The 130,384-nt window shown below is 46.1% G+C and overlaps 1 protein-coding gene and 2 non-coding genes across 3 annotated transcripts; 1 reads left to right on the top strand and 2 right to left on the bottom strand.

Annotated features, from left to right (window-relative positions):
* The first annotated feature begins 14,796 nt into the window (after positions 1-14,796).
* On the top strand, positions 14,797-119,007 carry SLC9A1 (solute carrier family 9 member A1). Its single transcript, XM_060257916.1, has 12 exons — positions 14,797-15,263; positions 73,751-74,211; positions 81,524-81,774; positions 86,119-86,336; positions 88,490-88,692; positions 94,453-94,542; positions 96,814-96,884; positions 102,604-102,777; positions 104,298-104,412; positions 104,592-104,693; positions 110,005-110,077; positions 115,641-119,007. Exons 1-12 carry the CDS (start codon positions 14,927-14,929, stop codon positions 115,967-115,969), a joined length of 2,424 nt encoding a protein of 807 aa, XP_060113899.1. The 5' UTR covers positions 14,797-14,926; the 3' UTR covers positions 115,970-119,007.
* Positions 24,978-25,044, bottom strand: TRNAP-UGG (transfer RNA proline (anticodon UGG)). Its single transcript has one exon. It is a non-coding gene; the product is annotated as a tRNA-Pro (tRNA).
* Positions 115,115-115,181, bottom strand: TRNAP-CGG (transfer RNA proline (anticodon CGG)). Its single transcript has one exon. It is a non-coding gene; the product is annotated as a tRNA-Pro (tRNA).
* Positions 119,008-130,384: the final 11,377 nt, after the last annotated feature.

Here is a 130,384-nt window from a genome sequence, read left to right as displayed (position 1 = left end):
CCTCCAGAGCCCCAGATACCCGCAGATCAATTCTCCACTATTTTCTATGGGAATAACCCTCCTTAGGGAATCATGAGTTCCCAGCAGAATTTCCCTCCCCTCCCCCCGCTTTCTGATTACCCTGAAGCGGGGGGAGGGTCTCCAAACCGGGGGATCCCCTGCCCCCACCTGGGGATTGGCAACCCTATGGCTAGACATCTGAAATATTCAAAAGTAAGCACACACCTTCAATAAAGGTTACTCCTAGGTGAGTGCGTATTTCTTCCCGAGGCTTGCCTGTTTATTTTAAAAATCCACGTGCTTCCTCATTAAAGAACATGCTCAAGGCAGCTTGCTGACTAAAACATGATAAAAATATAAAGCTGTATAGGAATAACTAAAATTAACAAACTATTAAAAAAAACACCAATGGCTGCAGAACTATCGGGAATACTGAAAGAACCACACAAATGCATTATGTAGAACCCCATCGTAGTCAAATCATATAGGAAGTTGGAAAGAAGAAATTAGAAGGAGATTGAGACTTGGAAGGGCAGGCATGAAGGAACTAGAAAAGATCCTTAAGTATAAGGAAGTGTTGCTGGAGACCAAGATCAAGATAATTTCTGCTATAGTATTCCCCGTTACCATGTACGGGTGTGAAAACTGAATGAAGAAAGCTGACGGGAAGAAAATAGATTCATTTGAAACATGGTGTTGGAGAAGAGTTTTACAGATACCATGAACTACCAAGTAGGGTTGCCAGCCCCCAGGTGGGGCCTGGAAATCTCCCGCTTTTGAAACTGATCTCCAGTTTACAGAGATCAGCTCCCCTGCAGCAAATGGCTGTTTTGAAGGCTGGACTTTATGGCATTGTACCATGCCGAGGTCCCTCCCCAAACTCCACCCTCTCCTGGATCCATCCCCAAAGTCTTCAGGTATTTTCCAACACAGACCTGGCAACCCTACCCCCCCCCCCAAAAAATACAAAAGTGGGTCATATGGTTGCCAACCTCCTGGTGGGGCCTGAAGATCTTCTGGAATTACAGTTGATCTCCAGACTACAGAGATCAGTTGTCCTGGATAAAATGACTGCTTTGGAGGATGGACTCAGTTACATTATACTCTGCTGAGGTCCCACCCCTCTCCCAATAATATCTTTCCCAGGTTCCACACCCCAGATATCCAGGAATTTCCCTATCCAGAGTTGGCAACCCTAGTTTCAGATCAAAGCAAGCCTGAGCTCTCTAGAAGTTAAAATAACAAAACTGAGGCGATCATACTTTGGTCATATCATTAGAAGACAAAACTCCCAGGAAAAGACAATAATGTTAGTAAAAGTTGAAGGTAGCAGGAAAAGAGGAAGATCCGGCATGACATAGGTTGACGCAACAGTGTGATACTATTTAGAGAAGTTCTAAGCAATTTTGTTTATTTACTTTATTTTCTCCCCAATGGAGATCCAATACTTTCTCCCCAATGGGTTTTCTCCCCAGTGAAGATCCAATGTTTTCTCCCCAATGGGTTTTCTTCCCAATGGAGATCCAATGCTTTCTCCCCAATGGAGATCCAATGCTTTCTCCCCAATGGGTTTTCTCCCCAGTGAAGGTCCAATGCTTTCTCCCCAATGGGTTTTCTCCCCAATGGAGATCCAATGCTTTCTCCCCAATGGAGATCCAATGCTTTCTCACCAATGGGTTTTCTCCCCAATGGAGATCCAATGCTTTCTCCCCAATGGAGATCCAATGCTTTCTCCCCAATGGGTTTTCTCCCCAGTGAAGGTCCAATGCTTTCTCCCCAATGGGTTTTCTCCCCAGTGAAGATCCAATGCTTTCTCCCCAATGGAGATCCAATGCTTTCTCACCAATGGGTTTTCTCCCCAGTGAAGATCCAATGCTTTCTCCCCAATGGGTTTTCTCCCCAATGGAGATCCAATGCTTTCTCCCCAATGGAGATCCAAAGTGGTTTACATTGTTCTCCTCTCCCTTTTATACTCGGTTATAACGTATTGAGTGGGTCTTACAACCTAGTCAATGTGTTTTGGATTTCAGATTAGGTCAAAAGACTACATTCCTGCAATTTATTGGGCACTACCGCCAAGTGAAGGGGAGCATCAGCTTCTGAGAATTAAGGCCAATTCACATGTTGCAAAATCTTTATACTTCCCCTATGTATTCTCTCTTGAAATATATGCTACAATTGTATGTGTATTCAGGTGCAGGAGATAAATTTATTCCAGTATGTAGATCCCAATAGATTTTGAGTGATTTGTTCTTCACCAAGTGAAGAGAAAATAAACTGGCAAGGCAGCAGCTGCTTTTGGAGCAAATGGAGCAAAAAAAAAAAAAAATTCACAACAGAAGTGTAATATTGTTTCAGGACCCTTTGGGGCTTTGTTCTATTTTCTGTACCAAGTTGCGCTGCAGTGATACAGTACAACTTGTTGGGGAAAGGGGTGACCAACTCTCAGAATTGCCACTGTTCTGATGGGTAGGAGTATGAGTTGGGGGACAGCAGTAGCAATTGGTGTGAGACTAGGGTGGGGCACACTCCTTCTCCCCTGGCACTTGCTGCTGCTGCTGTTGCCATGGCAGGGACACATCTTCATGCCTCTTGTCTAGAAAAAACATCTGAACTATGTATTATATAGTGTGTGAACACAGACATCCTAGTTTGATCTTGATACATTTCCAGTAGTGTCATCCCCTGGCAAAGGTGATGAAGCCAGTATTTGTCAAGGCAACCCAGGATCTGAGCAATTGTCTGCAATATGAATCAGGTGGGGGCAGGGGATCCCCTTGTTTGGAGGCCCTCCCCCCACTTCAGGGTCATCAGAAAGCGGGGGGAGGGGAGGGAAATGTCTGCTGGGAACTCTTTTATTCCCTAGGGAGATTTATTCCCATAGAAAATAATGGAGAATTGATCTGCGGGTATCTGGGGCTCTGGGGGGGCTGTTTTTTGAGGTAGATGCACCAAATTTTCAGTATAGCAACTAGTGCCTCTCCCCAAAATACCCCCCCAAGTTTCAAAAAGATTGAACTAGGGGGTCCAATTCTATGAGCCCCGAATGAAGGTGCCCCTATCCTTCATTATTTCCTGTGGAAGGAAGGCATTGAAAAGGCGTGCCGTCCCTTTAAATGTGATGGCCAGAACTCCCTTTGGAGTTCAGTTATGCTTGTCACAGCCTTGATCTTGGCTCCACCCCTACTGTCTTCTGGCTCCACCCTCAAAGTCCCCAGATATTTCTTAAATTGGACTTGGGAACCCTATTCAGTGATTTTATCAGTGCAGGGTGTGTGTGTGTGTGTGTGTGTGTGTGTGAGAAGTTAGCCTTGCCTAGGATGCCAGACAGTCTAGGGCCAGTCCTGTGCATAGGATTGCAGTATTAATGGCCTACCCTAGGAGACAGCTCTTTCTCACCACCAGCAACTAGTGCGGAGTGGCTATTTCTGTCTGTGTTTATATCTATATTCTATATACATTAATAAGGCTATTAGGAGTAGGGTTGCCAAGTCCAATTCAAGAAATATCTGGGAACTTTGGGGGTGGAGCCAGGAGACATTAGGGGTGGAGCCAAGATCAAGGCTGTGACAAGCATCATTGAACTCCAAAGGGAGTTCTGGCCATCACATTTAAAGGGACGGCACACCTTTTCAATGCCTTCCTTCCATAGGAAATAGTGAAGGATAGGGGCACCTTCTTTTGGGGCTCATAGAATTGGACCCCCTGGTCCAATCTTTTTGAAACTTGGGGGGTATTTTGGGGAGAGGCACTAGATGCTATACTGAAAATTTGGTGCCTCTACCCCAAAAAACAGCCCTCCCAGAGCCCCAGATACCCACGGATCAATTCTCCATTATTTCCTATGGGAATAAATCTCCACAGGGAATAATAGAGTTCCCAGCAGACATTTCCCTCCCCTCCTCCCGCTTTCTGACGACCCTGAAGCGGGAGGAGGGTCTCCAAACCGGGGAATCCCCTGCCCCCACCTGGGGATTGGCAACCCTAATTAGGAGTATGGAGGAGAAAATGACTTAAAAGTATGTTGTTCACAAGCTGCACTATCTGAAAGCTATACGATTAATGACCATTTAAAATGCCCCAAAGCAACTGAACATTCCAAAGTTCACAAGTAATTGTATGATTAACTCTTTCATTGGTTTGGTGCATGATTAAAGCTGCAGCCCTGTGAAGACAAATGCTGTATGAGACAGCCAGTGTGGTGCAAGAGGTCAGAGTGTCAGATGAAGATTTGAAACACTAATATTCAAATCCCCACTCTGCCGTGGAAGCTTCCTGTGTGATCTCAGGCAAGTCACACACTCTCAGCCTAACCTACCTCAGAGGGTTATTGTGAGGGTAAAATGAGCATGACGATATAAGCCACTTTGAGTCCTCATTGTGGAGAACAGCGGGGTATAAATGGAATAAATAAACAAATGAAGGCAAACATTCAGCAAATTCTTTGTTATGAAACCTAGATGTGCATACCAGTAATTGAACCAGTGCTGGGCAATTAGTGTTACTGTTACTCCACCTCCTAGCTTCAGGTGGGAATGTCTTCCATTCATAATTTTTTATTTTGTTTGATAGCAATTTCATCTATCCACGTTCTGCAGATAATTGTCATGGGTGCTGGGGGCCCTGCAGAAGAAGCCGAGCCTGCAGAAGAAACTGTGCCCCTGCCTCCTGCTGGAGAAGATCCAAGCCCCCCTGCCTCGCCCTCTCGGGTGGCTCGTGTGCGTGACCGCCTTCGTCAGGACCTCAGGGATCGGAGGAGGGCGGCACCCTCACGAGCAAGACGCTTCCTGAGCCCTGAGTTTTGAAAGGATTCTAGCCCTTCTAGGAGTGAGGGTGCTTGAGTCTCAGCAGGATCCTGGCTGCCCTCTGAGTCAGCAATTAGCCCAAATAGGCAACAGACAGCAGAGGGCTGTATAGCTGTGGGCTTTGAGAGAAGGCTTTGTGGAAGCAACTAGTCACTTACCTGACGTTCTAGCATCCACTTCGGCTTCTGACTTCGGCTTCTGGACCCCCTGACTCTGGCATTGACTTCTGGACCCCCTGACTTCGGCTTCTGAACCTCTGACCTACGATACCTGGACTGTGATTCGGTTTTGGCGCTTTGGACCCTCCTTGCTACCCAGCTACAGACCTTGGACTGCCCCTGGACTTCGCCTGGCCTGGCCCCAGCCCGTGACAATAATGTATAATTTTACAAAGCTCTTTTACGGCCTCCTCACATAGTAAACCCAGACGCTCTACCCAGATAAGGTGTAATGAGCCCTGAGTAAGGGGAACTGGAAGGGTTAACAGACCAGGAAGAACCAACAGCTGGACCGTCAATCACACCCTCCACATTCCAGGCACCCACACCGGCTGTTGACAATCAGTCTCCTCCAAACTCACCCCCTCCCATCTCAAGAATGCACGCAGGTCTTAAGAAAGACACTGACAGAAAACAGATGTGCCACTAGCCAATGCTTCAGATCTCTTAGCCCTGATTGCTAGAGGAACTACAGCCACATAGGAAGAAGGCTGATTGAGGCTCCCATATAACTCATGCCCGGGACTTGGCAACCTCATGGAAGCAACAAGTCGATTCCCTTGCTTGCATCAATGCTCCTTCCTGATTCCAGTTCCTGACCTGTTTGAATTCCTTGGTACCCTGACCCTTTGGCTTTGGACACTGACTTCTCCTTCTGGTTTGCAATTTTGCTGTGGTGACTCGGCTCCTGACTGACTCCTTGAACTTTCACTTGGGACGAGCTGTAGACTCCCTCCTGCCTGCGCCTCAAGATGTGACATAAGGAAAGGCATTGCAACCTTGGCAGGATCCTGTGGGGTGCTATACAAAGTTAATCACTTAAGTAAGCCAATATGAGAACCGCTAAGGTGAACTTCCATGGGGCTCAAGCTGGCTTATGTGGTTTTTCCCTGTGCTGTATGTAACTACAAGAACATCAGATTTTAATCTATAGGTTTTATTGTTTGTCTGTAGAGGATTTGCAGGGTGACCACAATGTCTCAGTGTCTCACACACATATAATTCTTTTTGTGTCTGTGAGAAACAGAATTTTTTCCCCCAAGCTAAAGATGAAGAAAATTGGTTCTGCCATTCAATGAACAGCAAGACATTTACTGAAGCTGACTCCAGACGTCTTTAACAGAAACACGAGGATGTAGTTTTTCATTTTAACATAGTCTCCTGCTGTTTTTCCTGGGAGTAAATCCCAGTGGATAGATCTGAGTAGCATTCTGAGTAGCATTCTGAGAAGACCTGCTTAGAACGGTTCCCTTAGTTGTGACGGAAAGCAATGGGTTAAGCATAAGCTGAAGACGCACAGGGCTGCGTCAGGTGACCTGAGGGTGGGGGCAAAGTGCTCAGAGCTCTCAGGGAGGGAAAAGTAGTGGAGTGAGAGAAACTGCTGAGGCAGGGGTTCAGTCAGTTGATGTCTGACAGAGTGGAGGCCTGTCAGAGAAGTCTGTCAGTGGGGACCTGACAGAGACTGAGTGGGTCAGTTCGTGCTTGACCGAGGCTGGGAGGGCAGCTGATCCTGTGAAGGAGCTTGAGACAGTGGCGGGAAAGACTTCCAGAGGCTGCAAGCTCGACAAAACCAGCCAAGAGGGCTGTGTGTGTGTGAGTCAGTTAAGACCTGAACGGTCACAGACACCTAAAGACAACTCTGAAGATCTAGTGAGGTGGTTGAGGGAGTGGATGTGGGTCTGAGACACCAAGAGGGCTGAGAGGAGAGACTCCAGTCGAGGGGTGAGACTTGACACATCAATCCCAAGAGGCCAGACCTTGGCTAGAGGTGGAGAGTGAGTTAAAGGGAAACTGTGAACTGTGTAACTGTGAGAGACTCAAGAAAAGACAAAGTGATTGTAAAGCCTGAAACAACTGAGCAACGTATTAACCTGTGTAAATATCTCCCATATCCCCAAGTTAAGACTTTGTGTTACAATAAATCTGTGGTTTAAGTTAAAGTTCTCAAGAGCCTATATTTTGTGGGAAGAACAAACAAAGCTGCTGTGGTCCCATCAAATCAACAAGTAAAATACCCCGAAGAGACTGAAATAAAGAGATCCAGTGAGGCCGTGAGGCGGGCGCTGCTATATTAGTGTATGATTGTCTCTATGGAATGTACGTGTGTTTAAGACTGATTTAAACTGTTCTAAGGACTGAGAAATCAATATATGAATGGAAGGAATAAAAATAAACAATGCCTTGTGACACTGTGAAATCCTATGCACACTGACTTCGGATTGGGATTGATTTTTGAGTAATCAGTCCAAGTAGACTTGGATTGTGCGACTGCAGTCCTGTCCGCATTTACTTGGGAGCAAGTCCCTTCTATTAGTAGGATTTGGTGATGGTAAAAACGACTACTATGTCACAGCCAATTTATGGTGTCCCCATAGGGTTTTCGAGGCGAGAGGTGTTCAGAAGTGGTTTTCCATTGCATGCCTGGACTTTCTTGGGGGTCTCCCATCCAAATACTAAACAGGGCTGACCTTGCTTCGTTTCCAAGATCTGATGGGATCAGGCTTGTCTGGACCATCCAAATCAGGGCACTGACACTCCTGAGTAAAAGTGCATTGTAATGGCCTAACAGTCTTTACTGTAACTGTGCAATCAGGTGGACTTATTTCCTGGTTATCTGGTACTTCTTCACATAAACTTGTGCTGAGCCTGAAGCAGTCATGTGTTTTAACAATTTATTGATAACATATGGTTACAAATCTTAAGTATAAATTTTCAGTACTAACCCATATGACATTTCAATCCCCCCTCCCTCCAATATTGACTTCCCCGAAGTTATAGATTCAAGTTCAATACTAAAGGTACTACTAACTGATCAAAGCTCAATATATATATATTTTTTCCTCATTAATGCTAAAACATTGTCCAATGCCTTTTTACATTCCACTCTTTCTCCATATATCCTTTAAATTTCTTCCACTCCTTTTTGAATATCTCTAAATCATAGTCTCTTAGCATTCTAGTTAGTTTGTCCATTTCACTCCACGATAAAACTTTCATAGTCCAGTCCCATTTCTCTGGTATTTTTCCTTGCTTCCAAAGCTGCGCATACAGTGTCCTAGCAGCTGATAGCAAGTACCAAATTAGAGTCCTGTCTTCCTTTGGAAATTTTTCTAATTGTAATCCAAGCAAGAACGTCTCTGCAGTTTTCTTAAAATCGTAACCCAAAATTTTGGAGATTTCTTGTTGTATCATCTTCCAGTACTCTTTCGCTTTTTCACAAGTCCACCACATATGGAAGAAAGAACCTTCATGTTTTTTACATTTCCAACACCGACATTTTCTTACTCATCCTAGCCAGTTTTTTCGGAGTCATATACCACCTATACATCATCTTGAAACAGTTCTCTTGAAGCCTGAAGCAGTCATGAACAGCTCCTAAGATGGAGATGTGGGTTTAGCGTCCCTACTAACGTTGCACAATTACGGTAATGCTGTTTCTGCCTGTGTGGGTATGGGGTGATAGCTTTGGTGAAAGAAGACTGCACACATGAACCGAAGGTTTTAACATACCACATTAGTGGATGCGTGGTGGACACAGGACAACACATTCTTTATATGTAGCTGCAGTATGATGGGAGCTGCTGTAACATGGGGCAAAGAGAATGTATTGTGGTCTATTGTTTATTTACTAGATTGTCTCAAGCAACTTTGGTTTTTCTTGAGCAAGCTTAGAGCAGCGCATGTGGTTCTTCTCTCCTCCTTTTTATCCTCACAACAACCCTTTGATGTCATGGATCCAGTTCAGATATTGTCGCCTTTGCCACAAATTCAAAATAGGGGTTTGATTCTTCTCCAGCACTCAGCCCTCCCCATTGCAGCCTGAGGACAGGAGTCTCCATCAACCATCAGGTTACAGCACACCATGAAAAAGGCAGTCTTAATGTAATTGCATATAAGGTTTTACAAATGTTTGTGTGGTGTTTTAGGTAATGTGCAAGCAGGGGTGTGCCTAATTAGTAAACACTGTACAAGAATCTTAGTGCAATCATGTGTTCAAATGCTTATTCGCAAGATACAGAGGGAAAGTTTAAACTAAAAGGACTGTATAAGTGCTAAATATTGTTACTATGATATGGAATATCCAGACAGAGGGGGAGAGAGAAGCCTGCAGGACTCGTGTGGGATAGAGGGAGAAGAAGAAGACTGCAGATTTATACCCCGCCCTTCTCTCTGAATCAGAGACTCAGAGTGGCTTACAATCTCCTATATACCTTCTCCCTCCACAACAGATACCCTGTGAGGTGCGTGGGGCTGAGAGGGCTCTCACAGCAGTTGCTCTTTCAAGGACAACTCCTGCAAGAGCTATGGCTAACTCAAAGCCATTCCAGCGGCTGCAAATGGAAGAGTTGGGAATCAAACCTGGTTCTTCCAGATAAGAGTCCGCACGCTTAACCACTACACCAAACTGGCTCTCTAATCAATATACATACCTAATCATACATACTGTAATCAATAAACATACCTAACCAAACCTATTGCCACAATACAATATGATGTCACTTCAGAACTGGAAATACAAATTTTAATAATTCACAAGTGTACTATGGAATAGCACAGGATTGGAAGACATGTTCCATGTTTGTACTAGGTCCCAAACCCAAACAAGTATTTGTGAGAGAGAATCAGTATGGTGTATCATACTAGAATCTGGGATATCAAACTTTTGTTGTTCAGTCGCACAGTCGAGTCCAACTCTTTGCGACCCATGGACAAAGTCATGCCAGGCCCTCCTGTCTTCCACCATCCTCCGAAGTCAGCTGAAATTCGTGTTTGTTACATCAGTAACACTGTCCAGCCATCTCATCTTTTGCCGTCCCCTTCTTCTTTTGCCTTCTGTTTTTCCTAGCATCAGGATCTTCTCCAGTGAGTGCTCCCTTCTCCTTTGGTGGCCAAAGTATATGAGCTTCAGCTTCAGCATCTGACTTTCCAGGGAACAGTCTGGGTTGATTTCCCTTAGGACTGACTGATTGGATCTTCTTGCAGTCCAAGGGACTCTCAAGATTTTTCTCCAGCACCACAGCTCAAAAGCATCTATTCTTCTGCGCTCGGCCTTCCTTATAGTCCAGCTCTCACAGCCATACATTACTACTGGGAATACCATCGCTTTGACTATACAGACTTTTGTTGGCAGGGTGATGTCTCTACTTTTTATTATACTGCCCAGGTTCGCCATAGCTGTCCTCCCAAGGAGCAAACGTCTTTTAATTTCATGGCTACAGTCACCATCTGCAGTGATCTTGGATCCCAGAAATGTGAAGTCTGTCACTACTTCCATGTCTTTCCCTTCTATTTGCCAAGGTGTGATGGGGCCAGATGCCATGATCTTAGTTTTTTTTATGCTGAGTTTCAAGCCTACTTTTGTGCTCTCCTCTTTCACCCTCAACAAGAGGTTCTTTAGGTCCTCCTCATTTTCTGTCATTAGAGTAGTGTCCTCTGCATATCTGAGGTTGCTGATGTTTTCCCCGGCAATCTTAATTCCGGCTTGTGCTTCATCCAGGCCAGCATTCCGCATGATGTACTCTGCATATAAATTAAATAAGCAGGGTGACAATATACAGTACATCCTTGTCGAACTCCTTTCCTATTCTAAACCAATCAGTTGTTCCATATCCCATTTTGACAGTTGCTTCTTGACACTTATACAGGTTTCTCAGGAGACATGTGAGGTGGTCTGGTACTCCCATCTCTTTAAGGACTTGCCACAGTTTGTTGTGATCCACACAATCAAAGGCTATAGCATAGTCAATGAAGCAGAAATAGAAGTTTTTCTGATACTCCCGTGCTTTCTCCATAATCCTGCGAATGTTGGCAATTTGATCTCTAGTTCTTCTACCTCTCCGAAACCCAGCTTGAACTTCTGGTAGTTCCCGATCTACATACTGCTGAAGCCTAGCTTGTAAGATCTTTAACATGACCTCGCTGGCATGTGAAATGAGTGCAATGATTTGATAGTTTGAACATTCCTTGGCATTACGCTTCTTGGGATTGGAATATAAACTGATCTTTTTTAATCCTGTGGCCACTGTTGTGTTTTCCAAATTTGTTGACATAATGTGTGCATCACTTTAACGGCATCATCTCTTAAGGCTTTGACTAGCTCAACTGGGATACCGTCATCTCCACTCATTTTGTCGTTAATAATGCTTTCTAAGGCCCATTTGACTTCACACTCCAGAATGCCTGGCTCAAGGTCAGTGATTTCACTGTTATGGTTGTCAAGGACACTGAGATCCTTCTTGTATAATTCTTCTGTATATTCTTGCCACCTCTTCCTGATCTCTTCTGCTTCTGTTAGGTCCCTACCATTTTTGTCCTTTATCATCGCCATCTTTGCACGAAAAGTTCTCTTGATTTCTCCAATTTTCTTGAAGAGAATGGTCCTTCCCATTCTATTATTTTCCTCTATTGCTTTGCATTGTTCCTTCAGGAAGGCCTCCTTATCTTTCCTTTCTGTTCTCTGGAAATCTGCATTCAGTTGGGTGAATCTTTCCTTTTCACGTTCGCCTTTCATTTTCCTTCTTTCCTCAGCTATTTGTAAAGCCTCATCAGACAGCCACTTTGCTTTCTTGCATTTCTTTTTCTTTGGGATGGTGCTGATTGCTGCCTTCTGTACAATGTCACAAACCTCTGTCCATAGTTCTTCAGGCACTCTGTCTATCAACTTTAGTTCCTTAAATCTATTCTTCACCTTCACTGTATATTCATAAGGGATGTGATCAAGGTCAAACCTAAATGGCCTAATGGCTTCCCCAGTTTTCTTCAGCTGAAGCCTGAATTTTGCAATCAGTAGCTCATGATTTGAGCCGCAGTCAGCTCCAGGTCTTGTTTTTGCTGACTGTAAGGAGCTTCTCCATCTTTGACTGCAGAGTATATAATCAATCTGATTTCTGTGTTGCCCATCAGGTGATGTCCATGTGTAGAGTTGCCTTTTAGGTTGTTGGAAGAGGGTTCATTTTGTTCTCCAAGGCCAAACTTGTCAGTTGTTCCGGTTACCTTTTGACTTCCCACTTTGGCATTCCAGTTCCCTATGATGAGGAGGACATTTTTTTTTGGTGTTAATTCTAGAAGATGTTGTAGATCTTCATAGAACTGCCGGCCTCCTGGCGTCGAGTACGTGCCATGGAGGTTGTCTCGGAGCGGTGTCGGGTCCTTGGTCACCGATTGGTCGTTCTAGGTTTTCGGGGGCTTCTCTGTTAACTGGAGCTCTCTTCGCCATTGGGGTAGAAAGTTTCCCATTCGGTTACGTCCCCACGTGAGATTACTTCCAAAATTATTTCTCAATAAGCAGTCTTTTGTTTTAAATCAAAGCTGTTTTATTGTTAGAAACTCAGAGTACCAAGGACACAAGCCTTGGAAGTAATGACTTATACAGAGTTACACAGTTGCTATATGAAGATATTGGGATATCTTCAAGTGTTACCATACAGATGCATACTTGAGTCACGGGTTCAAAGGTTACTAAACACTATCTCTTTTATTGCTAAGGAATTTAGGCAATTATAAAACATCTCCCATTCTCACACTTCTCTAGCTGAAGATAAGAGTTGTCTGTGTGAACCTGTGGGAGAGGCGACTTGAAAGTGGTACCAGCCAGGCTGTAGCATAAACATCCTTGGGCCAGATGCATTTATTACTTTAGTATTACTTTAGTAAATAAGGGGGAAGCAGTAGAGAGCTGGTGACCTGCTCTTTGTGTAAGAAACAATTATGTTACAGACAGTGTGCAGTAGCTATGTGGCTTTTTTGGTTGATGGGATTTGCAAATAGGGTTGTTGCAAGAATAAAATTGAGAACCACATATGCTGTCTCTTAAAAACATGCATCTTACTATATAAATCCACCTCACTCAGCCAGATCTGTCTCAACAGAGGTAAAAAATAAAAAGAGGGGGATAAAACAGATAAGGAAAGATTGGTGTACAACTTATTGGAGGAAGGGTGGTATAAAAATGTTTCCGTCCAACCCACCTCTCTCTGCATCACCTTGCTCCCGCGGTAGTTGTGTGCATATTATACAGGAGAGAACTCTGTACAACATAGGGTTGCCAAGTCCAATTTAAGAAATATCTGGGGACTTTGGGGTGGAGCCAGGAGACATTAGGGGTGGAGCCAAGATCAAGGCTGTGACAAGCATCATTGAACTCTAAAGAGAGTTCTGGCCATCACATTTAAAGGGACGGCACACCTTTTCAATGCCTTCCTTCCACAGGAAATAATAGATAGGGGCACCTTCTTTTGGGGATCACAGAATTCGACCCCCTAGTCCAATCGTTTTGAAACTTTGGGGATATTTTGGGGAGAGGCACTAGATGCTGTACTGAAAATTTGGTGCCTCTACCTCAAAAAACAGCCCCCCCCCCAGAGTCCCAGATACCCGCTGATCAATTCTCCATTATTTTCTATGGGAATAAATCTCCCCAGAGAATAATAGAGTTCCCAGAAGACATTGCCCTCCCCTCCCCGCTTTCTGATGACCCTTTCTCCCCCCCCCCCAGTTAGGAGGCCCTCCCCCCGCTTCAGGGTCGTCAGATAGCGGGGGGAGGGGAGGGAAATGTCTGCTGGGAACTCTATTATTCCCTATGGAGATTTATTCCCATAGAAAATCATGGAGAATTGATCCGCGGGTATCTGGGGCTCTGCGGAGGCTGTTTTTTGGGGTAGAGGCACCAGATTTTCAGTATAGAATCTAGTGCCTCTCCCCAAAATACCCACCAAGTTTCAAAAAGATTGGACCAGGGGGTCCAATTCTATCAGCCCCAAAAGAAGGTGCCCCTATCTTTCATTATTTCCTATGGAAGGAAGGCACTGAAAAGGTGTGCCGTCCCTTTCAATGCGGCCAGAACTCCCTTTGGAGTTCAATTACGTTTGTCGCAGCCTTGATCTTGGCTCCACCCCTAAAGTCTCCTGGCTCCACCCCCAAAGTCTCCTGGCTCCACCCCCAAAGTCTCCTGGCTCCACCCCCAAAGTCCCCAGATATTTCTTAAAATCGGACTTGGCAACCCTACCTGCAAACGAGGGGCGGGAGTTGCAGCCTTTCCCCGACCGGCTTCCGAGTTACTTTCTTTCGGGGCCACGCCCCCGGGCTCGTAGCAGCCGGCCGGCCGGGTGCAGTGCTCCTTCCAGCCGGTGGAGGCTGCTGCGCGCGTCGAGACGCCGGAGCTCCCTCCTCCGGCTCTGCCTTCGCCTCTCCCGGCGCGTCCTTGGCTCGGCATTAGACGAGCGCGCTGCAAGAGCCAGCGCGCCCGAGAGGAGGAGCTGCGGCGGCGGCGGCTGAGTTGGGGCAGAGCCGGGCGGAGCTGCCGCGCTGCAGTGCACGAGGCGCCGGAACAGGACTGGCTTCCTTGTGGCTGCACGAGCCTGAGCCCGCGGTGCCCCAGAGGAGGTCGGCCTGACCGGCGCCTCCCGTCCGGCTCCTTCTCTCCAGCGGCGCGGAGCGGCGGCCTCTGCAAGGAGCAGCCCGCCTGCGCTTCCCTTGCTGCGCCTTGGAGGGCTGGCTGCAGTGACGCTCGCGAATGCCCTGGCCGTCTCTTTGCCCTTGGTCGGCGTCTTTTGCCCGGGCATCCTCTCCGACGCTGCCTTGCCTTTGGCCACGAAGCAGACTTGGCTCAGTTGCAGAGAAACCGTGGCACTCTTTCTTTTAAAGGCAAGCCCTGCGGGCGGCGGCTTCTTTTTTTTGCAGCTTGGCCTCCCTTCGGCGGGGAAGGGAAAGCTTCAGCCAGACCTCTTGTTCGGTCAAGCTTTTCCAAACTGCCTTTTATTTTGTTTCAAAAAAAAGGAGTTTTGTGGCCTTGCTTCTGTGCTCTGACATTATTATTTCACCAAATTCGCTGCAATTATTATCTCACCCAATTATTATCTCACCCAAACTGCTGGCTTTTTGCTCTGGATCAGGTAGGAAAAAAAAATGTGGGCAAAGGGCTTTGGGATGTTGGGTTTCCTCCACGCTTTGCCCTTCCTGGTTGGCATGGCTGCCCTCCTGGGCCTCTTGCCCGTGCTCCACAGCCACGGTTTGGAGCCCCAAGCCATGATGGCAACGTCGCCGTCTCACAAGGGGGAGATCACTTTTGCACCGCCTGCCTCTGAAGACGGCCATCCTGGGACGAAACATCCCACCAATAATTCCTTGGATGGGCATGACAAGAAGCGGAAGGTTTTCCCCGTCCTGGAAGTCGACTACAAGCATGTGAGAGTGCCCTTTGAAATTGCACTGTGGATCCTGCTGGCGTGCCTCATGAAACTGGGTATGTGACTGTGTTTGGTCCCTGACATTGTGGGTAGCAGTGGGGGGATGCTTCAGTTAGCAGACTGGATATTTGGAAAGATCCCATTCCTTTGAATTGCTACACACCCATTGAGTCCTTCTGAGATTGTCCTAAGGCACTTGAGCATCTTATGGGTGGGGTGGGGGTGCAAATAAGGATGTCTGCTTATACTTGGGGGAAGATGTACCGCTTTGAGATGCTCAGGCGCAAACTGCCTTGAAGTCTGGGGCTACCTTTAAAGACTAACAAATGTTTTATTTGTTTAGCAAAACTGGTGAATTGGCTCTGTTTTTTTTCTCGATTCTTGAATTTTGTGTGATAACATTGGCTTCTGTACTTCATGGTGCCTTGACTCTGCGTTCTCTCTCTGTACCTCCCTCCCTCCATAAAAGATCAGCCTAGGAAGGATTTAAGCAGAGCATCTGACAAAGTGGGCTGTAGCAAACCAAATCCTTATGCTGGAATAAAATGTTATTGGTCTTTTAAGACTCTGGTTAAGGCAAGACAAGACGACTCCTTGATCAATCTTGCTGATTCAGGTTAACGTAGCTACTTCTCTGGAGTGTTTTTTGGGAGTGAAACTTCTGTTGGTTTCCAGGGCCATGTTGGTAACAATGCCATTTATTAATTGGAGGGGGGGGTTGTACATACTGCCTGTCCAGAAATGGCTTCAGACAACTAACATAAAAATTAGAACCACTGAAAAATAAGGAAAAGGTCACCTGTTTACCTTTTGTTCAGATGTTTCTGTTCCTGTATCTATCCATTTGTCCTTAGTGTTCACAAAAGAAAAAGAAAGTTCTGGTGACATTTGCTATATTTATTTGGAGCACTTTGGTGGGCTAAAAGTGGGGAAATGATTCCAGGTCTACAGGGGCTCTAAAGGATTTGAGTTGTTACTCATCTTTACATATGAGCTACTGAAGCTAATGTTTCTTCAGAGATTGGTTTCTGTTGTGAAAACAACACGTGGACAAAGTTAACCTGTTTATTTCCCATGCGCTTTAAATCAACTTTGCTGTGTTTTTATATGAATCTATATGTATGTGTATATTTATTTATATCTTGCTTCTCTCCTCAGTGAGGACGCAAAACTGCTTAGAACGTCATTTTCTCCTCCTTCATTTTCTCACAATATTCCTGAGAGGGAGAGTAGGCTGAGAGAGTTTAACTGGCCAGCGTCACCTACTGAGTCTTCATGGTAGAAATGGGGGGTTCCAACTCAGGTTTCCCAGGATCTTGGTCCAACATGCTATCCATTCGACCACACCGCTGTAATACTTCTCTGTGTATAACTCTGTCAGACTCTGTGGAGAGATCAGCACAGCTGTGGAGATGCGGCTGTCATCTCCCAGTGTGCACCAGATGGCTCATCCTACCCTTCCTCAGTATACTCACATATGTGGAGAAACTGGGTGGTGTAAACAGGCTTTTTAGCCTTTTTGATTCTTGCCTGTAAAACTTCATTCGGCAGGATTTTTGTAAGATTCTGGAAGACTCCAGATGGCAAAGGCCATGTGCTGTTTCTTTTGCCCCCACTTCTGCCTCCAACCCCCTTTTTAAAATGTTTTTCTTCTAAAGCCAAGCCTCTCAGTTCTGGCCAGGGCTTTTTTTTTTTTTTTAGCAGGAAAGCGCAGGAACGGAATTCCGGCTAGCTTGGTGCCAGGGGGTGTGACTTAATATGCAAATTAGTTCCTGCTGGGCTTTTTTTTACAAAAAGCCCTATGTAAAACAATGGTGATATCAGGGTGTGCGGCCTAATATGCAAATGGGTTCCTGCTGGGCTTGTTCTACAAACAAAGCTCTAGTTCTGGCACAAAGGGTTGCATCAAAGAAGGGATTGTATTAGGTCTGAGGTGTCAAACTCATTTGTTATGAGGGCCAAATCTGACAAAAATGAAACCTTTTCGGGCCGGGCCATGTTGGGCCAGGCCATGTGTGAACCTATTTAAGATTAGGTAGCAGAGATATAAACATTATAAAGGACACAGACAAACATAATTAAATATTCTTTTTTAAAAAACCCGCTCAAAACATTAGCACTCATTGGACTTAAAGGTGCTTTCGTTGTATTCCTCCCATGGGATCCAGGGAACTGGGCAAAGAAAACTCTGGCTCTTTCCCTCCTTCCCCAGGGGACCAGGAAGGGGAGGAGCCTCAGCCAATGGAGGAAATAGAGGTTTTGCTCTGCAGCTCTTGTGTGATTGAGGAAGCCTTACAAAGCAAGCTGGAATGCAGAAGGAAGCAAGAGAGAGGGAGAAGGAAGCAGACAAGAGCCAGTTGCTCGGGGGCCTGATAGGAGCCCTCTGGGGGCTTGATTTGGCCCCTGGGCTGCATGTTCGACACCCCTGGTGTACTAGGTAGTGGTATGAATGATAGTAACAAAGGAGATTTTTTTTTCCTTCCAATTTTACAAACTCTTGAACGTTTGACATTCTTTGTAGTTTTGCTATGAGGTGGCTGTACTATCACACAACCTTTGGCATGGCTTGAATTTCAAAACTGAGTGTCCCAACCTAAGTAGGGAGGTCAAATCTGCTAATGGTTGGACTGTCTGCTAATGGTTGGTGATGTTGTTTTCTCTTAGTGCAGAAGTGGTTTTGTTTCTTCTGGTGATGTGACGGGGAGTACTGGGGGGAAATGAGCTTTTGTTGTGCTCTTTTTTGTGAAACGCAGAATTTGCACCTAGCGGGAGTCACATGACTGCATCAGAAAACAAACATATCTGGTACCACTGCCAGTGGAAGCGCGTGTGTATAGCTTGGAGTCTCACACATTCTTAATCTAAATTGGGCTGATATGACGTAAAGTCTGAGTACTGAAAGAGAAATCTGTGCAGGGGGCTGGTCAGGGTACAAAGTCCCTGCTTTTGAAAATCTAAGAAATTTATATTAGAAACTGGTGGCCTAGAATTCCTGGTGATCCACGCTAGAAGAGACTCCCAAGAAAAGTAGAATGGAGATGCAATCCATGGGAATTCTTCTACCCCAAGCCCCATTGAAAGGAATGGAGACTGTTAAAAGGGCATAATGGTGCTCTTGTGCTGCTCTCACTGAAGGCTGCTCAAGAGAATTCCCATGGGACCTGCCTCCCAAATGCCTGAGAATATCTTCATTTGTTTGAACAAAGGATGGATCAGCTCTTTCTCTTGCCAGAAAAATTACTGGTGGGCCACTGCCTTAAAGGGGCTTCTAGTGGTCTGGGCAAACTAAGCCAAGATACCCCTGTGATTCTGACAGTGCTTAAAAGGTCCACTGAACCCAGATGTGGATCATGGTTATGATGGCAGTGCAGCTGTGGCCCAGGTGCAAGCCAAATGGATCCTGTGGTGCTGCAAGCACCTCAATATTAAAGGCATTCCCCTTTCCCCCTCTAAAATTGGTATGCATCATAAGGCTCGATTACCTTTTGTCCATATGAGAAGGTATTTTCCTTGTATATGTTTTAATTTTTCTCTGCAACAGAACTCTTTGCAAAGATGTGGCTGCTTTTCCTAATGTAGAGGAATTGGAGTATTATTAGGCTATATGCCCACTTTGGTTTAACGACTGAATGACTGGGGAGGGACAGTGGCTCAGTGGTAGAGCATCTGCGTGGGAAGCAGAAGGTCCCAGGTTCAATCCCTGGCATCTCCGAAAAAGGGTCCAGGCAAATAGGTGTGAAAAACCTCAGCTTGAGACCCTGGAGAGCCGCTGCCAGTCTGAGTAGACAATACTGACTTTGATGGACCGAGGGTCTGATTCAGTATAAGGCAGCTTCATATGCTGATATTATGCCTCTCTCAGGAAATGCAGAGTAGTAGATACTTGAGAGAAGCCCTTAAAATGTTACCATTCAGCAATGGAAGGAAGCTGAGGAAGGAGATGACATTAAAAAGAGGAAGGTATAAGCATAGCCTCTTCCCTATATTTGTGTGGATTATGTGATCCCAAATCATTGTGTGACAAGCCTTGCCTGTGTATGAGCATTCATGTTTTCTGTTTGATAGAGACCTTGCAAAATTGTAACTTTGGGGCTTTATGGTCCCAGAGCAAAGAAACCCCTTGTAGGAATGGCTGCTTTTACTCTGACTGCAACAAAGTAAATCATGTTGCATGAGAGAGGTAAGAAATTTAAACCACACAGTGGGGATAAGATTAGTTTTTCATCAGATGCGTTAATCAGCAAAATTAGCCAGGCTATTCTAGAAACATGTGAATGTGGGCACCCTGAGAGAACCTTTCCAGAGAGGTTGAGTTAGTAGGTGTGAGTCACCCTTGGCCTTGGTTCATCTGCAGGCAAAGAGAAGGACCTCCCCTCTACATCACCATTGGTGCAAGGAGAGGAATTGGGGCCTTTCTGCTTGTTGCAAAATTGGGATTGAGGAAGAAACAGCATAATCAGCTTCAGCAAACTGACTGGTGTCTTTGAGGGATGTCTGTGTTCTCTTTTGCCTGGTTCTTCCCCCACTCTGTGAAAGTTCCAACTAAAATATTCACACTGAATTTAACAGTGCCAGCTGATAACAAAACTCAAGTCAATGCATTCACCTGGATTGAATAGGACTTTGAATAGCTCAACTGGGATATCATCATCTCCGCTCGTTTTGTTGTTAGTAATGCTTTCTAAAGCCCATTTGACTTTACACTCCAGGATGTCTGGAGCAGAGGTAGTAGGCATGGAGAAATCAAATCAGATAGGAAACCTAGGTCTCAATTCAATCCAGGTGAACCTGGGCAGTATAATAAAAAGTAGAGACATCACCCTGCCAACAAAAGTCCATATAGTCAAAGCGATGGTATTCCCAGTAGTAATGTATGGCTGTGAGAGCTGGACCATAAGGAAGGCCGAGCGCAGAAGAATAGATGCTTTTGAGCTGTGATGCTGGAGAAGAATCTTGAGAGTCGCTCGGATTGCAAGAAGATCCAATCTGCCCCTGCTCCATCTTACATTCATTACAAGTAGGTTTGCAAACAATATTTTTTTGAGGGGACTCATGAGTAGCATAAATTATCAGATAGTTTAAAACTTCCTGCCCTCTTTGAGGGTGTGCATCTGCTGAGTGTGAGACTTGTGGGTTAACTGTGGGTAGAGCTGCACAGCGTGTGTACATTCCTGATTATTTTTTCCCAGACTTTCTTTTAGAGATAGTAGTCTTGCAGACTGCAGTTAAAAGGGGAGGACCAATGAATGCGGGTGGGTGGGAAGAGAGGCTTTTTAACACTTTCCCACCAAAGAGCACCGCCCCCATTTTTTTTTGCATCTGTGCCCAGCTCCTTTTCTTCTTTCTTCTATGTTAGCTTTCCCCTTCAAACCATAGCCCCTGTGGTTATAGTCTTGCTTGCTGGTTCTAGGCATATTTTTCCCCACCAAACCAATAGAACTGCATGTGACATCTAGTTTTGACCTGAAGTTGCAATTCCCCCCCTCCCTTTAGTGCAGTCTTCTTAAACTGTGCGCTGCAGTCTATACTAGAAGAATGAGAACTGGGAACATGGATTTTTTTCCTGGTCATAAAACATCTTGATATAGGTTTGCAATCCTGCATTTTGCTTTAATGGGAATTTCGATAGCATACTCAGCCCCTCTTATGATGAATATCAGAGGCCCATTTCCCTTAAACATGCTTGGTGTGAGAGAGTCAGATTTTGTAGTGAACATTTCCTAGAATAACACGCTTGCTGATCTTATCTTGGAATGCTAGGAGGCCTTGTGCAATGGCGATGCTCTATGGTATACTTTTGGCATTTGAATGAACAGGAGAGGGGAGATTGCTTCATACCCCTTCTGGATGATGGCCTGAGGTCCTCTGTGTCGAGCTGATGGAAGGCCCTAAGTCCTGAGCTAAAGGACTTTCAAACCTGAAATTTAAGATGACATTAACACGCTTATCCTTATGCATAACCAGCTGGTTTAATGACTATCCTTGCTGAGAGAGAAATGTTGGCTCCTCTTTCTAAAATGGAATTTACCAACTACGAAATAGTTCATGTAAATGGGGCTAAATAAGGGCACCTTCAGACCTTTCCTGGGGTGGTTCCTGCCCATCACAGAAAATACTACTTCTCTAGAAAACAGTGCAGAAGACAGCTCTGGGATGGCTTCCTGTGATTTTCTTGAACAAGAGGCTCCTTGAATGGAACTTTGGGGTTCACACACATGCCTATGATAACAACAGATTGTGCTGCATACACTGTACTGCCTTACTCTGCAGCATGTCACAAGCCAAGCCTTTGTCGTTACTGTCAGCTGGGCCTTTTCCTTTCTGTTTTAAAATTTGCTTTATAATTTTGCTTTCCTCACCATCTTTGTCCTAAAATATATATTCGCAGTTCTAACAAATGCCTGCAATGTATTGCTTCTGCCTATCTTCACTCTTTACTGTCTCTTCCATCCTGGGGTCCTCCTGTGCTACTCTGGTGACCAACCATTTAATTAAACTGGCAATCACTTCTGCTGTCTTGCCTTTCCCTTTACTTTGGAACGTGTAGCCTCCAGACATCCCTATAGTTTTGCTCTTTGCACATTTTGAGTATCTCTAAGACACACCCTGTGTACATTTTCTAATTAGCAGGGGCATTTCGGTTGAGCATATCTCTTCTTCCGCAGTCTTCCCTTACCCTCGTCTTTTCCTTCTAGATCGGTAAACTTACAGGCAAATCTGTTTTATTTTTAAATTCACGTGTTGCATGCTGCTTTTAGAGTGGTTTAAGAAATAATAATTGCAGCTGTTATCGCAGTGCGTGTGAGAACAGAAATGCCAAACACTCTTGATGCTTGTGCGTTGCGTCGATGCAGCTTTAAAAACATACAAAAATGCAGCTGCATCACCAGGTTGGTTTCCTGGGAAGTTCAGGAATATGAACACATGAACATATGAAGCTGCCTTCTACTGAATCAGACCCTCGGTCCATCAAAGTCAGTATTGTCTTCTCAGACTGGCAGCGGCTCTCCAGGGTCTCAAGCTGAGGTTTTTCATGCCTACTTGCCTGGACCCTTTTTTAGTTGGAGATGCCGGGGATTGAACCTGGGACCTTCTGCTTCCCAAGCAGATGCTCTACCACTGAGCCACCGTCCCTCCCCTCTTGCACCATCTCAGATTGCAGATGAGGTTCATCTTCGAATATTCCATCCTTTACGGAAACTCCTTGCACACAGAAAGCAAACCCAACAGGGAGAGAGAGCTTTTGCCTCTTCTGTCTGCTTTCTATGCTGGTTCAAACATGCCTGTCTGTCTCTCTCACACACCCCCTCCCATGATCCGGCACTTGCAGCCTAAAGTTGTTCAGCCTGTTCGACCCATTAGCATTCTGTCCCCGTATTCCCATGCCATTCTCTATCATGCATGAATAAGGCCTCTTCTGTTGCTGTTCCTAGCTTCCCAGGCTCGTCCAATCTCATTAGATCTTGGAAGCTATGCAGGGCTGGACCCGGGAAGTATTTAGATGGGAGGCATCCTAGGAATGCCGGCGTCACCACATGAAGGCAGGCAGTGGCAAATTATCTCGTCTTAAAAACCCTACAGCAGGGGTCCTCAAACTTTTTAAATAGGGGGCCAGTTCACTGTCCCTCAGACTGTTGGAGGGCCGGACTGCCATTACTGTACAAGGCTGCGGGCCGTCAGTTCTCCGTCTTCTGCATCTCTCTCCCTTCCCCACACCACACAGCCTGGCCTGGGAACTCACCTCACCTCGGTATCGCCTCACACTCTGTCTCCGCCGCCTCAGCCCAGTGCCGGAAGTGTGCGTTGCTAACGCGAGTTTAGGTCCAACGTCACTTCCGGTCTGATTTTGCCATAACCCGGCGGGCCGCGTAAATGTCCTCAGCGGGCCGCATCTGGCCCGCGGGCCGTAGTTTGAGGACCCCTGCCCTACAGAGTCACCATGTCAGCTGTGACTTCACGGCAGGGGGAAAAAAGCTGGGCTGGAAGCGAGAATTTAATATAGCAACCTGAATAGCCCTAACTAGCCCAATATTCTTGGAAATGTAGCAGGGTTTGCCTCAGTTACTGCTTGGATGGAAACGAAGTTTGAGTCCAGTGGCACCTTTGAGACCAACGAAGTTTTGCCCATGGTATAAGCTTTCATGTGCAAACGCACTGCTTGGACTGGAGATCGGGGTTGCTATGCCGAGGAAAGCAATGGCATATGGCAAACTACCTCAACTCATCTCTTCTTGAAAGCCCTGTGACCCTAGGGTTGCCATCAGTCAGCTGTGACTCAATAGCACACTATATAGGGACCGTGGCTCAATGGTAGAGCATCTGCTTGGGAAGCAGAAGGTCCCAGGTTCAATCCCTGGCATCTCCAACTAAAAAGGGTCCAGGCCAATAGGCGTGAAAAACCTCAGCTTGAGACCCTGGAGAGCCACTGCCAGTCTGAGAAGACAGTACTGACTTAAGGCGAGGGAAGGTGGCTCAGTGGTAGAGCATCTGCTTGGGAAGCAGAAGGTCCCAGGTTCAATCCCTGGCATCTCCAACTAAAAAGGGTCCAGGCCAATAGGCATGAAAAACCTCAGCTTGAGACCCTGGAGAGCTGCTGCCAGTCTGAGAAGACAGTACTGACTTAAGACGAGGGAAGGTGGCTCAGTGGTAGAGCATCTGCTTGAGTAGACAATACTGACTTTGATGGACCAAGGGTCTGATTCAGTAGAAGGCAGCTTCATATGTTCATATGTATTTTTAACAAAACTACTAAGAAGTTCCAACCATCTTTATTTATCAGGGATTCGCTAAGAAATAACTGCCTTTCCTTTTGCCTTGCTAGTGTGTTACTAGAGTTGCTACAGACCCAGGGAAGATGTTGCATTTCTGTATGGATCAGTAGCATATATATCTCTGCTGCAGTTCACATGCATATTAATATAAACACAGGGGCAGTAAGGCTGTCTTGAATATAGGAAAGGAAAGGTCCCCCGTGCAAGCACCAGTCGTTTCCGACTCTGGGGTGACATTGCTTTCACAACGTTTTCATGGCAGACTTTTTACGGGGTGGTTTGCCATTGCCTTCCCCAGTCTTTTGCACTCCCCCCCCCCCAGCAAGCTGGGTACTCATTTTACCGACCTCAGAAGGATGGAAGGCTGAGTCAACCTTGGGCCGGCTACCTGAATCCAGCTCCCGCCGGAATCAAACTCAGGTCCTGAGCAGAGAGTTCAGACCACAGTACTGCAGTACTGCTGCTTTACCACTCTGCGCCACGGGGCCGCTTCGTCTTGAATATAACACCTGTTTAACCTCGGTGGTTCTCAAGACAGTGGACAGGTTCCAAAGTGACTCCTTTGCAGTTGCATTCTGAGGCCAGAATAGGAAAGAAGGATGAAGTGGGAGAGAAGCTCTGGGAGTTTCAGTATGAAATCTGATAATGTTCAAAAAGTGTGTGCTGCTCAGAAATGCTTTATGTTAATAAATAAACAATAATTTTAAGCTTGTTTGGTCTTAAACATATATGAAGCTGCCTTATACTGAATCAGACCCTCAGTCCATCAAAGTCAGTCTTGTCTTCTCAGACTGGCAGCGGCTCTCCAGGGTCTCAAGCTGAGGTTTTTCACACCTATTTGCCTGGACCCTTTTTTGGAGATGCCGGGGATTGAACCTGGGACCTTCTGCTTCCCAAGCAGATGCTCTGCCACTGAGCCACCATCCCTCCCCTAACTGGCAGCGGCTCTCCAGGGTCTCAAGCTGAGGTTTTCCACACCTATTTGCCTGGACCCTTTTTTGGAGATGCCGGGGATTGAACCTGGGACCTTCTGCTTCCAAAGCAGATGCTCTACCACTGAGCCACCGTCCCTTCCCTCTTAATGGACACATAGCTCCTACATTTTATGCCAGGGACAGAGAGAGAATCCTGGAGTTACTTTGCAGGTGAGTTCCAAAAATATGGCAAATTTAGAAGTGGTCCTCATTCCAAAAGTTTGCGACCCACTGGCTGTGTCATATTTGTACTGTTAATACAGACTAGGACAATTGTGTTTTTCTTGTGGGTTGGTATGGCTGAATTCAGCTTTCAGAATGCAAAAGGATGATTGCATGATAAATAAATGCAGCAGTCAGCCAGGGAGGTGAATTGAATGCTGTCCCTGTGTTTCATTCAGTCCTCATTTTCTGATATTCCTGCCTGGTAAATTGCTGTCCATATTTTTGCTTTTGGGGGAAAATTTTGGGGAGCCCCTTAAAATCGTTCTTCTGCATGCTCCCAAATTGCTGATATTGAAATTTCAGCTGCCTTCCCAAGTCTTCAGAAGGTAGATCACCAGGCGGGGACAAATACAGCTCGTTTTGATGCACATTCTCATAAATTCAAAAACATGAGCATTAAATCTCCATCTGGCACTTGGATAACTGTTTACATACTGATGATGGGGTTAATTTTAAATGGTTAAGTATAGCATAGTGATAATGCGTGGTCTAACAAGAATATTTTTTTTCTTACTTTTAAATAGCATGACAATACCCAGATGGTGATAAAGTTAATTTTTTTCCCCTCTGTTGTCTAAATATGAAATGTGAAGGAACTGTTTTCTCTTTCATCCCCTGCATAGCTGCCTATCAAGGTCCTAACGTTACTTAATGTGTGCTCAGTTAACAGCCGCTCTGTTATGATAATGATATTTATTGTGAGATTAAATCGCCTTAAGTTGTACCAAATGGAAACCATTGTGGTCAGTTTCTGAACTCAGCCTGCTTAGGAGGCCAGACAGCAGGGGAGAAGCTGTTGCAAAAAAAAAAATAAAGGTGAATGTACAACCGGCAAGAACCTGATTGGCTGTGTGTGTTCGCTGTTAGGGCAATGATAGAGGAGTTGCAAGAACTGACATTTGTATTTTTACTTGTGAAAACAGGAACTTAAGGAGGGCCCTGCTGAATCAGACCAGTGGTCCACTTAGGCCAGTATTCTGTTTCACACACTGGCCAGGCACTTGCCTCCGAGGGCTACCAAACAAGGCACAGAGCCAAAGCCTTTCCCCCAGTGCTGTCTTCTGGCACTGGAATTCAAATGTTTACTTCCTCTGCAGAGATTCCCTTTAGTCACCATGGCTAGTAGCTATGGATGCAGACCTCTCTTTGTCTGTGAATCTATCTAATTCCCTCTTAATGGCATCTGTGCTTGTGGCCCTCACTGTGTCCTCTGGCGAATGCCACAATTTAGTTACTTGTTGAGTAAAGAAGTATTTCCTTTGCCTGTCCTCAAACCTATTGTCTATCAGTTTCATTGGGCGCCTTTGAATTCTAGCATTACTGAACTGGGAGGAAAAGTTATCTCTCTCACCTTTTTCTACCCCATGCGTAATTTTATCACAGTCTCCAGCTTCCCCATTCTCGGCTGGACAGCCGCAAACTCTTTAGGCTTTCCTTATGGGGTGGTGATTCTTCAGTCTCTCAATGCAGATACCCTCCTGGCTGCTGCCTTTTCCTTTCCTTGATTTCCAGACATCTCTGCGTTTGGTCGCACCATCAGCATGGGGGGAGAGTGATTATCCTGGTGTGTTTTGCAGTCTTATGGTTCTCAATTACAGCATTCATGCTACCAATTTAGCTGTCCAAATAGCGTGTCTCCCAAATAAATATGGGTTGCTCAGGCTGGTTGTCGGGCTTAATGATGTAGAAGAATTATGCAACAAAAGCAGGGGGGCAGCTTGAACTGCTTCTTCATCACGTCTACCTCTGTGTCTGATGATCTGGACCATTTAATTATTGTGTGTATGGCATTGAGGCTTGCAGGCCGTGGCAGACAGCTTGGAAATAACAGGAGACAGGGCTGCAGTTGAGGTCACCTCGCCCTACATTGTGCTGCTTAATGGGCATTTTTATGTAATCATCCATCCCACCTATCCCCATTGCTTTGTGTGTGGTATATGTTTGCTTATATCTACAAAACTGATGGGTAACATTGTTAGGTTACATATGAAGTTACCTTCATGTGCTCCTGTGGTCAGGCCTCTGTGGGTGGGTAACAACTGCTTTCAGTAGAAGTATGTAAGGAGTTTTTAGAAGACAGTGGGAACTTTCAGTGTGCAAACTGGCAAGCTGTCAAGGTGTTTCTTTGAAGAAGAAGAAGAAATTGGATTTATATCCCACCCTCCACTCCAAAGAGTCTCAGAGCGGCTCACAATCTCCTTGTGAGGTGGGTGGGGCTGGAGAGGGCTCTCACAGCAGCTGCCCTTTCAAGGACAACCTCTGCCAGAGCTATGGCTGACCCAAGGCCATGCCAGCAGGTGCAAGTGGAGGAGTGGAGAATCAAACCCGGTTCTCCCAGATAAGAATCCGCGCACTTAACCACTACACCCAACTTTGCAAGATGTTTGTTGCATAAAACATACCATATTAGAGTATGTGCATAGATTGTAAGAGGGTTTTTTTTTTACAGTATATAGTCCTATGCAGAATTACAAAAGTCTGGGACTGTGGTTTTTGTTGGACTTCAGATGGAGTAACTCTGCATAAAATTGCTCTATTAGTGCAGCACATTGCTCAAAATGATTCAAGAACAAAGGGGTTGGTAGTACAGTCATCTCACACATTGTGATTTTTTTGGTTCCTCGTTGATCTTGTTTGGCCGTCCAAAGATGACCACCACCGCATACATTAAACAGCAGAAAAATACGAACTCATTAATCTGTACAGAGTTCGTACGCTGCCTTGTTCCCAGTGATGGATGGCATCTTTAGAGTGTTGGATTAGGATTTGGGGGTCTGGGTTCAAATCCATGAAGCTGCCTGGTTAACTTTGAGCGATGCTTCCATGGTGAACACAAAAAGCAGGAATAGGAGCTTCGAGCTGCAACAGGATCTGCTGTCCTTTTGGGACAAAGAAAAATGGTTCCTGAGGCACAAGCTTCCTCAGCCTTGTGCTCCCCTACCACAGAAGGTGTGAGTTATGTCACTCACATCTCAAGCTCTACAAAGCTACTGCTTTTAAACCCTGCATTAGCATTAGCAGGACTATGGGAGAGTGTAATTGGGCAGCAAGAAAGGGCTCCTGGGGCTGTGATCTGGTAGCTGAGCAGGGAAAGGGCAGGGCCAGTTTAGGGACAGGGAGGACCCAGCTATTAGGGCGGGGTTTAAAAGCAGTAGCTTTGTAGAGCTTGAGATGTGAGTGACGTAACTCACACCTTCTGTGGTAGGGGAGCACAAGGCTGAGGAAGCTTATGACTTTGCAGCAGCTGGACAAAACAGGAAAGTAAAAAGATGCCTTTTTGGTACCACCTTTGTCTCCTGTGCATTATTGAGGACAGCTCCTCGAGGGACTTGGTGGACCGGCAACACGTGCCCACATTGGCCTTGGCTCAGTCACTTTCTCCCAGTATTGCTTATGTCACGAGCTTGTTCTGAGGGTAGAATAGGGAGGAGCAAAGCACACACGCTGCTATGATCTCCTTGGGAAAGGAAGCGAGCGTTACAGTATTGTCCTTTTTCCTTCTCCCTTCCTTCATTTCTGGAGTCCTTTCTCGCTCTTTTCAAGTAATGAGGTTGAATCTATGTATCTGCTCAGCTGTATTATCAGTACTTAAAAAGCACCGGTCGTTTCTGACTCTGGGGTGACGTTGCTTTCACAATGTTTTCACGGCAGACTTTTTACGAGGTGGTTTGCCATTGCCTTCCCCAGTCATCTATACTTTCTCCCCAGCAAGCTTGGGTACTCATGTTACCGACCTCGGAAGGATGGAAGGCTGAGTCAACCATGAGTTGGCTACCTGACCCCAGCGTCCGCTGGGATTGAACTCAGGTCGTGAGCAGAATTTAGGACTGCAGTACTGCAACTTTACCAGTCTGCACCATTTTTTCACGGCAGACTTTTATTATCAGTACTTACGTTTTAGTAAACATTAGAACTGACTACTTCAGGATTTTGGCTCAGGTTTCCCATGTATTTTTATAGTGTTCTTTTGCATGGGAACATATGTACATGTTTAGCATTATTTTAAGGAGGGGAGGGGAGTTTTAAATTTGAAACATTAATCAGTGGTGGGAGGAGTCAAGAATGGATGGTAGACAATGCAGGAATCAGATCATAACTGCTAATGCCGTTTATTTGATACAGGGGGAGAAAAAAAACACAAGGACATCAGATTACAGGTAGGACAACAGTGAGATCCTCTTAAATGTCAATTGCTCTGTTAGCTTCTTGGTCATGCTTTTCTATATTTACTGTTCAGATTGATGTGGAAGGGATACGGAGTCTTACTATTGGTTAGCACAGTCTGCTTCAAATGGCAGCAGCTCTCCAAGACCTTTTCTATACCCAGCTCCCTGGTCCTTTTCAACTGAAGAGGCTGGGGATTGAACCCAGGACCTTCTGCGTGCGAGGCATGAGCTCTGATACCAAGCCACAGCTCCTTCTCAGTGCATCTGAAAGTTTCCTTACACTGAACAAGGCCCTTGATCTGTCTAGCTTAGCATAGTCTGCTCTGACTGGCAGCAGCCCTCCAAGATCTCATGTGGGAGGATGGTTTTTCCCTAAGGGCTTGCTAGGGATTGAATCGGAGACCTTCTGCATGGAAAGCAAACGCTCTGTCACCAAACCATGGCTCCTCCTTCAATATTTTACATGCTTCTTTTATAGTCCACCTTTCTCTCCAATGGGGACCCAAAGTACCTTGTAATTGTCCTCTTCTCTTCCATTTTAAATGAAACTGCCTTGTCATGACTCAGTCCATTGGCCCATCAAAGTTAACACTGATTACTTAGACTGCCAGCACCTCTCCAGGGGTTTCCAGCAGAAGTCTTTCATGTAACCTACTAGCTGATCCTTTTTTTAACTGGAGGTGCTGGGGATTGAACCTGGGAATTTCTGAATGTATAGCAGGTGCTGAACCACAGCCCCACCCCACTCCGTACACAGCAAAGTGTGCCCAGGGCCAGTGGGCATTGGAATTATGCTGGGCCCACCGGTGTGTGTTGATGCAAGTAGACACACTAGACTCAACTTGTATAGGAACATTAATGCCTGTAGTTAATAAGAAATGAGCAACGACCCTGGTAGAGCATTGGTTTTTTATATTTCCAGTATAACATACCCCTATCTGGAAGTAGGACTTCAGAATCTTGGTGCTGGTGGTTACGAGCAAGGACGGATCTTCATGGAGGAGTTGTGAAGGTTATGAACTGGTGAACGGTTAGATGAGGGTATAGTTGCAGAGAGAGAAGTCTTGTGAAACTTGGGAATATGGTTACAGTCTGTCTGAAGCAGCAGTAATATCTAAAACGTAATGCAAGTTGGATACAGATGTAACAAGAAGATATTGGTGTAGCAAATGGCATATAATTGTAGCTAATTTCCTTGTACATCTGAGAAGAACCCTAACACTATAGTGTAATTAATAGGAATTGCTTTGGGTTTTCAGCTAACACGCGTGTTTTTGTATTTTTCTCTTCATTATGCCTAGTTAGGCAGAAGATCCTTCTTCTGGAAAGAGTTATTTATGTCGCCACAATCTAGAATACAAGATGATAGTCCTGTGGCACAAACCATCTGTTATTTGACATTTTGTCAGGCTTTCACACAGAGCGTCTCAGATCACAAAGTCTCATGCTTATGGGATGCACCTTCAATCTAATCTCTTTATACACATTTCTTGGCAGAGTTCTCAGTTCACACAGGTTGCCTTGTCAAAATATTTTGGCCCTTTTGAGGGAAGGCAGTGTCTGGCTTGCACATGATACAAACCAGTTTGCTTAGTTACAAGTTGTTTTTTTTTTGTTAAAGTTGCTTTTCAGTGGTGCAATAAAAAAAATCAAGAAATAATACAAAGTAACCACAATGCTAAACAAACAAATCAGCGCCAGAAACTTCAGAACAAGAACCCAAGATATATTATAAAATTTAACAGGTATTTACTGCCTCCTGGAATGTCTGTAGAGAGGAAGAACTCAATAAATTTCATGTGGGAGCGTGTTCCAACGCTCTGGGGGTCTCCACTGAGAAGATCCCAGTATATATTGGAGAGCCAGTGTCAGGCTAGGATCTGGGAGGTTTAGGTTTGAATCCCCATTTTGCCATGGAAGCTTACAGAGTGTTGTTGGGTCAGTCACACACATTCAGCCTGACCGACTTCATAGGGTTGTTGTGAGGATAAAATGCAGGCGAGGAGAACAATATAAGCTGTTTTAGATCCTTGTTGCAACAGGGGTACAAATGAAGTAAATATGTCCGGGCAATCCTGGCCACCTGCCAGGTGGAATTTGAATCAGAACATTTCCCGCAGATCACAAATCAAGAGGAAAGATTTATCTGGGCGGCAAGCATTTTTAAACATAGATAGGACCCAGAATGGTCCGGGCTGCGTTGCCAAACCCAGAATTTTGTGCTACATGCTTTCAGAGAAGGACATCAGAGGTGTCGTTCCACCAGGATCCACATACCAAATAGTTGGTACACTGCCGTGTATACAGCCAAAACTTCTTGACTCTTCATGAACGGAAGCTGCTGCAGAGAAACCACAGTGGAGTCACCAGCTGAATATGTTGTTTCCTTGCTGACATGGAGATGACTTCAAAGGATCGGATCAGGCCGTTTCATTTTGTCCACGATCCTGCTTCTGCCAGTCAGATCAAGGGTTTAAAATAAAAGCCATTTATGATAGGACGGGTGAGATGGAAGGAAATCTCTCTCCACCATATACTGTAAGATGGAAGCCCAAACCAATCTAAACTTTTAATGCCACACACCAGCGTTGTCTGGGTGGTATTCAACATGATAGAGAGTTTGCCCATGACAAGCTGATAATAATAATATAATAATATATTTTATTTATATCCCGCCCTCCCCGCCGAAGCAGGCTTAGGGCGGCTCAAAACATATAATGATCCCATACTTTATCTTGTCAGGCCTTGATCGTTGGTGGGTTGGTGATTTCCATGCTGCCGCAATAGTCAACCTGACAGCTGCAAACAAAACTGAGACAAGATGCTTGCATACCCCCTCTGTATTCCGGTCATCCCACAAGTCCAGTAGCAACAATTCCAGTTTTATAGAGTGTTGTAGGAATTATACTATTAATCTGTACCAAAAGGTATCTGACTATGGAGGTTTCATTTAGTCACATGACTTATTTTAATATGTTTATTATTCTAGTACAAGCAGGGAACCTGCAAGGGCTTGTGGAGTCATTGCATTTTCCCCACCCTTACTATTTCCTCTTTCCCTTCCTTGAAAGCCCCCCATGGTTTCTTACTTTTTTCTGCTTTTTTCCCACCCTCTCTCCAACCTTTACATGTCGCAATCTGTTATATTTATTAGTCATTTACTTCCTTTAGACCACATCCTTTTCTGCAATGGGGATCCATTTGTTTCTCAAAGCTACAGGCACTGCTCTTATTATTTGAGGCAGTTTTAACTCACCAGTGGATTATTTATTTATTTTTGTGTGTGCAGACTTGGAGCTTTTCTCAGGTTTGTGAAAAGATCTATCTGGTCAGTTTGTATCCTCAGTCTCAGCAAGGATCCTCCCTTTTTGGAACAGAGGTGCACGTTTGCAGGCTCATGCCTCCCTTTGTGGCCACCTTAGGGACATATTGAGGGTGGTTTTCAGTCCAACAAGACTAAACCGTCATGTGTAGGGTTAAGAAACTATTTTAGAGATATTCACAATCAGATTTTAGCTGCCAGCAAAATGTCAAAGCATTTTCATCGCATTTTTAAATCCCCGAGCAACACTTCCTCACACCGCAGCTTGTGATCTGTCAGTCACAAATACAACTTGCTTCTGCAAACAAAACTGAGATGTGACACCGTGGTTGCTGTCTCCCTGTATTCTTTAGTGGTGCAGAGTTATGCAATAATAACTGGACACAGGATCTTGCATTTATTCCGAAGGTTTTTAGATTTGTCTATGTGACTCAATCTGCAGGTCTTGAGGTAGCTTCACATGTTGTGGTTTTCCAGTATACTTATCCAGTCTGTGTAGGAAAAAAAGGGCTATGTTGCTAGGAGAGACAAATCTACAATAGTTCCACCACATGCATGAATAACAGGAAGCCAGCTGCCCTTCACATGAACCTACCTGTGTTCTTGCAGGTTTAAAACTTGATGTGACTCCCAAATTGTGAAACTGTCAAAGCAGTTCTGTTGGGGAAAGGTTGCCAGCTTACCTCTGCCAGCTTCTGCTCCTTTGTCTTATGCCAGATCTCTTACTCTGCACCAATTAGTGAGTAGTCTTGCTTATCACTGCACAGTGAAAACTTTCCCTGCTGGTTTCTGCACACCCAGAGAAGGCTGGGATTTTTCCTTCTTGGTCACTTGGGAATCCCAAACAGATTTAAAAGGCTCTAGGGTTGAAGGTCCGTTTGTAGGAATGAAGCTCTTCTCCCCCTTGCCCGCCCCCCAAAGCAAAACTAGACTCCTGCTTTCTGTAGGAGGGGATCCCCAGATTTTTCCTCAGAAGAACCCTTTCTATTTCCAAGTGCTTTTTCAACTCCTAGGCACAATTTCTTCACTTCTGTTTCTCTTTGTTCCCCACAGCTTAGCTGCATGATGTAACATCAGCAGCTGATGCAGCTCTTCTGCTTGGCCAGCTATCACTGACTGAGTCACTGCAGAGAGATATTTTCCCCTTCTCTGCTCTCAGTGCTTTATGAGTTGTCTGGGTCAGGCCTGGCTGGTTGGGGTTTGTCTGGTGTGCAGCAACCTGTTCTGCTGACCTAGCTGTAGCAACCTTACGTGAACTGGTCTTTTTGGAGGAGGGGGGGGGGAAGAGCTATAATTTTGGGCAAGCAAGAGGAGCTGTCAAGCTGTTTTTTTCTCAAAGCCTTTTATTTGCAAAATGACTGGGCTTGCAAGCCCCCCCCCCTTTCCATATAGACAGACAGGCGGATGGTCCTGTTCTTCAGACAGCCGTTCTTTTAGTGTGATTGGGTAAGCTGTGGGTTTAATAGCTGCATATCATATGAGAAGCTTCACATGGGGTCCGTTTACACAATGCGCTATTTTTGTAACCCTGGAATGGTTACATCGCACAAATGTCATTGGCCCTGCCAGGCTCACTTCCTCTAATGATGTCCTGGTTTTCTGCCGTTCTCCTGTTCCCTGAGGAGTTGATACTCCATACAATAGAGTACCATACAGTCTGGGAATAGAAGCTTGTATCCTCTTTCTCGGCCATTGCCCTGGAATCGTTTCCTTCTGTTTATTGCACTCCTGCAGTTTCGTCGTTGTTCAGAAAGCATTATTCCTTATTGTAGGTCGTTTCGTGAGCATAATACTTTGTGATGCATCTCCTGAATTCTGACAGCAACAGCCCTTCCATGTAAGAGATATGTAAGCTAAATAGCTGCTTTCCTGTGGTGAGTCAGCATTCCCATTGGCAATCATGTGGGGACCTTTCTTCGGTTTGTAATGCTGGTGCTTTGTGGGGGCAAGAAGGTCAGGACTCTTGTGTATTGTGGTTAGTAGGCAGTGTTTTGGGAATCAAGCGATTAAATTAATGTAGGCTAGTAACTTTGGACGCTTGGTAGCTTAACATTGCAAATATTGGAAAGGAACAGTGTGCTGCTAAGGGCACTTTCCTGGGGATTAAGCCCCACTGAGTAGATTTGCATAGGGTTATATAATTAGTTTGGTTCAGGATGCTCTTAAACAGTCCAAGCCTAAGCAGAATTCATTGACCTCAGAACTCAGACTTTGAACATATGAACATATGAAGCTGCCTTCTACTGAATCAGACCCTTGGTCCATCAAAGTCAGTATTGTCTTCTCAGACTGGCAGTGGCTCTCCAGGGTCTCAAGCTGAGGTTTTTCATGCCTATTTGCTTGGACCCATTTTTGGAGATGCCAGGGATTGAACCTGGGACCTTCTGCTTCCCAAGCAGATGCTCTACCACTGAGCCACAGTCCCTCCCCTGACTGGCAGCGGCTCTCCAGGGTCTCAAGCTGAGGTTTTTCAAACCTATTTGCCCGGACCCTTTTTTTGGAGATGCCAGGGATTGAACCTGGGACCTTCTGCTTCCCAAGCAGATGCTCTACCACTGAGCCACCGTCCCTCCCCTGACTGGCAGCGGCTCTCCAGGGTCTCAAGCTGAGGTTTTTCACGCCTATTTGCCTGGACCCTTTTTTGGAGATGCCAGGGATTGAACCGGGGACCTTCTGCTTCCCAAGCAGATGCTCTACCACTGAGCCAACAAGAAGGATGTAAGCTAAATTTCTTAAAAGTTGTAGTGAAGGGGTTATGATTTGGGGTGCCTGGATTTAAATGTTCACATACGTAACTTAAATGATGCGAATGTGGGCAAGCTGCCTTCTGTCTGTCTCCCAGCACCCATCTGTAATGTATTTGTAAGATTTTGGCTCCCTTTCTGTTAAGAATGACATATACTCTGAAGGCTCTTCAAAAGTGCTGCATTGTTTGTCCTGATCCTAGCCCTGAGACTGAGCTTGGGGAGTTCCTGGAAGTTTGGGGGTGGAGCCTTGGCAGGACAGGATTTTGGCAGTGGATGGATCCCAGCAGAGTATAAGGCCATAGAGTCCATGCTCTGAAGCAGTCATTTTCTTCAGAGTAATTGATCTCTGTAGTCTGAAGAATAGTCAAATTCTCAATTATCTTAAATAATTGTGCCGAGCGCAAATTTGCAGACGCAATCCTAGCTGCAAAGTAATCTTTCTTTGCGGCTTTGACTGCCATCTCATAAGACTTCATAAACGTTCTGTAGGATGTTCTCGTCGCTTCGTCACGAGTATGCCGCCACCGCCTCTCTAGTCGTCTGAGTCCCTGGGAACCAAGCAAAAAGTGGGAAAGAGCCCTAGAGGAGAGAACTGAAAGTTAATTTGGTAGCTCTTTGAACCTCTCCAACACCAACTATTCAGTATAACCAAATATACCTGAAAAAAGCGGGGGGGGGGGGGAATCAGCTTTATTTGGAATCAGCTGTACCAGTAGCTGGACAGATCCTCTGATCTGTATTCAGCTTAAATAATACCCAAAAATTCCAGTAAGGTATTTTTCAAGCTTTTTTTGGCTCAGATACAGCCAAATGCACACCCCTACTACTGAGGAGAGCTAAGGTTTTTAAAATGTGCAATTATATGCAAAATGTGCAATTCCTGTAGTTCAGAAATTTAAGCTTTCTGCAGTAATGCTGACAAGTTTCTCATTTTGAAGATTTCTCCCACTCTATGTCATAGATGTGACTCTAAGCAACGCAGCAAACACAAGAGGAATGCATGGTCTTAATGTTCAGTGTTGAACTAGGATCTGGGAGACCCAGGTTTGAATCCTGGCTTTGCTGGGTGACCTTGGGCCAATCATGTGCTCAGCCTCACCTACCCCACAGGGCTGCTGTGAGGATAAAATGGAGAAGGGGAAAATGAGGAGTGTATCACTGGGGAGAAAGGCAGAGTATAAATAAATCTCTCACACACGTGTGAGTTACAATCACATACCACTCTGCAGTTCCAGGTTCTTGGTTTAAAAAATGCCCCAAAGTATGCACACATGCAAGTATTGTAAGGACATGAGTGCATTTCATTGTTTGGATCTTTTTGGTGCAACTAGGACCCCACCAAGACAGACAGTGCTAAGGGGGATGGGAAAAAGCTCATGTGACTGGCTCTACCTGCAAAGGTACACTCATGGGGACACTCCTTAGGAGTACAGGATTCCACCACAGAGAAGAGACCCTTGCCCAATGAGCACCTGCAAAATGAGTGAGAGAGAGAAAGGAGTCTTTAAAAACGTAACACTCTGTTGGTATTTTAGGCTATGGCACCACTAAAGCAGACAAGCAGGTTTAACTCAAGCTTGTTGGCATCTGGAATGCAGAAATGCTTGATCTAGAGGGCCAAACCACACATTATGGGCAACTATCTGACACAGTAATAGGGAACAGAGGGAGGTCAGTCAGCGAGGGGGGACGTAACCCTTTCTCATTCTCAACAAATTTAGGCTCCATGCCGCCACTACCTTAGGATTCAAGAAGGAAAAACAAAAAAACAGCAGAGAATGCTCTTTCATGTGCTCCTGATTTTCATTTAAAAAGTGAGAAAGAGGAAAGTTAAACATGTTCCATCATAACGTGCACTTGTTCCACCCAGCAAACACACCACGGGCATGGCATTCAAGACTTCAGAGAAATTGAAAAAAATGCATAGGAGTGGTTTCAAAAACTGTATCAAAGTATAAAAAACTACAGCAGAATTTTTAAAACAGATTTGGATATGTTGCTCCTCTTTGACAAATGTGTGAACCCCTAAAGAGGTCCCCCATCAAAGCAAGAGACCTGGCGCACCTACTCAGAGCGCTTTCCCTGCTCCCCCGTGCAACTCCCCCTTCATTCAGGATGTGCCCTGCTGTATGGCCAAATACAAGGCGTGAGGGACCCAGGGAGAGGGAAAAGATAAGACGTATTTATTAACCAAATGAGCACCCAGTTTGCTGGGGGATAAAGTGTAGATAACTGGGGAAAGCAATGACAAACCACCCAGTAAAAAAAGTCCGCCATGAAAATGTTGTGATGCGACATCACCCCAGAGACAGAAACGACTGGTGCTTGCACTGGGGACTACCTTTACCTTTATTGAAGATAATGATGATATTGGATTTATATCCCACCCTCCACTCCGAAGAGTCTCAGAGCGGCTTACAATCTCCTTTACCTTCCTCCCCCACAACAGACACCCTGTGAGGTGGGTGGGGTTGAGAGGCCTCTCACAGCAGCTGCCCTTGCAAGGACAACGCCTACGAGAGCTATGGCTGACCCAAGGCCATTCCAGGAGGTGCAAGTGGAGGAGTGGGGAATCACTATTACTAAGTAAGAGAAGAGTTATAGCCATTTGTGTGGATTAACACAGGGTGCACTACAAACACTCCGGCAGGGCAAAACTCAAAAAGAAAGAAGCCATCTAGAAAACAAAGTTCCCTAATACAACTGACTTACTTGATTCCTATCACTATTTTAACACCTGAACTTCTTCAGGTCAGGCACATCCCCACCTTGGGCTCAGAAATCAGCCCTCCTCCAAACACGTCACTGCTGCCCAGAGCAAGGGAATACCTCTCCCCCCACCACACAAACACCCTTTATATGTTATTTCCCTCAACAACAATTGGCTCCTGCAGGAAGACTGGCAACAAGACTCAAGACCATGTGAGAGAAAGGCTGGTCTCTTCCACATGTGTCCCTATTGAGGCCTTCAGGCCACTCCACTCCTCAACCTAAGAAGAAGAAGAAGATATTGAATTTATATCCCGCCCTCCACTCCGAAGAGTCTCAGAGCGGCTCACAATCTCCTTTCCCTTCCTCCCCCACAACAGACACCCTGTGAGGTAGATGAAGATATTGGATTTATATCCCACCCTCCTGAAGAGTCTCAGAGCGGCTCACAATCTCCTTTCCCTTCCTCCCCCGCAACAGATACCCTGTGAGGTGGGTGGGGCTGGAGAGGGCTCTCACAGCAGCTGCCTTTCAAGGACAACCTCTGCCAGAGCTATGGCTGACCCAAAGCCATACCAGCAGGTGCAAGTGGAGGAGTGGGGAATCAAACCCAGTTCTCTCAGATAAGAGTCCACACACTTAACCACTACACCAAACTGGCTCTCCTACCTATGATTCCCAATCTCCAGGGATATTCAGCTGGTTCTGCAGTACAAGAACCCGAGGCTCCGTGCCTGTCTTTTGATTTTATCTTGGACCACTTCAACGCACTTAGCCTAGGGGAAGTCGACAGAATTCTCTCTACTGTGCGCCCTACAACTTGCAATCTTGACCCATGCCCCTCCTGGCTAATTAAATCACCTCGAGCCGCCCTGAGCCACTTGGTGGGAAGGGCGGGATATAAATCGAAATATAAAATAAATAAATAAATAAATCTTGCCAGAGGGAGCTTAGATATCCTGTACGGGATATCATAAATAGATCCCTCTTGGAAGGGCAATTTCCAACATCCTTGAAAGAGGCTATGGTCCGCCCTCTCTTGAAAAAAAGTACAGCAGATCCGGCCGAATTGGCGAATTACCGACTGGTCTCGAACTTACCATTCTTAAGTAAAGTTATTGAGAGGGCAGTGGCGCTACAGTTAGAGTTTTCTGGATGACACTTCCACCTTAGACTCCCACCAGTCTGGCTTTTGTCCGGGCCATGGGACAGAGACAGTGCTGGTCGCCTTGGTAGATGACCTCCAGCGGCATCTGGATCGAGGCGGCGTGGCGGTGCTGATGCTGTTAGACCTGTCGGCTGCGTTCGACACGGTCGACCATCGGCTACTGGCCCGCTGGCTCGCCAATGCAGGGATTAGGGGGTCGGCCTTACAGTGGCTTTCCTCCTTCCTTGATGGACGGGGACAAAGGGTGGCAATTGGGGGAGAGCTGTCCCGGAGGCGCCCACTAGTGTGTGGGGTGCCACAAGGGGCAGTTCTCTCCCTGATGTTGTTTAACATCTACATGCACCCCCTTGCCCAGATTGCCCGAAGGTTTGGGCTTGGGTGCCATCAATACGCAGATGACACCCAGCTCTATCTACTAATGGACGGCCGACCTGACTGTGTCCCAGAAAACCTGGACCTAGCATTGCAGGCCATGGCAGGTTGGCTCAGGCTGAGTGGGCTGAAGTTGAATCCAATGAAGACAGAGGTCCTTTGCTTGGGCCGCGGTGCCCCGGGAGGGGAAATCCCCTTGCCGGTTTTTGACGGTGTGCTGCTGAAAGCGGCCCATAGGGTCAGGAGCTTGGGGGTTCTTCTGGAGCCTTCATTATCAATGGAGGCACAGATAGCTGCCGCTGCCAAGTCCGCGTTTTTTCACCTTCGACGGGTGAAGCAGCTGGCCCCCTTCCTGGAGTGCCGGGACCTAGCAACGGTGATCCATGCTACGGTCACCTCGAGACTGGACTACTGCAACGCCCTCTACATGGGGCTGCCCTTGTGCCAAACTCGGCAGCTGCAGCTGGTGCAGAACGCGGCGGCTAGGCTGCTGTTGGGACTCCCAAGATGGGAGCACATACAGCCGGGGCTACGTGGACTGCACTGGCTGCCAGTGGTGTACTGAGTCCATTACAAAGTGCTGGTTATCACCTTTAAAGCCCTATATGGCCGAGGACCTGCCTACTTGAGGGACCGTCTCTCCCCATATTAGCCCCAGAGAGCGCTGAGGTCAGCCGGGAAGAACCGGCTGAATATCCCTGGGCCAAGGGAGGCCGGATTGAAGACCACCCGGGATCGGGCCTTCTCCATTGCAGCTCCACTGCTGTGGAATCAACTTCCGGAGGAGGTACGGGCCCTGCGATGCTTAGACCAATTCCGCAGGGCCTGTAAGACCTACCTCTTCAAAATAGCCTTCACCTAATACCGAGCCAAGAAAGTGCCGCTGGACCTGGGTTTTAGCCACTGAATTTTACTAAAGACCAAGTTATAGCACCACAATGTTAATTTTAATACAACTTGTAAATTGATTTAATGATGATTTTGTAATTATAATTGTAACCACTATGTATGGTTTTATTGTATTTACATTTATATGTTGTGAGCCGCCCTGAGCCTGCCCTGGCGGGGAGGGCGGGATACAAATAAAAAGTATTATTATTATTATAACAGGTTGGTGGGGGGAGGGGCATCTCTGCAGTGCAATGTCAAAAGCACCTTAGGGCCAGCTGTAGTGCTTTCGAGCCAGTCATTGCAAGCAGTGCTTTCGCAAATGGCATTGCATTGTAGGTTTGCAACTTGCAAGATTGTCGGCTTCAAATGTGAATTCCTATTAAGTAACTACCTTGCTTGCCCCGCCCATATCCCAGGGAACAGGAGGGAGGAGGAAAGGAACAGTGACAATTTGGCAAATAGGATTTCAGGTTAGGAGAGCATGTCTCTTCAGCCAGTCACATGTTTGTTCCTTTTCAAAATTGTTCCTTGCATGGGCAAAGAGCATAAAAGCACTCGCAAAAGTGCCTGCCCGTTCTGCCCTTTTCAGTGTTCTGCTGGGCTTCTACTTGCCTTGTTTTCTTCTTCTTTAAAAAAAAAAACCTGCTGGGATTCTTTGGTGTGACATTGATTAATTCTGCTGGGTTTGTGCTGCTGGACACTACTGCACTGGTTTGGCTGTCCTTGCAACTCCCCTCCCTCTCCCCCGATATGTGATTCTGTGCTTTAGATCAGTCCTCTTGAGCTGATGTTTGCCACAATGGCACTGGGTAATGCTGCTGGGCACTAGTAGATTGGCACTGGATTCTGCTTTCCTTGCAGAAACGTCCCCCTCAAGTTCTACTTCAGAGATTCTCAGATTTGACTGTAGTCCTGTTGGGTTTTGGCACTGCCACTGTGGTGCTGATTCTGCTGGGCACATTGTGCTAGTTTGGCTGCTAGCCTTGCAAAAATGATCCCCCTTCGCTTTCTATTGCAGAGATTCTCTGTGGCATTCTGCTGGGTTTGTAATGCCTTATAGAGAGCCAGTTTGGTGTAGTGGTTAAGTATGCGGACTCTTATCCAGGAGAACCAGGTTTGATTCCCCACTCCTCCACTTGCACCTGCTGGAATGGCCTTGGGTCAGCCATAGCTCTTGCAGGAGTTGTCCTTGAAAGGGAAGCTTCTGTGAGAGCTCTCTCAGCCCCATCCACCTCACAAGGGTGTCTGTTGTGGGGGAGGAAGGTAAAGGCGATTGTAAGCCACTCTGAGATTCAGTGTGAAGGGCAGGGTGCAAATCCAATATCTTCTTCATCTTTCTTTCTCTTTTTCAAACAAGGCCAGAGTATCCTGTGGTCAGAAACATAAATCAGTCATCAGAAGCTCAGGGCCTTCCTAAAGAATTAAATGTGAACATTTAATATGAAATCTTATTTTATTAAGTCCATTTCAGCATGTTAGAAATAGAATGGTTTTTCTTTTTCCATACTGAACCAAGAAGTTCACTAAAATAAAATCTGGGGGAACTTTTAAAAATTGTGTGATTTGTCATGTGGACTTAATAATATATATGAGATGTTTAGAGCAATTCTAAGCAGATCTCCTCAGAATCCTAATTGGGTCTATTCAGTGGGGCTTAGTCCGAAGGGAAGTGTTATTAAGAAGGAACTGTTAAGCTGGCTATCATCACTAGCTTGCCGCTTAAAAGATTTGGAAGGGTATGTCACTGTGCTGTGATTCATGAATACTAGTAATGGATTCTGGTTAGGTGCATGCTGTGTGCGCTTTAATAATCAGTAAATGTTCATTAGGCATGCCTAGGGGTGAGAGGGGGGTGTCAGATTTGAGGCTTGTGTAGATTTACAGCAGCCACACTGAAGATCAGTTTGAAAGAGTTCAAATATTTTTAGGTTTCTGGATTTAATCCAAGGAAAATCAAGGAAATAGATGAATTCCAAAATACTAATTACACATCATATGCTGTATGCATTAGCATTCTCAAGGACAACTCTATGGGAGTGCTGAATATTATATTTTTATATTATAAGAGGCATGCCTAAGTGTCAAATGCAACCTAACAGTTGTCTCCGGTTGCCTACAAAGTGCTTGATATCCCTCAGTTCTTGCAGTTCTCTGTAGGTCATGCCAAAGATAGGTACATTGAACTTAATGAGCTGCCATACATAATTGGTGGGCTTCTTTCTGAGCTGTGTATGACCCCTGTTAGATTACTGTAATGCCCTCTACATGGAGCTGCCTCTGTGCCGAACCCGGAAGCTGCAGCTAGTGCAGAACGCGGCTGCTAGACTGCTGCTGGGGCTCCCAAAGTGGGAGCACATATAGCTGGGGCTGCGTGAACTGCACTGGCTGCCAGTTATATACCGGATTCGTTACAAAGTGCTGGTCATTACCTTTAAAGCCCTATATGGCCGAGGCCCTGCCTACCTTAGGGACCGTCTCTCCCCGCACAAACCCCAGAGAGCACTGAGGTCAGCAGGGAAGAACCTGCTGACTATTCCCGGGCCAAAAGAGGTAAGACTCCAGAGTACCTGTACTCGGGCTTTCTCTGTCATGGCTCCACAGCTGTGGAATCAGTTTCTAGAAGAAATGCGGGCCCTGCGGGACTTTGAACAGTTTCGCAGGGCCTGCAAGACCATCCTGTTCCGAATAGCCTTCACTGAGTAGAACTGCTGAGTAAAACTTGCCATCTGGGTAACAGCACAAAAATATTAATTTTATTGTTTTTAGAATTTTAATGGATTTTAATTAATTGTAGTTAAAATGTTATATTATACAATGTATGTATTGAATTCTTGTTGTTAGCCGCCCTGAGCCTGCTTCGGCGGGGAGGGCGGGATACAAATAAAATGTGGTGATGATGATGATGATGATGATGATGATGATGCATCTTACACCACGGCAGCTTACACCAGTTAGGAAAGGAAAGGTCCCCTGTGCAAGCACCAGTCATTTCCGACTCTGGGGTGACGTTGCTTTCACAATGTTTTCACAGCAGATTTTTTTACGGGGTGGTTTGCTATTGCCCTCCCCAGTCTTTTACACTTTCCCCCCAGCAAGCTGGGGTACTTATTTTACTAACCTCGGAAGGATGGAAGGCTGAGTCAATCTTGGGCCGACTACCTGAATCCAGCTTCTGCCATAATCAAACTCAGGTCGTGAGCAGAGAGTTCAGACCACAGTACTGCAGTACTGCTGCTTTACCACTCTGCGCCACGGGGCCAGTTAAGAAAGCAGGAAAACCACAGTACCTACATACAATGCAGTGTATGTAAGCTCTCAACATTTCATGCTTCCTGGAGCATATTCAGTACTTCATCAGGCAATTTCCCAGTTTTTTCTTCTGGTTAATTTCCATTCCCCTGCCCCCAATACCTGGAGAGTCTCCCTAAGTATGTGGAAACCACTGCATAAATCCAATATCTTCATCTACCTCACAGGGTGTCTGTTGTGGGGGAGGAAGGGAAAGGAGATTGTGAGCCGCTCTGAGACTCTTCGGAGCGGAGGGCGGGATATAAATCCAATAGCTTCTTCTTCTTCTTCTATACTATTATAATGGGTCGCCTGTAGCTGTTTACTTTTCCTTAATAGGAAGTTTTAGGAGCAGCTGCCGCTGGATCTGTTCCCTGGTGCATAGAGAGCTTGCACTGGAGACCTCATGTCATTTCTGCAATTTTTTTTTGGTCCAAGTTGAGCAGATGGGAGCAGTCAGCAGGTCGTCTTGTAGATTTGTGCCCGGTGCAGGTCTCAGTGTTCTGAACTAACCATAGTTAGGATTGGACTGGCAGACTGGCACACTCCTCCTCTCTCTCTCTTTCATGTGAGAAATTCTCCCTTCCTGCCCCTTTATGGACTGAAATTGTTTTATCAATCTGGTTATTTTTAAAACTGAGGATTTTTTTAAAAGAGGTCAGCAGTAATTGCAAGAAACGCCACCACAGAATGGAGGTATACTGGCACCCCAACCCCAGATCCCATCTTAATCTGTTGAAGAGAAACTAAACTGTAAGTGCACCCACGTGTGAGCAATGCAAATCCTCACTAGAGATAATCTTGTTAACAGTACAGATGTAAAGCTGTGCTATGGTTCACTAAAAAAAAAATGGCAAAAAATTGTACAAATGCAGGGAGTTCGCAGGACAGCCAGTGAAATGTCTCTGCGTTGGGGCCACAGTGCTTCCCCAAAAAATAGATATCCCCCCCTCTGCTAATGCGTGGAATGCCTCAGGCTTTTTTCTGTAAGAACTTTGATTTTTTTCTTGGCTCCATTCCCACACCAGTTTTTCCAGTCCCCTACAAACTTGTGGAGTGTTGTACCTTTGTAGATGCCAACAAGAAATACTCATTGTGGAAAATTGTTGGAGCTATCAGCTTGAGAAATGCTTGAGAAATGCTGCCTTATATTGAATTAGACTGTTCGTCCATCAAGGAGACTTCCGGGGAAGGAAAATGCCGAGCTGAGCTGTCTCTCATAACGGGAGCAGGCTGAAACTTTTGTTCGGGGTAGTAGAGGGCAAATTAATGCCTACTGCCTACTTTTCTCAGTGAGAGAAAGGTCCAAGACTTGCACGGAAACTTTGATAAGAGATTTACCTTGGCTGAAAAGGAGCCCTGGAGGGGACTTCTTTGAGGCTTTGAGGGGTCTCGTGGAGTCTGCATAGTCAACGTCTGCAAAAGTTCTCAGAGTCATTGATTTGACATAAGCTCGTCAGGATCCTAACCTTCTTGGACATTTCTAAACAACTAAAGCTTTGAAAGACCAGTGGAAACTTGGATAAGTGGAGAAAAAGGTACAGAAGTTTTCTTTTCATTCCGGAGCTATTTATAGCTAAAAGGGACAAAATTAAAAGGTGGTGAAAAGAAAAATAGAAAGCTTGCAAGAAGAAGAAGGAAGGGATGAAGTTTGGATTGTTTAAATATAAAGGACAGTGCTAAAAACTGCTAAAAAGTGAAAAGGAATTCATTGTTTAGTCTACTTGCGGTTTTGTGGTCTCGAAGCAAAAGCAACTACGTCACAGACCTGCAGCACTTCTGAGCAAGACAGGAAGTACGTCAAGTATCGTGAGATCTTCATGAGAGTTGAAGGTGACAGAGGCAGGAAGCAGTAAAGAAAAAAGGACAGTGCTGTCCACTCATGGAAGATGCAGTTCTTCATGGTCTCAGGTTTTCACATCACATCACCTAATCCTCTCTACTGCAGATACTGGGACCTTCTGCATGCTCTGGGACCTTCTGCATGCTCTGGGACCTTCTGCATGCTAAGCAGATGTTCTGCAACTGAGCCGCAGCCCATTGCCTATCAACACTCATGACTAGTAATCCAAGAGATGGCCCTCTTTTTGCTTGACACAGTGCAGCAAGATAATTTCTGCTTCATTAGGATGGAACAACAAACCATGGTCATATTTTTTTTTCAGAGACACAGACAATGATTAAAAGAGAAGATAACAAATGGAGTGTTTTGATGGACAATCAGGAATTTATGGACTGCGTCGAGACTAATGAATGAAGAGTCAGAAAGAACTGCAAACATTAGAAGACTCCCTGGAGACAGATATTGCAGCAAAAAGTAAAATCAAAGATGAAACTTGACTTGTTAGAACATAATACATTTTTAACAGTGGATCCTCAGAAGGTTTACAAATCCTGGATGTCCTCTGTAACTTATTTGGGTATACAGCAATGCTTTTAAAACTACTGGTGTATTCAAAGTTTGGAGAAAAATTAAGTGTCCGGTGGCAATTTAAAGTATAACAAAATTTGCTCCAGTTTTAGCTCGTCATTAAATGTGCAGTGCTCTGACTCTTGGAAGCTGATGCTAGAATAAATTTCGTTATCCTTTAAGGTGCCTCTGGACGTATGTTTTCATGTTGATACTTGTGTTTTTCAAACCTCTTACATAATTTTTGTTATGTGCAAGGATCCACTCATTGCATCTGAAGAAGTGGGTTGCTGTCCATGAAACCGTTATGGTGTTTACCTCTGTTCACCTTTAAGATGCTTCAGGGCTCCTATTTCTTTGAGCTGTAAAGATCACTTTATTGGTGAAAGTTGACACAGTTCTGAGTGACAGATATTAAGGTATTTGAGCCCGCTTCGGTGGGGTAGGGCGGGATATAAATTGAATGAAATAAATAAAAATATATAAATTTATCAGTGTCCTAACTGTATTGCTTTCCATATTCAGCTTTGGCATAGAAGAAGATATTGGATTTATATCCCGCCCTCCACTCCAAAGAGTCTCAGAGCGGCTCACAATCTCCTTTCCCTTCCTCCCCCACAGCAGACACCCTGTGAGGTAGATGAAGATATTGGATTTATATCCCGCCCTCCACTCCGAAGAGTCTCAGAGCGGCTCACAATCTCCTTTCCCTTCCTCCCCCACAACAGACACCCTGTGAGGTAGATGAAGATATTGGATTTATATCCCGCCCTCCACTCCGAAGAGTCTCAGAGCGGCTCACAATCTCCTTTCCCTTCCTCCCCCACAACAGACACCCTGTGAGGTGGGTGGGGCTGGAGAGGGCTCTCACAGCAGCTGCCCTTTCAAGGACAACCTCTGCATGAGCTATGGCTGACCCAAGGCCATGCCAGCAGGTGGAAGTGGAGGAGTGGGGAATCAAACCCGGTCCTCCCAGATAAGAGTCCGCACTCTTAACCACTACACCAAACTGGCTCTCCAGTTAAACATTCACTGGAAAGGTTGTATGTACACATTTTCTTTACCTGACTGGTTTCATGAATGGCTTGAGTTCACTGAAGAATTTTTTTTTTAATGTAAATCAGAATGAGTTGGCACTAGCCAGCTTGTAAACATTTTATTCTCTTGCTCCCCACGGGTTAATTTGCTTGAATAAAAAAATGAAATCCCATCAGGACCCAATATTGAGAGGATGCGTGCTTAGAGCACTCTTGCCTGGCCCTGTTGTAAAAATCATGGCTATAAGAAACAAACAAGCGAAAAAGGTATACACTCAGTTCATATATAGTACAATCCTTAAAAGGCTGAACTGGGCCTTCTGACTTGTGGCATTCTCAGAGCTCTGCCTTTTAATCTGGAGAAAATCAAAACTTTATTGAAGGGGACCAGAGAGATGCCTGTGGGTGGGAGTGTCTGTGTGAATGCTTCTCTGGAAGGGGGAGGGCAGAGTTAAGCTCTGATTTCAAAATGGCTTGGTGCAACTCACTGCTGCACCCATTCCTCCTCTTTGAGCTCTTTAAAGAGGTTTTTCGTTTTCCCTGTGAAGCCACACTATAGCATTGTAGCATTGCAGTGTGCTGCTGTTCAGAAGGGTGTGTGTGTGTGGGGGGGGGAGCACAATCACTATGTTTGTGTTTTTGTGCAGATAATATGGGAGGGAAAGGGGGAGGAGTTGCGGGTAGAGGTGGCAATACCTTGTGGCGCAAGAATGAGGTGTGCGGATACTTTTCCTGCTTACTCCCATGCTATTTGCTGCTGGGGTGGGCACGCAGTTTCACACCCCTGTTTGGAAGCAACCTTCAAGAGGAATCACGAGGACCCAGGAGGATGGCTTCTGATGAGCTGACTTGGCTAAGTGTGACTGGGGACTGCAGGTGTGCGCTGCTTGAGATGGTTATCGGCAGGGCTTGAATTCAGCAGGAGCTCACAGGAGCACAGCTCCTGAATCTCCAGCCGGGGTTTGCATGCAGTGGGGACTTCTCTCCCCGCTGCACACAGATCCTGAGGTATATGCACATGAGATATGCTGCTGATCTCCTGCACCTTTTTCCCTACAAAATGACCCCTGGTTATCAGAATGAAATTGTTGCTGGTTTGTGAAGCATGCCCACTCCTGGAAGCTGGAAAAAAAAAATTGTTTAATTTGTGTGTTATTAGTTGCCCATAAATTCAGCAAATCAGCTTTGTTTGCTGACTTACTCCCCCCCCCCCCTCCAGTGTTTAGAACTACTCACACAAGGAGGAGAGCCAGTGTGATGTAGTGGCTAAGAGTGCTGGACTAGTATCTGGAATCCTCACTTGTGCCATGGAAGAAGAAGAAGAAGATATTGGATTTATATCCCGCCCTCCACTCCGAAGAGTCTCAGAGCGGCTCACAATCTCCTTTCTCTTCCTCCCCCACAACAGACACCCTGTGAGGTGGGTGGGGCTGGAGAGGGCTCTCCCAGCAGCTGCCCTTTCAAGGACAACCTCTGCCAGAGCTATGGCTGACCCAAGGCCATGCTAGCAGGTGCAAGTGGAGGAGTGGGGAATCAAACCCGGTTCTCCCGGATAAGAGTCCGCACACTTAACCACTACACCAAACTGGAAACTTGCTTGGTGACCTTTGACCAGTCACACTCTCTCAGCCTAACCTACCCGACAGGGTTGTTGTGTGGATAAAATGGAGAGGAGAATTATGTAAACTGCTTTGGGTCCTGATCAGGGAGAAAGGTGGGGTTGCAAATAATCTAAGTTGATAGCAATAAAATTAACTAAAGTTAGAAGATCTTTTTTTCCCCCAGAGCAAAATGAAACATCAGAAAGGAAAATAACTCCCCCTCCTCCCAGCTCTTCATAGCAGTCTTACTGTGTTCAGTGAGACTTCCTCCCAAGTAAGCATACATGGTCTTTTGCAGCATTATTTATACTAAATCAGGAAAGGATACAGTGGGTTAGATGCATACTATACTGGCAATTTCTACTAATTCCCTTTTCTACTGTAGCCCCCCCCCCTTCATGTCCCTCCACGGGATCCACTGTTCTCTAGTGGCATTTCATGGAGATCAGTGAGCTAATATGGGAAGGAATAAACTGGAAAATTGAATCTGGATCCAACCCATTGCCTCTTAAAAAAGATGGAGCTGAAGCAGTTTGACCAATCAGGATTGTATTCAACACTCTCTCCTGAACTTTGCTGACTCTCGCTGGGGGAAAAAAACACACACTATACCCTTTAATTTGGGTGTGTATTGAGGAGTGCTTGCCAGAGTATTTGCAAATACATAGATGTATGACTAAACTGAAAACAGTCGTTGTGTAGTGTGAGTTGCAAAGTAAATGATGGCCCATTTGCAAGACACAAGATGTTTTTGTTTGCTTGTGAGTTCATACTGAATAGTTTATGATGCTTCCGTTCTGCCCCATGGGAAGTGATGTTCTACACAGTTGTGATATACAATAGAAGTTGAAAGTGGCAGATAAGTGCTTTAGGGAGAGCTTAAAAGGCAGGCAGAACAGTTGTGCTGTAGGTGAAAATGCTGAATGCTACCTGGAGGTATTTCATGTGTTTAGCCGTTGGCTTAATCTTTTTAACTGTGCCTGATTTTAAGACTTGGTTTTATTCTAAGAGCTGAAAGAGTTGTATTTTATGAGTAGTCTAACCTAGTGGTCTTCAGCCCACAGATTGGGAACCCAGACGGTAGAGGGGGAAACCATGCAATCCTCTCTCTGCTCTTTGGAGAAAGGTGGCATAAAAATGTCATAAAATGTGGTTTATCACAGACAGAAAGGCTTTTGCCTCCTCCTAGTAACCAAAAAGGAGGGTTGGGTTGGAGATGCATCATGCCCTGCTTGTACTAATGAGGTGGTGGGTTCAGATCCCACACATCCCCTCCATGTAAATGGCTGGAGGCTGTCAGACTGATGCTTCTTATGGGACCTACACAGAGAATCTATTTTGAATAAACCTTTCAGCTGTTGCTTTTAGGGATTGGCTTGGAGTGCATGCATGCAGGTAATCTCTGTATCCTTTAAAAACAATTTGCAAATGAGGAAAGCGCAATAGAGGAGCTTATTGGAATAAACTGTGCCATGCTAATTTTGCTTCTAGCAATCCTTCATAGGAGGCCCTCGCACTTAGAGTAAACAGAGAAAAGTCAGAATGGTGCAGTGGCTAGAATTCTAATCTAGTACTTGGAAGATCCAGGTTCAAATCCCCACTCAACTGTGAAGCTGATGTTATGAAGCAAATGTACAAATCGCATTTCGAGAGACCTGTTTGCTTACTGGGTGATCTCCGGCCAGTCATTCTCTCCCAGTGTAGCTGTGAGGATAAAAGGAAGGAAGAGAGAACAATGTAGGCTGCCCTGAGCTCCATGGGGGAAAGATGCAATAAAATGTGCTAAATAAGTGAATGTAGCGAATAAGATTTTAAGTTCTATTTGCATCATTTTAAAATGGTTTGTAAAACATCTGGGAAATATGAGAGAGCATGGAAGGACAGGGTATAAATGTCACTCTTTGTCTCTAGTTACCTCTCCCTCTTAGAGCCAGCATACTTGTAAATTTGTAAGAGTGTTGGACTCAGACCAAGGAGAGGTGGATTCCTGTGTGGGTTTCACAGCAGGGCAAAGAGCATCTTCTAGGACTATATCAGCTTGGTAAACAGTGTGGAGGAGGAGCTTTAATTCCTCTGCCTTCTCACCATGGTCTCAATCCTGATTTGAGAGGGAAAAACCGTGTCTCATATTGTTGACACCCAGTGGGGATTTGAACTCAGATCTCCCTGCTCATGGTCCCCAGTGCTGGCTTTCCAGTGTCATTTGGTTTGTATATAGCTGGAAGAGAGGCATCGTGGCCTGGGCTGTTTGCAGCTGTCCTCATAGGTCAGAAATTCTTCAGATTGTTTAGAGCTGTTCTTTGTGGTGTCGGTTGGAGTGATATTGCTATGACAAGGAGACGCAAGTGTTGATTGTCTCCCATGAATACATATTTTCTTTCATTGGGTCACACGACCAAGGTCACATGCTCATCTATTGTACATGGTTGTGTTTGTTTTACAATTCAAAAGGCAATCCATGCATATCAATGTAAGCAGAGATCTTTCTAAAAAAAACAAATTAATGTACCATCATTCTTCCTTTCCATTCTATGGAAACAAATGCTCTTATAATTTTTCCTTACAGTTTTGTGGACCAGTTATGTTAATCATATACCCATTTATGTCAGTACCAGTGGCATGTTTTTATGTTATATCTCTAAAATATGTTGGCTATTTTCTGAGGCTGGAGGTACATAGTAGCCAAACATAGAAACCCCCATAAATTGCCTTGGATAAGCACTGAGAAATGAGGAAGAGAAGTTGTTTAGACAAATGGCTAAATGTCTCCTTCTCTCTCCACTGCAAATATTTACTAACGCAGAAATGTGTAATGGGAGGCACCTTTCCTCTCGGTTCTTTTCTGCCTCACGGGGACAGCTACCTAGAATAGGCTTTGCCTATATCTTACCTTCTATTCTATTGCTGTTAGCACTTCTTTCTTCTATTCTAACTCATACTCTGATCTCTAACTTCTGTGTATTCATTTCAACTCTTCACTTTCAGTAGCTAGTCTCTCTCTCTTGCCAGGATTTAGAAAAGCCCTATAGAGCCATTCCCTCCGGTAGTGGCCATTTTGTTGACTCATTTATAAGCAGTGAGATACCCGTCTGTTGCAGCATGTCTACTCATAGTCAGACAGTGATGGATTCCTTTCTGGAGAGGAGTGCATTTAGACTTGCCATATCTATTTGAGATGCCAGCAGGGTGTGTATGTGGCATTCTGGGAGCCGGAAGTGTTGCTTCCAACATGCCGATGTTGTCGGAGGTGACATTGTGTGCCATGCCTACATCACCTGGAAGTGACATAGGCACGTCGGGGGTGAAATTCTAGTTTTTGGGCAAAACTCTATAGTGAAATTGCCCTCAAACCATAGAGTTTTGGCCAAAACAAGAGCGTTGCCCCTGGTGTGCCCACTTCACTTATGGGTGACATAGGCACATAATGCAACATTGCTGTTTGGGGAGGGATTTCTTCCAACTGGCTGGTGGCAGGCAGAATCCTGCAAAAATGGGGGATCCCCCACCCCCAACTGGGGAATGGCAAGTCTGAGCGTGATGTCCTCTTCACAGCCGGGGATCACATTAGTAGAGCTGAGAAGACCTTATGCAGGCTTGATCAGGCATTCCCGATGGTCGTGCTCCAATGTGAACTGAAGAAGTGTGTGAAAATCCAGCACCTGCAGTACTAACCTTCAACAGCTGCCGCTTCGAGTGGCATGCATACAGCCGATAGTGTTCCCTCCCTTTGTCCTAGCAACAACCTTATGCTGAGACCTGACCTCTCTGTGGACCTTGCAAAGGCTAGCAACACCACATCAAAGCTCTATTCAGCAGCCCGGTAATGTAAATGAACCCAGGCCTTGTTTACCTTCTGACTTTTTTGTCCACATAAAGTAAACAGTGAGAAATGAAATGTTTAATTTTTGTCAGCAAGATTCCCTCAACAGGGACCAGAGGACTCCTCCACTCCCTCCTCCCCTTCCCATCATACAGAGTTTGCATTGATGATCCCATTTGCAGATCTCACAGCCCCAAAAGGAATGGTTAGTAGCAGGGTTGACCCGTCCATCGGGCAGCCCTAGCTTGTGGGTTGATAATGGCCCTGTGAAGGGAGGGTGATTTGGAACTGCTCTTGCTCCCCACCCAAATCTGCCACTCTAAGCTCTCAGGGGCTCGGCCAAGCCAATTTCCCTTCTCTTTTGCCCTCACTCCGCCTTTTAATCCATTCTCAGTGTTCTGTGACCCTCAAGTGTATTCAGCCATCTGCAAGCTGGTAATTTGGGGAGTGGTGGTGGTCTTCATTTTACATTGCATAGAAGTTAATGTTGGTCTGGGAGCTGGGGAAGGGGAACCCTTCTACTGTTAGAAATAGCATTGGCGAGGAGCTTTCGCTTTCTCGCAACACATTTGCCTTTTCTACACACAGGGGAGTGGTAATACAAAGGTGATCATGAAGTTTTAAAATGTTTTTCCAGGCTCTACCAGGAAACTCTAGACTACTGAGTGGGCAGGAATTTGCTGTCCAGATCTTTTATCAACAGGTGTGGCTTAAAATTCAATTAAGGAACTTTCTGTTGACATAAGGCACATTTACCTTTGTGTGCTTTTGGGTGGCTTTATCTTTCCTTGAATATGTAGGAGCTCAAGAAAATGACATGAATGACTCAAGGCAGTGCAGAATCCCCCTCTCTAAGAGGCAGCTTTCTTTGTATTGCAAATGACAGATTTTTATTTGCCTCCGGATCAAAAGCTGATAGACTCATATTTAATTGCCGGATGGAGCTTCAGTATCCTATACGGGATATTGTAAATAGGTCCCTCTCGGATGGGCTTTTCCCAGAACCTCTTAAAGAGGCGATAGTCCATCCCCTCTTGAAAAAACCAACTCTAGATCCGGCTGAATTGGCGCACTATCGGCTGGTATCAAATTTACCTTTTTGGGTAAAATCATCGAGAGGGCAGTAGCGTTGCAGTTGCAGAGTTTTCTGGAGGACGCTTCCGTTCTAGATCCACACCAGTCCGGCTTTCGCCCGGGCCATGGGATGGAGACAGTGGTGGTCGCCTTAGTTGATGATCTCCAGCGACAACTGGATCGAGGCGGGTCAGCAGTACTGTTGTGGTTGGACCTGTCAGCTGCATTCAACATGGTCAACCACCAGCTGCTGGTCCATCGCCTCGTCGACGCGGGGATTCAGGGGTTGGCCTTGCAAAGGCTTTCCTCTTTCCTCTGTGGTTGGGGACAAAGGGTGGCGATTGGGAGACGATCATCCCAGAGGCATCCGCTTAATTGTGGGGTGCCTCAGGGGGCGGTGCTTTCCCCAATGTTGTTTAATATCTATATGCGCCCCCTTGCCCAGTTTGTCCGGAGATTTGGACTGGGTTGCCATCAGTACGCTGATGACACCCAGCTCTATCTGCTGATGGATGGCCGGCCTGCCTCCACCCCAGAAAATCTGGCCCTGGCGTTACAAGCCATGGTAGGGTGGCTCAGGCTGAGTCATCTAAAGCTGAATCCAACAAAGACAGAAGTCCTTTGTCTGAGCCGCGGTGGTCTGGGAAGGGAAATCCCTCTACCAGCTTTTGATGGGATGCCACTAATACCGGCACCCAAAGTCAAGAGCCTGGGGGTGCTACTGGAGCATACATTGGCCATGGAGGCCCAGATAGCAGCCGCTGCGAGATCCGCCTTTTTCCACCTTAGGCAGGCACGACAGTTGGTCCCCTTCCTAGAGCACGGCGATTTAGCAACAGTGATTCATGCAACGGTCACCTCGAGACTAGACTACTGTAATGCCCTCTACATGGGGCTGCCCATGTCTCGAATTCGGAAACTGCAGCTGGTTCAGAATGCAGCGGCCAGGCTGTTATTGGGTCTCCCTAGCCGGGACCATATACAGCTGGGGCTGCGGAGATTGCACTGGCTGCCGATACTGTTCCGGATTCACTACAAGGTGCTGGTTATCACCTTTAAAGCCCTATATGGCCGAGGACCTGCCTACCTTAGGGACCGTCTCTCCCCACACGTTCCCCAGAGGGTACTTAGATCCGGATCGCACAACCTATTAGTAATCCCTGGGGGAGGCGAAATTGAAGGAAACTAGAGAAAGAGACTTCTCTATTGCAGCCCCCCACTGGTGGAACCAACTCCCAGATGATGTTAGAGCCTTGCAGGACCTTGCCCAGTTCCGTAAGGCCTGCAAAACAACACTACTTTGAATGGCCTTCAACCAAAATGTGTAGATGCCAAACATCACTGAAGAATGGCACGATGTTAGCACCAAACTGTTGTTTTAAAACTGCACTAATAATTTTAAATTGTTAACCTGTTTTAACATTTAATGGACTTGTGATTGTGATTGCTTTTATTGTTTTATTGTTGACATATGATGCTGTTAGCCGCCCTGAGCCTGCTTCGGCGGGGAGGGCGGGATATAAATATGAATAATAAATAAATACTTGCCCCCCTCCCAAAGTGCTTACATCGTGCCATTCAAATATCAAATATCTTTCTAGTTGACCTTCAAATATCTTTCTAGTTGACCTTTGGGTTTCAAATACCTTACTAGTTGACCTTCCTCTCAGCCTGCCCCCACTCCCATTTGCAATCTGGAGATAACAAACCTCCCCTGTTTTTATATTAGCTTCCCAGAATTACTGAGAAAGTGTATGCAAAATGCCCCTTGAAGAACACAAATGTGTCTGTCTGTCTTTGCTGTTCTTAAAGCTGCCCATGAGAAGGAAGCCGCCTTCAGCATGATACCCAGCAGAATGTCTGTTGCTTTTTTTTAGATATTTGGGTTAATCTGGATAAGAGATGATGGTCAGTCCTTTGGCCATAAATAGGAGGCAGGTCCTTGTGTTGCCACTGAACATGAGGGATTTATACAGCTGGGACTGGTCAAGTTGCTGCACATCAGCAAGGAATTCATCTCTTTCCAGCCCTTATCATATTCAACCCCCTTTCTCATTTCTCACCCCTGCAGTTAGAGGGTTCTCTGAGAGGTTGACAGTCTACCTGCCTAGAACAGACTCTCATTAGTTGTATCAGAACCCTCTCCTTCTATCAGCCAGCATGGGGGTTGAGAATTTTTTTTTAAAAAAGCTTACTTGTTCAGAGAGATTTTCCACAGAGCAGGAGCTCTCTGCTTCTCTGTTATACGTTAGTGAGCATGAGACCAAGCAAGAAATGTTTGTCTTAAAAAGTATAGCACACGATGGTGGAAAGGGCTCCAGCCAATTTATGGTGAGCCCATAGGATTTTCAAGGCAAGAGATGAACAGAGGTGGTTTGCCATTTTCTGCCTCTGCATAACAAACGTGGACTTCCTTTGTGGTCTCCCATCCAAGTAACTACCAGGACCAACCCAGCTTAGCTTCCAAGATCTGAAAACATCATGCCATCCCAGTCAGAGCATGGCATGTAATAGAGATTAAAAAAATAAACAGTTTGAACAGCATAGCAATGCAATCTCTGAACAAGGGAAAATCAAAGATGTCACTTAATATATCTCCCTACACTTAATATATCTCTGTTCTTGACTCTTGGAAAGTTTAGTATGCCGTAAGAATGAGATTTCTTCCTGCTGCCTGAAATCCGGGGTGTGAGCTGGAGGCATTGATTTCTGTCTCTGATTGGAGCAACCGAGCTGCAGTGTCCTTCAGAAGGGTGATCCCATTGGGGCCTGCTCCCCTTTTTGTCCCTTTGTGCCTAAATTCAATTTTCTTCTTATTAGCAACTTGCCATCCCTCTGCGTTCAATATGTGGGGCAGTGGTGAGGCTTGTTTTTTGTGTTGCAAAGAAAGAGCCACAGACTAAGATTGGAAGCTTGGCTGTACTGGTGTTTTTTTATAGACTCCTCTACAGCTTGGAATTGTGCTGCAAGTGAAAGCTATTTTATCTTTTTAATGTGGGCTAGCTTTTGTCCGCTTCTTGTAGTAGGATGTGCAAAAAGATCAGCACCTCCTAGATGTCTCCTCCTTCCTTTTTCAAGGTCCTTGTAAGAGCATTGCAAAAAGATATCATCATAGTGTTGCAGATGAAAGATATACACAATTCTTTTCACAGTCTTCTCCCTAGGAATCTTGTATATTAGAACATACGCTGCAGTGAAATTGAACTGCATACAAGCATTTTTATATCTGTTGGGTCTCACTGGCTAAATTAAAAGAGTGGGGCCTTCCATTTAACAGCTTGCCCCTTTAAAGAGGGAGAATTCTGTTCCAAATAGAGAATGTTAGAAGCATCAGCAACTGGTGGGCAGAGAGTACAGTGTCTAGTTTCTAATATGAAGTCTTTTCTGACTACACAAAACTGTAGGCTAGGAGATTGCAGAGGAGCTCAGCAGTGGGAGTACCAGGGCCAAATCTAGGATCGATTACGCACTAGCGTTTAACCCGAGGTGGCATCCCATTTTTCTCCGGGGCATTTGCTGAATTTTGCACGTTACTCCGCTTCCTCCTCCTGATCCGCAGCTTAACCATTTCCACCGCGCGGTATCTGGATGCTCATTTTTGCGGAGTTTCCGAAAGCCTGCGAATCCAATCCGCAGAACTTGCAGTGGGAAAATCATCTCATTTTGCAGTGACTGCTTTTGGGGGCGTTACTCTCCATTGCCAGTTAGAAGATGAAGATGATATTGGATTTATATCCCGCCCTCCACTCCGAAGAGACTCAGAGCGGCTCACAATCTCATAAGAACATAAGAACATAAGAGAAGCCATGTTGGATCAGGCCAACGGCCCATCAAGTCCAACACTCTGTGTCACACAGTGGCAAAAAATGTTATATACACACATACACTGTGGCTAATAGCCACTGATGGACCTGTGCTCCATACACTGTGGCTAATAGCCACTGATGGACCTGTGCTCCATACACTGTGGCTAATAGCCACTGATGGACCTGTGCTCCATATTTTTATCTAAACCCCTCTTGAAGGTGGCTATACTTGTGGCCGCCACCACCTCCTGTGGCAGTGAATTCCACATGTTAATCACCCTTTGGGTGAAGAAGTACTTCCTTTTATCCGTCTTAACCTGTCTGCTCAGCAATTTCATCGAATGCCCACGAGTTCTTGTATTGTGAGAAAGGGAGAAAAGTACTTCTTTCTCTACTTTCTCCATTCCATGCATTATCTTGTAAACCTCTATCATGTCACCCCGCAGTCGACGTTTCTCCAAGCTAAAGAGTCCCAAGTGTTTCAACCTTTCTTCATAGGGAAAGTGCTCCAGCCCTTTAATCATTCTAGTTGCCCTTCTCTGCACCTTCTCTAAAGCTATAATATCCTTTTTGAGGTGCGGCGACCAGAACTGCACACAGTACTCCAAATGAGACCGCACCATCGATTTATACAGGGGCATTATGATACTGGCTGATTTGTTTTCAATTCCCTTCCTAATAATTCCCAGCATGGCATTGGCCTTTTTTATTGCAAACGCACACTGTCTTGACACTTTCAGTGAGTTATCTATCATGACCCCAAGATCTCTCTCTTGATCAGTCTCTGCCAGTTCACACCCCATTAACTTGTATTTGTAGCTGGGATTCTTAGCCCCAATGTGCATTACTTTGCACTTGGCCACATTGAACCGCATCTGCCACGTTGACGCCCACTCACCCAGCCTCAACAGATCTCCTTTACCTTCCTCCCCTACAACAGACACCCTGTGAGGTAGATGAAGATATTGGATTTATATCCCACCCTCCACTCCGAAGAAGAAGAAGATGAAAATATTGGATTTATATCCCGTCCTCCACTCCGAAGAGTCTCAGAGCGGCTCACAATCTCCTTTACCTTCCTCCCCCACAACAGACACCCTGTGAGGTGGGTGGGGCTGGAGAGGGCTCTCACAGCAGCTGCCCTTTCAAGGACAACTTCTGCCAAAGCTGTGGCTGACCCAAGGCCATTCCAGCAGGAGCAAGTGGAGGAGTGGGGAATCAAACCCGGTTCTCCCAGATAGGAGTCCGCACACTTAACCACTATACCAAACTGGCTCTCGAAGAATCTCAGAGCGGCTCACAATCTCCTTTCCCTTCCTCCCCCACAACAGACACCCTGTGAGGTAGGTGAAGATATTGGATTTATATCCCGCCCTCCACTCCGAAGAGTCTCAGAGCAGGTCAAAATCTCCTTTCCCTTCCTCCCCTAGAACAGACACCCTGTGAGGTAGATGAAGATATTGGATTTATATCCCGCCCTCCACTCCGAAGAGTCTCAGAGCGGCTCACAATCTCCTTTCCCTTTCTCCCCCACAACAGACACCCTGTGAGGTAGATGAAGATATTGGATTTATATCCCGCCCTCCACTCCGAAGAGTCTCAGAGCGGCTCACAATCTCCCCCACAAAAGGACACCCTGTGAGGTGGGTGGGGCTGAGAGGGCTCTCACAGCAGCTGCCCTTTCAAGGACAACTCCTCCCACTGCCTCCCCCTTTGTCGTCACATGCAAATCATCAGCTGACATGTGCCCGTCCTTTTTTTTAGCATTTTTACTTGATTGCGTTACAACGATATTTCAAAGGAGCAGAATTCCGCCATCCATTTTATCATACATAAGGGTTGATCCAAGTGGGCAGCCGTGTTGGTCATACCAGCCTTGGATTTGAACGGCCCTTCTAGAGTAGTGCTTAAGGTTTGTAATTGCCTTAATTTCTCACCCTTGTAACATTTTCTGCTAAATCATGAAAACATTTAATTGGATTTGAAAAAATAGCAAAGGAAAATATTTTAGGGTTCCCCCCGCCCCTTCCTTGCACCTCTCCTAAGGGGGGAAAAAAGAAATCTAGGCCAGCTGTGATAAATGCTTTCTTCCTATCCTTCTGAATTGCTTCAATGGGATATGAAATTCTTGGCTTCTGAAACGTAAACAGGAGTCTGATCAGCTGTCCGACCAAGCAGAGCTTCCTGTTTCATTTTGGCAGCCAGTGGTTGGGTGCTTTGAACGGAAGTGCAGAAAATACTTGTAATGGAATGCTGAGAAGTTATTTGTTTATTTTACTGACATTGTATACCCCATCCCTCTTTCTGTTTCACACACAGTTTTTTCAAAACGACTTTCAATAAACCGGCAATGTAACAGTACATTAATTTTATTCAGTAAATTAACGAGACAGTAACTTGTGCCACAACAGACAAGCCAATCGCACTAAATCAGCGGTCGCTAACAATAGCCATTAACTAGCATAGAAAAAAGTCACAATTCTCAAAGCAGCCCAAATGCTTGGTGAAGCTATTTTAAATGAAAGCCATCCCATCTTTGCTGTCTTCTTTGCATCCTCGTTAGTTCCCCTAAATTAGTGTTCTCACAAGAGATTTGTAAACTGTTCCTCAGCTAATGGAGAGTTGGGCTTTGGATTTGATCCAGCCAATTCTTTTGTTCAGTCTCAGCTAACTCCCTGCTTTACTACAGCTTCCATTCCGTGTCTTCTTTTCCCCTAAGCAAATCCTATGATCCCTAGCACAGCATTTTTGGTATGCATGTATTTATTTACACACAGGAAACGTATCATAATGCAAAATATGTAACCACGTTGATACAATGGGTATGCAGTCTGATTTGGCAACCCCCCTATATACTGATATCTAAATTTTCAGTCCACTCAGTCACAGCTGGGGAGAGTTCAGTGAGCTCTGTCACATTTTTGGTGGTCAAAATTTCTCCATTTTTCCTTTTCACCAGCGGGAAAGCCGGTTGGATCCCATCCTTAATCATACCTTCGCCTGCTACCAGCAGATCTGTTTACCATCTCCTTGTGTGTTTTCTTCAGTGCACTACTGAAAGACCAAGGAAGTGTCTAATGGTAACTCACGACTCCCAACAATTTGATGTTCTTGTCTGCTTTGCAGTCAATATGTCCATACAGAAATCAGTCATCTACCAACAATGAATGAGATTAGATGGAAATTGCCTATGCTTCTTCCAACTGAAGCTGTGAACTTAATGGAAACGGCGTTTTTCAAAATACAACCCATTTACAAAATTGCAACCCCCAAATAACAAGAAAATATTAGTGCTCATGTCAGGAACTGATACCTACTTCTCAGAATTAGCATAGGACAAAATACTCCATGTTTGACTGCACAAAGCCCACTGAACAAAAATTGGGCTGCTTCCGTTTGTTTCTTCAGAGAATTTCCTTATTTGTTGTGCTCCTGATTACTCAGATCTAAGGCCACTTTCACACAGCAATGATTCTCCATATAGCTCTTGTTGTGGCTGTGAAGGTAGAGGCATTCGTGGCAGAAATTGAGTCTTGTGCCTTTGCCCAGCCTGGCTGTTCTCCAACCACAAGAGCAGTGTGGATTTCCCCCCCCGCTGGAACATTTTCCCAGTGCTTTTAATTGATTATGATCTGATTTATCATGGCTGTTTGATTTATATCGAGGAAACAAACTGTTACGTATGTGGACTCAAGAGAAGACTTGGATATTCCCGCCAGCTCATTGGAGCCAGGTAGACCGAGCGTGGGGACGTGGGAACAAAGGGCTGCAGAATCCAAATCCCTGCAGCCCTAGACCAATTGCAAGCCCCCACCGGTTTGAATGACCCAATGAGGTGCTAGTTGAGCCTGCAGGTCCCTTCCCCACTCTCGTATTGTAACTTTTACTATGTGATTCCTAATAAAGAGCCTGTTATCACTACGCCAAGACTCTCCCATGCATAGAACCCACTATATTATATAAACCTAAACGCGAATGTACGCATTGTTAATTTGCATGTTGTAGAAATGTCTCAGAAATTTTTCTTTAATAACCAGTAGTAGTTGAACTGGAATGTCTGTCTGTGGGGGGGGGGGGGGGAGGGTATCACAAAGTAAAGTGCACTTAATGTAGTTTTAAATATTTTATGTCCAAACTAGTTTATACTAAATTTACTTTGACGTTACTTTAATGGGAAAATTTGTAAAATAAAATATAACTTTCCTGTCCTTTCAGGGCAAGATTAAGGCATACTGAGGCCCTACGTATTGAAGAGATTCCATACCCCTTCCCAAATGTAAAACTTTAAATTTAGTAAAATGTATGTGTATTTAAAGGTTCCTTCTAACATGAGGTCCTAAACAGTAGCTTACTTGAAAAAACTGTGTGTGAAAGAAAGAGAAAGAGGGATGGGGTATACAATCCAGGGCTGCTTGCCTTGTTTAGAATTTAAGAGACATATGCCTGAAAACTTAATACCCAATCAGGATTCAATACTGGGAGCTCATATTAGTGCAGGTACCTCTCTGGTGGGGATCTGTTCTGAACTAGGGAATTCTCTGTAGGCTTCCCAATCCCCAGGTCTCAGCGGGGGGATTGTCCCAATTTATAAGAAGGGTGTCCCGCAAGCACCAGAGAACTATCGCCCAATTAGTCTGCTTGACATAGCAGGCAAATTATATGCGAGACACCTCCTGGAAGAACTCACTTCATGAATGAAAGAGCAAAATCTCCCAAGTAGGGAACAGATCGGATTTTGTCCTGGCAAGTCTACAATGGACCACTATATAATTCTTAACCATCTGATAGAGAAATACAGTGGTAGAGGGGTAAGAAGGCTGTTTGCGGCCTTCCTTGATTTAAAAGGGGCATTTGACTCTATTTCCAGGGATCTTCTTTGGAACAAATTGGACATTACGGGTCTAAATAAACGCCTACTTTTTCTTATTCGTAAAATGTATTCCCTTAATAGCTGTCAAGTGCGATATAACGACCTAGGTGCATTAACTTCAAAGATCATTTCCAATCGGGGAGTCAAACAGGACTGTATTCTAGCCCCCTATTTGTTTAATTTATTCCTGAATGATCTGGCCCCCTCTCTAAATGCTATTGATGGTCACTCCCCTAAATTTGGGCCATCCGTTATCCCTTTATTGCTCTATGCCGACGATGCACTTATACTGTCACGTTTGTAGAAGGGCCTCAAGCGCCTGTTATTCGCTTTTACTTCATACTGCGAGACAAATTTCCTGTCTATAAACCACGTAAAATCCAAAATTTTAGTTTTTTCAAAGTCTTGGAAACCACAAAGCTGGTGCCTCAAGGGAAATAATATTGAACAGGTGCTCTTCCAACCCCTAAAGGGGGGGGGGGGATGTACACTATTGCTGTGCTGTCCTGAGAGCTGAGGAAGGGGACCGACTGAGGATGTTTAAACATTTTCCCACTGAAGTGAATCCACCCCATTTGCTTTCATTATCCACAAACAATCTTAAGTTTCATTATGTCTGGAGAGGAGATCTTTCTTCATACTTTTTGCATGAGAGAATCGTGGCTATTGCATTTTGTACGACTTGTAGGGTTTAGTTAGTATTTACTTTTAACTTTTGAAGAACGTGAGGGTGCAAAGAACCTCACAAAACTGTGTAATCTTATTCACGTTTACTTGGAAACAAAGCGGAGTTCACTGGGACTTACTCCTCAAGTAAGTTTGCACGGGATAGATGTTCTTGTCTTGTTTTCTTTAACAACCTTATCAAGTAGATGGGTCGAAGTATTCTTGTGGGTAGGGGTGGACAGATACCTGAGAAATGTGATTCTTCCAACTGAAAGCATCCTTCATGGGGTATAATTTGAGTCCAGATTTTCCAAGTTATAATCTGTTCACCCAGCTACACTGCTTTTTTGTGGTCTTATTCCCAATCAGCTTTTAATTGGGTTAAGTGTAGAATTGTTTTGACTCTTAAATTTCTCTCTTTTTAGCAACCTTCATTTTCCCCAAGAGCTCCATAGCTGTTAATAATTCCACGGGCTGCTGCTTGCCAGGCAATTTGATTTAAGAAAAAAATGGTCAGCCACAGACTATAAGACTAGTATAGCTTTCCATGGCATTCTGCCAGCTGTTATAAAATACAAATTCTGAGCATGGCATGCTGGTGTTTCAGTTGTTCATGCCTTATTAGCATTGCAGGATATTTATGGGTCTTATGTTTCCAGAGTGAGTCATCATCTTGAAACCATGCTTTTCCAGGCGAGAGAGTACCCAGCTGGGATTCTCCCCCTCCCCCTTGGAGACCTCTGAAGAGGTCAGTGGATTCTGTGCTTTTGCGTCTTAAAAATGCTGTTTGGGAGCTAGGAAACGCATTTCATTCCATGCTCTATGGGTCATATGAAGTAGGGTTGCCAGCCTCCAGGTGATCTGCTTTTACAACTGATGTCCAGTTGGCAGAGATCAGCTTACCTGGGGAAAATGGCTGCTTTGAAAGGCGTTGTATCATGCTGAGGACCCTCCCCTCCCCAAATCCTGCCTTCTCCCAGATCCACCCTCAAAGTCTTAAGGTATTTTCCAACACAGACCTGGCAACCTTCATCCGGACTACCTTCTACAGTACTAAACCTGCCTTGCCAACTAAGGCCCTTTTGGGTGCCCCCCCCTCCCGAAGAAGTGGGTTGGATCTAGGGGAGGGCAGACGGGGGTGCTTGCCCCGGGTGCCGATGGAGGGGGTGCTGCCAAATTGGGTATGGAGCCCATTGTATTCTATGGGACCATAAGATAGAATGGCCCATAAGGGGGCGCCATTTTTTAATTTTGCCCCCCCCCTCTCAAAAAACATGTAGATCCAGTCTTGGTTGCTGGTAATCTTAAATGTCTTCTTTGTGCTGACTCAAAGAACTCTTTCTCCAAAGACATTTTGCCTGGTGCCTTTCCTAACGTTCTGTAGGTACCAGATAGAAAACCAGAATATTGGCTTCAGCTGATTCTTTTATTTGTCTAAATGCTGCTGTTTTGATGCATTGCTTTTATTGTTCATTGCGACCTGTAATGGATTATATTAGCTTTTATATATTGTTAAAAACAACAAAAAGGATGGTGGTTCTTTTCTCTTTCCTTTACATTTTCAAGATTTATACATCTGTTGTGGCATAAGCATTTGTGACTCAGTCCCCACATCATCCTACACATGAACTGTTACTTGTGGGCTTTGATCTTAAGAACGCTCAAGGTATCTTGATCCTAGGAATGTTTTTAGTCTCATTGTATACTTAGGGGATGGTTGCTTATTTCTTTGATTCTGGGGTTGGGTTAGGGGAATATATACTGTCTGATATTATATAATGCGCTGAAACTTGTTATAATTTAAAAAATGAAAATCAAAACAGAATTTACAAAAAATAACACTCTTTTAGGATTAAGAAGAAGAAGAAATTGGATTTATATCCTGCCCTCCACTCCGAAGAGCCTCAGAGTGGCTCACAATCTCCTTTACCTTCCTCCCCCACAACAGACACCCTGTGAGGTAGATGAAGATATTGGATTTATATCTCGCCCTCCACTCCAAAGAGTCTCAGAGCGGCTCACAATCTCCTTTACCTCCCCCCCTCCCCACAACAGACACCCTGTGAGGTAGAAGAAGATATTGGATTTATATCCTGCCCTCCACTCCGAAGAGTCTCAGAGCAGCTCACAATCTCCTTTCCCTTCCTCCCCCACAACAGACACCCTGTGAGGTAGATGAAGATATTGGATTTATATCCCGCCCTCCACTCCGAAGAGTCTCAGAGCGGCTCACAATCTCCTTTCCCTTCCTCCCCCACAACAGACACCCTGTGAGGTGGGTGGGGCTGGAGAGGGCTCTCCCAGCAGCTGCCCTTTCAAGGACAACCTCTGCCAGAGCTATGGCTGACCCAAGGCCATGCCAGCAGGTGCAAGTGGAGGAGTGGGGAATCAAACCAGGATCTCCCAGATAAGAGAGCTAGGGCTGACCCAAGGCCATTCCAGCAGGTGCAAGTGGAGAAGTGGGGAATCAAACCCGGTTCTCCCAGATAAGAGAGCTATGGCTGACCCAAGGCCATTCCAGCAGGTGCAAGTGGAGGAGTGGGGAATCAAACCCGGATCTCCCAGATAAGAGTCCACACACTTAACCACTACACCAAACTGGCTCCCCTGAATTAAATAGGATTTACTGCTAAGCAGACCAGTCTAGGACTGCTCTTTAAAAAACTGCTTTTTACCTGGGCCCCCAGCACTGTGTGGCACAGCCTGCCTCCCTTCCTCTCCGCTGCGGGAGCACCAGCATGAGGCAAGCAGGGGGTGCCTCTTTTCCCAGGGCAGGAGGGGGGAGATCAGAAGCAAGCACGCAGCAGTCAGGTGGGAAGGAGCAGTCAGCTGGATCTCATCAGGGACCGGATTGCCTGGGGACTGCTGCAAATTTGATAGGGGACGCTGCCCTCATTGCCTCACTGCTGGCTACAGACCTGCTCATTTACTTGGCAGAAAATGCGTTCATAGGTACAAATGGAAATAAGGTTGTAAGGAGGGGGACTGTAGGAAGGAAAGGTAGCTAAAATTTGTTAACCACAACTTTTCTTTGTCTTGAAAGGTGGGTTGTAAATTAACATTGGAAGCTATTTAACTGCCCACGCGCATCATATGCCACTGCTCTTTATGCCTGAGGTGGTTTAAAATATATAAAATCACAGAATTCATCCCAATATGGTATGTGGCCCTGTTGGATCTTAGTGCAGGGATCTTGCACAGGGAGAGGCAAGTTCGTGCAAGGGTGGCGAAAATTGCTTAACGTAAGAGCCACATAGAATATACGTCAGATGTTTGAGAGCTGTAAGACAGGAAGGTCAGATGTTTGAGAGCTGCGAGGGAGGGAGGGAAGGAGAGGTGGAAAGAAAGCAACTTTAACTGCGTTCTCCAAGCTGCTGACTGGCTTGGCTTGGAGAAGTGATTTAAAGAGAGAAATGCCTTCTCCAAGTCAGCTGACAGGGCAGCGGGGGCTTCGAGAACCACACAATTTATACCACCCCCAGAAAGAGCTGTTTTCACACAGCGATGAAACAAATAATAAAGAGGAATCACAGTGTTAATTAACAGAAAGAATACAATGTTGGAGCCCCCCCCCCCATGGCAGCCGCTCCCAACATCAATATGGGAGATAACTTAATAGCAAAAACAGCCAATCAACTTGATTCTTTCCCCCACCTCCCTATACCAATGTCATATTGAAGGGTTTGAGCTTAAAAAGCCTTTTATATGCCTTCTTTTTAATTGCAGATAATAGTTACATGGTTGGTTGGTAGGTACATTCCCAGGCAGAGCTGTACCCCTGCAAATACATTGAAGTCAGAGTGCTTAGATGGGGGGTAACTGCTTAGGAATGTATTGTTAAGCAGTCTGCCCTCACTGAAGATTGTGTGGGTGAAATCAAATTGCCATTTTGGTGGAACATTTGCTGTGATCAAAATGCTGGGGAACGGTTTTGTTTTTGAAGTTTGTTGAGCTGTCCTGGAGCTCCCGCATTGATTTTCATTGACCTTTCCTCCTATTCATGTGTTCATGTGTTTTGTTGTAATTGGTTTAATAGGGGAGGGACGGTGGCTCAGTGGTAGAGCATCTGCTTGGGAAGCAGAAGATCCCAGGTTCAATCCCTGGCATCTCCAAAAAAGGGTCCAGGCAAATAGGTGTGAAAAGCCTCAACTTGAGACCCTGGAGAGCTGCTGCCAGTCTGAGTAGACAGTACTGACTTTGATGGACCAAAGGTCTGATTCAGTATAAGGCAGCTTCATATGTTCATGTGTGTGTGTGTGTTAAATCTTAAAGTTTTATTGTTTGCCACCTTGAGGAAAACTGAAGTTGGGTGAAAAGGCAGCTTAAATAAATAAATGAAGTGGAGAAATGCAAAAGAAAGGGGACTCTTCTGGTATCTCAGGTGTTTGCATACCATGGGGAAAGTTGAAATGCTCCTGATATCTGGAAGTTCCCTTCCCTTAAGGTCTTTGCAGTGCTGCTTTTAAAACTCCTCAAAGGCTAACTGTGACTCTTTTTAGTGTAAAAATGGGATGGTATTTGTGTATTCATTATATAACCCAGAAGGTGTAAGCTACTTCAGTGTTTGAAATAGAAGCTATAGCAGGGGTGGCCAAACTTGCTTAACGGAAGAGCGATATAGAATAAATGTCAGATGTTTGAGAGCCACAAGACAGGAAGGAAGGAAGACAGACAGACAGGGGGATGGAGGTGTAGGCAGAAAGAAAGCAACTTTAATTTTAAATGCATTCTCCAAGCCAGCCAACGGGGTGGTGGGGGCTTCGAGAATCACACAATGTGAAAGAGCCACATGTGGCTTCCTAGCTGCAGTTTGGCCACCCTTGAGCTATAGATAAGAAAGGTAAGCTGTCGGAATGAACCAGAGTTATATGAAACTACCAGCCTTCGCAAAAGCATGGAGGGTTTCTGTCAGTCGGATTGTACTCTCCCCTGGTTATATTTGCACAAAAGGATGATGCTGTCAACCTCTGGCGTTGATGTGCAGCATTAAGGGAAAGTGTGGAGCAAAAAAAGGGGGGAGCTTCTGCCAGCAGGAGAGGGAGGGTTCCCTTGGTAACAAGGATGAGCAGATGACGTGATCGGTGCCAGGGAACATTGACTTGGGTGCTAGGGCCAATGGGGAAAAGATGCAAATAAACTTTTTCTCCTGGTAGCATCTGGAACTTCCAGTTGCATTTCTTTGAACGTTAAGTGAGTCTGCATAATTGGTGAGTCTGCATAATTGGTGAGTCTGCATAATTGCTTTTATGAAAGTGTAAAAGAATTCAAGTCTGCTAACACGACTGGAATACCAGTGCAATTTCCCAGGGTATAGCCTTTCATGATACAAAGCTCACTTCATCAGATACGTATCTAGTGAGCTGAGCTCTGACTCATGAAAGCTTAAAAATATTTTGCGCTTTTAAGGTGAGACTGGACTTATAATTTGTTCTGCTACTACCGTCTATATTCAGTGGCTCATGCACCATAGCTAGGTACCTAGGTTTGAATGCCTACTCTTCCATGAAGCTCACAGCGTCCCAGTAACTCTCTCTCCGCCTCACCTAGCTCACTGAATTGTTATGTAAAACACTTTTATTTTAGCAACATATGATATTCAAATTCAATAAAACATTAATAAACTCGTTATCTATCTCATACATTGCTATTTTCCACCCTTACTCCCCCCCCCTATATCTTGACTCTCGCCGGTGTCCTTTGATTAAAATACTTATAAAAAGAAGGTGACCTTATCTCTTAAGAATCTTATAAATTAAAGAAAAGAAAGATATAAAACTGTTATTCTTCAAGAAAATACGTATTTCTAATATTACTAATACATAACCCTATCTTCATTGTTATAGTACACCTTCGTTCTTCATTTTAATATTTTTAACGCTTAATTGTTATCAAAAATTGCCCAATGTCCTTTTATTTTCCATTCTTTTTTCTATATATCTTCTGTATTTTCCCCATCATCTTTTAAGATTCTTGTAAGTTTATCCATGTCACTCCATGACATAACTTTAACAACCCAGTCCCATTTTTCCCCGGTATTTTATCTTGCTTCCATAACTGAGCAGGATCTCTACCTCACAGAATTGTTGTGAAGATAATTAGGGAGCAGAACCATGCATGCCACTCTGAGCAACTTGAAAGAAGGAAGGGATAAAAAGGTGCTAGACTGATTTGTGAGGTTCTGGTTTGCCCTATTGATTAGGTTTTTTAAAGCAGGCTTTAAAAATATTATTGACAATCCCGCTTTACCTGCTGTGATATGCTCATATGCTTAGAAGGAGAAAGACGATTTTTAATGCAAATAGTTCATAAACAGTAAAGTACACGAAGGCACTTCGGCTTGGTAAAATATCTTTCTAAGCTTGGCTATGGTGAATCACTGATTCTTCTGTTCATCACTTTGAATGCCCTCTCTGGAACTCTAGCATGCTCATCAAGCATCGGAAGCCGGGAATGGATGGGGACCACAGCAAGTGACAAGTGCCTCAGACCTCCCCCCTGCCCTTGTGCCACATTCCGATCTGAAACTACCTTGAGGAGGGCACTGCGTGCAAGTGGCTACGCGACTCTTTCCCCGACAGAACAAATTGTTGCTCTCAAGGGCCATTTTATATCTGCAGAGCAGCACACAAGGGCAAGGTCTAAGAGCTGACCCAGCTTTTAGCCTTTTTTTTTAAAGATTGCAGCTGTTTTGATGTGTTTTATTAGGAGGTGGTTTGTGGCTTAATTATTTCAATTATGCATTTTAAGCTGCCTTGAGCCATTGGGAAAGGCAGGATATAAATGTTTTAATAAATTATTAAAAATAAACTCCTTCTCCTTGTGGTTCACGCTCCTGATGTAACTCAGGCCCCCACACACTTAGGGACTATGAAACTTCCAGACCATGCCCATGTGCTGACCCGGGAGGTCCCCAGGAAGAATATCACATGCAGTTAGGCTCTGCTTTACAGAACATCCATGACCTGCTGAAAAGCACTCAGTGAGCACCATAACTTGGGTTGGAGTAGGGGTTGCCAATCACCAGGTGGGGCCCAGCGTTCTCCTGCAATTACAACTGAACTGCAAAGATCAGTTGCCCTGGAGGAAATAGCAACTTTGAAGGGTGGATTCTATGGCATCACATTCCTGTTCCCCCCACCCACCCACCCTTGAACTCTGCCCTCCAGGTTCTGCAAACCTGCAGGAATCTCCCAGCATGGAATTTACAATCCTAGGTTGGGGAAGATGGGATGTGAACCTTGGGGCTGGTCATAGGCTTGGAGAAGGATGCCACTTTTCCAGATGGAACACTGAAAAAATATATCAAAGAATTAGTTATTTCCCATAGCCGACGAAAGCCTGTGCTATCTAGATAGGCTATAATTGCCAGTTCCAGTTTCAGAAATTCCCAGAGATCTGAATGTGGTACCCAAATAGTTTTGATCTCCTTGCAGCCAGACTAGACACAAGTCTGCTGCAAGTTGAACTGCCTGTACTAACCAAGCTGAGAACCTTCATAGCATGGACCAGGGCTGATATGGGAATGACCTAGTGTTGGAGCTCTTGTTTGCAAGTCAATAAATAATAGATTCTAGGGAGCTGGATTGATATTGGCAGGGGATGAAGGAGAAAAAGTTGAGCTCTGCAGGACCAAAGGAGATGGTCTTGACCTAAGAGCCAGTGTGGTCCGCTGGTTAGAGTATTAGACTAGGATGTGGGAGACCCAAGTTTGAATCCCCTATCTTCCATGGAAGGTTTCTGGTTGACCTTTGGCCAATCACACAGTCTGCTTAACCTACCTCACAAGGGTTTTGTGCTGGAAAATAAGGAAATGATGTAAGTCCCTTCAGGTTCTCATTGGGGAGGAAAGTGGGGTATAAATGAAGTAAAGGATTCAGAAACAGTGCCCAAATGTCAGGGATGCAATGGATTATTACAACAAAATGGCTGACTTGTTGTTTCAGAAATAAAGTAAGAAAGTGGATGTTCTAGCTTATAAAGATTGCACAGGAGATAAGTTAGGTGAATGTTATATTATGTTTGCACCAGGCTTAATTTTTATTGAGTGTAGACCCTGGTTGGAAACAGAAATGAAGTCTTGGATGTGTTTAATGTCCACAACAATTGCTGCCCCACAGTATTCATTACCCCAAGGATCCACAAGAGACTGGGCCAATGGGAAGTCGCATGCCATAACAACTTCAGTGCTTTGCTTTCCAGCCTGTTTTTCTCTCTGCCTTTTTGTTTATCTGACTCTGGATGAGTATTGTTGGGGACCACCTGCAAAAGCAGCTACTGATCGGAGGAGTGGGGGGGGGGGGGGAGATGCAGGTTCCTGTGTATAAAGATGGGAGAAGCAAGGCAAATGGGTGTGTTGAATCTCATCAAATGGAAGACATAATGAAAAACATGCTCCAGTGAGCTGTATTTTTAGAACTTGAGAAAAAAAGACTTTGAATCTTTTTGTTCTCATTAGTTCGGGAGTGTTCCAATCCTAATGGAATCCTGACAGCCTGTGGAGACAAAAGTGAGAGACAGTTTTAATTGCTGGGCTTGAAGTTTTTTATGCACATGACTCAATTCTTCTGAAAGCAAAATGGGACTTGGCTGCATTTCCTCAGTAATTCCAAGCATCACACCATTTTGCATCATGCAAGTAGGTCATGGAAGCTCTGAAGCTACCAAGTTTGTTCTACTGTTCTTCGGAGCTGTTCTTACAAGCTTTGAGCAGTAAGTGTGGTAACCAGAAACGTTGGGGAGGGGAGATGTTTGTTAGGATTAGGTTGGAGTAATGGACAGCTTCAAAGCTCTATGCAACCAGGGGCCAACATACCTTCAGAACCACCTCTCCCCATATGAACCCTGTAGGTCCCTAAGATCAGCACCCCAACAACTTCTGGTGGAGACATCTGAGTTGCCTCGATTAGGGCTTGGGCCAAAAAGGCCCCGTCCCCTGCCTGGTGGAATGAGCTCCCCTCGGAAATCTGGGCCCTGCAGGACCTGTTCCAGTTCTGCAGGGGCTGCAAAACAGAGCTCTTCTGCTAGGCCTTCAGTTGAGGCAGCAGTCGTCACTAGCTATTAGTCCCCCCCATACACACACAATTCCAGTGACTTGGGATCTGATGGACTTTTGGACTGATAGGTTACTACTGTAGAGGCAGTTTGCATTTTTAGCTGTTTTATATTGAAATTTTAACTTGTTTTTAACTGTTTTATTGTTTGGTTCTTTGGGGGAACCTGCCCTGAGCCTGGTTTGTGGGAAGGACAGGATATTAGTCAAATAAAATAAATAAATACTGGGAAAATGATGGGCTGTGCAGATTTTTAATAACTTTGCTTGGGCAGCAACTGCCACTATAGCACAAGGACCTTCACTGTGACTGAAGGTAAGTTGCCGCAGCTATTCGGTGGCTGACTGTGCCTCTTGCAACAACCATTTTGCAGCAGTGATTTTGTGGCTGCACGTACCACACAGTGTCAGAATTACAAAAAGTTTGGGAACCCCCTGATGTATGATATGGATTATCTTGTTTTTTGCTGCTGATTTCTAATTTCTCTAACCTACTGCATGCCATTTTTATTTATTGCGTCTTATACTGCCTTTATTATATTGTGTTCTAATTTTGTGATCCAATATCATGGTATCGTTTAGTGTATGTCTTACAGCTCCTGTTGCATTGTTTTTAAAATTTTGTAATCATTCTTGAGTCTCAGCAAGAAAGGTAGACTATAAAATAACTGCACAGCTGGCTGATTCCTGAACATTCCGCACAGCCTTGAGTAATGATCTGAAACTGTGTGGTTTCTGTCTGAGTGTCCCATCAAGAGGTGACAAAGACGTATCTCTTCGCTGGGGTCTCTTTAGATGCCAGTTGCTGTTCAAAGGACAATTTCCTTTGTTTCCTTTTAGTGCATTGTTATTGGATAAATCAAAGCACTTTGAATATGAATATATATGAATATATGAAGCTGCCTTATACTGAATCAGACCCTTGGTCCATCAAAGTCAGTATTGTCTTCTCAGACTGGCAGCGGCTCTCCAGGGTCTCAAGCTGAGGTTTTTTCACACCTATTTGCCTGGACCCTTTTTAGTTGGAGATGCCGGGGATTGAACCTGGGACCTCCTGCTTCCCAAGCAGATGCTCTACCACTGAGCCACCGTCCCTTTGTTCAGCTTCTGACGCATATAATATGATGCACTGCATAAGATAACACTCGTAGCCCAGAGTCTTGTAGCCTGTTGATAATCATTGGGCACGTATCTATGTTTCTGTTCCTATAGCACCTTGTAATGGTTTGGAGGACTGCAGAACAGTTGATCCACCCTGTAGATAATGCTCACATGCCTTCTGATCACCGAGAATTAATTCCACACGCTGTTTAATTTTCCTCATCACTAAAAACTAGAATAAATGCCCCCATTAAACTTTTCTTGCTGCATATTGGCGTATTTCTGTATGTGTTTCCAAGGAGCAAACAGAATTCCTAAGAAGTCTTGCCCATTGGGTTTCTCCACTTCCCAAGTCTGTGATTCTTGAGGAATTGCAAAGTTTGGTTTTATTGTCCGGCCACGAGCAAAGGTAGAACTGATGCACTGCAGTGCAGCAGCAAAGGTGCTAACTTGGTACTCTGTCGTTTCTCCTCTAGGATTCCATGTCATCCCAACAATTTCCAGTATAGTCCCGGAGAGCTGCTTGCTCATTGTGGTAGGACTGCTTGTCGGAGGGCTGATCAAGGCTGTAGGAGAGGACCCCCCAGTGCTACAGTCGAACATCTTCTTCCTTTTCCTTCTCCCACCCATAATCCTGGATGCTGGCTACTTCCTGCCCTTGCGCCAGTTTACTGAGAACTTGGGCACCATCCTGATGTTTGCAGTGCTGGGGACGCTGTGGAATGCCTTCTTTGTGGGTGCCCTGCTGTACTGTGTGTGCCAGATCAGTGTGACTGGCTTAAGCCACATTGGCCTCTTGGCCAACCTGCTTTTTGGCAGTATCATCTCGGCTGTGGACCCCGTGGCCGTGCTGGCTGTGTTCGAGGAGATCCACATCAATGAGCTCTTGCACATCTTGGTGTTTGGAGAGTCGTTGCTGAATGATGCCGTCACTGTGGTAAGTGGGAACACAGCTGAAAGCAACCTTGCCCGAAGGCAAAGAGAGGCTGCTACCTCAGGCTTTCATTTGAAGAGATAAATGTGAGGGGGGCGGGCACCTTTGGAAGGAATAAGAGCTATAGCTGAACATGAGAGTATAAGTCTAAGGCTTTCTTTTGCTAAGTGTGACCAAGGGTCTGTGCAGTTGAGCTTTCTGTCCCTAGTAGTGGACAGTCATATGCCACGTGAGACCTTGAATGTCATATGAACATATGAAGCTGCCTTCTACTGAATCAGACCCTCGGTCCATCACTTCTCAGACTGGCAGCGGCTCTCCAGGGTCTCAAGCTGAGGTTTTTCACACCTATTTGCCTGAACCCTTTTTTGGAGATGCCACGGATTGAACCTGTGACCTTCTGCTTCCCAAGCAGATGCTCTACCACTGAGCCACCGTCCCTCCCCTGACTGGCAGTGGCTCTGCAGGGTCTCAAGCTGAGGTTTTTCACACCTATTTGCCTGGACCCTTTTTTGGAGATGCCGGGAATTGAACCTGGGACCTTCTGCTTCCCAAGCAGATGCTCTACCACTGAGCCACCATCCCTCCTACATATGAAGCTGCCTTATACTGAATCAGACCCTCAGTCCATCAAAGTCAGTATTGTCTTCTCAGACTGGCAGCGGCTCTCCAGGGTCTTAAGCTGAGGTTTTTCACGCCTACTTGTCTGGACCCTTTTTTGGAGATGCCGGGGATTGAACCTGGGACCTTCTGCTTCCCAAGCAGATGCTCTACCACTGAGCCACAGCCCCATTCATGGCTCTCCAGCGTCTCAAGCTGAGGTTTTTCACACCTATTTGCCTGGACCCTTTTTTGGAGATGCAACGGATTGAACCTGGGACCTTCTGCTTCTCAAGCAGATGCTCTACCACTGAGCCACCGTCCCTCATGGCTATATGTTTGATCCCAGCAAGCAGAAGAAGAAGATATTGGATTTATATCCCGCCCTCCACTCCGAAGAGTCTCAGAGCAGCTCACAATCTCCTTTACTTTCCTCCCCCACAATAGACACCCTGTGAGGTGGGTGGGGCTGGAGAGGGCTCTCACAGCAGCTGCCCTTTCAAGGACAACCTCTGCCAGAGCTATGGCTGACCCAAGGCCATTCCAGCAGGGGCAAATGGAGGAGTGGGGAATCAAACCTGGTTTTCCCAGATAAGAGTCCGCACACTTAACCACTACACCAAACTGGCTCTCCACAGCAATGGGAAGTATGCTACTTCTAGTCTTGGAGTCTCCTTCTACAAACCAAAAACCAAGTCTTCATAGTTTAGCCTAGTGTGCCTTGCAAGGGTAAGTCAGAGGAACCAGAATCCAAGGACTAGGAGCAAAGAGGGGGAGGTCTAGTAGAAGCCTGAGGGGAGGGACGGTGGCTCAGTAGTAGAGCATTGCTTGGTAAGCAGAAGGTCCCAGGTTCAATCCCTGGCATCTCCAAAAAAGGGTCCAGGCAAATAGGTAGAAGAAGAAGAAGAAGAAGAAGAAGATATTGGATTTATATCCTGCCCTCCACTCCGAAGAGTCTCAGAGCAGTTCACAATCTCCTTTACCTTCCTCCCCCACAACAGTCATCCTGTGAGGTGGGTGGGGCTGGAGAGGGCTCTCACAGCAGCTGCCCTTTCAAGGACAACCTCTGCCAGAGCTATGGCTGACCCAAGGCCATGCTAGCAGGTGCAAGTGGAGGAGTGGGGAATCAAACCCGGTTCTCCCAGATAAGAGTCCGCACACTTAACCACTACACCAAACCGGCTCTCCTTACCTGGTGTGAAAAACCTCAGCTTGAGACCCTGGAGAGCTGCTGCCAGTCTGAGTAGACAATACTGACTTTGATGGACCGAGGGCCTGATTCGGTATAAGGTAGCTTCATATGTTCATATGAGCATCAGCTGCAGTTGGTAGCGCTTCTTATGTAAAACAAAGGGAACTGAGGAATAAGCTAGAAGTTAAAAGAGTTGTTAGCTGGGGCTTGAATCTTTGCCGGCTGTTGACGATTTTGCCGATAGTGTGTAGGGAAAGGTGGAGAAGTGAGAGGCAGTTGTACCTTCACAATAGCCATTGCAGAACTCTGAGACGGTCAGTTTCCTGCTGTTTTCAATCCATTTTCCCCCAGAGGGTTGGTGCTTTGTGGGGAAGTCATTCATGAAGTCACTCCAGCCCCTCACATCCTCTCTAACCTTCCCCACCTTGTGCTGCTGCAAGAATGGAGAGGGACCAAACCAAAGAACGAAGTCTGTGAAATAATATACCAGCAAGAACACATCCAAATAGTTTTGTATTAAATTAAGATGGGATTACTGACTTCAACCAGGTTTCCTGCTTGCAGTCCCTGATGCAGGCTACAGTCTTCACCTCATCCAAGATAAGGAGGATCAAGCAGAATCTTTACCACCTGCTTCTGTTTGGAACCAGGGATGCTAAAGGGTGTTAAGAGGTGACTAATCCATATAAACTTTATTTGTTACAGTGTACTCCAAAAGGTGCATTCAGGTGAGTAGTCATGTTGGTCTAAAACAACAGAACACAAAAAAAAATGGGATTTTTCTACCTGGTTTTAAAATTTCTGGAAATTTTACATTTCTAGGCAAAATATAAACTTCTCCTACAGTAGGTTAGCTGTTCAAGGGGAATAGTTGTTTCCTACTCTGCTCCCAACAAGCAAATTTGGTTTGCAATTTATTGATGCTTTCCCACCCCTTGAGCATCATCTTTTGGGAGGAGAGGGGAAAGAAGAATTATATCAGTTGCTTTGGGTCCTCAAAAGGGAGAATGATGGGGTGGAAATGAAGCAAATAAGTACATTCAAAGCTCTTCAGGTATGTTCTACTAACAGTACTTTGTAAAGCAAATTAGCATACTTAATGTTGTGGACAGGAGACTGCTATTCAGAGACTCTGGTCGTTTTCGCACTCACCTTCAGCCGGCGCGACCCCCCTCTTCACCGCGCAGGATCTGCGCGGATTTCGCACTAAACGCCGCGGAGCAGCCTTTTGCGCCGGAAACTCCCGGCGCAAAAGCCGCTCAAACGGAAACCGCCCAAAAGCAGTTTCCGTTTGAGCGGCTTTTGCGCCGGGAGTTTCCGGCTCTTCCGGCTGCTCCGCGGCGTTTAGTGCGAAATCCGCGCAGATCCTGCGCGGTGAAGAGGGGGGGGGTCGCGCCGGCTGAAGGTGAGTGCGAAAACGACCAATGAGTTGCCTAAGGCCAGTGAGCAAGTCTGTGGAGGAAGCTAGATTTGACACAGGGACTTTAATGATGAATGTACAACATAACAGCAATCCAAGTGCTGGAAAATGTAGCCAGATAATGGTTTTGCCTCCAGTACTTCGTTGGTCACAGTTGCTTTGGGTGAGAGCAGCTTTTCAAAGCTGAAAATGATAAAAAACTGTCTGTTTTCTTCAGTGCCCCAAGAGAGACCCGAAGAGCTTTGCCACACTTTTCAATTGATGACTTTGCTTAATTATCATTAATACAATTGGCAAGACATAGTTCTTACCAATTGCCTTAATCCAATCTTAACTAGATTTTGTTGCTGTTGTTCAGTCGCAAAGTCGAGTCCGACTATTTGCGACCCCGTGGGCAAAGTCACGTCAGGCCCTCCCGTCTTCCACCATCCTCCAAAGTTTGCGCAAATTCGTGTTTGTTTCATCAGTAACGCTGTCCAGCCATCTCATCTTTTGCCGTCCCCTTCTTCTTTTGCCTTCTGTCTTTCCCTGCATCAGGATCTTCTCCAGAGAGTGCTCCCTTCTCATTTGTGGCCAAAGTATTTGAGCTTCAGCTTCAGCATCTGACCTTCCAGGGAACAGTCAAGAGTCTTCTCCAGCACCACATCTCAAAAGCATCTATTCTTCTGCGCTTGGCCTTCCTTATGGTCCAGCTCTCACATACATTACTACTGGGAATACCATTGCTTTGACTATATGGACTTTTCTTGGCAGGGTGATGTCTCTACTTTTTATTATACTGCCCAGGTTCGCCATAGCTGTCCTCCCAAGGAGCAAGCGTCTTTTAATTTCATGGCTACAGTCACCATCTGCAGTGATCTTGGATCCCAGAAATGTGGTCTGTCACTACTTCCATGTCTTCCCCTTCTATTTGCCAAGGTGTGATGGGGCCGGATGCCATGATCTTAGTTTTTTTGATGTTGAGTTTCAAGCTTACTTTTGTGCTCTCCTCTTTCTCCCTCAACAAGAGGTTCTTTAGGTCTTCTTCACTTTCTGCCATTAGAGTGGTATCATCTGCATATCTGAGGTTGTAGATGTTTTTCCTGGCAGTCTTAATTCTGGCTTTTGTTTCATCCAGGCCAGCATTCCGCATGATGTACTCTGCATATAAATTAAATAAGCAGGGTGACAATATACATCCTTGTCGAACTCCTTTCCGTATTCTAAACCAATCAGTTGTTCCATATCCTGTTCTGATGGTTGCTTCTTGACCCTTATACAGGTTTCTCAGGAGACATGTGAGGTGGTCTGGTACTCCCATCTCTTTAAGGACTTGCCACAGTTTGTTGTAATCCACACAATTTACGGCTCAGTTATTTATGCATCTTGACTCTAATTAGCCCTTCCAATCCTGACAACACCCTCCCCGTCCTCTACCTATATGGAATGGTTGGTGACATCTGTTTCAACATATCTGAAGAAGTGTGCATGCACAGAAAAGCTCATACCTCGTTGGTCTCAAAGGTGCCTCTAGACTCAAACTTGGTTCTGATTCTTCAGACCAAACATGGCTACCCACTTGAATAGATTTTCTCCTGTCCTTCTGAAGGGTTTTGCCGCAAAATATGCATTTTGCCTGCATATTGGCTGTCTTGTTTGCATTGCGATCCTTTGAAAAGTTAGGTTGACTTGAGTCAGTTGAACTCCGGATTGGGGGGGGGGGGGGGGATGTCAGACGTTGGAACTTCAAATAAAAACAAATCATTTTGTTTCAAAATTAATCCATTTATTTGAGAACTAGTGGTCTGGGATAGAAGCCAATTGAGTTTGATACATTCCAAGGCTACGCTTGGTATTTTGTCGTGCACATGAAAGCAAAACAATAAAGTCGTCCTCACACCCAGAGAGACAGTTGTCTGTTCCCATACCTTCCTTATCTCATTCCCCGGGAAGGAACCCCGCTGGTTACCTTGGGGCAAGCCATCTTCAAAGGCTCAAGGCGCCTGCTGGTGCCAAGTGAGGAATTCCTCACTTGTGGTTTGCAACTGTCCCTCTCTGTTTGAAATGCAGATCTTTATTCCCATGGTTAGTAATAGCAAACAAAATGGCGTTAGTTAGGGCAAGAGAGCACATCTAATCAAGGTACATTCTAAGGTAAGTTACAATGTCTGACAGGCAATCAAGGGATAGCACTGTTAGCCTTATGTTGCCACGTGTCACTTGAATGTTCATACTTGAGTCTTCCTGTTTTGCTTAGCAAGATAATGAGTCAACTGGGAATAAGGGCTAAACTGCATGTTACAAATTTTAACAAGTCAGGTCTGGGGCTTGTTCCCCCCACATTTATACAGGAGCTATGGAGAAAGTATTTTTTAAAGTGCACAGGGGCTTGATTTGGAGCAGGGAGAGGAGGAGCCCCTGTCTCTCCCCACCCGCCTCACCATTTTTCCAAGTTGAAACAGAGCTACAGGGGAGTAATTTGCTGTGGAGCCTTATTTATGTTTTATCTTGGGAAAATAGCGTGAGGGGGAAGGAAGGTGGGTACCTCCCCCTGTGATGTTATCATAAACCAAATCAGAAGAAGAAGAAGAAGATATTGGATTTATATCCCGCCCTCCACTCCGAAGAGTCTCAGAGCGGCTCACAATCTCCTTTCCCTTCCTCCCCCACAACAGACACCCTGTGAGGTAGATGAAGATAATTGGATTTATATCCCGCCCTCCACTCCAAAGAGTCTCAGAGCGGCTCACAATCTCCTTTCCCTTCCTCCCCCACAACAGACACCCTGTGAGGTAGATGAAGATATTGGATTTATATCCCGCCCTCCACTCCGAAGAGTCTCAGAGCGGCTCACAATCTCCTTTACCTTCCTCCCCCACAACAAACACCCTGTGAGGTGGGTGGGGCTGAGAGGGCTCTCACAGCAGCTGCCCTTTCAAGGACAACCTCTGCCAGAGCTATGGCTGACCCAAGGCCATTCCAGCAGGTGCAAGTGGAGGAGTGGGGAACCAAACCCGGTTCTCCCAGATAAGAGTCCGCACACTTAACCACTACACCAAACCAGGCCTGTAGCCACAAGGGGGCCTGTGGGGGCACTGCCCCTTGACTGACAGGCAAGCCCCCTCCCCTGGCTTCCAGGGGGCCTCCAGGGTGCAGTCTGATTCTTTTCCCATTTTCTTTTTGCCGTGGCTGAGCCATCGAAGCATCATCAGTGGCAGCCAGAGCCAGGAGAACTGAGGAAGTCACAGTGCATTGCAGTAAGAAAAGCAACACGTGGAGAGGAGGGGGGCAAAGGAAGCCATGTGGAATGGACTGGGGAGGGGGGGGGACAGGTGGAGCTCCTGACTGAAAAGTGCCAGGGTGGGAAAGAGGGAGGTGGAAGGAAACCCCCCTGCTAGGACGCAAGGTGCTGTCTCTTCTTCACTCCAAAGTTTTATGGTTTGCTGCCTCAATTTGGCCACATTCAGAGCCTCCAGCTTTTGCTCCTACCCCAGGAAGTTTCTGAGAAGCGGCAAGTGGATGGGAAAAAGTGCCCCCTGACTTTTTAAAAGCCCCCCAACTTGTAAAATCCTGGCTACAACCCTGAATCAGGCCCCTTTGCACGTCAGAAATTCCACTCCCTGTAACGTCTGCTTGCAGGCAAAGTGAATCCCTAGACCCGAGTCACTCAAATCCATAACATATAGTTTGGCCTGAAGTCACGTTAATTTTTTTTAAGGCTATTCGTTCTGGCCGATTGCTTTCTTTACTAGGTATGCAAATCTCTGTGCTGCCTCCCTATCTTATGTGCACCAAAACCAAGACGGTGACACTTCAAAAAAGAGAGAGAGAGAGAAAGAGCAGCAGCAGCCATTGTTTGCAGTTTTTTAATGCTGTTGATGTTGCTTTAGTTGATTTCTTTGTTTCTGTTATTGCCTAGATGAAATAGATATTCCAAGGCAGTTACATTAGAGACTTGCACTCCAACAGGGTGAATGTTGCGGATTTTTAAAGCTACCTCTTGATCATTTCCGTCCCTCCCTTTCTCACGTTACTGATTTGCCACCATTTTCATGTCAGCTGGCCATCTCTCATCACGGCTTTCTTGGGCTGAGATCCTGTCTCCCTCTTTTCTTTCCCTCCAGGTCCTCTACCACCTTTTCGATGAGTTCGCCACCCTTGACAAAATCACCTTCACTGACATCATCCTGGGTTTCCTCAGCTTCTTCGTGGTATCCCTTGGGGGTGTCTTCGTCGGGGTAGTCTATGGCATCACCGCTGCCTTCACTTCCCGCTTCACTTCTCACATCCGTGTCATCGAGCCTCTCTTCGTCTTTCTCTACAGCTACATGGCATACCTGTCAGCAGAACTCTTCCACCTTTCAGGCATCATGGCGTAAGTATTGGCAGGCTGGGCCTTTGAAGCCAAACTCCAGTGGGGAATCTGCCAGCTCAGAGGCGCGCCTCTTCTTTTTTTTTAATCTCACTTTTTAGACAAAATCTGATTCCCAAAGCAGTAATATTTCAGTAAGGACTTCCATTTGCAGTTACTCTACATAAATGGGCATAAAAGAGAGGCTCTTAGAGTGTCAGGCTAGGATCTGGGAGACCCAGGTTCAAATGTTCCATTCTGCCATGGAAATTTGCTGGGTGACCTTGGGCCAGTCACATACACTCAGCCTAACCTACCTCACAGGATTGTTGTGAGGATAAAATTGAACATATGAAGCTGCCTTCTACTGAATCAGACCCTCGGTCCATCAAAGTCAGTATTGTCTCCTCAGACTGGCAGAGGCTCTCCAGGGTCTCGAGCTGAGGTTTTTCACACCTCTTTGCCTGGACCCTTTTTTGGAGATGCCGGGGATTGAACCTGGGACCTTCTGCTTCCCAAGCAGATGCTCTACCACTGAGCCACCATTCCTCCTGCATATGACGCTGCCTTCTACTGAATCAGACTCTCGGTCCATCAAAGTCAGTATTGTCTACTCAGACTGGCAGCGGCTCTCCAGGGTCTCAAGCTGAGGTTTTTCACACCCCTTTGCCTGGACCCTTTTTTGGAGATGCCAGGGATTGAACGTGGGACCTTCTGCTTCCCAAGCAGATGCTCTACCACTGAGCCACTGTCCCTCCCCAAACATATGAACATATGAAGCTGCCTTATACTGAATCAGACCCTTGGTCCATCAAAGTCAGTATTGTCTTCTCAGACTGGCAGCGGCTCTCCAGGGTCTCAAGCTGAGGTTTTTCACACCTATTTGCCTGAACCCTTTTTTGGAGATGCCAGGGATTGAACGTGGGACCTTCTGCTTCCCAAGCAGATGCTCTACCACTGAGCCACTGTCCCTCCCCAAACATATGAACGTATGAAGCTGCCTTATACTGAATCAGACCCTTGGTCCATCAAAGTCAGTATTGTCTTCTCAGACTGGCAGCGGCTCTCCGGGGCCTCAAGCTGAGGTTTTTCACACCTATTTGCCTGAACCCTTTTTTGGAGATGCCAGGGATTGAACCTGGGACCTTCTGCTTCCCAAGCAGATGCTCTACCACTGAGCTACTGTCCCTCCCCGTTGAGAAGAGAAGAATACAGAGGCTTCTTTGGGGTCCCCAGTGGAGGAAAAAGAAGGCAAAAATGAATAAAACATATTGTAAAGTAAGGCTTGCTTTAGCCCTGGCAATGGAGGAGGGCAAAAAGAGTCATTGGTGGCATTTCATACCGTCTCTCATTTTTAAAGGAGGCTGCTACTGGGACACAGAACTGCTTTGTACAATGAGCGGCCCAGCCAAAACAAGGCACTTTATGACTTCGACTTCCTGTGGCGTCTGGTTGAGCTAGCATTGGGTTTAAATCGAGCCTTAAAAGAGCAGCCATGTCAAGCAAGGAGAGTGGGAGAAAATTTAGGCTGGTCTTCCCTTTTCTGGAATGAAGGTGGGAAACTTCTTTATGTTGAGCCGGATCATTGGTAGATCTGTTGCAGTACAATCTGCCCCAACCCTTCTCAAGAGGCCTGAGTAGAAATGTAAACATTTCTGGAAATTTTGAAGGGGTAGGAGAACCCAGGAAATTCGGGGAAAATTGAAATATAGACAATACTATCTAATTAATAATAATAATAATAATAAACTTTTATTTACCGTATTTTTCGCACCATAAGATGCACTCCCCCCCCAAAAAAAAAGTGTGGGGGGAAAGTGTGTGCGTCTTATGGAGTGAAGGTACGTACCTTCCTCCGGGGGGGGGGGGGTGGGATCCGCTGCCTCCGCCTCTGATCCTGGCGCTTCCCCCACGCCTGCGTGCCTGGCTGGGAGACAAGCGGCGAGATCGCTCCCTGCGAAGTGCTGGGTTTGCGGTGGGGGCGGAGGAAGCGATCTCGCCGCTTGTCTCCCAGCCAGGCACCTGCGTCTAATGGTCTGGAGCGTCTAATGGACCGAAAAATATGGTATATCCCGCCCTCCCCGCCAAGGCAGGGGCGCACTTCCTCCGGTAGCTGATTCCACCAGTGGGGAGCCATAATTGAGAAGGCCTGCTCTCTCGTTGTTTTCAGTTTGGCCTTCCTTGGTCCAGGGATTTTTAGGAGATTTTGGGAACTAGATCTCAGTGCTCTCTGGGGAACATATGGAGAGAGACGGTCCCTAAGGTAGGTGTTAAAACTTAGCGTTTTAACAACATAAAATGCATTATTTGTAACTTAGTATATAAAGTTTATGGCTTTGTGTTTGAGTAGAATTAAAGTGCACCCAAAAGAGAGAGCCACAAACTGCTGTGCTCTGTGAAACCTTAGTACGCTTATCTTAGTTTTTGCCATCGGAGAGGGAGGGAAAAATAAAAGCTGGAAATATTAGACACACCTTTTGTAGTGGACGAAGGAGTGTTGTTTGAACAGTTGTAATAGAGCTAGGAGCTCATCTGGGTATTGAGCTAAGGTTTGTAACATGGAAAACAGTGAACCATTTATCAAAGATTTCAGGTTTTCACGGCTGGTAACATCATTAGGGTTCGTAGAATCTTTTGGGCTCAAGTGCCGTGTTCTACTGGAGAAAGTTTTTCTTCCAGATGTTTCGTTCTCAGCTGCGGAGAACATCCTCAGTGGCGTTGCAGCCGGAGCAGGCTGTTCTCCGCAGCCGAGAACGAAACGTCTGGAAGTAAAACTTTCTCCAGTAGAACACGGCACTTGAGCCCGAAAGATTCTACAAACCCTAGTGAACCATTTAATTGCATGCTATAGCATATTCATTATGGGAAAAATGAGCCATGGTTGAAGAGGCATGAACAAGTTTGTTGTTGGGTATGTAGGAAATATACATACTTAAATGAGTAGTACGTTCAAATCATCAAACGCTGGCCTATGCTTTCCTTGCAACCTAGGATTTGATGCAGTCACCCAGTCCTGGTTTTAGAATCCTTCTTGGGAGGAAAGTGCAAACCACAGTTCACAAGTTTACACACAATGGTTTTCGAGGGAGAGCTGACCAAAAGCAGGCAGGGACCTCCGGTATCCCCCAGGTTCATGCACGTAGCAATAAACTTTGGTTTGCCATTCTGTCTGAACTTTACAGTGCATCTCTGAATCCTAATCCTTTGGTACTTTGTGTATTTATTTTATTTACTATTATTACTTATTTAATCAATTCATACCCGGGTTTTCTCCCCAGTGGGAGCCCAGTGTGGCTTAAATCATCGTCCTCCGTTTTATCCTCGTAATAGCCCTGTGAGGTAGGTGAGGCTAAGTGTACGTGGATCAGCCCAAGGTCACCCAGTGAGTTTCCATGGCAGAGTGGGGGATTTGAACCTGGTTCTCTCAGATCTTAGTTTGGCACTTTAACCGCTATACCGTACTTGAAGCTTGTGATGGTGATTTTCTGTTCTTTTCCCCTCTCGCCATTTATTGATACAGTAAAAGGAATCTTCTCCTATGGGGTTGGAAGTCCAGCTAGCCCAGTACTAAGTATCCAGTATCTCAGGGGGCGTTTTCGCACTGACCTTAATCGGCAGCGATGCCCCTCTTTAGCGCGCAGGATCTGCCCGGATTTCACACCAATTGCCGCGGAGCACCCGGAAGACCCGGAAAGTCCAGTTTCCATTTGCGCCGCAAAAGCCGCGGGACTTTCCGGCTCTTCCGGGTGCTCCGCGGCAATTGGTGCGAAATCCGGGCTGATCCTGCGCGCTGAAGAGGGGCGACACTGCCGATTAAGGTCAGTGCGAAAATGCCCACTGTCTTTCCTGGTCCTGAGCCTTGAGAGTTTTTAACTGAGAGCGTTTTCGCACTTACCTTAAGCCGGAGCGACGTCCCTCTTCACCGCGCAGCGTCTGCACGGTTTTCGCACTAATTGCTCCGCAGCACCTGGAAGAGCCGCAAAGTCCCGCGGCTTTTGCGTCGCAAATGTAAACCGCCAAAAACCAGTTTACACTTGCGACGCAAAAGCCGCGGGACTTTGCGGCTCTTCCAGGTGCTGCGTTGCAATTAGTGCGAAAACCACGCAGACGCTGCGCGGTGAAGAGGGACGTCGCTCCGGCTTAAGGTAAGTGCGAAAATGCCCTGAGTTTGTTATAGATTTAACCTGGGAGCTTTTATACAAAATGTGTCATCTGCCCAAAGAGCACTGGTTCCTTCCCTTCTATCCTAGACATTGCATTTGAATGACACTGGAATGTAGGGTCACCAAGCCTGACACCTGGGAGGGAAATGACCATTTCTTGTGATTTCTGTGATTTCCTATACTCTGTTTCTTCCTTCCTTTGCAGGCTCATTGCTGCTGGGGTAGTTATGCGCCCTTACGTGGAGGCCAACATCTCCCATAAATCCCACACCACCATCAAGTACTTCCTGAAGATGTGGAGCAGTGTCAGCGAGACCCTCATTTTCATCTTTTTGGGTGTCTCCACTGTGGCTGGAAAGCACCGCTGGGACTGGACCTTTGTCATCTGCACCCTGATTTTTTGCTTGATTGCCAGGGTCTTAGGTGAGGTTCTCAGGGTCAAAGGAGGAGGTTTGTACATGTGTGTAGACCTCAGAATTTAGCCATTTGTCCAGAGTGCAGGCATCCCTAAAATGCTAAGAATGAAAGACCTGAAAGGGGCAGGATTCCCCAAGAGAAGGAAACTTCCTTAGCTTACACCAGTGGTTCTCTTTGAATTGCAGTTCTCTGGCAATGGCTTGTGAGGGTCAGACTCCTAGGCTGGAAGAGGAAACTCTTGCCCTCCCTCCTTCCAGTGATGGGAAAGGAGAAAAGGGTGAAGATGTTGTACTGAGAGCATAGTTCTCTGTCTTGCCAGTTTGGTGTAGTGGTGAAGCGTGCGGACTCTTCTCTGGGAGAACTGGGTTTGATTCCCCACTTTTCCACTTGCACCTGCTAGCATGGCCTTGGGTCAGCCATAGCTCTGGCAGAGGTTGTCCTTGAAAGGGCAGCTGCTGTGAGAGCCCTCTCCAGCCCCACCCACCTCACAGGGTGTCTGTTGTGTGGGAGGAAGGGAAAGGAGATTGTGAGCCGCTCTGAGACTCTTCGGAGTGGAGGGCGGGATATAAATCCAATATCTTCATCTACCTCACAGGGTGTCTGTTGTGGGGGAGGAAGGGAAAGGAGATTGTGAGCCGCTCTGAGACTCTTCGGAGTGGAGGGTGGGATATAAATCCAATATCTTCATCCACCTCACAGGGCGTCTGTTGCGGGGGAGGAAGGGAAAGGAGATTGTGAGCTGCTCTGAGACTCTTCGGAGTGGAGGGCGGGATATAAATCCGATATCTTCATCTACCTCACAGCGTGTCTGTTGTGGGGGAGGAAGGTAAAGGAGATTGTGAGCCGCTTTGAGACTCTTCGGAGTGGAGGGTGGGATATAAATCCAATATCTTCATCCACCTCACAGGGCGTCTGTTGCAGGGGAGGAAGGGAAAGGAGATTGTGAGCTGCTCTGAGACTCTTCGGAGTGGAGGGCGGGATATAAATCCAATATCTTCATCTACCTCACAGCGTGTCTGTTGTGGGGGAGGAAGGTAAAAGAGATTGTGAGCCGCTCTGAGACTCTTTGGAGTGGAGGGCGGGATATAAATCCAATATCATCTTCTTCTTCTTGTGCCTGGCAGAAGTGGAGTAGTGTAGGTATGCCAAGCAAACATTTAAAACATTGTTTTAAAAGATACAGAAACAAAAAGTAAAAGTAAATAGAGAAGTAACAAAATATATGTACATAAACACTCACCCTTCTACAGTTTCAAACAGCTCATACATAACACTAACAATATCTTCAATTATTTTCATAACAATTATTTTCCTTCCTTTCCTTCTTTGCACAAGGTAATCTTATTTTTTTTCCTATTATGCTTTTCAATAGGATTTGTAAGCTACCTTGAGTCACAGGTGAAAGTGAGATATAAGTATTTGAATAAATAAGTAGTTTGGGCAGATTGATAGGGGGATGGGCAGGTGGGAAATGACTGCTGGGCACTCCTATATACCCTATGGAGATCAGTTGCCATAGAATATAATGGAGAATTGATCCATAGATATCTGGGGCTCTGGAGGGGCTGTTTTTTGAGGTAGAGGCACCACATTTTCACCATAGCATCTGGTACTTCTCCTCAACCTCCTCCCTCCCCAATGAGTTTAACTGATGAGCCACCAGTCCAGTTGAAGAGCAGGAGAGCAGTGGGCGGGGGAGGGGAGGAGGACGGCAGATGTGTGTGGCCACCAACTCCTCGGACCAGCTGTGCTGTAAAGAAAATCCCTGCACTGGCCTCAAGGAATCTGTGCATTGGCATAGCCCAGCGCACGCTACAGGGAATTCTACTACTAATATAGTGGAGGCGGGGTGGGTGAGATTTGACTTGATTCTGTTGTCTCTTATAACGTTTAAATTGTTCTTAAAATCTAGTTTAAATATAATTTAAAAGAATTTATTCTGAGATTTTTACAAGGCTATGGAGGTAATATTCTAAAGAACTAATTTACACAATAGTCAAATGTAGACTTGCTCACAACCTTTTTTTCGCTTACGAGGTAGAATTTCCGCTCGCAACACTGTGGAGCTTAGAGGGAACTTTGCTTTCAGCTGTCTGTCCCTTTTTATCTTTTTGCCTTACCCTAATAATCTTCTCCTGCTGTGATTATTTATCATTCAGGTGTCCTTGGGCTGACCTGGTTCATTAACAAATTCCGCATTGTGAAGTTGACCCCGAAGGATCAGTTCATCATCGCATATGGTGGCCTGCGAGGAGCTATTGCCTTTTCCCTGGGTTTCCTCATAGAGAAGAAACATTTTGACATGAGAGAAATGTTCCTCACAGCTATCATCACAGTCATCTTCTTCACTGTCTTTGTGCAGGTAGATTTGTAGACTTCCTTTAAGGATGAAAATTAAACCAGGGGTCCTCAACATAGTTAAGTTTGGGGACAGCTTTGGAATTTTGAGAACAGGTAGCACACACCATGACAAAATGACTGCCATGTGACCAACTACAAAATGGCTGGCATGAGGGCTGAGTCCAGTAGTAAACTATTCGGAGGTTCCACATAATGTTAGGAAGTTCCAAGCCAAGCAGCCTCCTACAGTGAAGGCAGCTGTTTCCAAATGGGTAATCTCTTCTGAAGCGCCTCCTGCACTGAAGTGAGGGAAAGCCTAGTTTGGCACTTTAATTTTATCCAGAAAGACTAGAACCTTGGATCATGCCATGAAATTGACTGGAGGGATAGAAAAAGGAATTTGTGCAGGACAGAGTTTAGCTTACTATTTATCTACCTGGTACTTTTAAAAAAATCCCAGCCTTCCTCCCAGTCATTAGACATTGTTCTCCCCCAGTCTTCCCATTTTATTCTCACAACAGCCCAGTGAGATAGGTTCAGTTTAGGCAGAAGGACTGACCCAAGTTCTCTCAGCAGAATGTGATTTTCATCCTGGGTCTCTCAGGTCCTGTTAGAGTCCAGTGGCATTTTTAAAGACTAACAGCATTTCATTCAATATGAGCTTTTCTGAGGCACAATCTGAAGAGATAAACTGTGGCTCGTGAAAGCTCATTGAAAGAAATGCTGTTAGTCTTTAAAGGTGCCACTGACTTTTGTTTTGCTATGACAGACTGACACAGCTATCCTTTTACAGTCTCCTAGATCTGAGTAGTAGTTTGTCACTTCTAATCAGTATGCCGCTCTTGCTCTCTGAGTTCACTGCTGCAAGATGCTCACTGACATAAATGGCATTAAAGTGGGATTAGACAGATTTGTGGAGACCAGGTCTAAGAACAGCTACATGGAAGCATACTGGGCAGGGGGAGGCAGCAGGTGAAAGCTGTTGGCTCTGGGAAGCAGGGGATAAAGACATCTGGTCAGCCACTGTAGGGAGTCTCAGATTTTTAGTCTGATCTCGTAAAAGTGGTTCTTAAATCCTGAAGATTATGTGACCTTCAGCAGTTCTGCTGCTGTTTGGCTGGGACCCATACTGTGACCATCCACAAGCAATTTCATAATTTGGATGTTTTCTCACAAATGGGCCAAGGGACTCCTGCCTTTCCTGCGGATCAGCTCCTCTCCCCTGTCATCCTTGCTGAGCAATGGCCCTGGATGTCCCCGGCTAGCCCAATCTTGTCGTATTTTGGAAGTTAAGCATTGTTGGTCGGGGTTAGTACTTAGACAGGAAACCACTGGAGAAGTCTGCTGAGGAGGCGGATAAATCCCTGTTTCAACAAAGTCGTTCTTTCCTGTGGGTGATCGAGGTGGTGGAAAGTACTGTCAAGTTGCAGCCAATTTATGGCAACCTTATAGGGTTTCCAAGGCAACGGGCATATAGGGGTGGTTTGCCACTTGCTGCAGATTGACTGCAATCAAGCACTTGGTTCCTCATGTTTAGAACTGAGCATACACGTGAAGTTTGCTCCATCAAGGTGGGGCTGTGGCTCAGTGACAGAACATCTGCTTTGCATCCAGAAAGTTCCCGGTTCAATCCTCAGCATTTCCAGTTAAAAGGACAGGTAGGAGTGTTGGAGCAAGAATCTACATAAACCCAGTCTGACAGCTACAGTATGACAGCTGGTGATCTAGCTGCCAGGCTAGGTCACAGTGACCTGATCAGCAGACCGGCTTGAGCCGGCAGAAGCCAAGTGATGCAATCTGCTGAGTCAGCACGGACAGGATTGGCTGCTTGGACTATATATGATCTGTGTGTGCATCACACAGGTCTCTCCCTGTGAGATGGTGGTTAGGCGAAGCACTTTGTCCGTGGAGGTGATATTGTATAGACTGCACAAGAGAGCACTTGTTGTGTATATATGTTAATACACCTTTTGGCACTAGTTGCACGTGTCTGCCTGATTTTCTTTCCTGAAGCCCTGTGTCGGGCAAGTCATCTCCCTCACTCTGCTACTCCCGCTCCGACAGGGTTATGGGCCCAGGGCGGTTCCGCTGCGCGGAGGAGAGAGTTGAGAGTTGAGCTGACTGTGAGTTTGGAAAGAGCCGGAGGCGAGGAACGCCGGTGAAGGACACAGAAGCACCACCGTTCTCTGTTTGAGAGCCAGAGGGACGTCGGCAGCCAGCTGTGAGGAGGAGTCGGCACGATGGCTCAGCAACAGCTTGGAGTAGCCGTTGAGAAGCTCACCTCAGCCAACTACGCGGTGTGGAGCCTGAGAATGCAACACTACCTCAAGCGTGAAGGGCAATGGCTGTTCGTGAGTAACCCCCCTGCTGACTTATCTCCTGCCGAGACTGTGTTATCGGATAAGGCACTGGCCAACATAGTGCTGTCTATAGGAGATGACCAGCTGGTTTATGTGCGAGGGAAGGACACTCCCAAGGCTGCCTGGGACGCGTTGAGTGCGGTGCATGTTAGCACCACTGCTGGTTCCCTCATGGCCTTGACAAGGAGGATGTTCCGCACCGTTATGCCGGCTGGAGGGTGTGTGAAAGATCACATCAAACGGCTAACGGACTGTTTCGTTGAGCTGGAGGCAAGAGGCAAGACTGTAGCTCCAGACGACAGAGTGTACATTTTGCTGTCGTCGTTGCCACCTGAGTACACTCCCCTGATAACTTCTCTGGAGACGGTGGACGTAGCGACCCTGACCATGGAATACGTCTGTGCCCACCTGCTTGACTTCCAAGAGAGAATTGCGGCCGTGAGCTGTCCGGGGGTGTCGGCCGGGCAGCGTGCTGTTATCGGTGTGTCCGGGAAGACAGCCAAGAATGAGCCAGCTTTTGCTGCTGGCAGGCGTCCGAAGGTGGAGGAAGTGGAGCCGACTGCGTTTGCAGTCCGTCGCTGCTATGGATGCGGGTCGTCGCAGCACCTGCTCCGAGCTTGCCCTGAGAGGGAGAAGAGGCGGGGGCGTGTGCGGCGAGAGCGGAGGACCGCCAGCCCGTGTGAGGAAGCAACCCGGCTGGTCACGTCTGCAGTAGAGAGCACAGGGTCTGCTTGGATTTTAGACTCCGGGGCAACGAGCCATCTCTGCTGCGAGAAGGAGTTGTTGAAAAACATTGACAGTCCTGAGCATAAGTATGTGAGATTGGCTGATGGGACCACTGCCAATTCTGTTTGCTCAGGCAATGTGGAATTTCCTGCACTGAAATGTATGTTGCAAAATGTGTTGTATGTACCCTCACTGCAGTCTAACCTGTTGAGTGTTAGCACACTGTTTGACCAGGGATACCAGGTGAGATTTGAGAAAACCTGCTGCAAAATCCTGGGAGGTGGGGGAAAGTTGCTTGTGACAGGAAGGAGGGAAGGTAAACTGTATGTGGTCCAGAGTGATTGTGCCCAGGTGGCTCAGGTGTCGAATGAGCCTGTGCACAATAATTGTATACATTTGCTCCATAGGAGACTCGGGCACTGCGGATTTAGGGCGTTAAAGAAAACCCTGGAGCTTGTGCCTAGTTTGAAAGTAAATCCTTGCAAATGTTATTTGGATTGCCAGGTCTGCAAGAAGACCAAAAGCAAGGCGTGTGCTGTTGCTAAAGAAAGCTCAAGGGAAAGCACACGAGCCCTGGAACTAGTCCATTTAGACGTTATTGGCCCATTGCCAAAGAGTCTGTCGGGGAGGAGATACTGCTTGGTGGCCACCGACGACCACACGAGGTACGCGTGGGTTTTCACCATGGTGCATAAGTCTGAGGTGTATAAGACATTCACCAAGTGGGTCAAAGCAGTGGAGAGACAATTAGGGGTTAATCTCCTGGCTGTACAAACCGACAGAGGGGGGGAATTCTTATCTAACCAGATGAAACGTTGGCTGGAGAACAAGGGCATCGCCCACCGTCTGACGAACCCGGCAACGCCCCGAGAAAATGGGCATGGGGCTGTATTGCAGAATGTGATGTATTGCATGTTAGAGGATGCACAACTGCCAATGACCTATTGGGCAGAAACCATACATGCAGCTGTTTTTTTGCAAAATAGGGTTTGGTGTAATACTGTGAAAAATGTGCCTTACAGGTTACTGTTGAACAAGACCCCAGATTTGAGTTCTTTAAAAGTCTTTGGGTCACGGGCTCGGGTTGGCATCCACTCCACGAGTAGCGGGGAGGGGGATGTCCGGGCAGAGAGCCTAATTTTTCTGGGCTACAAGCCAAGGGCCAGGTGTTATCGTTTCTGCAATAGCAAATGCAAGATAACACTTAGTAAGAGTGCCCAGTTCAATGAAGAAAGCAGCTGGCCAAGGTTGCACTCCTTGCAGAAACAATTTGTCCTGCTGCCAAGTAGCGATAACGATGTTGGAGCGCAGCCCAGAACTCCAGCCCAGGAGGTGGCACCCAGTGGGGCTGGAGAAGGTGAGCCGAATGCTGGCACAGAGCCTGACGAGCAGAGTCAGGAGGCAGAGCCTCAAATGCAGGAACTGGAGGTAAAGTGTGAGAGTCAGGAGGTTCAACACCCAATTACAGGGGCAGAGCAACCAGCCCAGGAGGTGGGAACAGAGCAACCCGAAGAAGACAAAGCTGGTCCAAGCACAGGGCCACGGGTGTCTGCCAGGTCCACCAAAGGCCAACGTCCCGCTAGGTACAAGTGTCCCTATGTCACTCTGACTGTCAATCCAGACCCACCCGGATTTGAGGAAATGTTAAAAGAAAAGGCTAAGAAATGGAAAGCCTGGGTGGCAGAGTGCGAGGCAAGGGAGAAGGAGGCTGAAGCCAAGCGTCTGAAAGAGCTGGCTGAACAGGAACACGATGATGTGTTTTACAATCATGATGAGTTCCTGAACGAATTCCGGAAAGGGTTCCGAGCTACGTAAATATGAACTGTAATGTTGCAAGTGAACATGAAAACTGTGTAAAGTGTTTGGGTATACTGGGTTTAAATAGATTAGGAGGTGTGTTGGAGCAAGAATCTACATAAACCCAGTCTGACAGCTACAGTATGACAGCTGGTGATCTAGCTGCCAGGCTAGGTCACAGTGACCTGATCAGCAGACCGGCTTGAGCCGGCAGAAGCCAAGTGATGCAATCTGCTGAGTCAGCACGGACAGGATTGGCTGCTTGGACTATATATGATCTGTGTGTGCATCACACAGGTCTCTCCCTGTGAGATGGTGGTTAGGCGAAGCACTTTGTCCGTGGAGGTGATATTGTATAGACTGCACAAGAGAGCACTTGTTGTGTATATATGTTAATACACCTTTTGGCACTAGTTGCACGTGTCTGCCTGATTTTCTTTCCTGAAGCCCTGTGTCGGGCAAGTCATCTCCCTCACTCTGCTACTCCCGCTCCGACAAGGAGGTGATGCAAAAGACCTTTCTCTGCCTGAGACATTGGAAAACTGCTGCCAATCTGAGTACATAATACTGACCTTCATGGACCAGTGGTCTGATTCATTATAAGGAAATTTCATGTATGCAAAGTCAGTCTTGCCTATTCTGACTGGCAGTAGTTCTCCAGAATCTTCCATAGAGATTTTTTTTTCCTATCACCTAATCTTGCAGCTGGAGATGCTAGGGATTTGAACCTCTTCCCAGCCAGAACAGATGTTAACTAGCTCAGCATAGCCTATGTCAGCTGTCTGCCTTTTCCTTGATCACATCTGAATATTACCCTATTATCTTTCAGAGCAAAAGAAGCTTTCCTTTCAGCATGTAGCACTCATATGATGAATTCAAACCAGTTTGTCTCTCCACAGGGCATGACCATCCGCCCTCTGGTGGACCTTCTAGCAGTGAAAAAGAAGCAGGAGACCAAGCGGTCCATCAACGAGGAGATTCACACACAGGTACCAGTTTGGGTCTACTTGGCCCTGAAATATCCTTAGGTGCTCCTTTAGTTTGGTGTAGTGGTTAAGTGTGCGGACTCTTATCTGGGAGAACCGGGTTTGATTCCCCACTCCTCCACTTGCACCTGCTGGCATGGCCTTGGGTCAGCCATAGCTCTGGCAGAGGTTGTCCTTGAAAGGGCAGCAGCTGGGAGAGCCCTCTCCAGCCCCACCCACCTCACAGGGTGTCTGTTGTGGGGGAGGAAGGTAAAGGAGATTGTGAGCCGCTCTGAGACTCTTCGGAGTGGAGGGCGGGATATAAATCCAATATCTCCATCTACCTCACAGGGTGTCTGTTGTGGGGGAGGAAGGGAAAGGAGATTGTGAGCCGCTCTGAGACTCTTCGGAGTGGAGGGCGGGATATAAATCCAATATCTTCATCTACCTCACAGGGTGTCTGTTGTGGGGGAGGAAGGTAAAGGAGATTGTGAGCCGCTCTGAGACTCTTCGGAGTGGAGGGCGGGATATAAATCCAATATCATCTTCTTCTTCTTAGTTCTGCTGCTTCCTTAATCATTTTCTCCTTCATGTGTCATTGCCAGTTAGGGGTATGAAGCAGGTAATAACAAGTACATTTTAAAAAGTAAGCATGTGGGAACAATTGGGGGCTGAAATTTCCTAGGTTAGAGCTTGCATAATCCCACTCACCCTCCAATTTTGTTACGGCTTAACTTGCCTATAAAGCAAGTGGTTGGCACGGGACTTTCTTGCCCCCCAGGGGTCAACCATGGGACTGCACCTTATTTCACTGCTTCTCAATCTTTACATAATTGGCAAGGTTGTTCATACTGTTTTATATCTATTTCTGTTTTATTTGTAAAAAATCTGGTTAGTGTGTACTTCAGCACAGGAGAAGAGAAATGTGATTCCCAAATACCTTTTTTTAAAAAAAATTGCCAGGCAGCTGGAGCTGTGGTCTGAGGCTCAAGTTCTTTATTAGTGGCGTGAACTGGGATGGAGAGTGCATCTCTTGAGACATCTGTTGCAAACAATATCCCAAGACGCCTGTGCCCTTCTCTCATAGATTCCTCTCCTTTTTCCATGCATTAGCTTTTCCATCTCTTTGACAAATGTGCTTCTTCTTGGGGAGGGACGGTGGCTCAGTGGTAGAGCATCTGCTTGGGAAGCAGAAGGCCCCAGGTTCAATCCCTGGCATCTCCAAAAAAGGATCCAGGCAAATAGGTGTGAAAAACCTCAGCTGGAGACCCTGGAGAGCCGCTGCCAGTCTGAGAAGAGAATACTGACTTTGATGGACCAAGGGTCTGATTCGGTAGAAGGCAGCTTCATATGTAGGAGGGACAGTGGCTCAGTGGTAGAGCATCTGCTTGGGAAGCAGAAGGTCCCAGGTTCAATCCCTGGCATCTCCAAAAAAGGATCCAGGCAAATAGGTGTGAAAAACCTCCGCTTGAGACCCTGGAGAGCCGCTGCCAGTCTGAGAAGACAATGCTGACTTTGATGGACCAAAGGTCTGATTCAGTAGAAGGCAGCTTCATATGTTCATATGTCCCATTCTCTGAAGTATGGCAGGTAACTAGAAGGACACACGTAAAGGAGAATGAACTGGAGGAATGGACTTGTACCATTTCATTTCTTAGCGTTTTTTGGAACATTCCCTTGTGTTTAAAAACTCCTTTCCCGGAAACAGAAAATCGGTACACAAAGCAAATTGAAGCGGTAGAACCTTGCCTTCTTGCTGTTGTCGTTTTCTATGGTGGGAAGGTGTTTTGTTTTAAATGCAAAGGAACCTTTCAAGCTGGAATCCACTCCTAAAAGTATGCGCTGCCTGTTTTGTTTCTTCATTCTTCCGGTTGGCTTTAGAGCTGCCAAAATGGCGGCGCTCCCTAATCGGCAAGATCCCTTGACAATTTCAAAACGTTTTTAATCTCCAAAGAGGTTTTAACTGAATTAGGAGCAGGTTTTCAAAGTTGGATTCCTTTTGTCGTGCCTTGGGTTTGGGTTTGGTTTTTTTTGCTTTTGCTCGGTACATGACTCTGGCCTTATTTATTTATATAAAATATTTCTATCCCCACCTTTCTCCTGCTGTAGTGCAGTCTGTACATTTGGACCAGCCGGTTTCCATGCTGCAGTCCTCAGAGCAGCCAGTGGCTATACCAAATCACCTTTTTCCCGGGTATAAAATATTACAGGCTTGGGCTTCAGTGCAGATTTTTACACGACAGAGGAGTAAACGAAAGCATATTTATTAATTTCCTCTTTTCCCCTTCCTTAAAGTTCCTGGATCATCTTTTGACTGGGATTGAGGACATATGTGGGCACTATGGCCACCATCACTGGAAGGACAAGTAAGTGCTGAGCTGGCAAGGCTCTGCTTTTCATTCATTTCCTTTGGGCAGGTTTGACTGTTGGATGAATACCGGATTCGTTACAAAGTGCTGGTTATTACCTTTAAAGCCCTATATGGCCGAGGACCTGCCTACCTTAGGGACCGTCTCTCCCCATATGAACCCCAGAGAGCACTGAGGTCAGCAGCGAAGAACCTGCTGACTATCCCTGGGCCGAAAGAGGTAAAACTACAGAGTACCCATGCCCGGGCCTTCTCTGTTGTAGCTCCACACATATGGAACCAGCTAACGGAAGATATGCGGGCCCTGCGGGATTTTGAACAGTTCCGCAGGGCCTGCAAGACCATCCTTTTTCGGATGGCCTTCACCGGCTAAAGAGAGAGACTGCAAAGTAAACTTACCATCTACTGTAATAGCACCAGCATATTAATTTTATCAATTTTAGAATTTTAATTAAATTGTTAAATTAGTCTTTGTTTTAAATATCATTGTATAATATAATGTATTGATTTATGTTGTTAGCCGCCCTGAGCCTGTTCCGGCGGGGAGAGCGGGATATAAATAAAATGATGATGATGATGAATGGGGGATGTGTGCTGCAAAGAGCATTGGGTGTGGCTCTCTGAAGGACACCTTGCCACTGCCTTTGCTGTGGATGTGGCCCCGTGGAGTTCACAGTATTGCCTCAGCAAATGCCTGGAGATTTGGAGGAGGGTGGCATTTGGGGAGAATACAATGTAACTTCTGGGTGATGGTTTTGGCAGCATCCCTTAATCCCTGTGGTCTTTAACCATAGAGACTAGGGGGGACTCCGAGAGTGTCGCTATGCCAAGACCATTTCTTCTTCCGTTCCTGAATTCTTCAGGTGTGGGAAACTGAGGCTGGAGGCAGAGCTCATAAACTGGCTTTGTTCCTTTAAAAAACATTAACACGATGGTGATATGATGCTTAACGCTAATGAGAACAGAACTGGAGGGATGGTGGTGATACGTGTTTTTTTTAACCGAAGTGAAAGGATGCAATTGCATTTTGTGTAAGAAAGAATTGAAGCAGGGAGGCCTGTGGAGGCTTAACTTGATGTGTCTTATTGCACGTTTCTTAAATTGAGAGTGCTGTTTTGTGACAATAGTAGGCACAGGAACTGCTGCTCACATTTACAGCAGGCCACTCACTGTCAAGTCGGCTGATTCAATAACGAGGCTTTGTTGATAACAAAGTAGCTAGTTTATTGATATCATGGTTCTCGACTACAAGGAGATTGAAAGACTAAAGATCATACAGTAGAATGCAAGCATATAAGGTACGCTTCAAAGGGATTCTTGAGAAGTAGAAGAAGAAGAAGAAGATATTGGATTTATATCCTGCCCTCCACTCCGAAGAGTCTCAGAGCGGCTCACAATCTCCTTGCCCTTCCTCCCCCACAACAGACACCCTGTGAGGTAGATGGAGATATTGGATTTATATCCCGCCCTCCACTCCAAAGAGTCTCAGAGCGGCTCACAATCTCCTTTCCCTTCCTCCCCCACAACAGACACCCTGTGAGGTAGATGAAGATATTGGATTTATATCCCGCCCTCCACTCCAAAGAGTCTCAGAGCGGCTCACAATCTCCTTTCCCTTCCTCCCCCACAACAGACACCCTGTGAGGTAGATGAAGATATTGGATTTATACCCCGCCCTCCCCTCCGAAGAGTCTCAGAGCGGCTCACAATCTCCTTTCTCTTCCTCCCCCACAACAGACACCCTGTGAGGTAGATGAAGATATTGGATTTATACCCCGCCCTCCACTCCGAAGAGTCTCAGAGCGGCTCACAATCTCCTTTACCTCCCTCCCCCACAACAGACACCCTGTGAGGTAGATGAAGATATTGGATTTATATCCCGCCCTCCACTCTGAAGAGTCTCAGAGCAGCTCACAATCTCCTTTCCCTTCCTCCCCCACAACAGACACCCTGTGAGGTAGATGAAGATATTGGATTTATATCCCGCCCTCCACTCCGAAGAGTCTCAGAGCGGCTCACAATCTCCTTTACCTCCCTCCCCCACAACAGACACCCTGTGAGGTAGATGAAGATATTGGATTTATACCCCGCCCTCCACTCCGAAGAGTCTCAGAGCGGCTCAGAGGGAGGGGTACTATGCAGGGCACATTCACACATTGATGTTACAAATTCGTTCTCAGGCCGGTTTTGGCCTTGAGCATCTCCTCGACTCCAACCTCCCCCGGTGCCCAGCCTGAGAAGGCCCGATTATCTCTTTCACATATTCCCATTTCAAAGCACAGCTACATAACAAAGGAAAGGAGGGGGGGGGTGAGGAGAGTTCATGCTAGCAACATTGGCATACAGTATGGCTTTACCCAGGATGCTTCTCTCCTGAACCAAAGATTGAGTGCAGGCTTGACCAGAGTTAAAGCAGACTTGACACTCACTCCTGTAGACATGGTTATCATGAGGCTGGTGTCCTGCTGATGTATTCTAGCTACCTACACAATCCAACAGCAGTTAGGGGTATTTTTCAATTGTTGAACTTGTTGATTTCAAAGTCGAAGCTGCAAACATGCTTTTACTCTCCCCCACCATTGGAATCCATGGGGCTTAAAGCACTTTGCTGTGGGATGGATCACAACCCCAGCCAGAACAGGTAAATTTAATCCATGATAAGTATGCAATCCATGATAAGTATAAGGTCTTCCTCCAGAACTGCCTGAACCATCAGCTACTTCTCTCTCTTTGATGGGAAGTCTTTGGTTCTGCAGTAGTCCTAAGGCTGGGGCAGTCCTTACTTCTGAGATATAGCTCCTCCTCTCTGAAGGCAAGGTCAGTCAGTTTTGCCATCACAGAGGGAAGGGGCTTATCCCAGGAGTCCTCAGTTCTTTTGGCTCTGTCTCACAGCAGGATGCCTCTGGCAGTGCTCCATAGAGTGCTGCAGTCCCATTCCACAGAAGGAGAATGAACTGTTGCAGCTGCAGGAAGGAAGCAGAAGAGGCTTGAGGGCCAGGAAGGCTCCTCCCCCCACACTTTTCACAGATGCAAGTGTATTGGGAGCCAATGGCACCAGGAACCCCTCATACCCTAGTGCTTCCCATTCTGGCACCATATCAAGGTATCCAGCCCTCAGCCCAAGAGCCTTCCCGGTTCCCCTAAGGGGACATGAAGTGCCAGCCACAACTGAAGTTTCTTACATTTCATGTGTGATGAGAGGCTCTTCCAATACTGAGCACTTCCATTTGGGCTGAAATCAATGCCAAGGGTATTTATCAAAGTCATAGAATCATAGAGTTGGAAGGGACCTCCAGAGTCATCTAGTTCAACCCCCTGCACAATGCAGGAAATTCACAAATACCTCCCCCTAAGTTCACAGGATCTGCATTGCTGTCAGATGGCCATCTAGCCTGTTTAAAAATCTCCAAGGAAGGAGAGTCCAACACCTCCCGTGGAAGCCTGTTCCACTGAGGAACTGCTCTAATAGTCAGGAAGTTCTTCCTAATGTTAAGCTGGAAACTCTTTTGATTTAATTTCAACCCGTTGGTTCTGGCCCTACTTTCTGGAGCCATGGAAAACAATTCTGCACCATCCTCCATATGACAGCCCTTCTAGTTCTTGAAGATGGTGATCATATCACCTCTCAGCCACCTCCTCTCCAGGCTAAACATCCCCAGCTCCTTCAACCTTTCTTCATAGGACCTAGTCTCCAGACCCCTCACCATCTTTGTTGCCCTCCTCTGGACCCGTTCCAGCTTGTCTATATCCGTCTTAAAATGTGGTGCCCCAAACTGAACACAATACTCCAGGTGAGGTCTTTCCAGAGCAGAGTAAAGCAATACCATCTCTTCATGTGATCTGGATACTGTACTGCTGTTAATACAGTCCAATATTGCATTTGCCTTTTTAGCCACTGCATCACAATATTGACTCATGTTCAGCGTATGGTCCACTAAGACCCCTAGATCCTTTTCACACATACTACTGCCCAGACAAGTCTCCCCTATCCTATAACCATGCATTGGATTTTTCCTACCTAAATGCAAAACTTTACATTTATCCCTGTTAAAATTCATTTGATTGGTTTCAGCCCAGTTTTCCAGCCTGTCAAGATCATCCTGTATCCTGTTTCTGTCTTCTACAGTATTTGCAACCCCTCCCAATTTAGTATCATCTGCAAATTTAATAAACATTCCCTCTGTTCCTTCATCTAAATCATTTATAAAGATGTTGATCAAAACAGGCCTCAGAACAGGTCCTTGAGGTACTCCACTTGTCACTCCCAAGAGGATGAGGAACCATTCACAAGCACTCCTTGGGTGTGATGTGTTAACCAGTTACAGATCCACCTAATGGTAATAGGATCCAACCCACATTTTACCAACTTGACAAGGATAGTATCTGGAACCTTATCAGAAGCCTTACTGAAATCAAGATAAAATATGTCTATAGCATTGCCCTGATCCAGCAAGGTAGTCACTTTCTCAAAAAAAGAGATCAGGTTAGTCTGACATGACTTGTTCTTGACAAACCCACGCTGGCTCTTAGTAATCACAGCCATCCTTTCTAAATGTTCCAGGACTGACTGACGGATTGGATTGTTAGAAATAATATGCCAGACTGCTACCTGGAAGTTGGTGCACTCATTTACCAGGCACTACAGGATAGATAAGGGGGCCTCAGCTGAAGCAGCCTTCAGAAGGAGGGTCCTATAGGACACACTTCTGGCCTAGGAGCTGAGTTCTCACACCCTGGGGCACACTGCTTTTTTATGTCCCAGAAGTAAGGACTGTCCCATTCCTGGGGTCACTGGAGAACTGAAGATTTGTTTCACTTACCGTGAATCTTCCTTCTTGGTGGTCTGGGGGGGGGCAGTCCTACCCACCTGAGGATTTTTCTCTGATATGGGCTCCTAGTGCTGAGGGCAGGGGAGGGGTGTCTGCTGTCTGAATTTAGGTTCCTCTAGTCGCTGTCACTATCTGTAGGAAAGGACAGTAGGCTAGGGAGTGGTTGAGCCATCTGCACGAACATTTTTTTTTCTGGAACTGGAGCAGTTTGGCCTGTTGTGGTTGGCTCTGGTTATTAATAGGAAAGTTTCCTAATGTCGTCTCCTTTGAGTTGTTGGTTGTTACAACGAGGGAGAGTTAGGACTTGGAAACAGACTGAGGACTCCTGGGACAAGCTCCTCCCTTCCAGGATCACAAAACGGGACAATCCTGCCTTTGGAGAGGAGGAGTTATATCCCAGGAGGAAGGACTACCCCATCCCAGGACCACAGAGAAGGAAGATTGATTTGTGAAACCAATCTCCCCCCACTCCACCCCCCAAAAAATGCTTTCTGGGGGCTTTGTTTGGAGAGCCAGTTTGGTGTAGTGGTTAAGTGTGCGGACTCTTATCTGGGAGAACCGGGTTTGATTCCCCACTCCTCCACTTGCACCTGCTGGGATGGTCTTGGGTCAGCCATAGCTCTGGCAGAGGTTGTCTTGAAAGGGCAGCTGCTGTGACAGCCCTCTCAGCCCCACCCACCTCACAGGGTGTTCGTTGTGGGGGAGGAAGGTAAAGGAGATTGTGAGCCGCTCTGAGACTCTTTGGGAGTGAAGGGCGGGGTATAAATCCAACATCTTCTTGTTAACTGAATGGACTAGGTAATGGCATGCTGATGGCATTTGATGTTTGTGTTTTTTCTTTCTCTCTCTTTCCCCCGCCCCCCCCCCCCCCAAATCACTTCTGAAAAGGCTAAATCGCTTCAACAAGAAGTACATCAAGAAGTGCCTGATTGCTGGGGAGAGGTCCAAAGAGCCCCAGCTGATTGCCTTTTATCACAAGATGGAGATGAAGCAGGCCATCGAACTGGTGGAGAGTGGGGGCGTGGGCAAAATCCCCTCGGCTGTCTCTACAGTCTCCATGCAGTGAGTACCGATAGGCAGGGAAATGGGAGTTAAATCTCTGTGAGCAGAAGGGGCGACCTGCCTCTACCCCCAAAAGCCAGGTGATCAAAAGAAGCTAACTTTACAGAAGTCCTTTGGAGGGTTCACGGTGTTGCTAGATGTATTACCTTGAAATCATAACAACAGTCTTGTAAGGCAGGCCGGGTTTGTTGTTCTCAGTTCAGTATTGCCTAAAGCCATCTTCATAAACTTCATAAACTCAGATTCAAACAGTGGGCTTCTTGATTCATGGCTCAGTCATAAGAACATAAGAAGAGCCCTGCCGGATCAGTCTGCTGGTCACACAGTGGCCAGCTGGTTATTCTGGAGGGCCAACAACAGGGCACAGAGGCCAACGCCTTCCCCTGGCGCTGTGTCTCAGTGGCTGATTGCCTCTGCCTGTGGAGGTTCTTTTTAGCCACTGTGACGAGTAGCCGTTCGAAAACCTCTCTTCCATGAATCTGTCTAATCCTCTTTTAAAGCCGACTGTGCCAGTGGTCCAACCCTACAAAAATACAAAATATTGTGCAAAAACAAACACTCTTGACTGGTGTATACAAAATTCTATTATCATGAAATGAACAGCCTACAACAGTGGGCATGCATTCATAAAGTATAAATAGACAACAAACGAAAGTCTCAAAACAATATTCCAGGGAGGACCCCACACAGTCTCTGAGTTTTCCAAACTGAGTACTAAGACTCAATAATAAAGTTCCACAGGAGTCCCTCCGTTGCTTGTTGACTTCTGAAGGAAAAATTCTAGCCTTCACGCAAACCCCGGCTTTGATTGCGTTCCGCTGCTCCTGCAGCTTCCTCGTGAGTCAACTGAAACCTCCAGCCAAGTTCTCTCTCAAACACCCATTTTGGTATCTTAATTTGTGGTCAAACCCTGGCAGCAAATTCTGCATTTTCATCACCTGTTGAATAAAGAACTGTTTCCTTTTGTCCCTCTGAAATCTATTTTCTCTGAGCGCCCTTGAGTTCTAGTATTTTGAGAGAGGAAGAAAAAGTTTTCTCAGTCCATTCTTTCTATCCTGGTAATAGTCACTTAGCCATTATGCTGTACATGCTGAGCACAGAACTTGGTGTCCTAGAACCAGGCAGGAGGTATCTGAAAGCAGTGGCACACTTGATTAGGAAGAGTGGCAAGGTGGCCACAACTGAGACTGGCATCACAAAAGGGCACCACTGACAGGATGATGGTGATCCTTTTAGTTATTTTTTTTTTAAAATTCCCCCCTTGCATTATTTGTTCTGCCGGCCAAATGCAGAATCCAAAACTCTGAAGCCAAAGTGAGAGTAAAAGATGGGAGAGATCCTGAGCTCAGTACTTGCAAACCACAGGTCCCATATAAACTGACGGAAGTTGTATGCAGTCCAAGTACAAGTCTAGGAAGGTTCTTTTTAGATCTAAGGTTAAACTGACTAAGAACTGCAAGGGGGTTGGCTCTCTCCTGTAGTCAAATCTCTGAGACATTTTGCACTCTTAAAATTCACAGGAACATCAATCCGAAAGCCTTACCTGTGGAACGTATCCTTCCAGCACTTTCTAAAGACAAAGAGGAGGAGATCCGGAAGATCCTGCGCAACAACTTGCAGAAAACAAGGCAGAGGGTAAAAATGTGGGGGGGAGGGTGTTGATCCCTGAGCACTCTTGATCTGGAACATCTCCAAAGGTCAGCAGTGTCCAGCCTGCTGACTCCCTAGTCCTTCTTCTTTCTACTCCCCAGGGCTAACCACAACCAAAACTTACCCAGACAAATTGTGCATTAATTTCCTGCATTCCCATGCAGTTACGATCATACAACCGGCACACCTTGGTGGCAGACCCTTATGAAGAAGCATGGAACCAGATGTTGCTGAGGAGGCAGAAGGCTCGGCAGCTGGAACAGAAGGTGCGAGGGAAGATGCCAACATGGCAGGGAGTGGGGTGGGGAGGAATTCCCATGCAAGATCTTTCTTTTCAGTGTCAATAGGAATAGGCTCTGAGGTCACTTTTGCTGAACCTGCCAGCGACTTAGCCCAATTTCTTCTGTTCATTCTCATTATGGTGAGCCAGTTTGGTGTAGTGGTTAAGTGTGCGGACTCTTATCTGGGAGAACCGGGTTTGATTCCCCACTCCTCCACTTGCACCTGCTGGAATGGCCTTGGGTCAGCCATAGCTCTCGCAGAGGTTGTTCTTGAAAGGGCAGCTGCTGTGAGAGCCCTCTCTAGCCCCACCCACCTCACAGGGTGTCTGTTGTGGGGGAGGAAGGTAAAGGAGATTGTGAGCCGCTCTGAGACTCTTCGGAGTGGAGGGCGGGATATAAATCCAATATCTTCATCTACCTCACAGGGTGTCTGTTGTGGGGGAGAAAGGTAAAGGAGATTGTGAGCCGCTCTGAGACTCTTTGGAGTGGAGGGCGGGATATAAATCCAATATCATCATCATCATCATCATCATCAATCTTCTTCTTCTTCTTCTTCTTCTTCTTCTTCTTCTTCTTCTTCTTCTTCTTCTTCTTCTTCTTCTTCTTCTTCTTCTTCTTCTTCTTCTTCTTCTTCTTCTTCTTCTTCTTCTTCTTCTTCTTCTTCTTCTTCTTCTTCTTCTTCTTCTTCTTCTTCTTCTTCTTCTTCTTCTTCTTCTTCTTCTTCTTCTTCTTCTTCTTCTTCTATTAATTTACTTTATTTGTACCCTGCCTTTCCCCCCCAGTGGGGACCCAAAGCAGCTTATATTTCTTCCCTGTCATTCATTTGATCCTCACAACAACCCTGAGAGGTAGGTTAGATCGAGATTGTAGGACTGGCCCAAAGTCACCCAGCAAACTTCCGTGGCAGAATGGGATTCAAACCTGGGTCTCCCAGATCCTATCCCAATACTCTGCCTACTACACAACACTGGCTAAGTATGCCCTATACGCTGTTAGTCTTCTAGAGGGTCATGAGTATGCTCAGTCTTTATCTCAGGATTGTTATGAGGATAAAATGGGGAAGGGAGGATCATGTATGCTGCCCAAGCTCCTTAGAGGATGCATGGGAAAAAAAAAAATGTATTTTAAGAACATACGAGCCTGCTGGATCAGACCAGCAGTCCATCTGGGGCAGCATCCTGTCTCACAAAGTGGCCAACCGGTTGCCCTGGAGGGTCAAACAAATAGGGCATAAAGGCCAAGGCCCTCCTTTGCTGTTGCTTCCCAGCACTGGTCTTCAGAGGTTTTCTCCCTTTGACTATGGAGGCTCCTTTCAGTCACCATGGAGCCGCTGATAGACCTTCCCTCCATAATCTATCTAATCCCCTTCTAAAGCCATTTATGCTGGTGGTTACCACTCTTTCCACTGGCAGCAAATGCTACAGTTTAATTAGAAGATAGAAGATATTGGATTTATATCCCGCCCTCCACTCCGAAGAGTCTCAGAGCGGCTCACAGTCTCCTTTACCTTCCTCCCCCGCAACAGTCACCCTGTGAGGTGGGTGGGGCTGGAGAGGGCTCTCGCAGCAGCTGCCCTTTCAAGGACAACCTCTGCCAGAGCTCTGGCTGACCCAAGGCCATTCCAGCAGGTGCAAGTGGAGGAGTGGGGAATCAAACCCGGTTCTCCCAGATAAGAGTCCGCACACTTAACCACTGCACCAAACTGGCTCTCAGTAATTACTCACTGAGTAAAGAATTATTTCCTTTTGTTGTGCTGAACACATTTCCCATCAATAACGTCGGGTGCCCCTGAGCTCATGGAGGGGGAGAAAATGCCCCCGTTCTTTTGCCCATGCACAATTTCATAAACTTCTCTCGTGTCTCCCATTAGCCATATTTTGTTCTAGACCAAAAGGTCCCAAGCTCTCTAGCCATTCCTTAGAAAAGGTGGGGCAACCTGTTGGTCACCTTTGTGGTCTGTATTTTTTCCAGCTCTGCAGTATCCTCTTTGAAATACAGTGACCAGACCTGTACACCTTATTCCAAATGAGGCTGCACTGTGCCTCAATAAGGATGTCACAACATTCGCCATTCTCTTCCTCAATCTCTTACCTAATAATCCCCGAGAAAGCATTTTCTTTTTCACGACTGCTGCACAGAGGATCAACATTTTCATTGAGCTATGAATCAGCATATGTTTAAAATTAGGATTTGAGAGAGAAGTTGTTTGTTTTCCCTTAACTTATAACAGCGAGCCTGCAGCAAACGTGGACTATTGCACCCTTCTTAAATCTTCGTTCGCGAAGCCAAGCCGAGAGATAACTTAAAAAGTATGCAGGAAAGGTGTCATTTTCTGCAGGTAGCTCCATTTTGCTACCCCACTGATAGGTGTCCAATTTTTCTGATGACAGCTGGCCCTTTAAATAGATCTGGAAGCAACAGTTTGTCATTTGTCTACATTTAGAGAGCTACTTCCATATGGATTCCCCCCCCCCGCCCCAAACTGAGCAGCACCTGAACATGTTCCACAAAATCCTAGTGAAGAAGATAGAAGAAGAAGATATTGGATTTATATCCCGCCCTCCACTCCGAAGAGTCTCAGAGCAGCTCACAATCTCCTTTCCCTTCCTCCCCCACAACAGACACCCTGTGAGGTAGATGAACATATTGGATTTATATCCTGCCCTCCACTCCGAAGAGTCTCAGAGCGGCTCACAATCTCCTTTACCTTCCTCCCCCACAACAGACACCCTGTGAGGTAGATGAAGATATTGGATTTATATCCCGCCCTCCTCTCCGAGGAGTCTCAGAGCAGCTCACAATCTCCTTTCCCTTCCCCCCCCCACAACAGACACCCTGTGAGGTAGATGAAGATATTGGATTTATATCCCGCCCTCCACTCCGAAGAGTCTCAGAGCAGCTCACAATCTCCTTTACTTTCCTCCCCCACAACAGACACCCTGTGAGGTAGATGAAGATATTGGATTTATATCCCGCCCTCCACTCCGAAGAGTCTCAGAGCGGCTCACAATCTCCTTTCCCTTCCTCCCCCACAACAGACACCCTGTGAGGTGGGTGGGGCTGGAGAGGGCTCTCACAGCAGCTGCCCTTTCCAGGACAACCTCTGCCAGAGCTATGGCTGACCCAAGGCCATGCTAGCAGGTGCAAGTGGAGGAGTGGGGAATCAAACCCGGTTCTCCCAGTTAAGAGTCCGCACACTTAACCACTACACCAAACTGGCTCTCCTAGTGCATAGCAAATAGCTCTAGGACATGTCTAGAGAACACATGGATTAGTGGCTGCCACTCTCAAGTGGGAGTGTACATCCTAGGGCAGTGGTCCCCAACCTTTTTGGCACCAGGGACTGGTTTTGTGGAAGGCAATTTTTCCACAGGCTGAGGGGAAGGAGATGGTTTCAGGATGATACAGTTGTGCACTTTATTTCGATTATTACATTACAATATATAATAAAATAATTATACAACTCATGGCCTGGTTGCTAACAGACCACAGCCTGGTACCGGTCTGTGGCCCAGGGGTTGTGGTCCTCTGTTCTAGGGAACGTTCAGCACTCCCTCATGGGTGAACATTGGTAGCAACTGACAGCCTTTCTTTCAAGGAAGCTTGTCTTCCTGTACTGGATTTCACTGAAGATCTTATGATGCGTTTCTGTGGCGCTCCAAGTTTTTCCATTTTGAAAAGAAACAACAAACAGGCAAAGTCCACAAACTTTTAAATGACACTTGCGCTGAGGTAACTTTAATGGTGGCTAGATTTCTTCAACAGGCCATGGAAATACGACAGAGAATGGTTCTGGAATGACCACATTTTATTTGTTTTAAGTATTTAATTTGGCTAAACTCGACTCATATTTATTTTACTTATTTTATGTATATTAGCTCCCTATGTACTCTATAATCTAGGATTTTATATTACTTATGTTGCTATTTTACTGCTATTTTATCTGTTTTATGCCAATAAAGGCTTGCTGTTTGCTGTTGTTGCATTTTGAAAAGCTACTGAGCTGAAAGGAAGTTAAGACAAATTCACATCCTTTCAGTGGCTGTTAGCCCTCTTGGTTAAATGGGACCCTCCCTATTCAGAGGCAGTATACCTCTGAATTCCAAGTTCTGTGGAGCAGGAATAGGCTTTGGCCTCTGTGCCTGGCTTATAGTTCCAGAAGTATCTGGTTGCCACCAATGTTCACTCTAAGCTCCACACTGTTGGGGGCAGAAATTCTACCACGTGAGTGAAAAAAGCTAGTAACGTTAAGATTGTGAGCGAGTCTACATTTGACTATCATGTAAATTAGGTTTTTTTTAGATTGCTTCCAAAACCTTGTAAAAATCTCAGAAATAAATTCCTTTAAATTATATTTAAACTGGATTGTAAGAATAGTTTAAACATTATAAGAGAAAACAGAAGTCAAATTTCACCCAGCCCTTTCCACTATATTGGTAGACTGTCACCCTTCACTGAGCCTCAGAAAACATACCAGCACTTAGGGGTGAAAAAAACTCTTGCAGCCTACTTTGTTTGGGGTTTTTTTTTAGAGAAATATGACAACCAGCATTAGAGGACAAATATAACAGAGGAGGAACAATCACTGTCAGAACCCTGAACAGGGAATTTCTTAAATGTTATCTATCAACCTGGCCAAACTATTTATTTATTCAAATATTTATTTCCCACTTTTCATACTGAAAAGCATAATAGGGGTGTGCAAAAATATTTTTTTTCTGGCTCCATTGTAGCCTACGGGGACCACTATAGTCAATGGGCCCCATAGGCTGTAATGGAGAATTGATCTGGGGGTGTCTTGGAGCTCTTTGGGGCTGTTTTGTTGAGGTGGAGGCACCAAATTTGCAGCATGGCTGCTTGTGCCTCTCCTCAACCCCACCCCCCCAAGTTTCAAAAATATGGACCAGGGGATCCAATTCTGTGGGCCCCGGAAGGAGGTGCCCCCTCTGTTGTTTCCAATGGGCTGAAGAGTATCTGTGGGCAGAAGCAGAAATCTGTGAGCAGTCTTTTTAAAGTTTGTGCACCAGCACCCCCTAGCACAGCTTAGAGGGAACTATGGTTGTCATTGTGGGAAATGGGATGCACTGGGGCTCCCCCCCCCCCCCACCTCTGTGACCATTTGATTCCGATGGCTTTATGGAAAGGGGAGCGGGAGGCATTTCCAGGTAAGAGTGTATGGTGGGAGGCTTGGAGACAGATGTGTTAAAGGGGGAGAAAGGGATAGAGCTATATGACCGGAGTGGAATGATGGCGATGTGGTTGGGATTTTTTAAGGGACATGTGTTTCTGATTTCAGATGAACAACTACCTGACGGTCCCAGCTCACAAAATTGACTCGCCAACCATGTCAAGGGCACGGATTGGTTCAGGTAACGAGGGGCAGTTGCTTCGTGTCTGGAGATTAGAGCCTGGCGGCCTGGCAAAGGGGGGAGGTTTTCAGAGCAAAGTTGTGGCTGCTGATCAGATCTTTCGTGCCTCCCCAAGTTTTGCTTTAATATTGTTGCTTCGTTGAACGAAAAGGTTTTCTCCCCGCCTCCCAGTGCTCTTGAAGCAGCTTCTGCACAACAGTTCAAAACAAGGACCAAGGCCAAGATGGACTGGTGCCTGTTAAAACTGGAATCCTAGCAGATGATGACGATTGTTGTGGTTGATTAATTCATTGGATTTTTCTCCCGCCCTCCCTGCAAAGTGGGCTCAGAGCACGTTACAAGAGCCGGTTTGGTGTGGAGAGCCGGTTTGGTGTGGAGAGCCGGTTTGGTGTAGTGGTTAAGTGTGCGGACTCTTATCTGGGAGAACCGGGTTTGATTCCCCACTCCTCCACTTGCACCTGCTGGAATGGCCTTGGGTCAGCCATAGCTCTGGCAGAGGTTGTCCTTGAAAGGGCAGCTGCTGTGAGAGCCCTCTCCAGCCCCACCCACCTCACAGGGTGTCTTTTGTGGGGGAGGAAGGTAAAGGAGATTGTGAGCCGCTCTGAGACTCTTTGGAGTGGAGGATGGGATATAAATCCAATATCTTCTTCTATCTTCTTCAACGACAAACCAGAAATGGTTTAAAAGTCAACCTTTTTGAACCAACAGAAAAATCGCAGGACCCAAATAATTGCAACAAAGAACCAGTATGAACCAGCTCATCTATTGGGCAGGGGAGATAAATGGCAGCAGATCTCCGCTGATGGCTTATTTAGGCCCCACTGCATGAGGCCCTGTGGCAGAGGGGTTTGTGTCTGAGTGATACATGGGGTTGACCCTGCATGTATCCTTGGCAGAGGAAGGGGGAGTCATAACAGTGGGCCAATGTTTGAGTTCTCAAGAACTTTTTGTCAGGCTGGATGTTTGGGGAAGGGGGGGAAATAAGACTGCTTAGGCCGCAAATGAAGGCACTGTCATCGAGCACAGTTTCTTCAAAACATAAACAGTCCAGCAAAATTTCCATTACCGTTTCTAATATTAAAGTGGATTTCTGGTGACAGCCATTTAAGCAGCAAAACTAGGGGTGCGATCACTTGTACCATTAGTGACGACACAGCTCCGTCTGGCTGACGGATTAAATGTGTTCGTTCAGACATGCACATCTGGCAATCGAGCGTCATCCGGGGTCATTCCGACTTGCTGCGGATCAGTGCCGCGTTAATTTGACAGCGCATAAAGTCCGGCCCTTTTTCAAAACAGCGGCACAAGATCGGCTTTTTGCTGTTTGGACAGCTCACGCGCGATACTGCTTCTCACCTTTTTTTTAAAAAAAGAAAGCCCCAGCAGACATGCGCATTGCCAGATCATCCGGGAATCTGAGGTGACGCTTCTGCTTCTCCAATCAACACAGGATCGGAGGGGAGGGGAAATGTTATCCCACTATTCAGAACAGGAAAAAATTCTTTTTTTTCAATGTGGAGGATTTCAAGATATCATTGTCACTGCCAATTTCTAGGAAAATAATTCCTGGCAGTTCCGTGGTTTGGATCGGCAACGTTAATTCTGGAAACTTTCGCCCTTCCCCCCTGCCTCTGAAGAAAGTTTTGATTTCCCAGCTCCAAACAGTTGGGCGCATGTTCAATGGACCCCCTCCCCTCCCAGAAATCACCATCTGATTACGCATGCTCCAAGAAAGGAGCGTGATAGTATTGGATGTCTGATCGCGCACAACAGAATGAATCGCATTCTTGGATGCTCGTCTGAACTGCCCTGCATCGAATCAATATTCAGCAGTTCAGATTTGAGCGCTACACACCCGCTTTTAATGGTAGGTGTGACTGCACCCTAAGTTATTTCTAAATTATTATTTCATTCAAAACCATATATACTACCTCTGGATGCTCAGAACTTCCAAATGCCATTTCTGTGTTTCCAGTGTATGTTTATCTTACTGAAGTCATGTAGGTTTCTTGATCTTCCTAATAGTTAATAATAATAACAACAACAACAACGACAACACATTTTATTTATATCCCGCCCTCCCCGCCGGAGCAGGCTCAGGGCGGCTCATAACAAAATTCATTTTGTTATACATTGAGTTAAAATACATTAAGTTAAACTGACAATATAAACCAACAGGTAATTAAAAGCTATTAAAATTCTAAAACAATAAGTAAATATTAATAGGTTGATATGTTGGTGCTATTCAGATGGTGAATTTGCTTAGCAACTTACTCAGTGAAAGCCATTCGAAAGAGAACGGTCTTGCAGGCCCTGCGGAACTGTTCAAAGTCCCGCAGAGCCCGCATTTCTTCTGGAAGATGATGATGATGATGATGATGATAAACTCAGGGCGGCTCGGGGCAGGCTCAGGGCAGTTGATGCTCAAGCCAGCTGAGGGAGCATAAATAAGGCAGCATCAGCAACAGAAGTGGAGTTGGTTTTATACCCCACCCTTCACTACCTGAAGGAGTCTCAGAATGGCTTACAAACACCTTCCCTTCCTCTCCCCACAACAGACACCCTGTGAGGTTGGTGGGGCTGAGAGAGCTCTGAGAAAACTGTGACTGACCCAAGGTCACCCAGCTGGCTTTTATGTGGAGGAGTGGGGGATCAAACCCTGTTCTCCAGATTGGAGTCCACCAGTCTTAAACCCTACGCCACAGCTGGCTTGAAGAAGGGCAAAGGCCTTCAGCCCCTGCTAGGACCACCCAGATCACAGTGTGCCCCTAAGAAGTAAAGAAGTGAACAGTGTGCTATCTAAGCAGTGTCTGCAGACCAGATAAATCAGATCACTCTGGGAAGTGAGCTGAATCACAGTCCCTAGCCAATCAAGACTGGATGATTCCCCCCTCCCCAATACTAAACATAGTTCTTAGATCCCGGAACTCATCTAACTAAGCACTCCAAGGTGCAACAGGCTCAAACAGGTTTTGTAAAGAGTTGTTCTCCTGTTAGTTTTCCTTTGTCCTTTCTTTTTTTCTTTATCAGACCCCTGCATATAAATAGGACTGCAGCTTCTCATCCTTGGCAGGTAATGGAACCAAACCTGGCCCATCTGTGGTATGATCCATATGAGCCCACTCCTTTTTTCCTGAGGCAACAGTGAAACCTTCCCAGCTTAGCTCCCTGTACCCATGAGACCACATTTCTGCCCTCTCCCCGGCCCTTCCATTTCGTGGTCCCTGTGATGTCGTGTGTGTGTCCTCTTCGACTGATCTTTGCCACTGAGGCATGCTCCTGAGCTGTCAATATGCTGCGGTAAATTAAAATGTCTTTCAAGTGCCTTTAGAATCCAAGCAAGAGGTTGCCTGTTGAGGCTCTGCATGAGTTGCTGCTTTGGTGTTAACTCCTTTCAGTCTGCTTCCTCCATGGGGTAGGGCAGGAGACTATTCTACTGTGTCTGCATCAAATGTGGTTGTGTCGTTCAATCACTCAGAATGCAGAAAAGTAATAGAATTGCTCGCCCCTAAGTTCTGTCTCCTGCAGAGGTTTGGAGGCATTGCAGTCCAAAGGGAGAGCACAAGCTTACATGGGATGGGAGAGGAGACACCTCCTCAGAGCAACTAGAACCTAAAGACAGGGTATCCAAATGTTTCCATTTATTTGTTCATATTATACATTAATAAAATTTAACTGTATACAAAGATTTCAGGTTTTCACGGCTGGTAACATCATTAGGGTTTGTAGAATCTTTCGGGCTCAAGTGCCGTGTTCTACTGGAGAAAGTTTTCCTTCCAGACGTTTCGTTCTCAGCTGCGGAGAACATCCTCAGTGGCGTTGCAGCCGGAGCAGGCGCTCTGACCTTCTTGGCTGCTGTGCGTTGAGTGAGGCCAGGGCTGCTGGAGAGCTGCTATTTCTCGGCTGGAGGGGGGGTGTTATTTCTAGGCTGCTCCGGCTGCAACGCCACTGAGGATGTTCTCCGCAGCTGAGAACGAAATGTCTGGAAGGAAAACTTTCTCCAGTAGAACACGGCACTTGAGCCCGAAAGATTCTACAAACCCTAATAACTGTATACAGCTTTGAAAAATAACAACCCAGGATTTGTTAGTTCTCCTATTGCTTTTGTTTTCATGGAATAAAATATTGGAAAACAGGAGAAGACTAACTTTAGCCAGCAGTGTGGTGTAATAACTGTCCGTGCAAAGGTCTAGAGGTCCCCCCCCCCAGCTTGAGACTGAATATTTAGTGAGGGGATCTAAGGTACCTGTCTGAGGGGGGCTGTGTCCTTAGAGGGCCACAGACCTGATCGTCTCCTTGAAAGGAAGGAAGCCCATTCGTACAGAAAGAGAGGTGCACCTCTCCAAGGCTGGTAATTTCAGGACAGGGTCTGAAGCCACTTCACAATCACTGAGCTGAAGCTAAATCTAGGTCTGTCTGTCTATCTAGTACAGTCTATTCTGCCCTTTTCCCCAAGAGGCTCAGGGTTCTTTCTGGTTCTTTCTCCCCCATTATCTCACTCTGCAACCCTTCAAGGTAGGTTAGACTGACTGCTCCAAGGTCACCCAGCATACCACATGGTGAAGTGTGGATCTTCTGGATCATAGTTCAACACTTGACTGGTCCAGTCAATGCCTGAATGGGAGATGACCTAGGAATTATGTATCAGGCTTGTTAGGTAGTGTGACTTTTGTTCAAAGCAATAATGTATGCACTCCCAGTGAGAGTAGTAGGGAATACTAGTAGTTATGAGTAGTTGGACTATGGATGAGGAGGACTCCACTGTGACTGTCTCTGGTGGACTCTGGACCTGTCACTCTGTTTTACCTACCTCAAAGGGTTGTTGTGAGGATAAAATGAGGAGAGGATAGTTGTGAAGGTAGAGGAAATGAAAGGATAACAATATGATTGGTGTAAAAAAAAATTGAACATATGAAACTGCCTTATACTGAATCAGACCTTTGGTCCATCAAAGTCAGTATTGTCTTCTCAGACTGGCAGCAGCTCTCCAGGGTCTCAAGCTGAGGTTTTTCGCACCATTTTGCCTGGACCCTTTTTTGGAGATGCCAGGGATTGAACCTGGGACCTTCTGCTTCCGAAGCAGATGCTCTACCACTGAGCCACCGACCCTCCTACATATGAAGCTGCCTTATACTGAATCAGACCTTTGGTCCATCAAAGTCAGTACTGTCTACTCAGACTGGCAGTGGCTCTCCAGGGTCTCAAGCTGAGGTTTTTCACACCTATTTGCCTGAACCCTTTTTTGGAGATGCCAGGGATTGAACCTGGGACCTTCTGCTTCCCAAGCAGATGCTCTACCACTGAGCCACCGTCCCTCCCCAAATTGTGTGTTAAAATGATAGAGGAGCATCACTTTGAATTCTATGATGGTGGGAGAGTGAGTAAAGGAAAGATGAGTAAATGAAATGAGTAATTTCTGACTCTTAAGCACACCAAGAGCAGCAAACCTTTTCAGCTTGTAAGAGGGAGCCATGCCTCCAAGGTCAGTTCACTGATGCTTGGGGGAGGCTGATCTGGCTGCCTGTTCCCTTCAGCATGCCTTGTTGTTCCTTCCCCCTTCCAGACCCTCTGGCATACGATCCCAAGCCTGACTCAGAAAACCTCCCCATCATCACCATTGACCCTGCCTCACCGCAGTCTCCAGAGTCCGTCGATTTGGTGAACGAGGCACTGAAAGGGATGAGCCACCTCCCGCCATCCCCGGAGGAAGATGAGGATGAGGAAGGGCTGGTGATGCGGACCAAGGAGCCTTCCTCTCCAGGCACAGATGACGTGTTCACCCCGGGGGGCAACGACAGCCCCAGCAACCAGCGAATGATGCGATGCCTGAGTGACCCTGGGCCTAGGCCAGACCCTGAAGAAGAAGACCCCTTCATTCCAAAAGGGCAGTGAGAACTGAATGGACTACTAGATCTGGCCTATAGCGGGGGGGGGGGCCTACCTGCACATGCTCATACAGGCTCTCCCTTCTCTCTCTCGCTTTCCGCCCCTCTCTCTCTTTTGCTCTTCATTTTGGAGGCTTTGTTTCTTTGTTTTGGAGGGTTGGAACACACCTGGCCAGCTGAGCACCTTTGCTGAGAAAGCAAGAGTCATACTGGCCAGCATGATCTCCTCCTCCTGGGGGGGGAAAAAGGCCATCCCTCCAGTTTCCAGGTCAGGGCCATTCTTTGCCCCATTGCCTTGTCCCCTCCCCATAGTGCCAATTGATGGCTTTCCTTTGGATGCCTGAAGCCTCCACTTGCACTTCAGCAACCCTCTTTTGTTCCCTCTCAGACACCTCAGAGAAGGTGAGGAAATTCTGGTTCAATTTGTGTCAGGAGTAAACCTTGTTTGAAGGTGGAAGGTGCATCATATCCGTCAGCTCCCCCTTTGCATTCTCATGGAGATGTTCCTGACTAAAGGGGCTGGTGCCTCGTGGGATTCTGAGCCTCTATTCTCCTTGATCCTCTGGGGGGTAACAGATCTCCCACTCTTCTGCTAAAGAATATCCTTGAAACCTCTGAGCCAAAGTCTGAAAGCAACCCAGTTGATCATTGGAGTACTTGCTGGTTCAGAGAGATGTTTCGGGCTTATGGCATCTCAACGTTGCCCGGTGCCTCCATTCCCTGCCGAGCCAAATATCGCATTTTCTGACAATTCGGGTTTTAGTCTTGAGGATGATCAGGTGATGGCTGCTACCCTAAGCTTTAGGGTGTTCTGAAAAGAAACCCCAATTCCACTGAGCCATAGAAAAGTCACTTTTGCTTTTTAATCTTCCAAACTTGACGCTTGCCTAGGTTTTTTGTCCAAGTGAAAGTGAAGCATTTGCTCCCGCAAAGGGTGCTCTGGGCATAGAGGACTGACCTTGCACCAGCTTGGGGTGAGGCTGTGGTAAGATGCCTGCCCCCAATGCCCCCCCCACCCTTGTCCAGCTTCACCTGGCCGTACTTACAAAAGCCAACCCCACCTGTCTGAATCTGAGCAAGAAATATTTTCTCTGCTGATTTGCCTCTACACACACACACACCCCTCTCTGGAGTTAGTCCACTTTATCTTATAAGGATCTAAATTCTTTCAAAATAAACACACAGAGAGAGCATTTTGTTGACCAAAGATTTAATGAGCAGTTGTATATATAAAACTAATGGGGTAGGGTTTTTTTTTTGTTTGTTTCTCTTTGTTTTAAAAACAGGGTATATGTTTCTTGAAAGGGTGACTTAAATTATTCCACAGGGGGGCATTTAATGTCTGCGAAAAAAACAGTTTGCCTGCACCACTCGTGCGTGCGCGTGCACACTAGGGAAAAGGCTCTGTTATTTTGCTGCCTAGAAATTGAGAATGCAAGATGGTAGAACTGCGGGGCTGACCTTACCTTTAGCAACAGTCAGAACAGAGAAGGCCTTGTTGGGGGTCCCCCTTCCCACAGATACCCCGGCCCCATAACAGCACCCTGGCAACTGGCTTCTGACCAGTTGATCCGATTGCCTGTTTCTCTGTCGTGCATTCCTGCACCGGACATTGCCTTTCTTTACGAGACACCAGGGTCTCTGGGCTGTTTTCTTCTTTCCCTGCATTTCCAAGAGGACTGCATCGGTATTATCCTGGCCTATAAAGCTGTTTTTCTCCTTCCATCAAATTGTATCTTAAGGTGGAGACTCACTTCCAGTTTTGTCTGAGAGCCAGGTGGAAATCCACTATTCCATTGCAGTGTGGCCTTTGCAAGTAATAGCAAGGCTTGGGTTTGTGGTGATTGGGGAAGGGGGAGAGGATAAGCATAGCCTGTGTAGGCAAGCTTCAGATGTATATAGCACATAGAAAACTAGCCTCTTCTGAAGAAGGAATCTAGCACAACTCTCGCCTTGACATTCATTTTTCTAACATGCAGATTCCTCCCCCCCCCCACGCATGGGAAGAAGCATTCATTCATGCCATATCCTCTACCAGCTGTCTGAAGTGTGGCAGTCCATGAACAGGGTCGGGAGCATGCGTTTAGCAGCCCTTAGCCCAAAGGTTACTGGCTGTGTGTTGCAAGGATTCCCTGGTGGTAATACCTGAATGGCAGAGAGAGAGAGAGAGAGAGAGAGAGAGGCTAGAACAAGATCAAATTCTAGGAGAAAAGACACTTGTAAAGCTTTAGCTGTCCAAAAGAGGATCGAACCCTCAGTTCTTGCTGCTTTTTGACCCTGGCTGTTGCCCTGCGCTGGAGCAAACCACATCTGAGTCTAGTTTTCTGAAGTGAACTATTTTTTTAAGGATGGGTGTGTGCACGCACCTCTGGGTGTGTGTGTGAGTGTGAGTAGCAAGCTGGAAAGAGGCTGTGTCTGTTTTAAACACTAGTCCTGCACTTTAGGCATCAGTCGACGGCTGTTGCGAGGCCAATCATTAGAAAATAATTTTGAGGACTGCACCCGCATCAAAGCTGTGTTGGTGCCTGCTGAATTCTTCCTGGTAGCTCTTAGTCTCCCTCCCCCTGTCCCACTGAAGGGGGGGCATTCCCTTGCCCCCATGCGCTGTGCCTTTGTAGCCATACAGTGTCTGCCTGCACAAAACGGTGTTGTGATTTGCTGCTCTGTACATCTGGCCAACCCGGGGTCGCTGGTTTGAAAGGGCCGGGCTTGGCCTCCCAGTGGCTCTGTGTTCCTCTCCATTCTTCCATCCAAATAGTGACTCTCCCCCCAGCATATGTGCCCCACCAGAGGAGAAGAGCTGCAAGCAGCGCAGGTAAGATGGAGAGGCAGCGGGACCCAGAGCCCATAGAACTCTGCGTGCTCTCTACTTTCCACAGCTCTCTACTTCAGGCTCATCAGAGGTAGTCTGTATGTGCTTTTCATGTACAATGCACTGTCTCTGGCAGAAGCAGTTAAATCAGTGAAAAAAAACTATTGTATAAAAATATGTGTAAAAAGAGTCTTTTTACATACAAATTCTAATAAATGAATGTTTTAATTTTTCGTGGCTTGTAATAGTTTTCTCTCCCCCCCTCCCATCCTACCCCTTGTCTCACATTTCACCAGCATTTCCCCACTTGGCATTTCAGCAAATATTGCTGTAACATGAAGCTTTGGGGTTTTTTCTTTAGACTGAAAGGCTGATTTTTTTTTTTTTTACTTTACATCATTTTGAAGGCATTTCTCCAATTTAATATTAAAAGAAATCTCTCTCTCTCTCTCGGCTTGGCTTCACGAACGAAGATTTAAGAAGGGTGCAATAGTCCACGTCTGCTGCAGGCTCGCTGGTGGCTGACAAGACCAATGCGGGACAGGCAGGTCCGGCCACAGTGGCTGCAGGGAAAAGTCTGATTTAGGGTTGGTCCTGTAGCAGTGCGATTCTTCCTCAATCTCCTTTTGTCCTCAAGACCAGCTATGCGTGCGTTCTCAAAAGAAGAGACAGCCTGGTGGATGGTGTGCCTCCATGCTTTGCGATCTGAGGCTAGGTCAGACCACTGGTGATGGTTGATGCGACAGGTGCCAAGGGATTTCTTCAAGGAGTCCTTGTACCTCTTCTTTGGTGCCCCTCTATTTCGATGGCCAGTGGAGAGTTCGCCATACAGGGCAATCTTGGGAAGGCGGTGGTTTTCCATCCTAGAAATATGCCCTGCCCAGCGTAGCTGCGTCTTCAACAGCAGTGCCTCGATGCTGGTAACCTCCGCCCGCTTGAGAACTTCAGTGTTGGTCACAAAGTCACTCCAGTGGATGTTGAGGATGGTGCGAAGGCAGCGCTGATGAAAGCGCTCAAGGAGTCGTAGGTGATGACGGTATAAAACCCACGATTCGGAGCCGTAGATGAGGGTTGTCATAGCTTCACATAAAAACCAACAAAGATAAATTTTTAGTCTTGGCAATCAATTTGGTCTTAAAAGACCTTGGTAAATAAAGAAGATCTCTACTTGCCAGTAGAAAGCAGCCATCCAAGAGGCCTGGCAGCCCTCATGGGGGAGACATTTCTAATAGGTGACACTACTGGAAAGGCTTTGCTTCATGAACTGGTAAATTTAACTTTATACCTAGTAGGGAGAACAGAGCTTCCCTGATTACTTAAGGGAACAGGAAGGCATGTTATTTCTCATGATATGCATATTTGCCCCATTCTACCACTTAGTTTCTGCTTAGACTACTTTCTGTAGAGATTCTGGGAAAATCTTAACATAGCTTATGACTGCAATTTTGGTGAATCAGATATATGCGTAGCTATTGCAAGCAACTACTGGCTAATGCCTGTGACTTCACTGATAACACATTTCCTTCCTCCCAGCTATATTTGGCACAGTGTTTATACATACACACGCAGACAGAGTATATCCATACTCTGGTTTCTCTTCAGATAACATAAATCGTTCACCTTTTGGTAAGGATTGCACTTTTATATCCATTTTGACAGAAGGAAAGGAAATGTACAGCTTTCTGTTCCCATTTAGACATGAACATATGAACATATGAAGCTGCCTTCTACTGAATCAGACCCTGGGTCCATCCAAGTCAGTATTGTCTTCTCAGACTGGCAGCGGCTCTCCAGGGTCTCAAGCTGAGTTTTTTCACACCTATTTGCCTGGACCCTTTTTTGGAGATGCCGGGGATTGAACCTGGGACCTTCTGCTTCCCAAGCAGATGCTCTACCACTGAGCCACCGTCCCTCCTTAAATATTCTTTCAACCCTTGTGCTTTTTTTCCAGCTTAGCACTATTGAGAACAATTTGTTTAGCAGAAACTGACTAGATCAGAAAGTGCTGGAAATCTGATCTTCTCACTTTTAAGTCCCTTGATAGGTTTATTTTATTCATTTCTAACCTAACTTTCTCCTCAATGGGACCCAAAGGGACTTACATCCTTTGCCTCTCTTTCAGTTTGGTGTAGTGGTTAAGTGTGTGGACTCTTATCTGGGAGAAATGGGTTTGATTCCCCACTCCTCCACTTGCACCTGCTGACATGGCCTTGGGTCAGCTATAGCTCTGGCAGAGGTTGTCCTTGAAAGGGCAGCTGCTGGGAGAGCCCTCTCCAGCCCCACCCACCTCACAGGGTGTCTGTTGTGGGGGAGGAAGGTAAAGGAGATTGTGAGCCGCTCTGAGACTCTTCGGAGTGGAGGCTGGGATATAAATCCAATATCATCATCTTCTTCTTCATTTTATCCTCATGACAACCCTGTGAGATAAGTATGGCTGAAAGTATATAACTGGCCAGTAAACTTCCACAGCAAATTGGGTTCCTATCCTGGGTGTCCCAAATCATAGTCTGACACTCTAACCACTGCACACTGGGTCTGGGATCAGAAGTGCCTGAAAATAAGAAAAAGATGTTGTGAATAGAGGTCGCTCTTTATTGACTTATACTCAGCTCACCCTCCAAGCAGGTAATTTTAAATGGGTTTGGTGGGGGTGTCTCCCAAGCAGGCAGCCTTCAGATTCAGACATGCTTCCTTTCAGCATCTGTGACCTGTTTACCCATCTGTCACTGCTAATGCCTCAGTAACTATGCACGGGGGGATGATTTTCATTTCTCATAAGGAACTATTCATCTGTAAACAGTCACTCCGACGGAACAAAGTCGGAGTCCGGTAGCACCTTTTTAAGACCAACAAAGTTTTATTCAGAATGTAAGTTTTCATATGCATGCAGACGTCTTTAGACAATGGAATGAGGGACAGTGAGCAGAGCTACAGGTAGCTGGCGGGCAGGGGTTAAGAATGCAAAATGGTACAAAGTTAGAATCCAATAGCAAAAGAGTGAAATTAACAAATTGAAAGATCATTTGAAAGATCAAAGAACATAAGAGAAGCCATGTTAGATCAGGCCAATGGCCCATCCAGTCCAACATTCTGTGTCACACAGCGGCCAAATATATATATATATATATATATACACACACACACACACACACACTGTGGCTAATAGCCACTGATGGACCTCTGCTCCATATTTTTATCTAACCTCCTCTTGAAGGTGGCTATGCTTGTGGCCGCCACCACCTCCTGCGGCAGTGAATTCCACATGTTAATCACCCTTTGGGTGAAGAAGTACTTCCTTTTATCCGTTTTAACCTTTCTGCTCAGCAATTTGATCGAATGCCCACGAGTTCTTGTATTGTGAGAAAGGGAGAAAAGTATTTCTTTCTCTGCTTTCTCCATCCCATGCATTATCTTGTAAACCTCTATCATGTCACCCCGCAGTCGACGTTTCTCCAAGCTAAAGAGCCCTAAGCGTTTCAACCTTTCTTCATAGGGAAAGTGTTCCAGCCCTTTAATCATTCTAGTTGCCCTTTTCTGGACTTTCTCCAATGCTATAATAACCTTTTTGAGGTGCGGCGACCAGAACTGCACACAGTACTCTAAATGAGACTGCACCATCGATTTATACAGGGGCATTATGATACTGGCTGATTTGTTTTCAATTCCCTTCCTGATAATTCCCAGCATGGCGTTGGCCTTTTTTTATTGCAAACGCACACTGTCTTGACATTTTCAGTGAATTATCTACCACGACCCCAAGATCTTTCTCATGGTCAGTCTCTTTCAATTTGTTAATTTCACTTTTGCCACTGGATTCTAACTTCATACTACTTTGCATTATCAACCACTGCCCACCAGCTATATAGTTCTGCTCACTGTCCCTCATTCCATTGTCTGAAGAAGTATGCCTGCATATGAAAGCTTACATTCTGAATAAACCTTTGTTGGTCTTAAAGGTGCCACTGGATTCCTGCTTTGTTCTATTGCTTCAGACCAACGCGGCTGCCCCCCTGGATCTAGTCACTTTAACAGTCACTGCAGGGTGTAGAAATTAGTGTCTGGGAGTATGGTTCAAATCCCCAGTCTGCAATAGAAACTTAATCCATCAACTTGCAATAAATAGTATGACCACTAGGTGACACTCTTCTCCCCTGAATGTGTATCCCATCAGAAGCCAATTGAGACAGCAAGAAACAAAATGCTAGAGATTACCATACAGAGTAGACAACAGATTGCCAGACAGAGTAGATGACATTGGTGTTGGTAGACCAGTAGTCTGAATACACATTACGCTGCTGCAATTCAGATTTTTTTTTTTCTTAAGCAATGAGTACCCAGCTTGCTGGGTGGAAAGTGTAGATGACTGGGGAAGGCAATGGCAAACCACCCCGTAAAAAGTCTGCCGTGAAAATGTGAAAGGGACATCACTCCAGAGTCGGAAACGACTGGTGCTTGCACAGGGGACTACCTTTACCTTTTTAAATGTCGTACAGAGCTCCAGGGTGCCTCACTTCCAGCTTCCCCCAGTAAACTGAACTGGACACCTTGATGACAAAGTTTCATTCCCTTTATTACTGCATACCTTTTGGATGGCTATTCATAACTCATACATCAATAAGAGCCTTCTCCTTTGAATTCTGTAATCGTGGTATAGTTTTTGCTACCATAATATTGAGTCTCCTAGTTAACCATGCAGCATGAAACAAAATATCATCTTGGTTTGGTTTCAAAGCTGCTTTTGGAAAACTTGTGATCATATTAATTAATAAAATATTTCCAGTGCAATTGTATGCAGCTAGTCCAGTTTAAGTCCATTAAAAAACCACTAGTAACTGCATAGGATTACACTATTAAACACACTGAAAGGAAATACTGAACAAGGAAAAGAGGCCCAGAATGACACCAGCAGTAGAAATCCAAGTTAAGTACAACTGGAAAAGCTTGCAAGGGAGCACAGAAAGTTGAAGATGTCATTTGATAGATCTCTGTTCAGCTATCAAGACGGGTGCCAGCACAGAGAAGGCCCTACTGCGCATCTGCCTTGCTCTTTTTAGCATAAGCAGCTACACAGAATCAGACAATCCCATTCGCATCCGATCTTAAAAGCACCGGGAGGAATCTGTTGCTTTGTCAGTAATAGCTGGGGGTGGTGGATCTATTTCAAAGCTAGGGAAAGGAAGATGCACGGCAGTTCCCTTAGATATTCACTGTTGATTTGATTTATTTTTCTTTTATCCCACCCTTCCCGTGAATGGGCTCCGGACAAGTCACCCACATAGCTATATAAAAACAGTTTAAAACCATAGCAGCGATTATTCTAAAAGATGACACTTCAGACTGTTCCGCGTTATGCCTTCTAATTGTTTTAGTCTTATTTGATGGAGGTGTGAAAATCTTAGCATTCTATTAATTGAGGGGTTGAATGCACATTACATTGAATGATTTGTTCAGGCAATTAGAAAGACTTCTAAAGAGTATATGTTTTAGCATACGCCTCATGTATATGCCTAATGGCAAATCTTGTTGGGAAGATTCTGTGTCATGAAGGAAATGCTACTGTGTTCTTAGCTGCAGGGGATTTTTGAAAGCCAAGGAGAGCCAGATTTGCAACTTCGGTCACTAGTTAATTTTAGTGTTGCCTTTATCTGCTTATGGCAGTCCAGCTATGGGTCTGGGATGTGCAGTAATGACTACCGGGGCACAGTAATGTACAAGCCACAACTCTCCAGCCAGCTCCATTCCAAAGGCTACCACTGTGCCAGCAGGAAACAGCTGCTCTCAATCCTGATTGTTTGGAACTACAAGCAAATCCTAGAAAGAGGAGTTGGATTCAATCGAAACAACGTTTGGGACAAGGTCAGTATGAATCCAATCACTTTTTTTTTTGGTGCCGTTTTCAGCGTCCTACAGTACAATCCGATGCAGAGTCGCTCCAATCTAAATTCCCTGGCAGAATTTGCCTTACCAATGTGGAATGCTCAGGGCTATTTTTGTAGAAAAAGCCCAGCATGAATCATTTGCATATTAAGCCACACCCCGTGATGCCAAGCCAGCCGGAACGACATGCCTGCGTGTTCCTGCTCAAAAAAAAGCCCTGGGAATGCTAACACCGTGTTGAGTCTTCTGATAGATTAGAGGCCTGGGTCCCTGCCAAGCCTTTTGGGAGAAAATAATAACAAAAGAAAACCGCTTCAAAAAAGGCCCCTTGCAAACTAGTTTTCCCTAGCTGTCAAAGTAGGGAGTGCTGCCTTTTAGCTTGTCTTTAAAACTACCCCACCTGTAAAGCCAGTATCTTCCCAATATCTCTTCAGATTTATCACTTCAATGTGCGCTGTCGCCACATTCTTGCATCTCCATGCCCTTAGCTCTGTTGTGGTTTTAAGAAACACAAAGCCTATGCCTAACATGAAAAGGTTATCCCAGTTGTTAATGGGGCAAGGAAAGCCTGTGGAAAAATCACAACACAGATGCATGGAGATAGCAAGAATCAATGCAGCAAGAAAACAAAATGCTGAGATTATCAGACAAAGCAGACAACAGATCGCCAGACAGAGTAGATGACGTTGGCAGCGGCGTCACTAGGGCGGGGCCAAGGGGGCCATCGGCCCTCCCCCAGAGCATTCTCATTGGCCCCAGGCACTGACCCATGACCCCCCCCCCCAACAGGAAGGGGCTGGCCCTGGGACTAGAATGCTGCTGCTGTGTGGGCTGGCCGGGATTCTGAAACCAGGGCCGCGCTGCCGCCCCTACCACAAGGGGATCAGCATTCTGTTCAGCGGGGGTGAGTGGGCGGGCTGGCTGAGCTTCCCAGCTCACGCTGCAGCCGAGTTGCTTGCTTTCTGTGCATGGGGGGGGGGGGGGCTGGGCTTCCAAAACTCCAACGGTGCCTCTGCTGAGTGAGTCCTGCCTGTTTTCTGTGTGCCTGGGGGGTGGGGGGGCGGAGGGGCTTCCCAAACCGGTGCCGTGTTGCTGAGTTGCTTGCTTTCTGTGCATGGGGGGGGGCTTCCAAAACTCCAACGGGGTTGGATTATGGGGGCTGGTCATGTGACCAGAGGGGGCTGGTCACGTGACCAGAGGGGGCTGGTCATGTGACCAGAGGGTGGATGAGGGAGGGGCCATGTGAAGTGGGCAGGGTTGTGTGCGAAGGGGGTGACGCAGCCCTCCAAAAGGGGTGATGCCCAATGGGGGGGGTGACTTGAATCAGTTACACCCCAGGGTGCAACCCATCCTAGTGACGCCTCTGGACGTTGGTGTTAGTAGACCAATAGTCTGAAGATGTTTAGAAGGCAGCTTCATGAAGCTTTTTTTTTTTTAATGATGATGATGAGGGGCTGTGACTCAGTGACAGAGCATCTGCAGAAGATCCCAAACGGAATCCTCGGTACCTGCCATTAAAGGATCAAACGGTGAGTAATGGAAAAGGCCTTTCTCTGCCTGAAAGTTTTCAAGCCAGGGTAGACGAAATGCTGAACGGAATGAGACAATGGTCTGACTTGATATATGGCAACCTCATATGGTCAACAAAGGCAGCATAAACAGACAGCCTCCCCTGTGGAACGAAGCTGCGCAAGAGCCAGCACCCTTCCAGCCCTTAATTCCTCTCTGCGGGACAGGGTTGCCTTATCTGTTCCTCTTCTTCATTTCCTTTGGCAGCCTTGAGGATGCTCTTTCTCTTCAGGGTGTTTGCCATCCTGGTGCCTGTTCTTTCTCTTACTTGCTGCTCCACCTTCCCTTTAACTCACCTGCTCTCCAGTGGGGAAGAGAAGATGTGTCCTGAAATCCAAGCAGAGTCTTAAATTGATGGCCATCTTTATTGGTTGGAAAGGCAGCACAGCCGGGTTGCATTCTCCTAGCAAGGCAGGAAGGCCTTTTGCGAAAGAAGGAAGTGAAAACACACAGTATCCAGCACCGCTGCACCCTGTCCCATGCAGGAATGGACTTCTGTCCAAGGCTGCCATTTTCTTGTTTAGGAGGCATTTGTTGATTAGGTCACCAGCATAGGGGTGCCAAGTCCAATTCAAGAAATATCTGGGGACTTTGGGGGTGGAGCCAGGAGACATCGGGGCGGAGCCAGGAACAAGGGTGTGACAAGCATAATTGAACTCCAAGGGAGTTCTGGCCGTCACATTTAAAGGAACCGCACACCTTTTTAAATGTCTTCCTTCCATAGGAAATAATGAAGGATAGGGGCACCTTCTTTTGGGGCTCATAGAACTGGACCCCTTGGTCCAATTGTTTTGAAACTTGGGAGATACTTTGGGGAGAGTCACTAGATACTACAATGAAAATTTGGTGCCTCTATCTCAAAAAACAACTCCCCCAGAGCCACCGAAACCTCCAGATCAATTCCCCATTATACCCTATGAGAATCAATCTCCACATAGAGAATAATGCTCAGCAGACGTGAGAGGATGCAAGGACTACAAGTCCCAGCATGCACCTCGCGAAGGGAGGCCGGACTGGAGCGAATAGCAGGCCGGCGGTGGGCGGGTCTTTGTGACTCGGAGGAAGGGAGAAGCCTGAAGCCAGGCAGGGAAAGAGACACCCCCCACCCCCGCTATCAGATTTTTAGGGAGCGGGGGATTAGGCTGCTAATTCAGGCGTCCCCCGGCAGGGCGGGGGGGGGGGGGTTGGGAAGCCTACACCAGCACCTCACCGGGCTTCCCTTTCCTTTATTTTCCTTATGGGAAACATAACAAGAGCCATTTTTGCCATTCCTACTTGGCACCAAGACAGAGGCTGCCAGAGAGATAAGAGAAACTGCTGTTGAATGCAGCCTTGCATGTCTCTGTTCCCGATTTTAAACTGCCATCTTTTGGGATGATTTGTTTCTTTGTGCTAGCCCGGCAGAAAGGCCTTGAAGCCCTTGCATCAGGAGAAATCCTGTAAAAAAAAATGTGATCAGACTTTAAAATAAAAAAAATAAAAACAGCCGTATAAAAACAAAATAAACAGCTTCTACCAGCAAGTACAATAAAAGGATAGATTAGGAGCATAAAAATGCAAGATAAAAAAATTCAACAGGCAGGCAATGGACCCAAAATAAACTCCAGAACCAGCAAATGAAGCTCTCTAATGAGGCTTTCTGGGTTGTTGTGAGGATGAAGTGGAGGAGCTCTGTGGCAAACAGTCCCACTGACCCTCTCTTCGGCCCTCCAAGGCATCTTGGCACTCAGCTACAGTCCCAAGCCTCCATCCAGCAGCCCAACACCCTTCCAGCTTGCTGACTCTGAGGGGTTGGTCTCTCTCATTCTCACCCTGCCACCAACTGGTCATTTCAAGAATTCCCCACTAAGAGGGCCAGTAATTCCAGCTTTCCTTCCATGCTGTCATTCCAAGGCTCTTCCTAGACCCCTCTTCTACTGCTATTCAAGGTCAGGTTACCATGGCATTGCGATACTTGCACACTCCTGTGATGGCATTGCGATACTTGCACACACTTGCTGTATTGAAGTTTAGCAACCGACCACCTTGCTTCCCCTGGTGCCCATTTTAAATAGTTTGTTATTTAGAACAGTGGAAGTATCTGTGGTACACAGGACAACTATCAGCATTTCAAATATTAATTTATTAAAAATAAAAAGTCCACACATGTACTCTCTGCACAGCATTGCATACAAAGGAAAGATGTAAACACGCAGTCTTCTTTCACTCAGTGTTAGATATGCCCTAACTCAGGGATGTCAAACATCCAGCCCACCAGAGGGCTCCAATGAGGCCTGCCAGCAACTGGCCATCACGTGCTTCCTTCTTCCTCACCTGCTTCCTTCAGTGACCATTTTTATTTCCCCCCTGTGATGAGGCAGCCAAGCGAAGCAGCCTCTCACTCTTCCCCTCTTCCCCTTCCCTCTTCCCAAAGGGAGGAGGAGTCTCAGCCAGTGCAGTATCTTGGCTCTGTAGCTCTGCTGTGTGATTAAGATTGCCTGGGTTTCCAGGTTATCTTAATCACACAGCAGAGCTACTGAGCCAAGCCTCTCTTCCTCCTGTTGGCTGAGGCTCCTCCTCATGCCCTGAGAAGGGATGGAGGGAAAAGGGGAGAATTTACTTTCCCCAGTTCCCTCCATTGATCCCACAGGAGAGATACCAAGAAAGCACATTTAAGACCAATAACATTTTATTCAAGGTATAAGCTTTTTGCCTTGCTACACACACACACACACACTGGGGTGGGGGTGGGGGAGAGAGAGTTATGCCAAGGCTCTGCTGGGTTCAACTGGATTTGCCTCCCCCTTTTCATTGTATTCATGCCTTCATGATCCAGAATGTGTCAAGACCAAGTTACCCAGCATGTTTCCTTTGATTTTTCTTTCACAGTTCACATTTTCCTTTGATTGATTGAGGATTCTGAGCTTAGACTTCTCAGATATTAGGCTGATACTGACCACTATACATGGCTTTCTCTCTATTCTTGCACTATCACGTAGGAGTTGTAATTATTTTAATGGGGAAGACTAGTTTTGTAGACAAACACATAGCCCTCAGTCTATGCCATGGTGCCTTCACATGTTCTTGACCAGTACATGAAGCAATTTATGTAAAGCCCACAATGCCCAGCCTTTTAATGTTTTCCTCTGGGTCTTAGATTCAAAGCATTGACCATGAGATTTCTGTAATGAATGCCAATAAATCAAAAGTAGGTTTGCAGCTTACAACGCCTGAACAGCATACTCAAGATTGCTAGGGCACAGACATTGTCTCCAGTTTTTGATGCAATAACCCAGAGCAAGAGGTGTCAGTTATCAGAGACCGTTAAACAAAATATTGCAAAAGAGCTAATGTTTTAAGCATGTTTTATTTTAAGTTTAAAAAGAATTTTAATTGTGTTTGTCTGTGCCCTTTATAAAGTTTATATCACTGCTACCTGGCATTACATTTGATGACACACATGGCCCAGCCCGACAAGATCTCATTTATGTAAGAAATATCTGGGGACTTTGGGGGTGGAGCCAGGAGACTTTGGGGGTGGGGTCAAGATCAAGGCTGTGACAAGCATAATTGAACTCCAAAGGGAGTTCTGGCACATTTAAAGGGACGGCACACCTTTTCAATGCCTTCCTTCCATAGGAAATCATGAAGGATAGGGGCACCTTCTTTGGGGGCTCATAGAATTGGACCCCCTGGTCCAATCGTGTTGAAACTTGGGGGGTATTTTGGGGAGAGGCACTAGAAGCTGTACTGAAAATTTGGTGTCTCTACCCAAAAAAAACCCAGCCCCCCCAGAGCCCCAGATACCCACGGATCAATTCTCCATTATTTTCTATGGGAATAAATCTCCATAGGGAGTAACAAAGTTCCCAGCAGACATTTCAGTCCCCTCCCCCCGCTTTCTGATGACCCTGAAGCGGGGGGAGGGCCTCCAAACCGGGGGATCCCCTGCCCTCACCTGGGGATTGGCAACCCTACATTTATGTCGGATCTGGCCCTCATAAATGAGTTTGACACCCCTGCTATCTGATCTTGTTCTAAAACAGGCTCATTGACTTAGAAATTACAGTTTCCTAAAAGCTGCCTGTTACTTCGGTGTCTTTGTTCCAAGATGGACTGTGATGTGAAATCTCCCTCTCTCCAGATGAAATCTGCCAAACGGACCCCTCTCCCTCCATGATGGGA

This window comes from Heteronotia binoei, chromosome 17 (assembly GCF_032191835.1).
Source record: "Heteronotia binoei isolate CCM8104 ecotype False Entrance Well chromosome 17, APGP_CSIRO_Hbin_v1, whole genome shotgun sequence".
Lineage (NCBI taxonomy): Eukaryota > Metazoa > Chordata > Lepidosauria > Squamata > Gekkonidae > Heteronotia > Heteronotia binoei.
The sequence above is the reverse complement of the archived record's forward strand: the minus strand, read 5'-3'. Positions and strand labels throughout refer to the sequence as shown.

Excerpts from the sequence above, each read along its gene's own strand:
- SLC9A1 (XM_060257916.1), top strand. The coding sequence starts at position 14,927 with ATGTGGGCAAAGGGCTTTGGGATGTTGGGTTTCCTCCACGCTTTGCCC. Across the intron at positions 15,264-73,750 it reads GGCGTGCCTCATGAAACTGG|GATTCCATGTCATCCCAACA; the intron begins GTATGTGACTGT and ends TTTCTCCTCTAG. Across the intron at positions 104,413-104,591 it reads TGCAGAAAACAAGGCAGAGG|TTACGATCATACAACCGGCA; the intron begins GTAAAAATGTGG and ends ATTCCCATGCAG.